We start from the raw sequence: 144,179 nt of genomic DNA on the forward strand, positions 1-144,179 counted from the left end.
TCGTATCTGCACCTGCCACCAGAAAGTATGCTGAGGGCAATCACTGCCTGGCATCGTGCTCCTTGAGGTTATCTACTGGGACATCTGTAGCCTACTGTTCAAAGAATGCAGTCATGCAGGCCTGCACTAAATCAAGCAGCTGACCGACAACCGCCCCCCCTCCTTGTTTTCTTTACTCAATAAATATGAAGTGCTATAGAAGCTCAGGGGCCTTGTTCACTAGAAGCAAGGAGCCCCCGACCCCTTCTTCCAAACATATTCTTTTGTGTTTGTCTTTATTCCCACATTCATCCTCCTTTGTTCAGTCCAGTAGGGTCTGTGGCACAGTTCAATTATAAGTTACGTAGCATTATACAAAGATTCGATGCAGATATTCTATGGGAAGGCTTTATGCACATTTAATCATACATACTACAAATTCACAATTGTGATGTTAACACATGCAGTTCCCAAATATGAGCAATCATTTTTACAATAAAAATAGGCACAAAACACTTAAATATTTGGTATTGTTCTGATATTTTTTGCTTTGTTTTCTGACAAGCATATTTATTTACATATTTAATACAATACTTTCTATAATGCTGATTATATAACAAGAGCAGAAAAAAAATACAGATGAAAGCATGATTTCCCAGATTCATTAACATACAAAATTACAAATTTCTTTTTTCTTTTCCTTATTTATTTATTTATTTTTTTTAGATAGGCTGTCACCCAGGCTGGCAAAATCTTGGCTCACTGAAACCTCCACCTCTTGGCTCAAGTAATTCTCTGCCTCAGCCTCCTGAGTAGCACTGTCTCCAGCTAATTTTTGTATTTTTTTGTAGAGATGGAACCCTATGTTGAAAACACTGGTCTCGAACTCCTAAGCTCAAACGATCCTTCCGATTTGGCCTCCCAAAGTGCTGAGATTACAGGTGTGAGCCACTGCACCTCACCTAAAGTACAGAATTTCTTCTTTAGTGTCAATTATCTGAAACTGATGTAACTGCATATTATGCCAACAACATCCCCATAATCAGTAATACACAGATGTTCCTTCCTGTTTGTTCCCTCTGGCTTATATTCAATTGACATTTATTGAAACAGGTATTACCTCCTGACTGGCATCATGCCCAGCACTATTCTCTGATAAGAAATGATGTGTAAGCTTGAAATTAAAGTTTGTTCACATTTGCTGCAGCCTTGAGGTTTCACTCTTACATTAACCTTGTGGTATAATGAGCTAGTCCTTCTCACTGCCAACTTTCAGATATTCACTTCATTTATGATTTCTCTCCTTTGCGTGTTTTCTGATGTAGAATGAGGTTGAATTTGCGGAAGAAGGTTTTCCAACACTCAGTGCATTCGTAAGATTTCTCACCTATATGCGTTCTTTGATGTATAATAAGATGTGACTTCTGGGCAAAAGATTTCTGACATTTGCTGCATTCGTGGGGTTTCTCTCCTGTATGTGTTTTCTGATGTAAAACCAGGCTAAACTTGACGGGGTAAGTTTTCCCACATTCACTGCATCCATAGGATTTCTCTTCTGTATGGATTCTCTGATGAGTAGTGAGACTAAACTTACGAGAGAAAGTCTTCCCGCACTCAAGGCATTCGTAAGGCTTCTCTCCTGAGTGAATTCTCTGATGGATCAGGAGATAGGACTTCCGGCTGAAGGCTTTGTGACATTCTCCACATTCATAAGGTTTCTCTCCAGTGTGAGACCGCCGATGAATATTCAGGTGTGACTTTTGGCTGAAAGTCTTCTGACACTGACTGCATTCATAGGGTTTTTCCCCTGTATGAGTTCTTTGGTGTAGGATGAGACTAAACTTGATGGAGAACATTTTCCCACATTCGTTGCATCCATAGGGTTTCTCTCCCATATGAGTTCTCCAGTGAGTATTGAGGAATGACTTTACACTAAAGCCTTTTCCACATTCACTGCAGTGATACGGTTTCTCTCCTGTGTGAGTTCTCTGATGTCTACTGAGCTCAGATCTCTGGATGAAGGCTTTCCCACATTCATTACACCCATACGATTTTTCCCCAGTATGGATTTTTTTATGTAAAATGAGGTTAAACTTAAGGGGGAATGTTTTCCCGCACTCATCACAACCATAGGGTTTCTCTTCTGTGTGAGCTCTCTGATGGATCATGAGCTGTGACTTATTGCTGAAGCTTTTCTGACATTTGCTGCATCCATAGGGTTTCTCTCCAGTATGAGTTCTTTGATGGAAAGTGAGTTTTGACTTATCACTAAAACCTTTTTGACATGTATGACACTCAAAGCATTTCTCTCCTATGTGAGTTCGTTGATGTTTATTAAGGCACGACTTATCAGTAAAAGCTTTCCCACATTTATTGCACTCATAAGGTTTCTCTTCTGTATGGGTTCTCTCGTGTAAAATGAGACAGGACTTCCAGCTGAAGGCTGTCTGACATCTACTGCATCCATAGGGCTTCTCTCCTCTTTGTGTGCTTTGATGCTTAAAGAGGTCCAACTTCTGGGAAAAGGCTTTCCCACAGTCACTGCAGTCATACTGTTTCTCTCGTTTTTGAGTTTTCCAGTGTTTTATGAGCTGTGACTTATGACTGAAAGCCTTTACACATTCATTATATTCATTGTATTTCTCTTCAGCATGAATTTTCTCATGCTTAGGATAAAGAAAAACTTTGTCATATCCATTACATTCACCTTCATTTCTTGCATAGCTTCTGTTTTGAATAAAGTACTCTAGATTAGGATTCAGGTGTTTCCCAAGTACAAAAGGGGTATGAAGGTTTGAGCTCAGATGAGATGTTATGTTGCCAAATGTATGATATTTGTGGTGTCTGTCCATAGTTTCCAGGCTGCTTTGGTTTTCTCAGTGCCATTCTGTGTGATCATTGACTTGCCAGGCATCTTCTAGAAAGGAGACCAATTAATCCACTGTGATCATGTAATAAAAGGAGTAGAAGCTCACAGCAAGAGCCAAGGAGAGAAGAGGAAGTGAAACTGTGGGTAGAGAATGAAAGTCTGAGATATTTATAAATGGAAGAAGAAAAAACAGAAGAAACTATGAGAGGTATGAAACACATACAAAATGAAGATAAGGGAGGAAAATTTAGGAATACTTGAAAATAGGGCTATGACTATGAATTAGGGGGATGAAGACAGGGAAAAGCAAGTAAACTAAAGATGCCAGGGAGAAAGATTAACCAGGAAAGCAAGTTCTGAGATGAGCCAGAGAGGGATTTGATCAGAGTACCTAAAAGAAGAACATGGATTCTTTTAAAAGCCAAGCAAAAGAGTTCTAATATGGAGCGACTAAAAAGTGGAGGCAGTATTAAGGTATGTGAGGAGCTTATGTCAGCTGTTCTTAGTCACATTCACAACTTTAAGAACTTCAAAAACATTTCTCCGAACAGCATTTCAGAGATGCCCCCCTATTTCTGTTCAACTGGGATATTACTTTAAGTTCTCCTATAGGACTGGTTTTTCACTTACCTGGACAAACCTGACTGTGGATTTCTTCCTCTAGTATCCATGGTTTTCCTTGCTCCAACCAGAATAATGCATCTGCTTTGGTAACTTGATAGCCTAGAAAAGTATCAAGGAAAATTATAAAGGACACATGAATGCAAATACTAGAGCTACAAGACTTCTGAAGAATGATGAAGATTACTTTTTTTTTTTTTTTAAGATGGAGTCTCACTCTGTCACCAGGCTGGAGTGAAGTGGTGTGATCTTAACTCACTGCAACCTCTGCCTCCCGGGTTCAAGTGATTCTCCTGCCTCAGCCTCCCAAATAGCTGGGACTACAGGTGTGCGCCACCACACCCAGCTAATATTTGTATTTTTAGTACAGACAGGGTTTCACTATGTTGGCCAGGATGGTCTCGATCTCTTAACCTCATGATCCACCCCCCTTGGCCTCCCAAAGTGCTGGGATTATAGGCATGAGCCACCATGCCTGGCCGAAGATTACATTTAAGGGGTTAAATAATTTGCATCTGGGCCAAGTAAAGGCCTTAACGTCCATTGGAAATGAGAGAAAAACACTCTGTTAGAGGCCAGAAAAGTACTAAAAATCTATGATGTATTAAACTGAAGTCTAAAAAAAGTAAAGTATTTGTGAGGCCCCACCCTTTTTAATTACTCAGAAAGGAAGGGCAATTGATTGCCTACACTACCCAGGAAAACTGTGCTTACCCAGTGATACCAGGTTGCTATAATTTTCCAACATCACATCTTGGTACAGATTCTTCTGAACAGGGTCCAGTAGCTGCCATTCTTCCCAGGTGAAACCCACAGCTACATCCTTGAATGACAGTGAGCCCTGTAATAGAACATTCCTACTCAATTCTAAAGGATTACCATTGTGCAATGCTATGAACATAAATGATAATTTCTTATAATACATTTTCCCAGAGTAAGTTATTTGGCTGCCTTCCATGTAACTAGTTTTGCCTTATAATATATAGGAAAAATGTTTTAGTTAAAATATCCTATTTTGGTACTTGCATTCATTCACTGATTCACATATTTAATCATTCATTCACAAAAGAGAAACAGAACCTCCTTACATCCTTTAATAAAATATTTAATCTGCAACAGCAGTCCCCAACTTTTTTGGCACCAGGGACTCGTTTTGTGGAAGACAATTTTTCCACATACTGGGGCAAGGGGATGGTTTTGGAATGATTCAAGTGCATTACATTAATTGTGTACTTTATTTCTATTATTATTACATTGTAATATATAATGAAATAATTATACAACTCACCATAATGTAGAATCAGTGGTAGTCCTGAGCTTGTTTTCCTGCAACTAGATGGTTCCAGCTGGGGGTGATGGGAGACAGTGACAGATCATCAGACATTAGAGTCTCATAAGGAGCATGCAACCTAGATCCCTCGCATGTGCAGTTCATAACAGGGTTTGCACTCCTAGAAGAATCTAATGCTGCCTCTGATCTGACAGGAAGGGGAGCTCAGGCAGTTATGTGTATGATAGGGAGTGGCTGTAAATACAGATAAAGCTTGCTTACTGACCTGGTCCACTTCCTAACAGGCCACGGACCAGTGGCAGGGGTTGGGAAGCCCTGTTCTAGAGAATCATTGAGCCTGAGGGTGGGCAAGGGACACTCAACTAAAATTCACTCAAATTCACATTTAGATATGTCAATGCTGATACAGGAAACCATAAGAATACACAAAAACGTTTCAAGATTGATTATTTTAAAGATGGTGAAAAAGGATTAAGAGGGAACTTTCAGGTTTTGCACTATAAAATTCTATATTGTTTGAAAGTTTGACACTGCAAGTTTTTTTTTTAATTCATTCAAGTTGGAGAAGTATTATAATGATGATGATTTTGTTTAGAGACAGGGTATTGCTCTGTTACCCAGGCTGGAAGGCAGTGGCATGATCACAGCTCACTGCAGCCTTGACTTCCTAGGCTCAAGCAATCCTCCCACCTCAGCATCCTGAGTAGCTGGAACTACAGGTGTGTGCCACCATGCTCAGCTAACTTTTGTATTTTTTTGTAGAGACAGGGTCTTACTATGTTGCCCAGGCTGGTCTCAAACTCCTGGGCTCAAGTGATCTTCCCACCTCAGCCTCCTAAAGTGCTGGGATTACAAGTGTGAGCCACCATCGCCCAGCTCACATTGTGAATATTTTAAGCTTCATTTATATAATTGGAATTTAAAAAAAATAAGTAGATAAGTATTGGCTTTGAACAGAGAGCTAACACTGCATTCTTGGGTGTGAAGAGATTATGAAGGGAAACTCTAAGACTCTGTCAACATAACTTGGAACTGTTTACTAATCAATGTAAATAGGAGTTTCTCTACCTCAGCACTACAGGTTGAGCATCCCTGCTTCAAAATTCTGAAACCTATAATGCTCCAAAATCTGAAATTCTTTTTAGGGCTGAGGTGATGCACAAAAGTCATGCTCAAAGGAAATGCTTACCAGGACATTTCAAATGTTGGATTTTCACATTAGGGATGCTCAACTAGTAAGTATAAGTAAGTAAGTAAGCAAGCAAGCATTCTGAAAAAAAAAAAAAATCGTAATTCTGAAACACTTCCAGTCCCAAGCATTTCTGATAGGGGATGCTCAATCTGCATTTGTTGGAGGCCGAGAAAATGGGGGTTGTGACCAACCCAGTATACCACTGGAGGCTATATGAGCAAACAGAAAACTGTTCTCATGAAAGCAGGATGTTGGAAAACTGAAAAATTGCATCTGCCACCAGAAGGAGGGCCAAGGGCAGTCCCACCCGAGGCAGAGTGTTCCTTGTGGTTTGTAGGGAGCCAAAGGCCCATGGGACATGATCAACTGAGCATTCCACTGGAAGCTACATGATCAAACAGCAAACTGTTTATCACAAATGCAGGATATGGGCAAACTCACGACTGTGCCTGCTGACAGAAAGTTTGCTGGAGGCTATCATTCCCTGGTGCTGAGGTTATCTACTGGGACATCTAGATCCTGTTGTTTGAGGAATGCAGTCTTGCAAGCCTACTCTGGACCAACCAACTGACCCGTTCTTCCACACCCCTTCTCACTATCCCTTTTGCCTAATAAATACACAGGGATGTGTAAAGCTCAGAGCCCTTGTCCACTAGAGGCAAGGTGCTCCCTGACCCCTTCTTCCAAATATACTCTTTTGTCTCGTCTTTTATTCCCGCATTTGCCCCCCTTTGTTCAGCCCACCAGGAATCGTGGCAGGTTACATAGTGGCCCCCCCAAACAGTGACAGAATCGGGTGCTCCACAGTGGTTATCTATAGGAACATCTGAAGCCTGTTGTATAAAGAAAGTAATTATGTGTACCTCTAATGAATCAAAGCAGCTGACCAACCATTACCTCTCTCTCCCTATTGATTCTACCTAATAAATATGAAGGGCTGTAGAAGCTGGGGGCTGTCTTTGCTCACTAGAAACAAGGAGTCCCCTGACCCCTTCTTTTAAAATGTATCTTTTTGTCTTTGTCTTCACTTCTGCATTTGTCCCATTTCGTTCAATCCCATAGGAACAGACTGTAACAGGCATTGACATTTTGGTTTGGAGAATTCTTTATTTTGGGGCCCTGCAGTGTCATTGTAGGATGCTTAGCAGCATTCTTAGCCTCTATCCACTAGCTCCAATTAGCACACCCTCCTTTCCCATGTGTGACAATCAAAAATTTCTCCAGACATTGCCAAATGTCACCTGGGGTCAAAAAATGAAAACCACTGATAAAAAAAAAAAAAAAGCAGAATATTGAGGACTCTTTGTGGAAGACCATATGATGGTCATAGAATCCATCCATCTTAAAAATCTCTACATTTTATCCCTGAATAAAAACAGACCCCCAGGAGGCTGTGGACTTTGGCTACACTGTTCTGGGTCCCTGAAGCACTCTGATCACTGAGTTTGGTTTTGGTATTACACCACTGGCTTATCTGTGGGGGCACTAACTTCTATATGATCTATATCATGACCCATCAAAGAAATTTCTTCTTCTTTAAGTGACATGAAATATTCACTTTTCTAGAGGAGCTTTCTCCTCAGGGAAAAGGAAACGATTTCTTATTGTGTCCATGTGGTAGACTGCATTTCCCAAAGATGACCACAATAATATCTCACATTCCAAAGAAAATCTTCTGCTAAATCTTGCCACTCCCACACGAAGAGATGGAGCCTATTCCCTTCCTCCTTGAACCTAGCTAGTCTTGGTGATTTGCTTGTACCTGCAGAATGCAACAGAGGTGACACAACATAACTTCTGAGGCTAAGGCAGAAAAGCATGGGGGAAAGAATGAGAGATCAGACTATTACTGCGTCTATGTAGAAAAAGGAAGACAAAAGAAACTCCATTTTGATCTGTACTAAGAGAAATTCTTCTGCCTTCAGATGCTGTTAATCTGTAACCCTAGCCCCAACCCTATGCTTGCAGAAACATGTACTGTATTGACTCAAGGTTTAATGGACTTAGGGCTGTGCAGGATGTGCCTTGGTAAAAATGTGTTTGCAGGCAGTATGCTTGGTAAAAGTCATGGCCATTCTCCAGTCTCGAGTACCCAGGGACACAATGCACTGCAGAAAGCCACAGGGATCTCTGCCCAAGAAAGCCTGTGTATTGTCCAAGGTTTCTCTCCACTGAGACAGCCTGAGATATGGCCTCATGGAAAGAGAAAGACCAGACTGTCCCCCAGCCTGACACCCATAAAGGGTCTGTGCTGAGGAGGATTAGTGAAAGAGGAAGACCTCTTTGCAGTTGAGATAAGAGGAAGGTATCTCTCTCCTGCTCATCCCTGGGAATGGAATGTCTCAGTGTAAAACCTGATCGTACATTCTATTTATTGAGATAGGAGAAAACTGCCTTATGGCTGGAGGTGAGACATGCTGGGGGCAATACTGTCTTTACTTCACTGAGATGTTTGTGTAAAGTCAAAGATAAATCTGGCCTATGTGCATATCAAGGCACAGCACCTTTCCTTAAACTTATTTATAACACAGAGTCCTTTGCTCACGTTTTCCTGCTGACCCTCTTCCCACCATTACCCTATAGTCCTCCCACATCCTCCTCACCGAGATAGTAGAGATAGTAATCAATAAACACTGAGGGAACTCAGAGACCAGTGTTGGTGCGGGTCCTCCGTATGTTGAGTGCCGGTTCCCTGGGCCCACTTTTCTTCCTCGATAGTTTGTCTCTGTGTCTTATTTCTTTTCTCAGTCTCTCGTCTCCACCTTGTGAGAAATACCCACAGGTGTGGAGGGGCAGGCCTCCTTCATCTGGCACCCAACATGGGGCACGAACCCATGACCCTGAGATTAAGAGTCTCATGCTCTACCGACTGAACTAGCTGCAGAATGCAACAGAGGTGACACAACATAACTTCTGAGGCTAAGGCAGAAAAGGCCCTGTGGCCGCATCTTGGCTGTCTCAGAGCTAGCATCATGCTGTGAGAAGCCCATCCATGTCACACGTGGAGGTCACACACAGGTGCTCTGGCTGGCAGCCTCTTTGAGCCTAGTTTTCAAGTAATCCCAGCCTGGCACACAGATACAGAGAGGAAGAAGCCTTCAGATGATTCCAGTCCCCAACCTTCTGAGTCTTCCAGTTGAGATTCAAGACATCATGGTGTGAAGACAAGCTGTGCAGTAAAGGATTAACAGAGCAAGTCTGGGTTACCCAGAAACTGAACATTCCAAAGAAAGGCTCAGCCCTTCCCTATACCTGGGAGGTAACTTCTAAACCAAGCTTGTCCAACCTGCGGACCATGGGGTGCACATGGCCCAGGAGGGCCTTGTTTTGTTGTTGGTGGTGGTGGTGCACACAGCCCAGGAGGGCTTTGTTTTGTTGTTGTTGTTGTTTTTGTTGTTTGAGATGGAGTTTCACTCTGTTGCCCAGGCTGGAGTGCAGGGGCACAATCTCAGCTCACTGCAACCCCCAACTCTCAAGTTCAAGCGATTCTCCCACATTCGAGCAATTCTCCTACTTCAGCCTCCCAAGTAGCTGAGATTACAGGCATGTGCCACCATGCCCAGATAATTTTTTGTATTTTTAGTAGAGACAGGGTTTCACCATATTGGCAAGCCTGGTCTGGAACTACTGACCTCAAGTGATCTGCCCACTTCAGCCTCCCAAAGTGCTGGGATTAGAGGCATAAGCCACTGTGCCTGGCCTCCAGGAGGGCTTTGAATGCAAAACAAATTTGTAAACTTTCTTAAAACATTATGAGATTTTTTGAGTTTTTTTCTTTTTTCTTTAAGCTCATTAGCTATTGTTAGTGTTAGTATATTTTATGTGTGGCCCAAGACAATTCTTCTTCCAGTGTGGCCCAGGGAAGCCAAAAGACTGGACACTCCTACTCTAAGCCGTTGGAATATATTGTCTGATGAGGGTCTTTGTTTACTGGGAGCCTTGGGTCACACAAGATCGTCTATGCTAACAATGTATGATGGAAACCTTGGGCCACACTGTAGTTATGGTGGCCTCTGAAAAGGCTGAAGAATAAGGTCAGCCACTCATGTGCTCAGTCTCACCCATATAACTAAAGCCAAATAAAAACCCTGGACACCCAGGCTCAAGTGGGCTTCCTGGACTGGCAATACATCATGCCTGTTGTCACACATCATGGCTAGGACAATCAAACATTGTCCATATGACTCCACAGAGAGAGGAAAACTCAAAGCTTCTGCACAGCATCTCCCAAACCCTGCCCTACACACCTTTCTCTGTTTCTGATTTTAACTGTATCCAGTCTATGTAATAAAATAAAATCATGAATATGACAGTTTTGCTGAGCTCTGTGTTATTCTAGCAAATTATTGAACCTGAGGAACCCCAGATCTTGCGATCCCCAGAACACACAAGCCATCACCATGTCTCAATTCCTGACTCAGTGAATCCATGCAGATCATAAAAATAAATTCACATCTCTAGGTCTTGGGCTGGCTTGCTATATAGCAACAGATTACTTGGAATAGGGAAACAGTCATAACAACATTTTAGTCCATGATGGGTTGCACACACAATGGTGGTCCCTTAAGATTATAATGGAGCTGCCAACAAACATATGAAAAAAAGCTTATCATCACTGGTCATTAGAGAAATGCAAATCAAAACCACAATGAGATACCATCTCATGCCAGTTAGAATGGCAATCATCAAAAAGTCAGGAAACAACAGATGCTGGAGAGGATGTGGAGAAATAGGAGCACTTTAACACTGTTGGTGGGAGTGTAAATTAGTTCAACCATGTGGAAGACAGTGTAGCAATTCCTCAAGGATCTAGAACTAGAAATACCATTTGACCCAGCAATCCCATTACTGGGTATATACCCAAAGGATTATGAATCATTCTACTATAAAGACTCATGCACACATATGTTTATTGCAGCACTGTTCACAATAGCAAAGACTTGGAACCAACCCAAATGCCCATCAATGATAGACTGGATAAAGAAAATGTGGCACATATACCCCATGGAATACTATGCAGCCATAAAAAAGGATGAGTTCATGTCCTTTGCAGGGACATGGATGAAGCTGGAAACCATCACTCTCAGCAAACTAACACAGGAACAGAAAACCAAACAGCACATGTTCTTACTCATAAGTGGCAGTTGAACAGTGAGAACATATGGACAAAGGGAGGGGAACATCACACACTGGGGCCTGTTGGGGGTTGTGGGGCTAGGGAAGGGATAGCATTAGGAGAAATACCTAATGTTGGTGATGGGTTGATGGGTGCAGCAAAACACCATGGCACATGTATACCTATGTAACAAAACTGCACGTTCTGCACATGTACCCCAGAACTTAAAGTATATATTTAAAAAAAAGATTATAATGGAGCTGAAAAATTCCTGCCATCTAGAGACGTGGTAGCCATCTCAAGGTAGTAGCATGCGTTACTCAGTTGTCAGTGATGATGCTGGTGTAGACAAACCTACTGCTCTTCCAGTCATATAAAATACAACACATACAATATGGATAGTATGTAATTCTTGTTAATGATATACATGACTATGTTACCGGTGTGGGGGAAAGAAAGATAGATCAGACTGCTACTGTGTCTATGTAGAAAGAAGTAGACATAAGAAACCCCATTTTGGTCTGTACTAAGAAAAATTCTTCTGCCTTGAGATGCTGTTAATCTGTAACCCTAGCCCCAACCCTGTGCTCGCAGAAACATGTGCTGTGTTGACTCAAGGTCTAATGGATTTAGGGCTGTGCAGGCTGTGCTTTGTTAAAAAGTGTTTGCAGGCAGTATGCTTGGTAAAAGTCATCACCATTCTCCAGTCTCGAGTACCCAGGGACACAATGCATTGCAGAAGGCCACAAGGACCTCTGCCCAAGAAAGCCTGGGTATTGTCCAAAGTTTCTCCCTGCTGAGACAGCCTGAGATATGGCCTCATGGGAAGGGAAAGACCTGACTATCCCCCAACACAACACCCATAAAGAGTCTGTGCCGAGGAAGATTAGTAAAAGAGGAAGGCCTCTTTGCCGTTAAGATAAGAAGAGGGCATCTGTCTCCTGCTCATCCCTGGGAATGGAATGTCTCAGTTTAAAACCCAATTGTACATTCTATTTACTGAGATAGGAGAAAACTGCCTTATGGCTGGAGGTGAGACATGCTGGCAGCAATACTGCTCTATACTACACTGAGATGCTTGTGTAAAGTCAAACATAAATCTGGCCTACGTGCACATCAAGGCACAGCACCTTTCCTTATTTATGACACAGAGAACTTTGTTCACATATTTTCCTGCTGACCCTCTCCCCACCATTACCCTATAGTCCTGCCACATCCCCCTCACCGAGATGGTAGAGATAGTGATCAATGAATACTGAGGAAACTCAGAGACCAGTGCTGGCAGGAGTCCTTCGTATGCTGAGTGCTGGTCCCCTGGGCCCACTGTTCTTTCTCTATACTTTGTCCGTGTGTCTTATTTCTTTTCTCAGTCTCTCATCCCACTGGATGAGAAATACCCACAGGTGTGGAGAGGCTGGCCCCCTTCATAAGGTTGTTGAGATTTATCTATGTTGGTGCATACATCTATGATTTGTTTTTTTATTATTGTTCAGTAGTATTCCAGGGTATGATTACACTGCAATTTGCTTATACATTCATCTACTGATGGACACTTGGACTGTTTCCTGTTCAGGGTATTATGCATAAAGGTGCTAAGAACATTCCTGTGAGTCTTTGTGAGGACATATAATTTCATTACTGTTGTATAAGTATCTAGGAGTGGAATTCCTGAGTCATAAGATTCTTGCTTTTATTTTGCAATTCTCCTAAGGAGTCATATAGTTCTGTAAAGCTTTTCACTCTTCACAGATTTGATATTTTAAGTAACACAGTATGTTTCTGAAATGGAGTTTGCATTTTGGGGCATTTTCTATAGATGTATCATGAAGGACACGTGAAAACTCTGTTATAAATATAAACACTCCACTGCATGCAGGAATTTCCTTCTCATTCTTCCAATGGAATTGTCTTAATTTAGGTTGGATCAGAATTAGAATTTACATTATGATGACTATGTAAATAATATTTATACGTCAGTCAGGTAGTATCCTATGATTACTTTTCTTGCACAACTTTTTTTTTTCTTTTTTCTTTTTTTCCTCATGAAGGGGTTGCCAAGGCTGTGTAGTGCAGTGGCTATTGATAGGTGCGATCATAGCTCACTGCAGCCTGGAACTCCTGGGCTCAAGCGATCTTCCTGCCTTGGTCTCCCCAGTAGCTGGGACTACACGTGTGCGCCATCGCGCCCGGGCTTGCACAACTTTTCATTCTCCCAGAGTCGTCTTATTTATTCCTTCCAGAATTTTAGGCACTTGGTTCTCCGAAAGCCCCGACGTTAAGATTGACTCCACCTACAGCAGAGGGAAGGCCCTTCTTCTCTCTTAAGGAAAATTCCCGCCTCCCGCATTGGATTCCTTTTCCGGTTGGCTGGTGGCTGCTCTCTTTACCTGCACTGGGCGGTGACCGTGTCCCTCAAATGTAAATGAGGTTCCAGGGGTCGCTGTTTTTTCACTTTCCGTCGACGGGGTGAACAATATCCTCGTACCTCGATTGCTTCTCCACACCCTTTTGGTCCTCAAAAGTCTTCCTCTTGCCCTCCACATGTAGCTAGATGCGTTTTCGCGGTATATGACTCAGGGTGCGATTGCTCTTTTTCCTCTGTGGAGAAAGCGTTTTCACTTGTACGGACACCTAAGTGTTAAGATGGCCGCGCCCATTGTGTCATTCCCGTCATTCTTTGTGCAAAGCGGATGACTTTTCTCCCCAGCCCGCTAAGGTGCACGTAGCCATACCATGTTTGTCTTGGCTAAGCTCGACCCTCTGAAAATAAATGAAACTTGGGCGCAGGATTTAGGTGCCAAAATATGGAGTTCTTCACCGTCCCGCGCTATCCCTGAATACTTGGGCAGAAAAGGTCCACTTTACCTTCCGTACGTGCGGGATTCAAAGATGGCTGCCTCCAGTATCCGTGACGAGAGGACGCGAACTTACTACCTCCCAGTCGTCCGTGCTCCGTACACCTGCAACTTCAGACCTTCCTCGGCCGCCGTAGGCCGGCTTGGAGGCTGGGCGAGGGCCCAGAAGTGGAAGAATTCAGGAAAGTGCAGGCTCTGGGAAGTCTCGGTGGGTTCCCCGCAAAATCAGGTCTGTGTGTGGGTCTGTCTGTCAGGATGAGGGGAGGAGGGTGTCTGTGGGCGTCCGTTTAGTGCGGAGCCGTGGAGTTTGTGGGGGAAGCGGGAGCAAGTGGGAGTCGGGGTATTGGGGTTGGGGCGTCTCCGGAGTCAGCCCTGAGGGATCCCAGTGGTCGGTAGTCAGAGTCTGTCCAGAGCAACACTTGGAAGTCCGTGATCAGGGTTTGGTGCCTTTGCGGGTCACTCTGTAGGGCTCGGTGATTGAGGACTGGAGTGAGGAGTGGTTTTTGTCAAGGAAAACTGTGTCTGCTTCGGATTCGGGGTTTTATTTTTTATTTTTGAGACAGGGTCTCGCTCTGTCACACAGGCTTGAGTGCAGTGGCGCAATCGTGGCTCACTGCAGCCTCCATCTCCCGGGGCTCAGGTGATTTTCCCACCTCAGCTTTCCCGAGTAGCTGGGACTACAGGTGAGCGCCACCACGCTATCTATCTAATCTATCTATCTATCTATCTACCTATCTATCTATCTATCATCTATCTAATCTATCTAATCTATCTATCTAATCTATCTATCATCTATCTAATCTATCTAATCTATCTATCTAATCTATCATCTATCTAATCTATCTAATCTATCTATCTATCATCTATCTAATCTATCTATCTAATCTATCTATCTATCTAATTTATCTATCTAATCTATCTGTTTATTGCAGAGACGGGGGGTCTCACTATGTTGCCCAGGCTGGTCTCCAACTCCTGGCCTCAAACGATCCTCTCACCTTGGCCTCCCAAAGTGCTGGGATTACGGGCGTGAGCCTTCGCTCCAGGCTGTAATCAGGATTTAATATGCAACTCAGTGAGGAGGAGCTCGGGTTCATGTGAACCTAGGTGTGTGGTCCAGGTTTTTGGATTAATCTAAGGGGGTGTGACCATGTTAGGGAGGTCTAGATGTGACAGTCGTGGAGACTTGTGAAGGCTGAAGCCTTGGGAGCCAGGGCATCCTGATTGGTGTGTGTGTTCAGGTCCAACGGTACATTCCCTCTCAGTCCCTTTTAAGTTTCTCTGCAAGGACTGGTTTACAAATCTCATTTGACTTCTCACATCTCTCCTTTCTCTCATCCTGGTAAATAGGAAAGCTTTGGGGAAGATCAAAGATTAATCAAATCTAAAATGGTAAGGTGGCCTGGCGCGGTGGCTCACGCCTATATTCCCAGCATTTGGGAGGCCAAAGTGGGCGAATTGCTCGAGCCTAGAAGTTGGAGATCAGCCTGAACAACATAGCCTGTCTCTCCAAAAAATACAAATATTAACTGGGTGTGGTAACACACGCCTGTAGTCCCAGCTACTCGGGAGGCTGAGGTGGGACGATCACGTGACCCCGGGAGGTCTAGGCTGCAGTGAACTATGATTGAGCACTGCACTCCAGCCTGGGCAACAGAGTGAGACCCTGTCTCAAAAAAAAAAAAAAAAAGAAAAGAAAAAGGAAAAAACAAAACGAAGAAAATGATAAGGTTTCTATTAAAGATTTTCGTTCTTCTTCCTCAGGTTTACTGTGTGAATGTGTGTATACACGTAAATATTTTCTTTCAGGTTCTGACACAAGTAAAACATCTCTCTTATCCCAAAATGTGTTCCCCAGTAATGACTTTTGATAAGATTTTTGTATATTTCAATTTCAGTTTTCTATGCTTGATTTTCACAGTGCAGATAAGCTGCTGAAACATTGGTATAATTTGCCTTATTTAATTTTACATTATAAATGTTCTTATAGTAAACATATCATCCATGTTTTTGTTTAAAAAAATTTTTTTAAGATTTCTGTAATAGTATACCATCAAGAGGCAAAACTGCACCACTGTGACTTGAATCACTAAGTGTATGGATATATTTAGATAGAATTTTAAGACTTAAAAAGTTCACTTATCACTTTTAAGAATGGGTTACAATTCTATGTTTACCCAAACATGTTTCTCCCTGACCCTCATCAGCACCTTAGTTTTTAATTTTTTTGCAATTGTAACTGGTGTGTTTTTAATTTTGACCTTTCTGTTCTCTTCTAGTTTACTCTTACATAGAAGAGCAATTAGTTTAGAAAATATTTACATTGTTTTTGGTCACCTTACTGAACAAGCTTCCCTGTTCTCCAGGTTACAAAAACTTTCAAACATATAACATGATTTAAAGAACTTTACAATTGAATACCTGTTGGCCTACCACCTGGATTTTATCATCATTTTATTGTGTTTCTTTTGTTACATATCTATCTATATATCATCCTTCTACTCATCATAATCCATCTTTTTTTCTTTTTATAGGGATGGCGTCTCACTATGTTGCCCAGGCTGATCTTGAACTCCTGACCTCAAGTGATCCTCTCTCCTTGGCCTCCTAAAGTGCTGGGATTCCAGGTGTGAGCCACTTCACCCGGCCACATTTATCCATCTTGTAAAATATTGCTTTGTTTTTTGGTGCATTTCAAAGTAAGTTGCAGACATTCATACATTTGCCCCTGAATATTTCAGTAGGTTTATCATAATCAAGTTCTACTGACAGCTTTTCCTAATTACAGGTCTATTAGTCCCATACTGTATAATTCAGTGGCTTTTACTATGTGTGGCCATCACCAAAGTCAATTTTAGAACATTTTCATCACTTAAAAAGAAACCCCGTACCCTTTTGTTACCACTCCCTATGCCCTACCACTAAGTAATCTCTAATCTACTTTCTGTCTCTATAGATTTGCTTATTTTGACCTTTCTGTTTTCTTCTAATTTACTCTTATTTCATTTCATGTAAATGCTACAATATAATATGTGATTTTTTGTGACTGGTTTCTTTCACACAGCACAATTTTTTTTTTTTTTGAGACAGAGTCTTACTCTGTCACCCAGGCTGGAATGCAGTGGCGTGACCTCAGCTCACTGCAACCACCACCTCCCAAGTTCAAGTGATTCTCCTGCCTCAGCCTCCCAAGTAGCTGAGATTACAGGTGCCTGCCACCATGCATGGCTAATTTTTGTATTTTTGGTAGAGACGGGGTTTTGACACATTGGCCAGGCTGGTCTCAAACTCCTGACCTCAGCTGATCTGCCCACCTCAGCCTCCCAAAGTGCTGGGATTACAGGCGTGAGCCACTGCGCCCGGCCAACATAGTATAATGTTTTCAAGGTTTGTCTGTGTTGTAGCATGTATCTGTACTTCATTCTTTTTTATGCCAGAATAGTATTTCATGGTATGGATATGGCATCTTGTATTTATCCTTTCATCAGTTGATGGACTTTTGGGTTATTTCCCCTTTTTGGCTATTATAAATAATGTGCTATAAACATTTGTGTGTAAGCTTTTATTGTTTTTATTTCTCTTATATATAAGCCTAGAAATGGAGTTGCTGGGTCATATGGTGTGTTTAGCCATTTGAGGAACTACCAGACTTTTCCAAAGTGGCTGCACCATTTAACATTTCTGCCAGCCATATTTGAGGGTGTCCATTGCCACCATATACCTACCAACACTTGTTATTTTTGGTTTTTTATTACAGGCATTCTAGTGGGTGTTAGGTGGTTTCTCATGGTTTTGATTTGCATTTCTCTGGAGACTTATGTTGAGCCACTTTTCATGTACTTATGATATACATAACTGAGGTACATGTATTTTTACTAAATATGGAATTGTTAGTATTTTTAATAGCTAGATAGCTCCATTTCTGGATGTGTGTACTTCTAATCAGCCAATTAATCCTGTTAATAGACCTAAATCCTTTACATCAACTTTGCATGCATGTGTCGCTATTTCCTTTACAAAGATTTCCAAGGTGGATTTTTGGGTTCTAGTAATATCTCAAATGAAAGTATTCAATGCAAAGTGTTATTTCCAAAATTGTTTAGTCACTTAATACTGATAAAAAAAGTATGTCTATTTTGGAATGCTTGCAACTTTTAGATATAAAATCATCAATCTGACTAAAAACTTATTTTTTATATATGTTCAATTGAATCTATAAAACTGTCACTCTTGCTTAGTCATATAATTTATTTCCTCTTCTCTAATATTGATTATTTATACTTGATTCTTTATCAAACTAATTGGGTAGCCTTTCCAGAATAGTTAAAATAGTGATAATCATCCTGTTCATCTTTGATACTGCTCTTGACTTTACAGAATGTACTTTTATAGTTTCATAGAACTTTTTTTTCTTCCTTCCTAGAACTTTTGTAGGATGTATTTAATTTTTTAAAATGAGGTAAAATTCACAAGACATAAAATTAATCATTTGAAAGTCAACAGTGCAGTCGTTCTTAGTACATTCACAGTGTGTACAACCACCACTTGCAGTCACTTCACATTCTCCCCTCCAGTAGACCCTGGCAACCACCTATGTGCTTTCCGTCTCTTTTTGTAGAGTGCCCGATTCTGTCGCTGTTTGGGGCGCCAGTTGTAACTGACCATGATTCCTGGTAGACTGAACAAAGCGGGGCAAATGAGGGAATAAAAGACAAAAACAAAAGAGTATATTTGGAAGAAGGGGTCAGGGGGCACCTTGCCTCTAGTGGATAAGGGCTCTGAGCTTTACACAGCTCTCCGTATTTATTAGGCAAAAGAGATAGAGAGAAGGGGGGGTGATTGTCGAGTAATTGTCAGTCGAGTAATTGTCAGTCGGCCTTTTGGTTCACAGCAGGCTTGTGAGATTGCATTGCTTGAGCAATAGCCTCTAGATGTCCCAATAGATAGCTTCAAGGAGCCCAGCACCAGGGAATGGTGGCCCTCAGCAAACCTGGGGCAGGTACAGAAGCGAGTTTGCCCACATTCTGTACTCATGATAAACAGTTTGCTGTTTGATCATGTAGCCTCCAGTGGAATGCTGAGTTGGTCACGATCCCTTTGGCCTTTTCGGCTCCCAACATCTTTTTTTTGAGACAGAGTTTCACTCTTGTTGCCCTGGCTAGAGTGCAATGGCTTGATCTCAGCTCACCGCAGCCTCTGCCTCCCGGGTTCAAGCAATTCTCCTGCCTCTGCTAGGATTACAGGCATGCGCCACCATGCCTGGCTAATTTTGTATTTTTTGTAGAGACCGGGTTTCTCCATGTTGGTCGGGCTAGTCTCGAACTCCCGATCTCAGGTGATCCGCCCGCCTCGGCCTCCCAAAGTCCTGGGATTACAGGCGTGAGCCACCGCACCTGGCCAGTGTGCTGTCTGTATGCTTTTACCTAATCTGGGTATTTTATATAAATGAAATCATATAACGTGACATTTAGTGTCTGACATTTTCTTTTTTTTTGAGACAGGGTCTCACTCTATTGCCCAGGCTGGAGCACATTGGCGCACTCTTGGCTCACTGCAAACTCTGCCTCCTGGGCTCAAGCAATTCTCATACCTCAGCCACCCTAACAGCTGGGATTATAGGCACGCACCACCATGCCTGGCTAATTTTTGAACTTTTTGTAGAGATGGGGTTTCCTCATGTTGCCCTGGCTGGTCAAGAGTTTATCTTGAGCTCAAAGCAATCCTCCTGCCTTGGCCTCCCAAAGTGCTAGGATTACAGGTGTGAGCCACCACGCCTGAGTGTCTGACATTTTCACTTAGCATAATGTTTTTGTGGTTGTGGATTGTGTGCTGGGCTACTCCTTTAATGATTAGCCAGGGCATCTATAAACCTGCCTTACCGTTCACTTCCTGCTTGCACTGAACCTGTAGACATCAGCCAGAAGGAACGTTTTAGAGTCTTCTTAGGTCTTTTCTCAGCCAACATCCGCCCCTGTGCATGCGTGTGGCTTTTATATATTCCTCAGTCTATATGAGTGCTTTTGAATGGTATAATTTCCTCAAGACACTTTCCTCCTACCTTTTTCTCACAACCTTTCCTCTGTGACTCAAGTGTAATCTTTTGCCCCAGGCAACTGAAGGTTGGTATTCTGCTTCACAAAGTGTTTGAGAAATGCCCATTACTTTTCCTCCCTGAGTGAATTCCAAAACAGGAAGGGGCCTGTTGCATAGGTCCTTCAGGTAGTTAGAATAGACAACAAACAATTTTTTTATTTTTATTTTTGAGACAGGGTCTCACTCTGTCACCTAGGCTGGAGTACAGTGACGAGATCATGGCTCACCGCAGACTCAAACTCCTGGGCTCAAGTGATCCTCCCACCTCAGCCTCCCAAAGTGCTGGGATTACAGGCGTGAGCCACTCCACTCAGCTAAACAAAATTATTTGTGAATAAAATCTATTCTGTTCCCTCCAGGGCCTGAATCCAGGTTCCCACATTGGGAATGTTGGCCGCAATCTTTAAGACCATCACTGAGCTGGGGAGGGGGTGGAGCAAAGACAGGTAAAAATGGCACAGAACTTTCCTACTATTTTTAAGTCACCATTTTGTTGTTGTTGTTCTTGTTTGTTTTGTTTCTTTGAGATGGAGTCTAGCTCTGTCACCCAGACCGGAGTGCAATGGTGTGATCTCAGCTCACTGCAACCTCCACCTGCCAGGTTCAAATGATTCTCCTGCCTCAGCCTCTCGAGTAGCTAGGACTACAGACATGTGCCACCACACCTGGCTACTTTTTGTAGTTTTAGTAGAGATGGGGTTTCACCATGTTGGCCAGGCTGGTCTTGAACTTCTGGCCTCAAGTGATCCTCTGGCCTCAGCCTCCCAAAGTGCTAGGATTATAGGCAAGCATGAGCCACCATGCCCGGCCAGTCACCTTTTTTTGACTCAACATTTGCTCTGTTGTTGTAAATCTTTGACTGTTTTTCAGAGTTCTGACCAAGTTTTTGTTTTGTTTTTGATTGTTTTTACTTGATTTTTTGATAGTTTTTTTACTTGAGTTTTTGATTTTTCGATAGAGGGACGGACCCTTGGACCTACCTACTCTGCCATTTTTACTCAATGAGATTTTCCTCCACAGTATATTTGCTTTTATTTTTTTTGTTGTTGGTACTTTTAAAAAAGAAATAAACTGATGCAAGTGCACCTTCAGTGATATCCTCTAATCCACCCCCTTTCCTCTCCTCCATCCCTAGGGATAACTATTCCCTTGAACTAATTTCATATAAGGCATGTTTTATTAAATGTGTACATATCCAAAAATAATACATAGTCTTATTTTATGTTTTTTAATTTTTTAAATATACTTTTCTTTGTTGTTTCTTTCATATGATGATGATTTGTGAACACGTCCTGTTTGGTAATGATGCTTTAGAATTTATGGAAATTTTCTTTATGGCTTCCTATACATACATGAGTTTTCAGGAAATATACTCCTCCAGGGAAAGGACTTAGCCACTGGAGCAAACAGGTGTGATTACATTCTCCAGAAAGCTCATAAGGGTCAAAAATGAAGTAGAAGCTCTTCAGCTATTCCTGGGAAAGGGGCCGTGGAAGCTCATGGGAAAGGAAGCCTTGCCATTTGAAATACACACCCTGGCTGTCACTGAAATGTTGCATCCACCGCCTCCTGCCCAGGAATGTTAGATCATTTGGGTTCTGCACCTTTCCACTAGCGGCGTTCTAAGAAGAAAAGTGTGAAACATCTCTTGCCACAATTATGTGCTTCTGAGATTGCAGAGGGAAGGGGAGCATTTGCAGCTGTGGGTTAAAGGATGAGTCAGTGCAGGCCCTGTGGGTTTGGAGCATGCAGGAGGGCCACCGGGAGCTTGTCACAATGATTCCACCCAGGTGGAAGGAAAGCTCAGGGTGATTCCATCCAGTTGATGCTCTCACCATGTGAGTCTCTTACTTGAGTTTTAGAATTGGGCATAAAAAAAGCCTTTGGGGCCGCCACTCTCTGACCTGCTGCTTTCAGGCCAGGGGTGTAGCGTGCAGTTTTTCCATTTGTCTTTGTGCCTGTGTCACTGTTGGCAGTGCTGATTTCAGAAGGTCAGATTATATGTCTATGACAGTGGCCATCTTCCATGATGACTGAAACTCCCTCAAGGTAGTAGCAAAGAGAGCTAAGATGTATGATGATGGTATGTAGTCCAGAGGAATTCAGCAGAGGCTAAGGTCATGTTCTTGGAGACAGGCTGTGTGGGTTCAGATTCTACTTCTGCTTTTGGACAATATAGTCAAATCTGTAAGCCTTAGGTCAATGTTGGAATGGGAAATAACGATTGATACTTTATAAGGATGTAACGCAGAAGGTAGTAATGAGAATTCAAATACGACAACTCCTCTGCTTGGCTTAGTACATTTGTCTTCAAACTGAGGCATGCCTACATGTGAGGTGTATGATGACTTTTGACCAGGCATGTGGACACACGTGGTTTTAAAGAAATAAATATCCAATTCCTCACCTTCTCTGTCCTTTTTCTAAAACCTGATCTAAGACGTTTCTTGGTGTTGCAGCATCATGTTGGTGCTGGTTCTCCTTTCCCATCTCCCCTCTCACAGTCACTTCACTTCCATTTCACAGAAGAAAGACATTTTGTAAATGTATTGGCCATACCTGTAGAATCTTATGTTTTGTTGCTCCAGGATTTGTTGTTGCCCCAGGGTGGGTTAAAACTTCTGGGGCCCCAAATAAAGGGACAGTTAGAGATGGCCCTGCATTAAGGTGAGAACACAGCAGCAGTGACAGCACCTGGGCCTGCAGGGAATGTCCACTCAAATCAATTTACTCTTCAGCCCGCAGGTCCTACTCCAGGAGCAAGACACTTCAAGTGAGGTGAGAAGGAGGTCCCAGGACCTGGATACCATCCTTTGCAGGGATGTAATTCACCAGAGACCAAGATTTCTAGCCAGAAATTGAGGGCAGCTCAAGGAGAGACTACAGACACAGCATCCTACTTACTGGCTATTTCCCAGTAACAGAAGAAAATGATCAAGTCCCAGGTGACTTTTTGTTTGTTTTAGTCTTTCCTTCATCACATGATTGATTTCTGGAAGACTTTAAAAGTCAGTTGAATTAAGTCAAAAAGTATAATTTGGTAAACTAGGATTTGCGCATCAGTAAATTTAGATTCTAATTTCAACATCTAGGCAAAGTAGGATCAGGACTATATTGTTTACATGTGGTATCATAGAAAGATATTTGGTCTTTGTCTGGCATAGAGCTCCTAAAACCCTTGGAATTTCCTGAATGATAAGGGTCTTTTTTTTTTGAGACAGGGTCTCACTTTGTCACCCAGGCTGGAGTGCAGTGGTGCAATCTTGGCTCACTGCAGCCTCGGCCTCCTGGGCTCAAGCGATCATCCCATCTCAGCCTCCTAACTAGCTGGGAGTGTGTGCCACCAGGCCCAGCTAACGTTTTGTATTTTTTTGTAGAGATGGGGTTTCACCGTGTTGCACAGGCTTGTCTCTAACTCCTGAGCTGAAGCAATCTGTCTCCCTTGGCCTCCCAAAGTTCTGGGACTACAGTTGTGAGCCACTATGCCTGGTCCTCTTTTTTTGTAGTGAAACTACTCTCAGTGGACCCCTAGGTAGCTTCAGTATGGAGGCTGGTTGCCAGAAATAACAAGCCTTGATTAGAAGCTTGGAACTTTCAGTACTACCTCTAATCTCCAGGGAGCAGAGAGAGGCTGGAGATTGAGTTCAGTCACCAGTGGCCAATGATTTATTCAACCATGCCTGTGTAACATAAAAACCCCTAAACAGCAGGGTTTGGAGAGCTGGGTTGGTAAACACATTGAGGTGCTGGGAGGTTGGTGTGTGCAGAGAGAGCATGGAAATTTATGCCCATACACCACCATACTGTGCCCTGTGCAGCTTTTCCATTGGGTTATTCCTGGGTTGTAAATAAACCAGTAATAGTAAAGTGCTTTCCTGAGCTCTGTGAGTTGTTCTAGTAGATTATTGAACCTCAAGGTGGGTTGCAGAAATCCCCACATTTGTAGCCAAGGGACAAAAGTCTTTGTAACCTGGGGACCTCACACTTGTGACTGGTGTCTGAAGTGAGGTTGGTCTTGTGGGATTGAAACCTTAACCTATGGGTCTTCCAGGAGTTGGTGTCAGAATTGAATCTAATCGTTGGACACCTATTGGGTGTTAGAGAATTGGAGAATTGGTTGATGTGAGCAAAAACCCACACATTTGGTGTCAGAAATGTGAGTAAAAACAGCACAATGGAATTCACACAAAATGACTAATGTTGGAACCTAATGTGTGACCGGAGCATCCTGTGGGTTATAGTAGCTGTCACCTTCTGTCTAATGTCTCTGACTGTCATCACATCCAGAGAGTCCTTGGTCACAGGATATGCACTGACTCTCAGGAGAAAGCAGACCAGTTCCCGAGAGGTGTCACTGTTAAATGCACTTAGGTCCCAGGACAGTTTTTGGATGATTCTTCCTAGAGGTGGTGTGACAGATGGTGTTTTTTTTCTTTTCTTTTTTTTTTTTTTGAGATAGAGTCTCACTCTGTCATCCAGATTGGAGTGCAGTAGTGCAGTCTTGGCCTACCGCAACCTCTGCCTCCCAGGCTGAAGTGATTCTCCTGCCTCAGCCTCCCGAGTAGCTGAGATTACAGGCATGCACTACGACTGCCCGGCTAATTTTTGTATTTTTAGTAGAGACAGGGTTTCACCATGTTGGCCAGGCTGGTCTTGAACTCCTGACCTCAAATGATCCTCCCATCTCGGCCTCCCAAAGTGTTGAGATTACAGGCATGAGCCACCACGCCTGGCCCTGAATATAAATGCCATAAGCACAGCCTTCTCATACATGCCAAAGCACAGGTCCTCAGAGACCTTTTTGGGAAGAGGCCAAAGGAACTCAGAGGACACAGTTCAGGGGTCCAAGGCAAAGTTACCCAAGGACCCAGCCTTGTGGCTGGTAGGGTCAATCCAGGAATAAAACCTGAAAGGCTGAGGAAAATGGAAAGATTGCACAACTTTCTTTTTTTATTCTTTTTCTAAATTTTTTTTTCATTTTTCTTCTTTTTCTTTTCTTTTGAGTTTCACATTGTCACCCAGGCTGGAGTGCAGTGGTGTGAACATGGCTCACTGCAGCCTCGATCTCCTGGGCTCAAGAGATCCTCCTGCTTCAGCCCCTCAAGTAGCTAGGCATGTGCCACCACATCCAGCTTATGGTTGTATTTTTTGTAGAGATGGGGTTTTGCCATGTTGCCCAGGCTGGGATTGCATGACTTTCTAAGGTTCTCTGTATGAACAGGTGGCTGACTTACTGTTTGAGACAGGATTGGCAGTAGGGAGTTGAAAGTACTGTTGTCTGGTAAGGGAATGGGTTGTTGGGATCCAGAGGGTTTGCTTTACAACATCCCCCTATCTAAGATAGTGCACACTCTTTTTCCATGTTCAAAGCCAGTTCTTACTCCCTCATCCTTTAATACCTTAAAAAAAGTAAGTATATAAATGTACATGGATATATATATATATATATATATATGCAATATGCTGTATAGGTTTATAGTCTGGGAGCAATAGGCTATACCGTAGAGCCTGGGCATGTAGTAGGCTGTATCATCTAGGTTTAAGTAAGTGCACTCTGTGATGGATGAACAACAGAATTGCCTAATGATGCATTTCTCAGAATGTATCCTTGTTATTAAATGACACATGAATAAATAAATATACATGTATACATGTTTGCATATATTTGTATGTATGTATATATATGCATATATATTTACAGATGTATCTGTCTTAGCCCTTAGATCTTTGGATAGTACCTTTCCATTATTGTATTTTCTCTTTCACAAACTAAATTGGTACATGCTAGACCTTACCTATCCTCTGTATTTATTAATCTTGTCTTTTATATATTGCATCATTCTGTCCTTTTGTTGCATTTTTGGTAGTTTTTTCAGATCTACTTACCAGTTCATTGACTGTCTCTTCAGTTATGCTGCTTACACACCTGATAACATAAATATAAATACTTCAAAACCCATATGTGTGTGTATGGTTTTTGAATAATATTTTGTATTTTCTTTTTTATTATTTATTTATTTTATTTTTATTTATTTATTTATTTTGAGATGGAGTCTCGCTCTATCACTCAGGCTGGAGTAGTGGCATGATCTTGGCTCACTGCAACCTTTGCCTCCTGGGTTCAAGTGATTCTCCTGCCTCAGTCTCCTGAGTAGCTGGGATTACAGGCATGCACCACCGTGCCTGGCTAATTTTTGTATTTTTAGTAAAGATGGGGATTTCACCATGTTGGGCAAGCTGGTCTCGAACTCCTGATCTCAGGTGATCCACCTGCCTAGGCCTCCCAAAGTGCTGGGATTACAGGTGTGAGCCACCATGCCTGGCCTATTTATTTATTTTGTAAGCCAGTCACATTTAGCAGTAGGGGGTAATAATACTTAATTGTCTCTTGTTCTTTGGACATGTTTTGGAAAGAGTCTTTTATTCCTCCTAACATATAAAATATACTTATTTATTATGTAATATCTTGTAGTGTTTGGGGTTTCTTCCTGGTTGATTCTGGTAGTGCACATGAAGATTCATTGAAGATTCATGATGAATAAAGAAGTATGCTTTATTCATCCTGATATTGCTAAAATATATTTAGTACCTGGCAAATAGGTGCTCAAAAAAGAAAAAGAGGATTAGCAAGAGGATTAAATGATTGGTTCTTATAGAAACTTCTGATTTGTTAAATGATAGATAATTACACAATTACAGAATATTTTGCTAGAGATAGATTTTGAATATAGATAGATTTTGGAGATGGATTTTGCCTCTATGACAATGTATTTTTTTAAAAATCACAGCACCTAGATATATAGATGCAGACTATTTGGTGAAAATGAGCAGAACAATGTTCTTCATATTTCTTCCATATAAATGAGAGAAATACTTCATATTAAGCAGGACTCTCTTATTACAGGAATCACTGACCCTGGAGGATGTGGCTGTGGAGTTCACTTGGGAGGAGTGGCAGCTCCTCGGCCCTGCTCAGAAGGACCTGTACCGAGACGTGATGTTGGAGAACTATAGCAACCTCGTGTCAGTGGGTGAGGACAGCTGCCCTGTGTCACTCAGAGAGTACCCAGTCAAAGGCCTTTGCTTTCTTAGCTTTCAAAAGCTCTGGAGGGCCTGTGGTGCTCTGAAGTGGTAGATTCTGTACCCTCTCTGGCCCCAGATAAAAGAGTGTAATGTGCCCCCCTTCAGAGGGAAAATCCCTTTGCTTTGCAGACACATAAATTACATAGTTCCTAAAACAGAACATGGTCCCATGTTGATAGACCACAGCTCAATTCAATGAGCCTAAGTTGTGTATCATTTCCTATGAACAGGGTATCAAGCCAGCAAACCAGATGCACTCTTCAAGTTGGAACAAGGAGAGCCATGGACAGTAGAAAATGAAATCCACAGCCAAATCTGTCCAGGTGAGTTCAGGGTGAGAGCCAGCAAGGAGGGTGGCTGAGCAAGTCACATGATAGTTGTTCAGCAGTGTCTGAGCTGTCAGGGCATCTGAGGCTGTGTGGACAGAGCCTCCATGTATCCCTCTCCCCACACAAAAGCTCTTTCTCCTTCGGGTATTTAGAGGAACATCTGCCTCTTTATCACGTCTTGGATTTCATCACTGTTTATTTTTTATTTTATTTTATTTTATTTTATTTTATTTTATTTTATTTATTTCTTTATTTATTTTTTGAGATGGAGTCTCACTCTGTCACCCAGGGCTAGAGCCCAGTGGTGCAATCTTGGCTCACTGCATCCTCTGCCTCCCAGTTCAAGCGATTCTCCTGCCTCAGTCTTCCCAGTAGCTGGGATCACAGGCACCTGCCACTACGCCCAGCTAATTTTTTTGTATTTTCAGTGGAGACGGGGTTTCACCAAGTTGACCAGGACGGTCTCAAACTCCTGACCTCTGGTGATCCACCTGCTTTGGCCTCCCAAAGTGCTGGGATTACAGGTGTGAGCCACCACACCCGGCCTCATCACTCTTTATTTAATCTAGGTTTGATTTGTTTTTCTCAAGGTTTCTTCCTTTTTAGGATTCTCAAATCTCATCATTTCTTGTTCCCCCATCAGAGCATCACTACCTGTTCCTTCTACTTCTCTTGCTATGAAATTCCTCCTTCCATGTCTGTCTCCAAAGAGTGGTCTTGGATATCAGCACTCTCTCCTGACCACTATACCTTTCTGCCCCTTTAGATAATGTTGATTTTTTTTTTCCAAAGGTCTTCCCACCCTATCTTGGACTCTGTGCCCCCTTAGTAACCTGGTCTATTGCTTTGCATATATTTGCTTCCTTAGCTTCTCTTTTTTCTCCCACTCTGAGGTCCTCCAGAGGTTCTGTTTCCCATTTATTTTGCTCTGTTCTCATACCCTTTAAAAATTTCCTTCATTCTAATGACTTAAGTTCTTGTTCTCTATGGAGATTCTCAGATTGACATCTCCCTAAATATTTCCTAACTTACATGTTTGTACCATATTTTTTACCCACTTGCATGTCAACTCCTTGAGTCGATCCTGGCCACCATAGGGTTACCTTCCCTGCCTCCTCAGCTACCGTATTTAAAGTCTTTGCTCTTTCAATTGATTTTTGAAGTAGTCTCATTCTCTTTCCAACCCAAACCAGATTACTACACCTCATGCCTGCTTTGCTTCAATTTCCTTTTGGAATCATTAATTCTGCCTATTATTTAGTTTCTCTTAAATTATATTGCTGGACTTATTCCCTTAAAGCTTTTCTGTTCTTACCATAGTCTGATGGCACTGAGTCCCAGTGAATCATAGCAGTCATATAAGATGGAAATTTCTCATCTGTCAGGTGATATTCTAGTTGAATCACCATGATATGGTATCATCTTGCCTACACAGAGTTTGCTTTCCTTTTCCTTTTCATAAATTCAAAGCCAACTATATTTAAAGCACTACATTTGAAGTAGTCTCCGCAGTGTGTCCCTTACTTTCCTTGTTTCATTGCCTTAAATATTTTTTGATAGACTATTACCTATGGGCCCTGACAGCTGTGAACATCAATAACAACAACAAAATTCTTCTTGGAGATTACCTGCTAAAAGGAAGAGGCACAAAATTAATCAAAATGGATAAATGTCTTGTGGTGAAAAATGCTGGGAAGATCAATAACAAAGTATAATGAGGGATGCCGGGAGTGGGAATGGCTGTTTGGTCAGATGCCTTTGAGCAGCTGTATGACAGACATGAGTACGTCCCTCTGGTGAATTACCTTCCAAGTAGACAAAATAGCAGGTCCAAAGGCCCAAGGCAGGTGTGTGTTTGAGGAACTTCAAGGAAGCCTGTGTGAATACAGAGGAGTGAACAAGAGGGGCAGTGGTCGGAGATAATACGGAAGTAAGGACAGTATGGTGGGATCTGGAGTTTGGGGTAGACAGGTCATGTATGACCTTTCAAGGACATTTTAATGACTTGATTTTTTTTTTTTTTTTTTTTTTGGCACAGAGTCTCTCTCTGTCTCCAGGCTGGAGTGCAGTGCTGCGATCTCAGCTCACTGCAACCTCTGCCTCCCTGGTTCAAGCAATTCTCCTGCCTCAGCCTCCCAAGTCGCTGGGACTACAGGCGTAAGCCACCGCTCCTGGCTACTTTTTGTATTTTTAGTAGAGACAGAGTTTCACCATGTTGGCCAGGATGGTCTTGATCTCCTGACCTCATGATCCACGTGCCTCGGCCTCCCAAAGTGCTGGGATTACAGGCATGAGCCACTGCATCCGGCCATGACTTGATTTTTTAAAAAATTATGAGATGAGGAAACATGAGGGAGTTTTGAGTAGAAGAGTGACATGATGTCATTTATATTTAAAAGGATCACTTTGACTACTTTGTAGAAAGTATACAGGAGAAGGCAGAGGTTGAAGCCTGAAGTCCACTTGGGAGGCTATTGCTGTAGTACCAGAAAGAGTGATTCTCTTCCATCTAGGTAGAAGGGGTGAGTGTTAGTGAGTTTCAGAATACAGGAGTCCCCTGTTATCCACAGTTTCTCTTTCTACAGTTTCAGCTACCTGTGGTCAACTATGGTCTGAAAATGTTAAATGGGAAATTCTAGAAATAAACAATTCTTAATTACATTGCTCACCATTCCAAGGAGCATGAAATCTTGCACCATCTTGCGCCATCCTGGAACAGGAATAATTTTTTGTCCAGCATATGCATGCTGTGTACCCTACCCACCTGTGTCACTTAGTAGCCATCTTGGTTATCAGATCAACTGTCAAGGTATCACAGTGCTTGTGTTCAAGTAACCTTTGTTTTACTTAATAATGCCTCCAAAGCTCAAGAGTGTGATGCTGGCCTATTGTTACAATTCTTCTATTTTATTATTTGTTATTGTTAATCTCTTGCTGTGCCTAGTTTGTAAACTTTATTATAGGTATGTATGCACTGTACAGGAAAAAACATAATGGATATAGGGTTAAGTATGATTCAGAGTTTCAGGCATCCATGGTGTGGGGGGTGTCTTGGAACATATCGCCCATAGATGAGGGATTACTGTATATTTATAAAAGAGGACATATGGAATTTACTACTGAAGTAGACAAAGGGTGTGAGACAAACATACAAATGAAAGATGATAGTAAGGTTTCTGGCATGAGTCCAAGCAGGAATTAACTTGCCATTTCCTGAGAAATTTACCTTGTTTATACACTGACTGCTTTTATTTTTTGTTTTCTTTGTTTAAATTATAATGGTTTAGTCTTGTCCAAGTGACAATAGGCATATCTCCTTGGAGTTTTTTAAACAGTGGAAATAGTGTGGTCAGTAGAGCCAGCCTGTACAAGACTGTTTGTGAAATAGTTCTATTCCATGCTCATGGAAAGATTTATTGTTCTCTTCTTTCCTAGAAATCAAGAAAGTTGACAATCATCTACAGATGCACTCACAAAAGCAAAGATGTCTGAAAAGAGTGGAACAATGCCATAAACATAATGCATTTGGAAACATCATTCATCAGAGGAAAAGTGATTTTCCTTTAAGGCAAAATCATGATACATTTGACTTACATGGGAAAATACTGAAATCAAATTTAAGTTTAGTCAACCAGAACAAAAGGTATGAAATCGAGAATTCTGTGGGGGTTAATGGAGATGGGAAATCCTTCCTTCATGCCAAGCATGAACAATTTCATAATGAAATGAACTTCCCCAAAGGTGGAAATTCTGTGAATACAAATTCACAATTCATTAAGCATCAGCGAACTCAAAACATAGATAAACCCCATGTATGCACTGAGTGTGGGAAGGCTTTCCTCAAGAAGTCTCGCCTCATCTATCATCAGAGAGTTCACACTGGGGAGAAACCTCATGGATGCAGTATATGTGGGAAAGCCTTCTCCAGAAAGTCCGGGCTCACTGAACACCAGAGAAACCACACAGGAGAGAAACCCTATGAATGCACTGAATGTGACAAAGCATTCCGCTGGAAATCACAGCTCAATGCACACCAGAAAATTCATACAGGAGAGAAGTCATATATATGCAGTGATTGTGGAAAAGGCTTCATCAAGAAGTCTCGGCTCATTAATCATCAGAGAGTTCATACAGGAGAGAAACCACATGGATGCAGCCTGTGTGGGAAGGCCTTCTCCAAAAGGTCCAGGCTCACTGAACACCAGAGAACTCATACAGGAGAGAAACCCTATGAATGCACTGAATGTGACAAAGCATTCCGCTGGAAATCACAGCTCAATGCACATCAGAAAGCTCACACAGGAGAGAAGTCATATATATGCCGTGATTGTGGAAAAGGCTTCATTCAGAAGGGAAATCTCATTGTACATCAGCGAATTCATACTGGAGAAAAACCCTATATATGCAATGAATGTGGAAAAGGCTTCATCCAAAAGGGCAACCTCCTTATTCATCGACGTACTCACACTGGAGAGAAACCCTATGTATGCAATGAATGTGGGAAAGGCTTCAGCCAGAAGACATGTTTAATATCCCATCAGAGATTTCACACAGGAAAGACACCCTTTGTATGTACTGAGTGTGGAAAATCCTGCTCACACAAGTCAGGTCTCATTAACCACCAGAGAATTCACACAGGAGAGAAACCCTATACATGCAGTGACTGTGGGAAAGCTTTCAGAGATAAATCATGTCTCAACAGACATCGGAGAACTCATACAGGGGAGAGACCCTATGGATGCTCTGATTGTGGGAAAGCTTTCTCCCACTTGTCATGCCTTGTTTATCATAAGGGAATGCTGCATGCAAGAGAGAAATGTGTAGGTTCAGTCAAATTGGAAAATCCTTGCTCAGAGAGTCGTAGCTTATCACATACACGTGATCTCATACAGGATAAAGACTCTGTTAACATGGTGACTCTGCAGATGCCTTCTGTGGCAGCTCAGACCTCATTAACTAACAGTGCGTTCCAAGCAGAGAGCAAAGTAGCCATTGTGAGCCAGCCTGTTGCCAGAAGTTCAGTCTCAGCAGATAGTAGAATTTGCACAGAATAAAAACCATATGAATGCAGTGAATGTGGTAGTGCTTTCAGTGATCAATTACATCATATGTCACAAAAAACACAGAGGAACAAACTGTGATATATTCAAGGTGGAAAGCCCTTGAATAAAACCTTATGGCTAATAAGCATATACTCAGAGAAAAATAGTATGAAGTGGAGACTGGGAAATTCTTTTATGGGAAGATAGATCCTCTCATCAGTGACCATAGATCACATCTTCAGTAAGCTTATAGTTGGTAGAAATATAATGATCATGGAAAAGTCCTTGTTCAGAAACAGTACCCCAGTAGGTATCAGGGGGTTTACACAGGAGAGAAACTGTTGGAAGACCTTTGAAGGCTGTGAATGTGGCAGGGTTGCTAGTGGTACATTCTGCCTTATCCTCAGAGGGAATCATATAGAAATAAAACTATGAAAATGTAACTAGAACATCTTCATCAAAATATGAAAGAACACACGAAGCAAATAAGCCCTGTGAAAAGGAATATTTTAGAGATTTCGATCAGAAATCTAACATCATTATATGGCAGATAATATACAGGATGTGTATTTTAGGACAATATACCTTGAATCACTAGTTGATATGTCAATGACTAGTTAAAAGGGGTTGTCAGTGTTACACATCATTGGTTAAATTTATAGCACAATGTACCTCTTCCCCCTTTTTTGATAAGAGTCTATTCCCAACCAAGATCATTATATGATTAGCTCTTGTGTTTCTTTGATTCCAAATTTCTTCACTTGTTATTTCAGACTACTGAAGCTCTTCAAAAGGAAAAATGTATTTAATTTAATAATGTAACACAACAAGTTTGGATGTGTTTAACTTTATAAATATCACCCCAGAGGAATGAAGTTCAAAACTTGTGAATAACCAATTGGCCATGCTCTTAATTTAGAAGGTAGTCCTCATCCTAACCCTGTGGTTTGTCTTATTGTTGGCATAAACACCATTCAGAATAGTTTGAATGATCTATTTTCTTTACCTGAAACTATTTCCTTTATCTAGGAACCGTGGATGATGGCAGTGGGAAACAAAGCAAAATTTCAAGCCAGCATTTTTAAAAAGCTGGATTATATGCATGTAGCTATTTTACCCTCCAGCAGCTGTAGTTAAAAAATGCATATGCCTATATCAGTTGAAAGAGACATACAATATAAGATCAAATTGTCCTGATAATTTCTTATTCAAGGGACATATTTGGAGTGGGAAGGGGAAAGGACTCGATTTTCCTTACATAAAACAGGATATGAATACTTTTCTAAAAAGTGTTCATGTCTTATCTCTACCTGAATTATAAATTCCTTGATAGTTTGTAGGCAATTGTATATACCCTAGCAGATACCAAAATAGAAATTAATTATATGTAGATTTGGAAGATGAATGAAGGTGCATGAATAACCCAGTGGACAATTGATCAAAATTACTTTTGCCATTGAAGGAAAGGAACTACTGGCAAGAAATTCTAAGGATTAGTATTATTCTAAAAAAAACTTTTTAAAAATTCTGAATAGAGACTCATTTCTGTCATAAGAGGGGCAGAAGAGAGAAGGAATAGGATTCACAGAATAAGCCCAATAAAAGAACAAAATAACTTCATTCTCTAAAAATAAAGGACAGCATGTAAGATGGGTAAAGGTGAGATCCTTTTGGATATCTTGGATAAGAACTCTTAAATTTATCTACAGACCTGTCACCTTGGAGAGTTGCTACTGTTTCAAAGATCCTGGCTCCTCTGTGGTATGCTGAATTGGAACATACGATTTATCTTCATCATTCCTTCTCACCTGGGGTTAAGACCCTTGTCCTCTCCTATACTCAGATTTCCTTCCCTTGATCTAATAAAGATATATCCATGTTAGAAACAGTCCTGCTCACAAGGAAAAATAAAGTGGAAATTTGCCATAAAGTGGCTGCCTCACAGTGGAAACCCAAAGTCTGGGTTATCGGGTGATTACAACAAATAGTTTTTGAGCATCTGCACTGTGGTAGACACTTGTACACACAGGATACACTGAAGAACAAACATAAAGTAGTGGCCTGTAACAGGATGGATTCAGTACAGATGCTCTACAGTTAAGAGTATAAGAAATGAACTCTTCTTCAACCTGGACTTCAGAGTCTCTCTACTTCTTGCCTTGTGAATCTGCACATCCTATCATAGCAGTCGTAGCGTCTTACTCCCTGAACACATAAATCAGGGTGCACTACTGGGCTTCCCAGACCTGTCCTTGGGACCAGGTGTTGAAATCACCTTTCAGAAGTTGGCATCCCAGCTAAATAAATTTAACTGGATACTCAGTTCCAGGTTGCCTCTTTCAAAAGGCACATCACCCCACGCCTTCATAAAAATGGTAGCCGACATTTATTAAGCATGCGGTTTGCCAAATGGTAACTGCATTATTTAGTAATTTTTAAAAATTAAAGTTTGTTTTCGTTTTTGTTTTGTTTGAGACAGGGTCGTGCTCTGTCGCCCAGGCTGGAGTGCAGTGGCCTGATCATGGCTTACTGAAGTCTGGGCCTCCTGGGCTAAAGCCATCCTCCCACCTCAGCCTCCAGAGTGGCCGGGACTACAGGTGCATGCCACCACACTCTGCTAATTTTTGTATTTTTGTATTTTTTCTGTAAAGGCAGTGTTTCACTATATTTCCCAGGCTGGTCTCCAACTCCTGGGCATAAGTGATCCTCCTGACTTAGCCTCCCAAATTGCTGAGATTACATGTTTGAGCCATGGCACCCGGCCTCTTTAGTTATTTAACACTCTTACATGCTCCATTTCCATCTTCAAGTGTTTCAGGGAAATATTTGATTAAATTTGAGGCCTCATTCCTTTTTCCTTATTACAGGTAACCACACACTGTATGCAGTTGCACGTGGGCATTGGTCCTCATAGAGATCGCCCCCGTATTTGGCCTCAAGACAATTCTCGGCTAGACTAGCCTTGCCCATTCTTTTCTGCATCCGTTGAAGGAGATTCAGAACATCCACAAATTTGGTCCACTCTGTGACCGCTGTCCCCCTATTCCCCTTCAGCCAATTCGACTTTGGCACACCTTGTTGGTCCTGAAGAGGCCCTCAGAAATACTCCACATTCCGCCCTAAACTCCCAACAGATTGTATTTTCTACTGAATGGAAACTGACACCTCCTAAGATGAACTGCAGCCACGATGCTTCTTCCTAACGGCTCAATATGGGGTACAGCGCGCGGCCATCTTATTTTTTTGCTCACGCTGTTAAAAGTTTTTATAATTTTCTGGCAATTTATCCAGTTTGCGCAGTGACTGAGGTGCCCTGAAATTAATTCACTGTCTTCCAACGCCGTGGTAACAGCCCTTCCGGGTTCTCTGGTGGGAGTCGCCGAGATGGGCGTGGCCATTATACGTCACAATACGAGGCCGAGGGAGGAATTCTGTCGTCTGGGAACGGCTGGTTTCGCGGTCAGACGCCGAGGGCCCTCGAAGTCCCTAGCAACGGCTGCGGAGAGAGATGTAAGTCGTTTTGGACGCAGGCTCAGTGTTTAGTCCCAGCGTTCGGTGGAGTCCGGAGAGACTCAGGATCAGATGAGTCGGGGTCTGGATGTGGCTCCAAGTGAAAGGCCTGTGGGGGTCAGTGAAGGGGAGCCCCCTGTTCTGAGACCGTGTGGGACCCCGCGTCCTGGGGTTCTTTCCGGGTTTACTCAATGGAGAAGCCTGGCTTTGGTGATAGGGCGCCTGGCGGTCAGTAATTAAGAGACTGGAAGATATTAACGACCGACTGTCAAGGTTTATGGTCGTTGAGGGAATGCCGTGGGAATCAGTGGTTGAGAAACGGGGTAGGAAAGTGTGTATCAGTGAATGAACTTGGTGTCCAGTCCGGGTTTGCAATTTAATGTGATAGAGAAGCTTGGGGCTGGAGAATGTTTTAGTGAACGAGGTTTCAGTTTGCGGTTTCAGATTTAATTTGGAGTCAATGTTTGAGGAGGCCTGTACATGTCTGTGGTTTAGGGGCCTGAAGAGGCTGGAGCTTTGGAGGCCGAAGGGCCCTGGAGAGTGGATGGGTTGAGGCTTAATAATTGACTGCTGGTTACAGTTGTGATTAAAGCTACATTTACCTAGTGGATCTACATGCAGTTCAGTTCTTCAAGTCCAAGTCCGTCTTAAAAATAACAATGAAAAACATTTCCCTTCCTATATTCATATCATTGTCTACAAATTTCTGGACGAGGAAATTATGAGTTTGCTACTAAAGTCGAGCTTTTTTCCTCTCTAGTTCCCAACTTTACCATGTCGTTTTCATAAATATTTTCTTTCAGATTTATTCCAACACAAGAAAATAATCTCTGTTACCCACACTTCTGATTTTTATTTAGGAGCATTTTTTTTTTCGTTTCATCCTACAGTTTTCATAATTGCAATACTTTGGGTAAATATTTGATTTCATCACTTAAATTCTTATCACAAACATACATACATGTATGTATATATAGTATATATATCTCTATATTTCTGTCTCTATATACATCTATGTATCTATGTATCTATCTATCTATCTATCTATCCATCTATTTATCTATACAAAGAGAGTCAGTCTTGCCCTGTCTCCCAGGCTGGAGTACAGTGGTGCCATCAGCTCACTCTAACCTTGAACTCCTGGGTTTAAGTGATCCTCCTGCCTCAGCCTCCCAAGTAGCTGGACTACATATAAAATTTTTCAATGGCAGTATCACATCAGAAGGTTGTACCAGTGGCTTAGTAAATGGAGTCACATTAAATGTTTGCCTTAATTAGGATGGAATTGACACGTATAAAATATTCAATTCTATTTCTATATTTTCTATCTATATATAACATTCTGATACTCCAATTACTCAAGTTCTTCTGTTCCCACCCCAAGATTTGTGGTTCACTTTTTTATGTCCTAGATCTTATGGTTACATTTATTCTTAAGTAGCTTATACTGGTTTTTTTGATAATTCCTCTAGAAGAGGAAGTCATTTTTTAAAAATTGAGACAGAGTCTCACACTGTTGCCCAGGCTAGAGTGCAGTAGTATGATCTTGGCTCACTGCAACCTCCGCCTCCCAGACTCAAGGGATTCTCCCACTTCAATAGCTGGGACTACAGGCACTCGCCACCATGCCCAGCTAATTTTTGTATTTTTTGTAGAAATGAGGTTTCACCATGTTGCCCAGGCTGGTCTTGAACTCCTGAGCCCAAGCGATCCACCTGATGCATTACCTGCCTCGGACTCCAAAGTGCTAGGATTACAGGCGTGAGCCACTGCTCCTAGCCAAGCATTTCTTAAATCCAAATATTTGCTGGAGTATGCGTACCTAATGCATGTATTAAGGCCTATCCCTCTGAGAGTCTGGGTTGATAGATTTGGAGTACAATCCCTCCAGAGTGTTGATAAAATTCTCTGTGGGATGCTGTTGTGACATACTTGGTAACTCACAGCCCTAATATATGCTAAAATGGATGGAATTTTGTGAGAAACAAGAAAATATCTTCTAGTAGTGATGATTTTTTGTAACAAATATATGAAATATCTGTATGTAATACAGGATTTAAACACAAGGTATTGTTAGAATTCTAGGTTGTGTGAAGTTACATGTCAAGATGTTACTGAAATGCCAAGGGTTCAGTCTAGGTCCCGTTGCTTGCCACACAGAAAGACAATCACTGAGACAATGAGTATTGCGAGAGAAGAAAGGCTTTTTTGGGTAACATCAGGTGGGAGAGGAAAATAAATATCAAATCTGTCTCCCCACAACCGACTAAAATTGGTGGCTTATATAACAGGCAAGGAATATAAAACAGGAATTAGGGAAGGGTAAGGAAGAGGAGTTGGCCAACAGGAATCAGGTGGTCGGTTAGGCAATCATGATGGATGAGGGGTCCACCATCGCATTGTCTAGATGCAGTGATCTGGTAAGTTTCAGTTCCTTGAACTATCTGGGAGGCCTGATTGGTTTCATGAGAAACGAACTCAGATAAAATGAATATAAGTTTCAAGCTTAAGACTAGGAGGGTCAATTTCTATATTTATTCAAAAAGACTGTTAACATCATTTCTGTGGGGAAATCCAGCCAGTTTAAAAAATGATCAGCAAAGATAGGGAATATGGTAGAAATGTAAAGGAAATAGAGGTTAAAGTGATATATAGAGCATAGGGAATGATGGTATGATATGTAAAAGGCATGTCTAAATTTTGAATAAACATAATGAAGGGCAGAGAATGAAGAGATTAAATGGAAAATTTGTCAGGCCATGAGGGAGAATGCCAAAAGATTTGGTCCGAAGCCAACCATATGAAAGCCAATGTTAGAAGGTGTCTGTAGGGGAAGTAGTAGAATAGAAATGTGGATAAGTGGGGTAGTCATAGCAACATTAACTTTTATTGCCAGGCCGACTGGATTTTGTGTTAGTAATTGAGGTAGCATGGTAGAGGGTAGGTTTCTTTTGTATTTTTCTAGCCTATGGGTAGTCTTATCTTTCACCCAGTGACAGCAATGATGCAATAATAAGGAACAGCCAGAGTTTCATATACAAATATATATATAAATTATATATATATCTTTTGAGATGGAATCTTGCTCTTTCACCCAGGCTAGAGTGCAATGGTGTGATCTCAGCTCACTGCAACCCCCACCTCCTGGGTTCAAGCAATTCTCCCACCCCAGCCTACCTAGTAGCTGGGATTACAGGCGCCCACCACCATGCCCAGCTAATTTTTTGTATTTTTAGTAGAGATGGGGCTTCACCATGTTGGCCAGGTTGGTCTCGAACTCCAGACCTCAGGTGATCCACCCGCCTCAGCCTCCTAAAGTGCTGGGATTACAGGCGTGAACCACCACCTTACATTCTGGCTGGGGAAAACAAAATAAAAACACAAGCAAACTAAAAAATGAGGTAGCTGCAAATTATGAGAGAAAACACACACTGCCTATATCCAATCAGGGAAATAAGCAGACACACTTGTTTTAAACAAATATCTTGGGAGAGGCAAGTCAGAATGTCAGATTTTGACTTCAACGTATCTGTGACACTCTTAGATGGTCATCCTGTTTTTAAAATGCATCCCTTTTCTTCATTCTGTATCATCAAACTAATTTTCCCAAAGCACCAATCTCACATTTAGAGAGAAACTTATTCTCAGTGTCCAACCTTTAGCCTCACTGTGGGCACATTCTCCTGTGCTTCTAAAGAAAGAGGGAAAGATGAGAAACAATGATCATTTGGAAAGTTTGCAACAGGCCAATGAACCATGTAGACCTCTCCAGAAGCAGATGTGCTTCTGAATAGGATAAGATGTGTTACTGAATGGGTGCTACTGCTGGTGCCCACATGTGTTGTCTGTCACCTTCAGTCACATTTGGCATGTAGTACCTACACAGATGTCAGATCTGACTTTTTCCCATTTCATTGTCCCTAATACACTGATCCCTTGTCATGTAACTAATAGCATCTTCTATAATTCTACAATTATGTCTTGGTTGGCATCACAAAAGGGGCCTAAGGGACCACCTTCTTCCTTTTAAACCAAGACTCATGCCACCTTTACATATTTCTTAGAAAGGAGGATATATAATGGAGGAAGACAAGGCTCACTGATGAGTTCAAAACAAGGGGGCGAAGAAAGTGAGGAACTAAGGTTTGCTCCTAAGTATTTTGCTTGAGTCAAGAGACTCTTTTTTTTTTTTGAAAGATATATTTAACATTTTACATTATGTATCTAATAGTCAAAAAGTCTTTTATCTCAGTCAATGAATATTTTATTTCAGTGAAAGGGTCTTATATATCGGGGACATCTGGCCTGGGATCTAGGAAACATGGAAGGAAATTAATCTGTAATAAAGTGTTAGTCATTAAGAGGTCAAGCTCTATGACTCAGTCTCCAAAGTCAACTTTCCTCAAGTCCTAATAACTTTTAGACGCCCCCAATTTTCTTTTAGGCTCAACTTTCTTTACATAAGACATGTGAATCCACATGTCTATGCCTTCTACATTTTAGTGCAAGGATTAGTAAAAAGTATCTAATAGAGCGCTTTCCAGTTTGGTTAAAGGGAGTCCTTTAACCAAATATCATTTTAGATATCATTTCCAGTAGAAAAAAATCTCCTGGCTGAAGTTCATGGGTTTTAAGTTCTTTGTTTCCTGGGAGTTCACTATAAAAAGAGTCTTTTTTCAAATTATGATTTTTAGGTAGTTGTTTTATAAAGATGTCAGAAAAATTTAATATGTCTTCTTTTAGCATTATGGATTTATACTTTCCTGGGGATAGTTTCATGCATCTACCTGTTATTATCTCAATTAGGGAAAACTGATGTCTACCAAAAGGGGTGGATTTTAGGTTAAGGAAAACCAGTGGAAGGGCCCTTGGCCAAGACATGTGAAAAGCCTGGGTTAATTTTGCCAATTGAATTTTAATTATTTTGTTTATGCATTCTACTAATGCAGATGACTGAGGGGGATATGCAGAATGGAAGTGTTAAAGAATTGGCCATATTTTACATAGTGACTGAATTACATGGGCAGTGAAATGAGTACCTCTGCCCCTATGAAGTTCTAGAAAGACTCCTCAAGTCTAAATAATTTTTCAAGGAGAATTTTACTTAATGTTAGGGCTGTTGCTCTTCTGCATGGAAATGCTTCTACCCAGTGAAACTATACAGACTTTCATTACTAGAACATACTTGTATCCTTGTGATGGGGTAGTCGAATAAAATCTGCCACACCTCAAAGGGGGCCTCAGGTAAAGAAAAATGTTCTTAGGAACTATGTAAAGGTTTCCCTGGATTATATTTTGGGCAAATATGGCGCAACTAAATGCTTTATGAGCTATAGTTGAAGAAACTTTTCAAAATACTATTTTTCTCAAGTAACCACTTTATCAGGGCTCTGGTGAATTAAATAAGTCCATAGGGTTGAAAATGATGACTGTAATTCAGTAGGAAGTATAGGCAAGTTGTTTAGTCCACACCGTATTTCACCTTTTTGTTTTATATTTTCTAATTCTGTTTTTAGAGCTCTGGATTGGGTTAATTTATGTCAAATTTGGGGGCTTCTTTCAAAGTTAATATGAATTGTTTTTATTGCCTAGATGTATTTAGGCAGTCCTCACTGTAACCTTATGAGCTAGCTGACTTCCTTCACTTTCTGGAGTATCTGATTTGGAATTTTTCGGAGTATCTGATTTGGATTTTAATAATAGGTAGTGAGTTTTATAATAATGTTTTTTTAATAATAAAGAGATAAGGTATCCATTTTTTATGGACTGGCCGGAAGAGGTTCAGGACCCTCTTTATTTATTTTCACAGTATTACAAAGTCACGAATGACTTCAAAGGTATATCTGTTGCCTGTATATAAATTAGCAGTTGTTCATTTTGCCAACTGACAAACTCTAATTAATGCTGTCAGTTTGGTTTGTTCAGCAGAGATTGCTTCTAGAAGATAAGCACTTTCTATTTTTTCCCCTTGGGATATTATAACATAACCTGCTTGTAAATTTGAGATTAATCTTTAAGTAAGATCTATCTGTAAATCAAACCACACCAGTGTTACTAAGATGAGTTTCTTGCAGGTTTGTCCTAGGAGAGAAAAGCTGACCAGTTAAGGTTATGTAATCATGAGGCATTTCATCCAAATTTAGGGGGAGAAGAGTAGCAGAATTTAGGTTATTACATGTAGACATTGTCATATGAGGTCCAGAAAGAAGTAAGACTTCTAAAGGGACTAGCTTGCTAACTAAGTAATTCTGAGCATGAAGTGAATTTAGAAGTGCTTCCAGGCTGGCATGCTGGCTCATGCCTGTAATTCTAGCACTTTGGGAGGCCAAGGTGGGTAGATTCCTTGAACTCAGAAGTTCAAGACCAGCCTGGGCAACATGGTGAAACCCCATCTCTACTTAAAATACAAAAATTAGTCAGGGGTGGTGGCAGGCACCTATAGTCCCTGCTACTCAGAGGCTGAGGTGGGAGGATGGCTTGAGCCCAGGAGGCGGAGGTTGCAGTGAGCCAAAATCACACCACTGCAGTCCAGCCTGGGCAACACAGCCAGACCCTGTCTCAAAAAAAAAAAAAAAAAAAGATTATGCAATCACAAGGCATTTCATTCAAATTTAGGGGCAGTTTCATATGAGGTGAAGAAAGAAGTAGGACTTCTAAAGGGACCAGCCTGCTAACTAAATATTTCTGAGTATGGAGTGAATTTAGAAGTGCTTCCAGGCTGGGTGTGGTGGCTTATGCCTATAATCCTAGCACATTGGGAGGCTGAGGCAAGAGGCTCTCTTGAGCTCAGGAATTTGAGACCAGCCTGGGAAACATAAGGAGACACCCCTGCCTCCAGAAAAAAAATTTAAAACTTAGCCAGACATGTTGGCATGCACCTGAAGTCCCACCTAGGTAGGAGGCTGAGGTGGGAAGATTGCTTGAGCCCAGGAGGTTTACCAGTAGGGTGATTGCTGTATTAACCCCATGCAGGCTGGTAGTCCTCTAGCCACTGAATCCAATTGCTGACTGTTGTATTATATAGGTCTCTTTTGAGCCCCATGTTTTTGGGTCATAATGCCTAGGGTATTTTCTTGATCTTCCTGTACAAACAATGTAAACAAAATAATTTGGATTTCCTAGTACTGGGGCATCTATAAGATCCTTTAAATTGTTCCTAACATTAATTGATTTTTCTCTGTCCAATCCAGAGAGTCTGCTTGTTTCATTTTAAAAGGGTATAGAAAGGTAAGCTTTTAATGAAAAATTCAGAATCTAATTTCTGCAATAATTTTCCACTTCCAGAAATCCTCTTAGGTGTTTTCTTAGTTTTTAGGGTAAGCAAGGAAAATATTTGTTTTATTCTATTTGCATCAATAAAAAGGCCTTTCTTGGACAATAGATAACTCTAAATATTTTACTCACTGTAGACAGAACTCAAGATTTTTTATTGGAGACCCCATGTCTCTTTGAAAGCAATTTTTGTAACAAGTGAATCCCATCTTCTTGTAGCAGCTTTCTCATCTTCTGAACAAAGAAGGAAATCATCCACATATTGTATTAAAGTATAGTTTTCAAAAATGCAGCATATAAGACATTTGGTTTCAATATTTCTGAGAAATAAGTTGGACTCTGAGTATATTCCTGAGGCACAATCATCCATGTCCATTGTTTGTCTTTCCATGTGAAGCCAGTAGTGTGGGGGAAAGAAAGAGAGATCAGGCTGTTACTATATCTATGTAGAAAGAAAAAGACATAACAAACTCCATTTTACTCTGTACTAAGAAAAATTCTTCTGCCTTGAGATGCTGTTAATCTGTAACCCTAGCCCCAACCTTGTGCTTGCAGAGACATGTGCTGTGTTGACTCAAGGTTTAATGGATTTAGGGCTGTGCAGGACGTGCTTTGTTAAAAATGTGTTTGAAGGTAGTATGCTTGGTAAAAGTCATCGCCATTCTCCAGTCTCAAGTACCCAGGGACACAATGCATTGCAGAAGGCCGCAGGGACCTCTGCCCTAGAAAGCCTGGGTATTGTCCAAGGTTTCTCCCCACTGAGACAGCCTGAGATATGGCCTCATGGGAAGGGAAAGACCTGGCCATCCCCCAGCCTGACACCCATAAAGGGTCTGTGCTGAGGAGGATTAGTGAAAGAGGAAGATCTCTTTGCAGCTGAGATAAGAGGAAGGCATCTGTCTCCTGCTCATCCCTGGGAATGGAATATCTCAGTGTGAAACTTGATCATACATTCTATTTACTGAGATAGGAGAAAACTGCCTTATGGCTGGAGGTGAGATATGCTGGGGGCAATACTGCTCTTTACTGCACTGAGATGCTTGTGTAAAGTCAAACATAAATCTGGCCTACGTGCACATCAAGGCACACACAGCACCTTTCCTTAAACTTATTTATGACACAGAGTCCTTTGCTCACATGTTTTCCTGCTGACCCTCTCCCCACCATTACCCTATAGTCCTGCCACATCCCCCTCACTGAGATTGTAAAGATAGTGATCAATAAATACTGAAGAAACTCAGAGACCAGTGCTGATGTGGGTCCTCCATATGCTGAGTGCTGGTCCTCTGGGCCCACTGTTCCTTCTCTATACTTTGTCTCTGTGTCTTATTTCTTTTCTCAGTCTCTCGTCCTACCTGACGAGAAACACCCACAGGTGTGGAGGGGCTGGCCCCCTTCATCTGGTGCCCAACGTGGGTGCTTTTCTCTAGGGTGAAGATATGCTAGACTGTGGTCATTGAGGACAAGTCAGTGAGAGATTTCCATGTACGTCCATGGTCAGCCTTGTGGTAAGCCTGTGTGCTTGGAGGAACCCAGAGTAAAAATGGGACAAACTGATAGTAAATATGCCTCTTATCTCAGCTTTATTAAAATTCTTTTAAGAAGAGAGGGAGTGAGAGTCTCTACAGAAAATTTAATCACGCCATTTCAAACAATAGAACAATTCTGCCCAGGTTTCCAGGACAGGGAACTTTAGATCTAAAAGATTGGGGAAAAATTGGCAAAGAATTAAAACAAGCAATTAGGGAGGGTAAAATCATCCCACTTACAGTATGGAATGATTGGGCCATTATTAAAGCAGCTTTAGAACTGTTTCAAACAGGAGAAGACAGTGTTTCAGTTTCTGATGCCCCTGAAAGCTGTGTCATAGATTGTGAAGAAGAGGCAGGGACAGAATCCTGGAAAGGAATGGAAAGTTCACATTGTAAATATGTAGCAGAGTCTGTAATGGCTCGGTCAACGCAAAATGTTGACTACAATCAATTACAGGAGGTAATATATCCTGAAACATTAAAATTAGAAGAAAAAGGTCCAGAATTAGCGGGGCCATCAGAGTCTAAACCACGATGGCCAACTCCTCTTCCAGTGGTTCAGATACCTGTAACATTACAACCTCAAATGCAGGTTAGACAAGTACAAACCCCAAGAGAATATCAAATAAAAAAAGACAGAGTCTCTGTCACAGCAATGCCAATCCAGATACAGTACCCACAATATCAGCCGGTAGAAAATAAGACCCAACAGCCGGTAGCCTATCAGTACTGGCCACCAGCTGAACTTCAGTATCAGCCGCCCCTAGAAAATCAGTATGGACAGCCTGACACCTGTAAAGGGTCTGTGCTGAGGAGGATTAGTGAAAGAGGAAGGCCTCTTTGCAGCTGAGATAAGAGGAAGGCATCTGTCTCCTGCTCGTCCCTGGGAATGGAATGTCTCGGTGTAAAACCCAATCGTACATTCTGTTTACTGAGATAGGAGAAAACCGCCTTATGGCTGGAGGTGAGACATGCTGGCGGCAATACTGCTCTTTACTGCACCGAGATGTTTGTGTAAAGTCAAACATAAACCTGGCCTACGTGCACATCCAGGCACAGCACGTTTCCTTAAACTTATTTATGACACAGAGATGTTTGCTCATGTTTTCCTGCTGACCCTCTCCCCACTATTACCCTATAGTCCTGCCACATCCCCCTCTCTGAGATGGTAGAGATAATGATCAATAAATACTGAGGGAACTCAGAGACCAGTGCCGGCGCGGGTCCTCCGTATGCTGAGCGCCGGTCCCCTGGGCCCACTGTTCTTTCTCTATACTTTGTCTCTGTGTCTGAGTTCTTTTCTCAGTCTCTTGTCCCACCTGACGAGAAACACCCACAGGTGTGGAGGGGCTGGCCCCCTTCAGCTGTACACAAGCAAACACCAGATTCTCCATTCTCAGGTTCCATTACTCTATGCTGTACATTTGATTCTTATTCTGCCCCTTCTGAGGTATCTTGTGGTCTTATACGCTACCAGGAATTTGCAAGTACTTTCCCTTCTTGTGAAGTGTTTGGCACACAGGAAAACATGAGGGAATATTAGTTACTATACTTGTCCTTTCATGAATCATTTGAAATGTCACTTCTTCAGACAGCATTCTGGGATGCCTCTCAGTTTTGTCTTATTTATAATAATGCAATCATTAAATATAAAATTGCAACTCTTAAGTGGGGCTAAGGAAGGGAACTATAGAAGGCATTCAATAGGGAAATAGAGGAAGCATCTCTCTTCCGGGGATAATTGAAGATCATTTTTCCTGATCATCATCATCTGCTCACTTAACTGCTGTTCAGAATGAACTGTGAGTTCCACAAAGGCTGAAGTCTATAATTTTTTTTTTAGCACCAGTGCTCACAACAAAAACTGGAACACAGCACTTCAATAATAAGACTATTGAACAAATAACCATATTTTGCTGACAGGCTACAGTCTTTCCTTCTTCACTTACCCTCAAGGTGCTGTGCTGCTACTCAGTGATAATTAAACATAGAAAAGATGCAGCTGGGTGCGGTGCCTCACACCTGTAGTCCCAGCACTTTGGGAGGCCGAGGCGGTGTATCACGAGGTCAGGAGATAGAGACCATCCTGGCCAACATGGTGAAACCCCATCTCTATGAAAAATACAAAAAAATTAGTTTGCTGTGGTGGCACGTGCCTGTAGTCCCAGCTACTCAGGAGTATGAGGCAGGAGAATCACTTGAACCTGGGAGGCGGAGGTTGCAGTGAGCTGAGATCGCGCCACTGCACTCCAGCCTGGCAACAGAGCAAGACTCCGTCACCAACAAACAAAACATAGAAAAGATGCAAAAGAGCGTATGCTGTATGCCACCCTTTGAAAAAAGGACAAATAATAATATATACTTGTATTATAAAAAGAAACACTGGACGGATTCACAGTAAACATGTTTACCTGTAAAAGCTAGAAGGTCAGGGGAAAACTAGGATTGAGAACAGGATAAGATATTCACAAATGTGCTTTTTTGTACAGCTTTAAGTTTTGAATCTCATGACTACGTGACCTAGTCAAACTATTTCAGAGTAAAAATAAACAGCCAGTAGAGTCTCTATCGCCCTAGGAGTGGAGGCTGATCACAGAGTAATCTAAGGATGAGATCATAAAATAAAACAAACCCTCCAAGCAAAAAAAAAAAAAAAAAAAAAGTTTTAGATGCCAGAAAACATTTGAATCTACAGCCTGCCACTTGGCAGCTAAGTAGCTTGAAAGCTGTCGGAGCAACACTCCTTAATTCAACCAAATACTGTCTCAGCATCTGCGAGGTGCCTGATCTAGTGCCCAGTGTTGGAGGTGAAATGATGAGGAAAAAACAGACCTGCTCTCTTGAAGGGGGCCAGCCCCTCCAGCCCTGTGGATATTTCTCATCAGGTGGGATGTGAGACTGAGAAAAGAAATAAGACACGGAGACAAAGTATAGAGAAGGAACAGTGGGCCCAGGGGACCGGTGCTGAGCATACAGAGGACCCACATCAGCACTGGTCTCTGAGTTCCCTCAGTATATATTGATGACTATCTCTACCATCTCGGTGAGGGGGATATGGCAGGACTATAGGGTGATGGTGGGGAAGGGTCAGCAGGAAAACATGTGAGCAAAGGACTCTGTCATAAATAAGTTTAAGGAAAGGTGGTGTGTGTGCCTTGTTGTGCACATAGGCCAGATTTATGTTTGACTTTACACAAACATCTCAGTGCAGTAAAGATCAGTATTGCCCCCAGCATGTCTCACCTCCAGCCATAAGGTGGTTTTCTCCTATCTCAGTAAACAAAATTTACGATTGGGTTTTACACTGAGACATTCCATTCCCAAGGACGAGCAGGAGACAGATGCCTTCCTGTTATCTCAACTGCAAAGAGGCCCTCCTGTTTTACTAATCCTCCGGGGCCCAAACCCTTTATGGGTGTCGGGCTGGGGGACGGTAAGGTCTTTCCCTTCCCACGAGGCCATATCTCAGGCTGTCTCAGTGGGGAGAAACCTTGGACAATACCCAGGCTTTCTAGGGCAGAGGTCCCTGTGGCCTTCCGCAGTGCATTGTGTCCCTGGGTACTCGAGACTGGAGAATGGTGATGACTTTTACCAAGCATACTGCCTGCAAACACTTTTTAACAAAGCACATCCTGCACAGCCCTAAATCCATTAAACCTTGAGTCAACACAGCACATGTTTCTGTGAGCACAAGGTTGGGGCTAGGGTTACAGATTAACAGCATCTCAAGGCAGAAGAATTTCTTAGTACAGAACAAAATGGAGTTCCTTATGTCTACTTCTTTCTTCATAGACACAGTAGCAGTCTGATCTATCTTTCTTTTCCCCACACTCTCTGCCTTCAGGAAGTTTAGAATCCAGATGGGGAATGCACATGGAAATCTACAAAATGTTAAACTGCAATTCCCCTAAGTGCTAGGAAGAAGAGGAACATGATCCTATGGAAGGCCAGACTGGTGAGGGAAAGCTGCTCTGAATTAGTGATGTTTGAAGATCCTGAAGGAGGAAAAATGCAGAAAATGGGGGGAAAGAATAGTTCAGGCAGAAGAAAGAGCATGCACAGAGGCCTGAAGGTGATGAAAGGATGTCAGCAGCATATGAGGGGCCAAAAGAGGGCCAGTGTGTCAGAACAGGGAGAGCAAGGTGGAGTATGGGAGAGGGAAGAAAGAACCAGAACATGCAGACTTGATGGCCATTTTAAGGATGTTTGCCATTGTCCAGACCCCAAGCAGAACAGTCATTGCAAGTTTCAAAGTTTAAAGCTAGAGAGTTTCATAATCACAGCTCTAGTAAGCTTAAAAAGTATGCTATATGAGGAATCCTTGGCTCAGTGCATGGCAACCTTTTTGTCATCAAGTCACAGTTTTGATTAAGTTCAGGCACACCTATACTCTTGATTCCTCCTCTTCCCCTCACTGGGACTAATAACATTACTTGTATTAATTGTGTTTCTTGCTAGACACTGTTTTAAGGACTTTACATTTACTTCTCACAACAAACCTGAGGCAGATATTTTAAAGCTAAAGTCAAGACCTTGGTCAATTAGTTGCTCTATGGCACATGGCTTGGGCATGGCAGGGCAGGATTCAAACTAAGCAGTGTGACTTCAGGATACATTCCAAATCACTATGCAGGACTGCCTCTTGGCCGAGGAGGGACTGAGGTCATGGGAGCAGATGAAGGGTGATCTTCATTGAAACTATAAGGATCCTGGGTTTGGGAGCAGACACGATGTGTACCAAGCTTAGGTATGCACTGAGCCTCCTTCATCTGGGAGGTCAATCTCTGAAAGGTACGTTAAGCAAGTGCTCAGGGTAGGCCTGGCCAACTCATCCTTAGACCCTGATAGAGCATAAGCGACCTGACCTTACCATGGAAGGATGTGCAGATTCACAAAGGCCAGATGTGGATAGGGCCTGGTTGGTGGAGTGCCCATTTCTGATTCTTTGCTGGAGAGTATCTGCTCTGAATCTATCCCATTATAATGTGGGGGTAATGATGGGGCACTAATCCAGGATTTAGGGCAAAGATGCACAAAATTAGGTGTGCACCAGAAAGCCCTCATTACAAATGCAGAGTGCCAGGTTCCAGCCCCAGAGGATCTGGTTTAGGAAGTCTAGGGGTGACTCAGGGATTTGCATCTTTTTAAATTTCTGAGAGACTTGGGGCAAGAAGCTCACAGACAACAATTACAAATACTCCTGGAGTATTCTGTGCTTACAAATGCTGTAACAGGCTCTCCTCAGTACACTTAGGTCTTGGCTCAAATTACATCCAGAAAAGCCTTCCCTTGGAGAAAAAAAATAACATATTTTTAAAAGCCCCCATCACTAAGTATGCATTAGTATCCACTACTAGTCTTTTTCTCCTTCCTAACATCGTACAATCTGTTTCTCTGCCTCACTCAATGGTAAAGTTTATAAAGGTTATTCCTTTGCCTGTATTGTTCACCGATCCATCCTACTGTATCTAAAACAGTGCCTTGCACAGTGATGATACATAAAAGTTACTTAGTGGCCAGGCGCAGTGGCTCATGCCTGTAATCCCAGCATTTGGGAGGCCGAAGTGGGTGAATCACGAGGTCAGGAGTTTGAGACCAGCCTGGCAAACATGGTGAAAGTCCATCTCTACTACAAATACAAAAAATTAGCTGGGCGTGGTGGCAGGCACCTGTAATCCCAGCTACTCGGGAGGCTAAGGCAGGAGAATCGCTTGATCCCGGGAGGCAAAGTTTGCAGTGAGCTGAGTTCGTGCCACTGCATTCCATCCTGGGTGACAGAGCAAGGCTCCATCTCAAAAAAAGGTTACCTAGTAACCCAGGATTTCTGTTGAATTCTGACCTAGCCACAAGGCAAATTTCCATTTATTTTCCTATGAGCAGCACTTACTGTAACTTGGACAGTGTATCCATATGGGATGAAGGTTAAAAAACCGGATAAAGAAGGCCAAGAGACCTACTCCCAGAAAAGTGAGAATGATGAAGATAAATCATGTCTCAAAAAAAAAAAAAAAGAAAAATCACGTCTCAGTTCAGCAGGTCACAGAGAAGCTGGGATCTCTGAAATGGTAACCCTAGCGGGTGATAGGTCTTATGGACAAATAAAAGCGTCATCTCTAAGACGTCCCAAAAGAAACCCACCTCCTCTCATCTGTTACAGTCTCATCCATTCTCAGAGACTAAGATTTTCCTCCTCCTTTGTGTTCTACTTATTCTAAGAGTCCTTTTCCTTTTCTGCTCTGCCCCTTTTATATTTGGCTAAGTCTTTCTAATCACACAAAAGTTGTGAGTGACAATTCTATTCTTTACAACTGTCATTCCCTTCAATGACAAAATACACTTCTCTTTCCAAATCATTCTCTCTCCAAATCAATACATAATTAGTTTTTGTTTTTCTATGTGTTGGGAAATATTAGATCATGCAAAGCAGCCTCTCCAGCATAACTTTCTGGGATGTTGGAAATAATGACAAAGAGTCCTCATTGTCTGAAAGTTCTGTTCACTCTGCTGTCCAGTTTAGTAGCCTCTACTCACATATACAGCTCTTGAGCAGTGAGGGAACTGAATTTTTAAATTTTGTGTTCAGTTTCTTTAATTCTAAAATTTAAGTAGCTACAAAACTTAGCAGGGAATTTGTAATCTCTTGGAGAGATAAGACATGGGCAAAAACAAACAAAAAGCCCTCCTTTTTGTACTAAGGTGCTTAAGTACCATTAACAGCAGTCCTTCTGCTACTCCTTGAACAATAAATTATCGTGTCCCCTGGACACAGTTACTCCATGTCCATTTCACCTAATGTAGATATTTGCACCGCCTGACTAGATTGCCTGAGTGTAATGATACCACTTAAAATTAACCCCACAAACTCTCCAGGAGACCACAAACTTTTTCTTCCTTGACCTCAGCTCCTGGAACGGGACAAGGTACAAAGGAAATAATTTTAAAATATTTGTTTAATGAAACAAATTGACTAGTTTCACAGATCCCTCTGCATAATACAAAGTTCTGAAAGTTGATGGTCCTGGCTTTCAATTAATCCTCCACACTGGCACTGGTCTAAGGAAACTGAATTGACACATATGTGTCCCACATTCCCCCATTCCAGTATTAGCCCTTTCCCACCAACTGCCCCTTATGGAGCTTTTCAGTCACTGCAATACTCCCGACACCAATTATCTCATCTCTTTTAAAAACTCACAGTACTTCATTTCCTCCACTTAAAAGTACTTGGGCTTCCTTTACTCATTTAATTGACACAATCGAGCAATTGCTGTGTATGTGCTTAGGTTAACATCAAATTTGCCTGTGTATCACAGCATACATTTTAATAGGATGAGTTTATCAGGCTGCCTCAGCCTTATACATGTTCTCTCAGTGTCTGCTTTTCGGCCACATAATGAACTACAAATTTTTGCTCAACCCTTTTCCACATAGATCTGAGTTTTCTTCCTATGGGTTTTCTGTAACATAAAATAAGACATAATTGATCACGGAAGGCACAACCACATTCACTGCATTCACAAGGTTTCTGTCCTGTGCAAATCCTCTGTTATCTCCTGAGGCTGCACATCTGACCACTGGCTGTCCCACAAGGACTACGTTCCTGTTTGCGAGGAGGCCGCTGATGTTTAATGATGTCTGAGGGGCCACAGAAGGCACCTGTGTAGTCACCCCGTTAGCAGAGTTTTTCTCCTGCATGACATCACTGGTGTGCAATGAGCTGTGCCTCTCTGCAGGAGGATTTTCCACCTTGGCTGCCTCTTGTTTCTCCCTTGTGTGTATTCTCTTATGCTTAACCAGACACGACATATACGCAAACGCTTTCCCACACTCGTTACAGCCATAGGGTCTCTCTCCTGTATGAGTCCTTTGATGGACAATGAGCTTTTGCTTTGTGCTAAAGGCTTTCCCACATTCACTACATTCAAAGGGTTTCTCTCCTGTGTGAATTCTTTGATGTTTAATGAGACCTGATTTCTGAGAACAGGATTTTCCACATTCACTGCATACAAAGGGCGTCTTTCCTGTGTGAAATCTCTGATGTGCTATGAGACACGTCTTCTGAATGAAGCCTTTTCCACATTCATTGCATATATAAGGTTTCTCACCTGTATGAATTCGCTGGTGTACAATGAGATTTCCTTTCTGGATGAAGCCTTTTCCACATTCACTGCATATATAGGGTTTCTCTCCGGTATGTGTTTTCTGATGTATGTTGAGCCGTGATTTCTTGAGAAAGGCTTTGCCACATTCAGGGCATTCATAAGGTTTTTCTCCTGTATGAGTTCGCTGATGTTCAGTGAGCATGAACTTTCTGGAGAAGGCTTTCTCACATAGACTACATCTGTGGGGTTTCTCTCCTGTATGCATTACCTGGTGATCAGTTAGCCAAGACTTCTTGATGAAGGCTTTCCCACATTCACTGCACACATGATGCTTCTCTAATTTTCGTGTTTTCTGATGCTTGGGACTGATGAATTGGGACTTAGTGCTGATGAGTTTTTGACTTGCAGGGAATTTAATTGCAGTATGAAGTCGTTCATGGTTAGCATGAAGAAAGGAGTCCCCATTTCCAGTAAACTCAACAGAGTTCTTTATTTCATAGCCTTTGCTCTGGTTAACTAAACTTAAATTAGATTTCAAGCTTTTTCCATGTAAGTCAAATATATCATGATTTTGCCTTAACAGAAACTGACTTTTGCTGCAATGAACGATATTTTCAAATGCATCATGTTCATGACATGGTTTCCTTCTGTTCACCAGGCTTTCACTCTGCAAGCGCTCCAGCACATGATCAACTTTCCATATGTCTAGAAAGAAAAGAACAAAGATTTCTATCATTTAGATTTGGGGTAAAAGTTTGTTGTGTTTTTTTTTTTTTAAGATGGAGTTTTACTCCGTTGTCCAGGCTGGAGTGCAATGCTGCGATCTCAGCTCACTGCAACCTCTGCTTCCTGGGTTCAAGCAATTCTCCTGCCTCAGCCTCCCAAGTTGCTGGGATTACAGGTGCCTGCTACCATGCCCGGCTAATTTTTGTAGTTTTACTACAGACGGGGTCTCACCATGTTGGCCAGGCTGGTCTTGAACTCCTGACCTCAGGTGAGCCATTGCGCTCAGCCAAAGTATTTTTTGTTTTGTTTTGTTTTTGGGAGACGGAGTCTCACTCTGTCACCCAGGCTGGAGTGCAGTGGCACAATCCCGGCTCACGGCCAAAGTATTTTTTGGTTTTTTTCTTTTGTTTTTTGGGGACGGAGTCTCACTCTGTAGCCCAGGCTGGAGTGCAGTGACATGATCCCGGCTCACTGCAACCTCCACCTCCTGAGTTCAAGCGATTCTCCTGCCTCAGCCTCCCGAGTAGCTGGGATTACAGGCATGCACCACCGCACCCAGCTAATTTTGTATATTTAGTAGAGACAAGGTTTCACCATGTTAGCCAGGCTGATCTCGAACTCCTGACCTCAGGTGATCTGCCCCCTTTGGTCTCCCAAAGTTCTGGGATTACAGGTGTGAGCCACTGCACCCGGCCCCAAAGTATTCTTTTTTTTAATGCCTTGATGTGAGGTGTCTCTTAGTAATAACCCTATGACCTGAGTGTAAATAAAACTCCATGTTTAATGTTCCTTGCACATTGGCAAAAAATAATAGTATAAACAAACTAAAAGGTGAAAGCAGCATAAAACAAGGTTAGATCACTAATAATAAAGACAGATTTGGCTGCTTTCTAAATGTGCCTTGCAAAATAGACCTTAAAATACAAGCAATTCACTGTGACCAGCAGACCAGAGGCTGGAGGCCCATTTCGTCCAAAGAACAGATTCATTCATTCCACATACTCTTACTGAATGATCACCATGTGCCAGGTATGGTGCTAGTGTTGGGGATAGGCACAAGAATCGCTTGAATCCAGGAGGCGGAGGTTGCGGTGAGCCAAGTTCGCACCGTTGCGCTCCAGCCTGGGCACAGAGCAAGACTCTGTCTTAAAAAATAATAAATTAATAAAAATAAATAATAATAATGAATAATTTTTAAGGGAATGAGTCAGGGAAGTAATCATATGTGTGGAACACACCAGGCAGGGTTTAGGAAAGAGGATGGAAATCTCTTTGTGAGCAAGATGGTATTATATCACAGAGATCACTGAAACGAGAAATTTGACAGGTAACATGGTTTACTGGGACTTGGTGTCATCAGAATATGATGGGGAAAAAAACAAAAGCAAATTATTAAATACAGAAAGGAACCAAATGGAAGTAGGCGGGAGTTGAGAATGTAGGATGTTAAAAAAATGACTTTTTTAACTTAGAGATTCATCATGACTAGCAGAGACCTTTAAAGAAGAGAGCTCTTCAGGCAGGTAATACCCAGATGGCCAAGATTCAGGATGTACAGGAACAAACGAGAATCCAAACTTAACGGTTTTCTTGGAGGAAAGATGATTCTAGTTCCTTGCAGTTACTAGGAACTCAGGGGAGAGTTGCCATGAAGTAAATTACACAGAACTAAAATCTGTGTTAGATAACAACAGGGAGATGTCAGTTTGGGACTCTCCTCCAGGGAGCAGAAGGAGTTTAACTTACTAGAATGAAGGCAACTTTGAAGAGTGAAGGGCACAGATGAGAAAATGGAGAACGGGGCCTTTGGAGAACCTAAGAATAAGGAAAAAGAGAAGCGAAGGAAGCCAAGGCACAGCGAAAGTCCAGTTTACCCTGAGGAAGCCACATCCAACACAGGGGAGGTGTTAGGAGGGGAGGTCAGCATTAGCCAAGGGGCATAAAGGGGTGGGAGTCCGAAAACAGTGAGGACTTCAAAGTTTCCTCTTTGGAAAGAGGCCTGGAAGGTGGAATTTCGTAACAAGAGAGGTGGAACGACATGAAGAAGGGAAATATTTGAAACCCGAGGAAGAAGAAAATTATGCGGGCAAACAAAAAATATGTAGATAAAATAATCAGATCTCTGAGGAGATAAAGAGTTTTTGTTTTGTTTGTTTTTTTTAACTCTAAATTCCTACAAAGAAAAACCGGTCTCACACTGGGAGACAGATGAGTAGAGGAACTGTTTACATATCCTCAAACCCCCTTCACAGCTGTGTTGCCTTCTCTGACTGACTAGAATGTGACTTCCATAGCCTTCTGCCTTGTGGGTTCTCTCACCTGAACAGGCTCCACTGTGGATTCCATCTTCAATTGTCCACGGTTGTTCTCCTTGTTCCAACTTGAAGAGTGCATCCGGTTTGCTGGCTTGATACCCTGTTCATGGGAAATGATAGAGGACTTAGACATATCAAATTGGGCTGGCAATGTCAAGAAGGAAGAATGTTACATTTTAAGAAACTTGAGTTTCTTAAAATACCCAAAATTTAGTTTCTTATCTGAAACTATGAAAGTTTCGTTTCATATCTGTAACATCAAGGTTTTTCTCTCACAAGAGGGTAGATTACACCATCTTGTGTGGGAGCAAGAGAAGGATCTGAGAATCTACCACTTCAGAGTACTGCAGGCATTCCAAAGAGGTAGGCAGCTGAGAAAGGAAGGCCACTGACTGGGCACCCTCTGAGTGACACAGGGCAGCTGTCCTCACCCACTGCCACCAGGTTGCTGTAGTTCTCCAACATCACATCCCGGTACAGGTCCTTCTGAGCAGGGCTCAGGAACTGCCACTCCTCCCAGGTGAAGTCCACAGCCACATCCTCCAGTGTTAGGGATTCCTGTAATAACAGTCCTGTTTAATAAAGTGATGTCTTTTTGATGATGTGGAAGAAATGCTAAAGTTTTTCTGCTCATTTCCACTCTACAGGCTGTGTGCATATACCAAATAGTTTTTTTTTTTTTAATACAATGTGGAAGAAGTAAAGTCCTAATATAATATTCTGTAATTGTATATTCAGTCATCCTCCATTCACCCAATTGGAAGTTTCTATAAAGTGTAGAAGTTAAATCTTGCTAACCTAAAAACAACATATTTATACATTTTATATATGTAAATATATATGAATATATGTACATATATTTATTTTAGATACATGCAAATGAAAGACATATATACAGCCATCCTTTAGTATCTGTAGGGTATTGGTTCCAGGACCTCCTGAGGATACTGAGGTGTCTGATATAAAATGGCACAGTATTGGTCAGGCACAGTAGATCACACCTGTAATCCCAGCACTTTGGGAGGCCAAGGCAGGAGGGTCACTCGAGCCCAGGAGTTCAAGACCAGCCTGGGCAACATGAGACCCCATCTGTACAAAAAATTAAAAAATTAGCTAGGCACAGTGGTGAGTGCCTGTGGTCCCAGCTACTTGGGAGGCTGAGGCAGGAGGCTCATTTGAGCCTAGGAGTTAGAGACTACACTGAGTTATGACCATGCTACTGCACTGCAGCCTAAGCAACAGAGCAAGACTGTCTCTAATAAAATAAAATAAAATGGAATAGTACTTGCAGATTTGCATGTAACCCATGCACATCCTCCCATATACATTTGTTTTTTTGAAATGGAGACTCACTCTCTTTCCCAGGCTGGGGTGCAGTGGCATAATCTCAGCTCACTGCAACCTCCGCCTCCCAGGAGCAGGCAATTCTTCTGCCTCAGCCTCCCAAGTAGCTAGGACTACAGGCATGTGACACTACACCTGGCTGATTTTTTTTTTTTTTTTTTTTTTTTTTTTTGAGACGGAGTTTTGCTCCTCTTTCCCAGGCTGGAGTGCAATGGTACGATCTTGGCTCACTGCAACCTCCGCCTCCCAGGTTCAAGCGATTCTCCTGCCTCAGCCTCCCGAGTAGCTAGGATTACAGGTGCCTGCCACCACAACCAGCTAATTTTTTGTATTTTTAGTAGAGATGGGGTTTCACTATGTTGGCCAGGCTGGTCTCAAACTCCTGACCTTAGACGATCCGCCCACCTCAGCCTCCCAAAGTGCTGGAGTTACAGGAGTGAGCCACCGCGCCCAGCCCCATATACTTTAAATTATCTTTAGATTACTTATAATATCTAATACAATGTAAATGGTATGTTAACAGTTGTCATACTGTATTGTTTAGGGAATCATGACAATAAAAAAGTCTGTATGTGCTCAGTTCAGATGCTTAAAAAATATATATTTTCAATCCTCAGTTGGTTGAATCCATGGATGTGGAAGCCATGGATATGGAGGGCCAACAATATATCACAAATCCAGGCCTCCTATTTTTCTGATGGACTAATTATAAACTGAGGGTTCTTATGACCTCCTTGAGTTTGATAATTTCTCAAGAAGAAGGAGAAAATCAAGTAATGGAGAAACAATATCCAAAGATCTAACACTGAACATTTTTCAGAACTGATTAAACACTCCAAAATTCAAACTCAAGAAATCCAACAACTTTTCAAGCAAGAAGTCTACATGTAGGCACAACAGATTGAAACTAAATTACACCAGATACAAAGGGGAGACTATAAAAAAATCCAGAGACCAATGACAGGTTACCAACAAAGGAGACAAAATTTTCTGACAGCTGACTGCTCCACAGAAATCATTATAGCCAATAAATATTGGAACAATAAATGTAAGGTCCTCAGCTTTTGGACAACACAGCCCAACCCTGAAGACCATTTAGGACTGAAAGGCATGGCTGGCAAAGGACCTACAGCCCTGTAATAGTGACAGTTAAGACTACTTATCAATGAAATTGTCAATCTCCTGTCTCAGGATGCAGGATGGCTTTAAAGGATACTGCTGGTGGGAAATTGGGTCATTGAAGACCCAGGGAACAGCAGAAGGTACACTCTATACTCATTTTATTACAGAGGCCAGTGAACACACTTGGTAGATGATACAAGTACTTAATCCTGGTTGGTTTACCCATTCTAAATTATTTATGTGAGATAGCTATCTATTTGGAAAAAAGTAAAGTCTTACCTCAATCCACACTCAAAAACAGTTTACTATATGACAGATCTATGGCAGGCAGATTTGATGGCTCAATGAACTCCACCCTCCCAGTGTTCACACCTTTATGTAGTTCCCACTTACAGGGAGCCAAAGGTCCGTGGGACGTGACCAACTCAGCATTCCACTGGAGGCTATATGATCAAACAGCAAACTGTTCATCATGAGTGCAGGATGTGAGCAAACTCACCACTGCTCCTGCCAACAGGTTTTCTGGAGGCAATCACTCCCTGGTGCTGAGGTTATCTACTGCAACATTTAGAGAATGTAGTCTTGCAAACCTCCTCTGGACTGAGCAGCTGACCCCTACTTCCACTGCACCCCCCCCAACTATCTCTTTTGCCTAATAAATGCGGAGGGCTGTGTAAAGCTCAGGGCCCTTGTCCACTAGAGGCAAGGTACCCCCTGACCCCTTCCTCCAAATATACTCTTTTGTCTCTTGTCTTTTATTCCTGTGTTCACCTCCCTGTGTTCAGTCCCCCTAGGTCCGTGCGGGTTACAAGTGGCGCCCAAACAGGGACAGAATTGGGTGCTCTACACCCTCTCCTTGAGCAGGGACTGGCCTAGTGACTTACCTCTATTCAGAAGAATACGGCAAAGGCGTTGGAATCTCACCTCCTTAATTAAGCTATACATGTTTAAAAAATATTATTCAATGAGAATTGTTAAAGCACAGTAAGGAAGACTTTATTCAGGGCCATTATGACAGGTATATAGACAAATGTAATGGGATTTTGCAGTAGTAGAGGGTGAATGGACTTAACTCCAAATACAGCATAAGCAAGTGGGAATTTATAGCCAAGGAGCAGAGTACAGGTCAGTAATACAAAATTATCAAGAGGGCCAGGCACAATGGCTTATGCCTGTAATCCCAGCACTTTGGGAGGCAGGAGGATCGCTTGAGCCCAGGAGTTCAAGAGCAGCCTGGGCAACATGCCAAGACCCCATCTCAATTTAAAAAAAAAAAAAAAAAAGGAAGAAAGAAAAAAAGCAGAAAAGTAAAAGTAAGAAATAAACTCATAGTCAACCCACCCCCGCCACACACACACACACACACACACACACACACAAAACGTTTATGATCTTTTATCATTTTTCAGATTAAATACTTGATTCTCTCCTAACCCCCAATGGTGACAAATGCATTTTTTTCAAGTATAGCTATAAACTGATGGAATTTTATATAATTAATGTTCTTCAATCATTTGCAATCATTGGTCTTCGGATGTTCAAAGTGTAGCATCTTCGGCCAATGAAGAGTCCCTTCAAGTTGGCTGCTATGTTCTTTGAAATATGATTCTATCATGTAAAATATATATATGTGTATATCATAATGGATGTATATGTTTATATCTACAGATAGATTCATATATACTCACACTTTTATTAATACATATATAGACATAGATCCACAAACAGATACAGTGACAGGAAGTAAATATTACCAACCATTTACAGAAGTGGATTAGGAAGAAAATATGTGAAAAGAAAACTTTTTCTTTCTTTTCTTCAATTTTATTAAATATAGACAAGGTCTCACTAGATTGCCCAGGCTAGTCTCAAACTTCTGGGCTCAAGGAATCCTCCTGCCTAAGCCTCCCAAAGTAGGCATAAGCCACTGCACTCAGCCAGAAACTTTTTTTTTTTTTTTTTTGAGATGGAATGTTGCTCTGTCACCCAGGCTGGAGTGCAGTGGCACCATTTCGGCTCACTGCAGTTTCCATCTCCTGGGTTCACGCCATTCTCCTGCCTCAGCCTCCCAAGTAGCTGGGACTACAGGCACCTGCCACCACGCCCAACCAATTTTTTGTATTTTGAGTAGAGATGGGGTTTCACCGTGTGAGCCAGGATGGTCTCGATCTCCAGACCTCGTGATCCACCCACCTCGGTCTCCCAAAGTGCTGGATTACAGCCATGAGCCACCGCGCCCAGCTGAAACTTATTTTTTGATATGTGTACTTTCTTATTTTACTGGGACACAATCACAGATGACCTATGTGGCTGATCTTAGGTCCACACCCTCCCAGAAGTCAGGTTTTAACTTTAGCCTCTAGTTCTGGAAGTTTCTGACCTATCATAGATCACAGATCTATCATAGCTCATATTTTTAGGCTGTCCAGTGGCCAAAGGACCCAGGCAAACAAAGACACTACCATTAGCAAGACATTCCAGAAGCCCAGAGCTCACCCTCCATTAGCTTGAACACAAAGGCCAAAACTCCCTTTGTTCAATTATTTACTATACAATAAGGACTTGGCATTTTCTACAAGGTGAAAGTCTAAAGGAAATCTGTAAACTCCAATCCAAGTCCTGTCCAGACAATATCACTTTCAACTCCCTGTCTCCAAATCTATATTCAAACACCAGTTCAGCTATCTGTTCATTGAGAACCATTTGAAAGTCCTGGAATCCTGCCATATTCCCAGGATGTCTAGGTTTTATTCCAAGTTAAATCCAGACTGCCACAAGGCTGAAATTAACTTACGTTAGTCCCTGTGTTTACTGAGTTTGCTTAGTCTATTCCATAACAGTATATAAGGAGTCCTTCAAGAAACAGCCACAGGAAACCTGCATCTGAATTTATGAGAAGGCTGCTATTCTGGACACCATCCGCCACATCAACTCTAGGAAGAACCACTGAAGAAATTTCCTGAGACCAAAGTGCCATGAAATAATGGCAACCCCCAGGAAGTAATCTGTTTTATCTTCAAAAACGGGACATACCATGTAAATTATGATTTTCTTGTGACATTGGCTGTCAGAGATATTAGATGCAAGCTGACAGCTAATATAATCGACAGGATCCTCCAGCCATGCATGGTGTCATAAAATTCATAATTTAGTGTTAATGCTATGAACATTATATTCCTTATCCTACTATTTTGCATGATATTGAGTTTAAAAACTAAGCTTACTTCTCTCCAGATCCTGCTTTTTGAAATTTATACTTTTTATATTAGTGAAATTGATGTTTACAGGCTTCTACAAATCTATTATGGAACAAAGGAAAGAATAAAACAAACCAAAAGTCAGTTACCTGGGCCTGGATCATTTTCTTCTGTTCTTGGAAGACAGCATTCAACTGGGATGGTCTGTCTTTGTATCTTCTGGCCTTCTCTTCAGAAGTCTCAGTCTTCAATCAAGTGTGCCCCTAGAAATGGTGAACCCCAAATCCACTTCCTTCCTCTTCAGGTTATGTTTTTTGCTCCTGAGGAGTCATAACCTGTGGGTTGAAGAGCAAATTCAATGTAAGTGGTACATTTTTTCCAGGCCCAGATACTGTCACTGCTCCTAGGCACTCATCTTAAAGCAATGCCCTCAATATAGTTAACTATATACCTTTGTTTGGAGCCCCAGAGGATTTTATACCTGTGGCCAATAATGTCTAGGATTCTTAATGTGGTGGAGGTATGCCTTTCCTCTGTGACGTTTCCGTGGAAGGACTGTGAAGGCAGGTAGGAAATGATACCCACCACAGCACCAGCCTCAGGAGATAGTGAACTCTTAGGCAGATGAGTTTTAGAAAAGAGACAATCAGCAAGGAGAGGACCTGGTCTTTGTTTTCCTTTAAATCATGTGTGCTCCCACACCTCTTCAAAAGTCTTTGTACGTACACCCTGTGAGGACATGTACTTCAGTTTGAAAGCCAATGTACTGGGCAAATCATAAGCATTGTCATAAAAACAGTACTGACAATATTTTAGGAGGTTTTAAATACATAAAAAGCTAAAATACACTAAAATAAATAAAAAGCTAATATCTAATTTACTGGATAATTAGGTGGTAAAGTTGACGTGCTCTAAGGTTTCTGTAGAATGGAAAAGTGCTAATTAGCAGAAGAATATGACAAAGGTTGCACACTACAGGTGATCTCTAGTTACAATTAACACTAGTAAGTCCAGGCACAGTGGCTCACGCCTGTAATCCCAGCACTTTGGGATGCCGAGGTGGGCGGATCACCTGACATCAGGAGTCCGAGACCAGCCTGGCCAACATGGTGAAACCCCATCTCTATAAAAATACAGTTATTCCAGAAGCTGAGGCAGAAGAATTGCTTGAACCCAGGAGACGGAGGTTGCAGTGAGACAAGCCTGTGCCATTGTACTCCAGTCTGGGCAAAAAGAGCGAAACTCCGTCTAAAAAAAAAAAAAAAACAAAAAAAAAACAAAAAAACCCCACAAACTAGTAATTGTTTTAAAGTACGTAAGTTCCATGCCAACAAAAGGGGGAAATGTAATAACAAGAAATTCATCCAAAAGAAGAGAATCAAAAACAGAGAGCAAAAAGAGCAAATACAATGCATTTAGATAGCTGTTTTAAAATAAAATGTGCTAAGAAAATTACATTACATTATTTTATGCTAAGTAAAAACAGAGCATGGATCCCAGTTAATTACATTAAATATAAATGCCTCAAAACTGTCAGAATGGATTAAAAATTAAAATCCAATAACATCTGGGGTTTATTTTATTTTATTTTAATTTTTGAGATGGAGTCTCACTCTGTCGCCCAGGCTGGAGTGCAATGATGTGATCTCGGCCTCCCGGGTTCAAGCAATTCTCTGCCTTAGCCTCCCAAGTAGCTGGGTTTACAGGCACCTGCTGCAGGGAGCCGAAGGCCCGTGGGACGTGACCAACTCAGCATTCCACTGGAGGCTACAGATCAAACAGCAAACTGTTTATCATGAATGCAGGATGTCAGCAAACTCATGACTGCTCCGGCTGACGGCTGAGGAAGGTTTGCTGGAGGCAGTCACTCCCTGGCGCCGTTATCTACTGCGACATCTAGAGAATGCAGTCTTGCAAGACTACTCTGGACCGAGCAGCTGACCCCTTCTTCCACCTCCCCTTCTGTCTCTTTTGCCTAATAAATATGAAGGGCTGTGTAAAGCTCAGGGCCCTTGTCCCCTAGAGGCAAAGTGCCCCCTGATCCCTTCTTCCAAATATACTCTTTTGTCTCATCTTTATTCCCGTGTTCACCCCCCTTTGTTTAGTCCACCTAGGTCCGTGCAGGTTACAAATGGCAACCAGAACAGGGACTCCAAGCACGCCCAACTAGCAGCATCCAATCATGGGACTTCAAAGACGTGAATGAAGAAGGTCTGCTGGAGCAGAGGAACTGAAACTGACTAGGCGAAAGGGGACCCGGGGAAGAGTCTGCCGGCAGCAGATATAAGGTTTATCTTTAGATATAAGGTTTATATCTTTAGATATAAGTACCTAAAGAGGTACTGGGAGCAGTGCTTTAAAGAAGTACTGGGAAGTTTTCTGACTCAGGGTAACAAGGGAAAGAATTTGTCTATTGAAGAAAAACATTATGTGCAGTTGCTTAAAGTTCTGTTGAGACAAGTCTGCAGCTCAGGTTAATTCGCAGACACTAACCTCCTGCAGAAGCCACAAAAGGTTATTACACATAACCATGGTTTCCACAGGCAGGCACTCTTGATGTGGAAAATTGGGATACAGCAGGAGAAGGATTAAAACAGGCTCATCAAAAAGGTCTTAAAGTTGATTCTTCTGTTTTCCCCACTTGGAGTTTAGTTCGTACTGTACTTCTGCCATTATCTCATTATTATTCTGCAGGACAGCAAGCTGAATCTAAAAATCTGAAAGAATCTGTTGACCCACCCACAGCTCCAATTAAAAATAAAAAACAGGAGAGGGAGGATAAAAATTGGCCTATACCGCCTCCTTCAGTTGCAGAAACATCTGTACTGCCTCCTTCGGTGGCAGAAATAGAAACCCTAATACAAAGAATTTAATGCTCTGCTGCCGTAGCTGGAGAGCCCTTAGGACATTGTGCTTTTCCTATTTCCATCAGGCCTGATCCAAAAAATCCACAGCAGATTATTCATGAACACACCCCACTAGAGTTTAAGTTGTTGAAGGAATTAAAAGCGAGAGTGGTAAATAATGGCATACAGAGCCCATTCACCTTAGGATTGCTAGAATCTGTGTTTGGTGCTATGCGTTTTTTACCCTTTGATGTGAGACACTTGGCGCGAACTTGCTTGTCTGCTAGTGCATATCTGACATGGAATTTAAATTGGCAAGAAATGTGTGCAGACCAGGCTAAACAGAACCATGCTGCTGGACACGGAGACATTACAGAGGATATGCTGTTAGGTCATGGCCCTTAGATGTAGAACGTCAAATGGCACTCCCAGATGCTGCTTATCAGCAGTGTACACAGGCCGCTAAATGCGCCTGGGCCACAATGCTGAAGAGGGAGTCCCAGTACAATCCTTTTTACATATCATGCAAGGGTTGCAGGAACCCTATGCACAATTTCTTGCAAGATTACATGAGGCACTGAAGCGTCAGAGTCCTCATACTGTGGCTGCAGAAATGCTAACCTTAACTTTAGCTTTTGAGAATGCAAACGTGTACTGTAAACGTGCACTGGCACCAGTGAGGTGTACAAAAAACTTGGGAAATTTTCTCAGAGCTTGTCAGGATGTAGGAACTGAGCTTCATCGATCTGCAAAGTTAGCATAAGCAATGGCTAATTTAGCAGTTGACAAATCTAAAAGGAGCCAAGGGTCAAACCCTAAAATGGGAAAATGTTGTAATTGTGGAAAAACTGGACATCTAAAAAAGGAATGCCGCCAGATCTCAGGACAGAAAGGATATTACAATGCAGTTCACTCCCTAGCAGAAAAAACACTAGGACTCTGTACTCGCCATAACAAAGGAAATCACTGGGCTACCCAGTGCTGCTCAAAATTTCATCAGAATGGCACCCCATTGGTAAATGAGATGGGGGCCTGCACCCGGGCCCCTCAAACAATGAGGGCATTCCCAATGCAGACCACAACCCCACTTCAGGGATGGGTTCCTGGAGGCACATTGATTCCCTCAACCCACACCAGGAAGTGCAGGATTAGATCTACCCACCAGAGAAAGAATCACATTAGTTAGGGGAGAAAAACCTATTTGGGTATTTGGGGACCTTTACCAACAGGATACACAGGACTAATTTTAGGTAAAAGCTGCCTTAACTTGCAAGGCATCACTGTAGTCCCAGGAATGACTGACTCCGATTATGAAGGAGAAATTCAAGTAGTTTTAATGTCACAAGATCTTTGGGTTTTTGAACTGGGAGAATATATTGCTCAATTATTGCTTATTCCCTGTGAATTACACCCTTCCCCATGAAAAGAGAAATGAGGAAATAAAGGGTTTGGGAGCACAACTACACGGGAAATCTATCTTTCCCAACCCATAGCCTCTAATAGACCTACCTGTGTAGTACACGTTAAAGGAAAGAAATTTTATGGGCTTATGGACATGGGAGCTGATGTGTCAGTCATATCTATAGGATGGGCACATCAAACATTACAACGTATGTTGAAAAAACAAAAAGGGGGTATAGGAGGCCAACTACCACCTCAATCAAAACTACATTTAGCCTTATTTACTTTAAATTTTCTGACTCCTGGTATGGATGGTAAGACTCCAGCAGAAAGACATTGGCAAGTGTTAGAGGAAAAAAGCAAAGTTTATCTGAAAGTGTTATGGAAATCCCCAGAAGGACGACAATGGAAAGGCCCGGTAGATTTACTGACCTGGGGAAGAGGGTATGCTTGTGTGTTTACAGGAGATGGACAAGCCATGTGGGTGCCCTCAAGGTGCATGCGACCATGGAATGGGAGACTGGAGGAACCCAGGGTGGCCAACCATGGGCCCAGTCCCTCCTGTACGAGCTATGAGTCAGCTGAGCCTGAGTGCAAAGATGGAGAGAAGGCCAACCAGAGTCATGATGACATCAACCCCCATAACCTGGAGACAACTCAAGAAAACCACGCAGGAAGCTGAGAAACTACTGGAGTGTCAGGGACAGGCAAAACCCCTGATTCCATGCTCTTGGCCATGTTAACCATAATGTCCTGTGTGCTACGTTTTCCCTGTGCATAGGCAAAAACATATTGGGCATATGTTCCCAATCCCCCAGCAGTATGGCCTATACTTTGGAGCTCACTCCTCCTGAGATTTATCACGATCAGGTAGAGTGGGCTCCAGGACCCCTAACTCCCCGTGACATAGAACAGTTAGACTCTCAGAACAATGTCATTAATTATACCACTCCACTGGAAGGACTCCCATTGTTTATCACCACAAAGACGTCGCTCAGCCATAGCTGTCTTGCAATTCAAGCTCAAACATGGTTGAGTCACTATGGAAAAATTATGTACTTATTAGGTCTTGGTTCTATTAATGTAACTGGTGTGCTAACCAATCATTCCCAGTCCAGTCATCCTAACTGTGCTGATTATACAGAATGGATTCCATCCAATAGTTCCTACCCCACTCCGTGGACCCAGTGTCTTGATCCACTGGCTAGTAAACAATATATGTCAACTGAAGACACTGTGGATTGGGAACCTAAAGGTCAATTAGATGGAAAAGGTGAAAGTCAGAAATCATGGCACAAACTTCACTGGCATTGGCGGCAAGCTTTTAATGCTTCTTCTTTATACAACACCAGAATCCAATCCCAGTCTGCTGCTCAGATTGCTTGGCATGGAGCAGGCTTTAGCCCACCTCTTCCTCAGTTGCATTATCTGGGGAGGAAAGGACCAATTCAAGAAACTATATGGAAGGCAGCACTCCCATTTATGAATGGCAACATCTGGATTGGAACGCTGTCTAATAATAGCAATAGTAAGCAACACAGTCTTAATGTTGCATTTGTAAAGAATATCACCACTCAGTTTACAGTTTGTGTTTTTAATCCTTATGCCTTTTTGGCAGCTAAGAAGAACCAGCTTCAGGTAAACAATACCCAATTGACCTGTAAATCTTGCCAGTTATATCACACTGCATTAATCATAGCACATTACGAACACATAATATCTCTACTTTGATAATGTTGGGTTGCATCCCTGGGCTATGGATTCCTGTTAATCTGTCTGAGCCTTGGGCTGCCACACCTGCTTTGCATTTTTGTAACACTTCTTCTAACTCAGCTTACTCACTGTGTCCGTAGAGCCTTAGGCATAATTTTTGCTATTGTTTCCTTGGTCAAACTAATAACTTCTGTTGTGATATCTTCTGTAACTCTGCATAATTCTATTCAAACATCTCAGTAGGTGGAGAACTGGACACGCACAGCTGACCAAGCGAGGCTACTTCAGAATAAAATTAACACTGAGTTACAAACTGAAGCGGCAATGTTGAAATCCACGGTTCTGTGGTTAGAACAGGTACAAAGCTTGCAGTTGCAGCAGCAATTGCGTCATCATTTTAATCACATTCATATTTGCGTAACTAACTCAGAATATAACCAAAGTGAGTATCCGTGGGACCTTGTGAAAGCCCATTTGCAAGGAGCTTTCACATCCAACATCACCTTTGATATTGGTGAATTACAAAACAAAATTCTTGATTTAAATAGGCAAACTCAAGAATTTCAGCCTTCTTTAGAAGACTGGACTGAATTCCAGGAAGGCCTGGAGAGCCTCAACCCTTGGACCTATCTAAGGCACCACATTAACATCTTATATGTAGTTCTTGGAGTAATGTTGTTTTGTCTCTGTCTTCTGTTTATAGTCTGTAAAATCGGATGGACCGCCAATCGGAGAATGAGAGCTGCCCAGCCCGGTCTTACATTCTTTCAATTAATACATAAACAGAAAGGGGGATATGCAGGGAGCCGAAGGCCCATGGGACGGGACCAACTCAGCATTCCACTGGAGGCTATATGATCAAACAGCAAACTGTTGATCATGAATACAGGATGTGAGCAAACTCAGGACTGCTCCTGCCAACATAAGGTTTGCTGGAGGCCATCACTCCCTGGCACCGAGGTTATCTACTGCGACATCTAGAGAATGCAGTCCTGCAAGCCTACTCTGAACTGAGCAGCTGACCCCTTCTTCCACCCCCCCACCCTCCTATCTCTTTTGCCTAATAAATACGGAGGGCTGTGTAAAGCTCAGGGCCCTTGTCCACTAGAGGCAAGGTGCTCCCTGACCCCTTCTCCCAAATATACTCTTTTGTCTCCTGTCTTTATTCCCACGTTCACCCCCCTTTGTGCAGTCCCACAGGTCCATGTGGGTTACGGCCCGCCACCACGCCTGGCTGATTTTTGTACTTTTAGTAGAGATCGGATTTCACCATCTTGGTCAGGCTGGCCTTGAACTCCTGATCTCATCACACACCCGCCTCAGCCTCCCCACATGCGGTTATTATAGTTGATATGTCTGAACAAAATGATATGGGAAGTTTGAGAATAAAAGGTTGGAGACAATATGCCACAGAGAGAGTAACCAAAGATAATCTGTTATAACTATATCTCAGACAAAACTGACCAGAAATCCTAAAGAATTAACAGAGAGAAAGAGAAACAATGCTCACTGAAAAGAGGTGAAATTTGGCTCTTCATTCATAGAAATACACCATATGTATACCCCTAACAACAGTCTTGAAATGTATACAGCAAAAAATAGAACCAAAAACAAGCAATAGAAAATTCAGACTAAAGACTTTAACAGACCTTTCCTAGTAACTGACAGAACAGACCATCAACAAACAAAATAAAATTTATAAATGAGAAAGAAATGAATCTTGTATCTGAGGAATGTGACTCCCTTTAAATTATCAGGTCTAGAGAGGCATTAAAATGTGACAGCAGTCTTTCTGACAGGGGTTCCCCTGAAAAAAAGAAAAAAGAAAAAATTAAAAACTAAAAAAAAAAATTTAATGTGACAATAGTCACATCTCATTTCCCCCTCAAGCTAAATAATTATCTCTTAAAGCCACTTGCTATGTAGGCTCTAGACTAACTCACACCAAGTAGCCATAAAATGCCATTCACTGGACATCCATTCACTGGACATCGTAACTCATAAAACCCCACAGTTAACAATGTATAGCCAATTGTTAATTGATATTATTTCTGTAAACCAATGAGAATTCTTGCCAAACAACTTTATGTCAGCTCACGGTTTGTTCCCTTTTGACTTTAAAACCTGTTTCTAACAAAATCCTAACAGAGCACTTAACCAAGGCAACCTGAAAGTATTTTCCCAGGCAGCTGTCCTCATTTTGGCTCAAGTAAACTCTTTAAAATTGTATTTTGTGCAGTTTCCTCTTTTAGGCTGACATAAACGATATCATTTAGAAGAACTCGAATATATTTTTAAAATCAGATTTACTGAGATAAATTTTAACAGTTTTAAATAAATGCAAAGATGTACTATAAAGATGGGTTGGAAAACAAAGCATTTTAAAAATGTCAAGTCTCCCAAATCTACAGATTCAATGAAATCACAGTCACAATCCCAAACTGATAATGAAAAGTTTAAATAGCTATAAACTTTTTTTTAAAGTTTGAAAAAAAAGTTAGAAGACTTGCCATATCAGTTATGAGGACTTATAAAGCTACTTTAATTAGGACAGCACAATATTAGTACAATAACAGGCAAATAGGACAAAGGAACAGAATAAAATCCTTATAAGCAGAATTAAGCACATATAGAGACTCAATGACAATGATAGCACTACAGGGAAGTAGATAAAAGCTGTCTTTTCAATAAATGGAACTGAGGGCGCCGTGGCTCATGCCTGTAATCCTAGCACTTTGGGAGGCTGAGGAAGGTGTGGGGGAAAGAAAGAGAGATCAGACTGTTACTGTGTCTATATAGAAAGAGGAAGACATAAGAAACTCCATTTTCATCTGTATGAAGAAAAATTCCTCTGTCTTGAGATACTGTTAATCTGTAACCCTAGCTCCAACCCTGTGCTCAGAAACATGTGCTATATTGACTCAAGGTTTAATGGATTTAGGGCTGTGCAGGCTGTGCTTTGTTAAAATGTGTTTGCAGGCAGTATGCTTGGTAAAAGTCATCGCCATTCTCCAGTCTCGGTTACCCAGGGACACAATGCACTGCGGAAGGCCGCGGGGACCTCTGCCCTAGAAAGCCTGGGTACTGTCCAAGGTTTCCTCCCACTGAGACAGCCTGAGATATGGTCTCGTGGGAAGGGAAAGACCTGACCATCTCCCAGCCCAACACCCGTAAAGGGTCTGTGCTGAGGAGGATTAGTGAAAGAGGAAGGCCTCTTTACAGTTAAAATAAGAGGAAGGCACCTGTCTCCTGCTCCTCCCTGGGAATGGAATGTCCCGGTATAAAACCCAATCGTACATTCTATTTACTAAGATAGGAGAAAACCACCTTATAACTAAAGGTGAGACATACTGGTGGCAATACTACTCTTTACTACACTAAGATGTTTGTGTAAAGTCAAACATAAATCTGGCCTATGTACACAACAAGGCACAGCACCTTTCCTTAAACTTATTTATAACACAGAGTCCTTTACTCACATGTTTTCCTACTGACCCTCTCCCCACCATTACCCTATAGTGCTGCCACACCCCCCTCACCAAGATGGTAAAAATAGTAATCAATAAATACTAACAAAACTCAGAGACCAGTGCCAGTGTGGGTCCTCCATATACTGAACACCAGTCCCCTGGGCCCACTTTTCTTCCTCTATACTTTCTCTCTGTGTCTTATTTCTTTTCTCAGTCTCTCACTTCCGCCTTGCGAAAAATACCCACAGGTGTGGAGGGGCAGGCCCCCTTCAGGCAGGTGGACCACTTGAGCCAGAGTTGGAGACCAGCCTGGCCATCATGGTGAAACCCCATCTCTACTAAAAATACAAAAATTAGCCAGGCAAGGTGGCACCTGCTGGTAATTCCAGCTACTCGGGAGGCCGTGGCACAAGAATCACTTGAGCCCAGAAGGCAGAGGTTGCAGTTGAGCCAAGCACGCCACTACACTCCAGCCTGGGTGACGAGAGCAAGACTCTATCTAAAAAAAAAAAAAAAAAAAAATCAATAAATGGTACTGGGAATGGGGACAGAAAGTTAAAACCCCCCTCACAACATACACAAAAACCATTTTAGAATCAACTGTCAATTTCAATGGTAGAAACATATCAATAAAGCTTTAAAGAACATTAATATAGGAGAATCTCTCAATGTTATTAGGGTATGGCCAGATATTTTAAAGAGGCCACATAAAGCACCGTATAAAGCAAACTATATCCTGCTAGGGGAACTGTAAGTGGTACAACCACTTTAGAAAACAGTTTGACATCTATTTAGACGGAGGTTATACACACCCTATGAAGCAGCAATTTTCCTCCGAGGTGCACATCTAGATATACATCTCTGCCTCCCCCATATGAGAGCACATATGAACCAAAAGACATTTACACAAATTTTCACACATGCATTATTCTCAATAATACAAGCTTTAGGTAATACAAATGTAATTAATAATAGAAAAAACTGCTATATTTTACATAATGGAATGTGATAGAAAACCTATTATACCTTTGGTCCAGCCTGCAAGAATGCTTTTTACATTTTTGAAAGACTGTAAAACAAAAAGCAAATTAGCATATGCAAGAGACCATATATAGCCTGCAAACCCTAAAATATTTACTGTAAATTTGCCTGATCCTTGTCATTGAGCAAAGAAAATATACTCAGATGCAACAGGAAAGACCCTCACCAATAATGAGCAAAAGAAGGCTGACACAAAAAAAGAGTGATGTACAATTCCACTGATATACAGAGTTTAAAATAGGCAAAACTGTATTAACTACGATGATAAATAATGATTAATTATATAAAGAAAAGCCTAAAATACTTTTCGGTGTGAGGATGGAAAAAGGCTCACAGAACACCACTGGTGTGCTGACCATATTCTATTTCTTGACCTGGGCAATGACTGCTTATACATATATTGCCTCCATGATAATTAAATTGTACATTTAAAATATATAAATCTAGAAAAATTAACAAAGTAAAGGAAGAGATCAACCATACCAAACAGTTTACCTCCAGGAAAGGTGTTAACTCCAGACAACACAACGGGTGAATTTTACAGGTGGGTAACAAAACAAGAACGTCCACTAACACCCTATTTTCCTACTTTGTACTGGAAAGTTGAGCCAGTGCATTAAGATAAGAATGAATTATAAGCATTAGAAAGTAAGACAGAAAATTAAGGTTATTTTCAGGCGATATCATCACGAACATGGAAAAAGAGATTCAAGAAATTACATATTTAAAAAAGAAAATGCTCCCTCAGAAACTCCCAGGCAGATTTTCGCATACATAGTTGGCTACAATTGCACCATACGCCTAAGCTCATTTCCATGTCAAACCTATCACTAGCAATGGCAGTTGGAACCAGCAAGATTGGCTAAGACCAACCAGGCCTTACTAAGAAACTGGGATTTGGGTCACCTTGCCACAGGGATGAATACTTCACGAAATGGAGATTCTGTCAAGAAAGTGTGAATATAAGGCGGGCAAGCAACACTCACTATATATTAAGAAGTGAAGGCCGGGCGCGGTGGCTCACGCCTGTAATCCCAGCACTTTGGAAGGCCAAGGTGGGCGGATCACCTGAGGTCAGGAGTTCGAGACCAACCTGCCCAACGTGGTAAAACCCTGTCTCTACTAAAAATACAAAAACTAGCCGGGCGTGGTGGCGTGCACCTGCAATCCCAGCTACTCAGGAGGCTGAGGCAGGAGAATCGCTTGAACCCGGGAGGCGGAGATTGCAGTGAGCCGAGATCGCGCCATTGCACTCCAGCCTGGGAGACAAAAGTGAAACTCCGTCTCAAAAAATAAAAAATAAATAAATAAAAAATAAAAGAAGTGAATGCAGAGGTTGGCAACATTTTCGATTTTGCCGGCCACGAGGTCTCTGTCACAACAACTCAACCGCTGCCTTTGCAGCCATAGACAATATATAATCGGAGGGTATGACTGAACTTGACCCCCCGATCTGTAAATAGCCACCCCAAGGATCAGAAGAGTAGATATATGGTTTCGAACTAATGCTGGGGGCTGTGTCGCCTTTTGCCCCAGTAACCGAGGTTCGAACCTCAACCCAGGACCCAGGGCTCCAAAGTCTCAAAAGCTTCAGCCCTCACAAGCCTTTGTACCACAGACACTGGCCCCATGCCTCTTACTCATCCGAACCACGGACCAGACACTCTACAGCGATGGACATCCTCCCAGACTCCAACATCACTGAGTTCCAAATTAAATCCTGAACCCGAAGCAGACGCCGCATCGATCCTAATCGCCACCTCCATCCTTTACGAGCAGAGTGATCCATACCTTGACAGTTAGGACACGGTCGTTGATCACTACAGACCCTTAGTCATTGTACTCACACCAAAGGCACGCGGACCACAGACAGGGGGATCACAGACTCCCACCAGGTACCTCCCAAATGCCTGTACCCCGGCGCTCCCCAGTCTTCCTGCCAAAAACTACGTGGTCCAGGGTACACCACGTCCTCAGATCTCCCAAACCTTCCACTGAGACAAAACCTGAACTAGGACAAAAAAATTTCAGGGACAAAACCACACACTGACCTCTATTTTCTCCAGATACACAAGAAGGGCCTCAACGTTACACTTCCGTAAACTGCTCCTACTTCTGGAGTCCTCGCACGGGTTTATGGTCCACCTACGGCGGCCGAGGAGAACCTAAAATGTTTAAAAGAGCAAGGACAACCGTATTTACGGCAGTTCCTACTCCGTAAAATGGCCGCGCCCATAGCCGTGGCTCCTGACGGCAGCCATGTTTGAAAATTGGACGCACAGAAGGCAGTGGCAGGTTTTTGAGCCAGCAGCCAGGGAAGAAGAGAAGTCACTGAAATCGCCTCGTTTCCTGGCACTTAAAGTCTTGCGAAAGGGGGCAGATTTTCAGAGACTCAGGCTTTATCAGGCAAATATGGGGCAAGCTAAATTGCCTTTAGCGCTTTTCCATCCACTTTGTTAAATTAAAAAAAAAAAAGGTTTTGAAAAAGACAAGTAACAGTGCAGCCAGGTGTAGGTATCCCAGAGAATGAATTGGAAATGGAAAAGGTAACAGATCAGGTAGAAAGGGAAAAGGCAACACATCAGGTAGGCAGACACCCACGGGAAAGCGTCTGGCGAAAAATAGCTTGCAGGAAGCGGTTTTTAAGAACAGAAAAATAGCAGGTATTCGGGGGGGCGGGTGGTGAAGAAAGAAAAAAATTATAATTTTTTTTGAGACGGAGTCTTGCTCTGTCGCCAGGCTGGAGTACAGTGGCGAGATCTGGGCTCACTGCAACCTCTGCCTCCCTGGTTCAAGCGATTCTCCTGCCTTAGCCTCCCAAGTAGCTGGGACTACAGGCACGCGCCACCACGCCCAGCTAATTTTTGTATTTTTAGTAGAGACTGGGTTTCACCATGTTGGCCAAGATGGTCTCGACCTCCTGACCTCGTGATCTGATCTGCCTGTCTCGGCCTCCCAAAGTGCTGGGATTACAGGTGTGAGCCACCACGCCTGGCCTCGAAAAAATGATTATTATTTACAAAAAAGAAGAAGAAGGAAGAGGAGGACGAGAAGGAAGAGAAAAGAGAAAAGAGGAGAAAAGAAGAGAAAAGAGAGGAGAGAAAAGAGATTTTGAGAAAGAATTAGGATGTGAGCCTGGCCACGACAGACTAAAGGAATTGGGTCTCCTAGAAAGGCCACTTTTAGTAAAGGTGCCAATGGGAAGAGCAGAACCAGAATTGACAGTATAAAAATATTGTTAAGAGTTTTTGACAAAAGTGCCAAGACAATTCAATAAGGATAGTCTTTTCAACAAGCGGCACTGGGATAATTGGATATCCACATCCAGAAAAATGAGTTAAGACCCTCAAACCATACACAAAAGTTAACTCAAAATAGATCATAGATCTAAGTTTAAGAGAAAGTATAAAACTTAGAGAAGGAAAAGGGAGATAATCTTCATGGACATGAGTTAATTCTGAGAGGAGAGTAAAGGATGACCCATAAAACGAAATAAAATTAATAAAGTGGACTTTATTTTTTTTTAAGTTTGTGCTTCTAAACACAACATTTAAGAAAGTGAAGTGGGGCACGGTGGCTCACACCTGTAATCCCAGCACTTTGGAAGGCCGAGGCAGGCGGATCATCTGAGGTCAGGAGTTCCAGACCAGCCTGGCCAACAAAGCGAAACCAGTCTCTACTAAAAATACAAAAATTACCCGGACGTGGTGGCGCGCGCCTGTGATCCCAGCTACTCGGGAGCCTGAGACAGGAGAATCGCTTGAATCCGGGAGGCGGAGGTTGCAGTAAGCCGAGATCGCGCCACTGCACCCCAGCCTGGGCGACAGAGCAAGACTCCTCGGTAAAGACACCACTTCGTCACCCTGAATTACTCTGATTTTTATGGGTACAATGAGAATAGTGGACGTACGAAGACAAAGTTTTTAAATAGAAACCTTCAGGACAGATTTGGACTTGAAAGACTGACAGGAAGTGTTTCCAGCATCCAGTTAGTCTCAAAGCAACCACTAACCTTCAACTGCACACCTCAAAGCCTCCAGCCTCATTACATTCTCAAACACAGACAAGCCCCGTCTTCCCCTAAATAAAATTGCCTTCAAATTCAATTTAAAACTTACCACAGAGGCACTCCTTTGACACTCCTCCCCCTAGACCTTTCATTCACGCCACTCCTCTTCCTAGCTCGGGCTTCTCTGTATCTGAGCCCCATATTAAATTGCAAATCTGAGCAAAAAACAGCATTCACTGAGACACACTTTCCCCAGTTTTCTATTACTGAGACTCATGAAAAGTGAACATACAGACCTCAAGCTCTGTCCGTGGGACCCTCAGTCATTAAACTCTTAAAACTAAGCCTTAACCTTTGACATCCCAAGGGTCCCTTTCTCACACCCATATTCCTCGGTGACTAAACTGAAATAAAACCCCTGAACACGGACATTCACATGCGTTTCCACTTCATGGTCCCCACAAGCTCCCCATCCGGATTCACACGCAGCATCAGGCTTTCAAGGCTACAGTAGCAGCTGCCAAAGGCTGAACACGTATCAGAACCTACTTCCGATTCTGGAATTCTGGTGCTGCAACCCCATCCTTCGCCATCTCTAAGAACACCGAGAGACTGGGAAGCGGGCTTCCGGAGAGGGATATGGGACATTTCCTAAAGTCCAAGTTCTGGCTTTGAACATTTTATATGAGGTAACATAGCTGTTTTACCTCATAGAGCATATTATGTCATTTCTGATGGGAGTGACTGTAGATTATTAGTGGAGTGACAGACACGCACATCAACAGAATAGAGTCAAGAAATGGACACAAGAACAGGCAACTGATTTTTACAAATGTTCAAAATCAATTTAATGGAAAGAGGACAGTGTTTTCAATACTGTTGAATCAACTGGGCAACCACAGGCTGAACTTTAAATTAACCCTTACCCTATATACAAAGATGAATTTAAATGGATATTGCTAAATATTAAAAAAGCAAAACTGGCTGGGCGTGGTGTCTCACGCCTGTAATCCCAGCACTTGGGGAGGCTGAGGTGGCCGGATCACGAGGTCAGGAGATCGAGACCATCTTGGCCAACATGGTGAAACCCCGTCTCTACTAAAAATACAAAAATTAGCTGAGCATGCCAGTGCGTGCCTGTAATCCTAGCTACTTGGGAGGCTGAGGCAGGAGAATCACCTGAACCCAGGAGGCGGAGGTTGCAGTGAGCCAAGATCATGCCATTGAACTCCAGCCTGGGTGAGAGAGTGAGACTCTGTCTCAAAAAAAAAAAAAAAAAAAAAAAAAGCAAAACTACATTATTTTGTCAAAGGTAGTAGAAAAAGAATTATCAATTACAGTAAGGAAGGAATACTTAGATGCAATCCCAAAACCCCACAATCCATTAAAAAAAAAAAAAGGCTGGGTGCAATGGCTCACACCTGTAATCCCAGCACTTTGGGAGGCCATGGTGGACAGATCACCTGAGGTCAGGAGTTTGAGTCCAGTCTGGCCAACACGGTGAAACCCCAATCTCTACAAAAGTACAAAAATTAGTGGGGCATGATGGCAGGTGCCTGTAATCCCAGCTACTGGGGAGGCTGAGGCAGAAGAATCACTTGAACCTGGGAGGCGGAGGTTGCAGTGAGCCGAGATCATGCCATTGCACTCCAGCCTGGGCAAGACAGCAAGACTCCATCTCAAAAAAAAAAGTTGGACTTCATCATAATTAAAATCTTTTTCTCTGAGAAAAAAAAAGAACCACATCTAGGGAAAAATATTTGCAAGTGATATAAAACCTTTATCCAGCTGGATAAAATCTTTATCCAGCATTAATAAACAATGCTCTAAGCAGCGCACAGTGGCAAATGCCTGCAGTCCCAGCTACTCTGGAGGCTGGGACAGAAAACTTCTGAAGACCAGGAGTTTGGTACTGTAGTGTGCTATAATGGTACCTGTGAATAGCCACTGCACTCCAGCCTAAGCAACATAGTGAGACCTTGTCTCTTAAAAAAAAAAAAAAAGCCTTTAGGGAGGTGCAAATGGAAGGCCACATACAATTGGTATGTTTGTATTCATACCAATACACACACAATAGAATAGGTAAAATAAAACATTCCAGTCCTGCGTGGTGGCTCATGCCTGTAATCCCAGCACTTCAGGAGGCTGAGGCGGGTGGATCACAAGGTCAGGAGTTCGAGACCAGCCTGGCCAAGATGATGAAACCCCGTCACTACTAAAAATACAAAAATTAGCCAGGCGCAGTGGCAGGCGCCTGTAATCCCAGCTACTCAGGAGGCTGAAGCAGGAGAATCACTTGAACCCGGGAGGCAGAGGGTGCAGCAAGCCAAGATCGTGCCACTGCACTCTAGCCTGGTCAACAGAGCAAGACTACATCTCAAAACAAAACAATACAAAACAAAAAAAATACTGACAGCATCAAGTGGAAGAATGTGGAGCAACTGAACCTTTCTATATATTGTTGGTGAGCAATGAAACACCACTCTGGTTAGTATCTTACAAAGGTAAACATACACTTACCTTATGACCCATGAATCATACTCTGCAGTAATTATCCTAGAGAAGTAAAAAATTGTGCTCACACAAAGCCTGTGTGTACAAATGTTCATAGGATTTTTATTTGTATAACAGTAAGAAAAACTGGGAACAAAACTAATGTCCTTCAGTGGGTGAATAAACAAATAGTGGTATATTCGTATCATAGATTATTAGTGGCCAATAAAAACAGAACAATGATACGCAGAACAACTTGGATGGATTTCAGGTTAATTTGCTTTAGTTGAAATAGCCAATACCAAAAGGGTACATGCTGTATGATTCCATTTTTATAACATGCTACTAATGACAAAACTAAAGATGAAAAGATTTCTGATTGCCAAGGGTTAGGGCTGAGGAGAGGTTGTGACTATAAAAAAGTAGCATGAGGGAGTTTGCATTGATGCAACATTCTGAATCTCTATTACGGTGGTGGTGACATGAATCAATATATGTGTTAAGATTTCTTAAAGCTACATATAAAAAACAAACAAAAATGCATGCATGTTAAAACTGGTGATTTCCAAATAAATTCTGTAGTTAACAGTATTGTAACAATTTCCCTTTCCTGTATTTGGTAATGAACTATGCTTATGTAAGTTGTTATCTTTGGAAGAAGCTGGGTTAAGGGCATTCAAGAACTCTGGAATATTTTGGTAAGATTTTGTGAATCTAAACTTATTTCAAAATAAAAACTTACAAAAACATCTTATTTATATTAATTTCATAACACCTGATGTTACTTATAAACTTAAACATATTCAAGTATGGTCAATTACACTTATGAATTGAATATACTGTATCCAGTTTCATTCTGAAGTACTTTAGTTATTCTGAAATAACACAAACTTAGAACTAAAGAAATGCAGGAGCTAATCATATAATAAAATGAGGCAGGCATAAAATACTCCAGTATTATATACAATATTAAATTTTAGTTCGTGATTAGAGGAAGTCACAATTTAAAATGTATAAAATCAGTGACAAGGCAACTACGAATATGGCTCAAGCTATCCTGTTCCCAAATGCACGAGGCATATTATCTGTTAAGGTTAGAATTGTGACAGAAAGCTCTCATCCATCATTTTGCCAAGGCTTCTTTCCTTCATTAAATTCTCTGATGTTTTCCTAAAAGTCTTCTACATTGAATGTTTTCATAAGTTTTTTCTGCATTATTTCCTAGCACATGATGAGGCAAAACATTTTACTGAAAACCCTGCCACATTCACTGCCAGAGGAAAGTATTTCTCCAGTGTGAACTCTCTCAATCTGTTGAGGTTTTATTTTTGGGCAAAGACGTTCCTATAATTATTACATTTCCACGAATTAGTAGTTTATTCATGATCTATGATCACTTCTGAGGGGGTTTATCTTCCCACCAAAGGCTTTTATAGTCTGCCACATTCATAGGATTTTTCTCAGTATACAATTTTTAGACATAATGTCCTAAAATATTTTCTCAAATGTTTTGTACATGTTTTCTCTGACACAAAACATGAAGTAACTGATCACTAAAGAAACAACCATGTAGTCTGCATTCATGAAATTACTCTTCTTTGCAGATATCTTAAGGGCCTACATCTGGCAAGAGGCTTTCCCAAAATGACTACCTGTGAATTCTCTTGTGTTTAACAAGGATAGACAAGTGCGCAAAAGCTTTCCCACAATCACTACATCCATAGGGCCTCTCTCCTGTATGTTTTCTTTGATGAACATTGAGCCCTGATTTTGTAGTGAAGGCTTTCCCGCAGTCACTGCATTTGTACGGTTTCTCTCCTGTGTGAATTCTCTGATGTGTAATAAGATCATTTTTGCGCAAAGAGAATTTTCCACATTCAGTACATGCAAAGGAAGTCTTTCCTGTGTGAAATCGCTGATGTTGTATGAGGCATGTCTTCTTCCTGAAGGTTTTATCACATTCATTGCATTTGTATGGCTTCTCTCCAGTATGAGTTTGCTGATGTATACTGAGAGTACTCTTCATGGTGAAGCCCTTTCCACATTCATTGCATATATAAGGTTTCTCCCCAGTATGAGTTCGCTGATGTGCAATGAGCATGCTTTTCCCAGTTAAGCCTTTGCCACATTCACTGCATACATAGGGTTTCTCTCCTGTATGAGTGCGCCGATGTACATTGAGATGACTCTTCTCAGTGAAGCCTTTTCCACACTCATTGCAAATATAAGGTTTCTCTCCTGTATGAGTTCGTTGATGTCCCATTAGCCGGATCTTTGCTGGAAAGCCTTTTCCACACTCACCACATACATAGGGTTTTTCTCCAGTATGAGTTCGCTGATGCACAATAAGGCGGCTCTTCACAGTGAAGCCTTTTCCACAATCATTGCATATATATGGCTTCTCTGCAGTATGAGTTCGCTGATGTACAATGAGGTCACTCTTCATGGTGAAACCTTTTCGACATTCGGTGCATACATAGGGTTTCTCTCCAGTATGTGTTCGCTGATGTCTGATGAGTGGGCTCTTCAAAGCGAAGCCCTTTCCACACTCATTGCATTTATAAGGTTTCTCTCCAGTATGAGTTCGTTGATGTACCATGAGACAGTGCTTCATTGAAAAGCCTTTTCCACATTCACTGCATGTATATAATTTCTCTTCTGTATGAGTTTGCTGATGTGTGATAAGACTGTTCTTCAAGGTGAAGCCTTTCCCACATTTATTGCATATAAAGGGTTTCTCACCAGTATGAGTTCGATGATGTGCAATAAGACGCCTCTTCTCAATGAAGCCTTTTCCACATTCACTACATATATAAGGTTTTTCTCCTGTATGAGTTTTCTGATGTGTAGTGAGGCTGAACTTTGTAGAGAAGGCCTTCCCACATACACTGCATCCATGGGGTTTCTCTCCTGTATGAGTTCGTTGATGATAAATGAGCCGACACTTCTTGATGAAGGCTTTCCCACATTGGCTACATGTGTAAGGTTTCTCTCCCATATGAGTTTTCTGATGTATATTGAGCTGTGATTTCTTGAGGAAGGTTTTGTCACATTCAGTGCATTCATAATGTTTCAGTTCTGTATGAGTTCTCTGATGGTCCATTAGCCTGGATTTTCTGGAGAAAGCTTTCCCACACATACTGCATACATGAGGTTTTTCTCCAGTGTGAACTCTCTGATGATCAATAAACTGAGACAACTTGAGGAAGGCTTTCCCACATTCACTGCATACATGGGCATTCTCTATGTTGTGAGTTCTCTGTTGCTTAATGAACTGGGACTTATTAATAGGTTTTGCAATTGCAGGAAACTTCATTTCAGTATAAAATTGTTTATGGTTAGCATGAAAAAGGGATTTCCCATCTCTATTAAACGCAGCAGAGTTCTTTAGGCCAGAGCTCCTTTTCTGGTTTTCAAAACTTAAATTTGATTTTAAAGGTTCTTCATGTAAGTCAAACGTATCACAATCTTGCTTCAGCAGGAAATGACCTTTGTTCTGATTAACAATATTTCCAAACATATTCTGTTCATGGCACTGTTTCACACTCTTCTGAATACTTCGATGTTGCAAGTGATGCTGCAGAGGATCATCAATTTTCCTGATTTCTAGGAAAGAAGAGAACAGTCAATCACTCCATCATCTTGTTTTGAAATAAACTATTTAAACTATTTTTTAAAACTGCCTTGGTGTGAGGTGACTCTTTAGTGAAAACCCTATTTTATTTATTTATTTTTTTGTGAGCAATAAAGCTTTTTAATCACCTGGGTGCAGGCGGACTGAGTCCGAAAAAGGAGTCAGAAAAGGGTGATAAGGGGAGGGCAGTTTTATAGCATTTGGGTAGGTAGTGGAACATTACAGCTAAAGGGGGTTGAAAACCCTATTTTAGTATAAAGGAAACTCCATATATAAATATCCCTCATCTCTTACACATTGGGAGAGATGTGTAAGATTCCTTTTATCTCTTACACATAAAGGAAATTCCATGTATAAATATCCTTCATTTCTTACAAATAAAACACAATAATATAAACACACCTAAAAGTAAAAGCAACTGTACAAACAAGGCTAGATAATTCACAATGTATATAGATTTGGCTGCTTTCTAAATAGGTCTTTATACAATACACAGATAGTCAAATATAAACAGGTCACTTTTTGCAGGGAACCCCAAAATTTGGCAGGACACCAGACCATAGAAATAAGAGAAATATCAGACCACACAGGTTGATCCCAAATGACAAAGGCTGTATTAATTTATTCTACAAGTGTTTGCTGAATGACGTCTATGTGTAAGTCACTATGCTCATGTTTGGGATATACAAACACCTTCCTTTTTTTTTTTTTTTTTTTTTGAGACAGGGTCTCTGTCACCAAGGCTGGAGTGCAGTGGCATAATCTCAGCTTACTTGCAACTATAACCTCTCCCTCCCAGGCTCAAGTGATCCTCCCACCTCAGCCTCTTGATTAGCTGGGACCACAGGCATGTGCCACCACACCCAGCTAATTTTTTGTATTTTTGGTAGAGATGGGTTTTTGCTGTGTTATCTAGGCTGGTCTTGAACTCACAAGCTCAAGAAGATCCACCTCCCTCCGCCTCCCAAAGTGCTGGGATTACAGACATGAGCCACTGCACTCAGCCAATTTTCACGAAGGTTTAATTTTAGTTAGGAAAAAATGAAATCACAAGGACGCAAAAAAATAAAGAAGGTAATTGCATTTTGTGAAATGTGGTTAATGGAACAATGGAGATATAAGAGGTGGAGAAAATCAAGATATAGTTAAAGAAATGACAAGGTTCACTAATAGGTTCAACGGGACAAGTGAAAGAGGGTTAATGGAAGTGAGGACTCAAAGATTATTCCAAAAATTATATGGTTTCAGGCTGGATACAGTGGCTCACACCTGTAGTCCCAGCACTTTGGGAGGACAAAGTGGGTAGATCACATGAGGCCAGGAGTTCAAGACCAGCCTGGCCAACATAGTGAAACTGTGTCTCTACTAAAAATACAAAAATTAGGCATGGTGGCACATGCCTGTAGTCCCGGCTACTTGGGAGGCTGAGGCACAAGAATCGCTTGAACCCAGGAGGTGGAGGTTGCAGTGAGCTGAAATCACACCACTGCACTCCAGCTAGGGTGACACAGCAAGACTCTGTCTCAAAAAAAAACAAAAAAAAAAAACAAAAAACAAAAAAAACGCAAAACTATATGGCTTCTACCATTGGATAGGAAGAAAAAACCTCATGATGAAAATAGGAATATTACTATCTGGAATGAAGGGAAAAATTTAGCATGCCTTGTGAAACACATAAAGTTTAAGACAATTACCACATATCCAAGTACAAACATGAAGAAATTGGTTGAATATATAAATCTCGAAAAGGCCTTATCTGGAAATAGCAATGTAGATGACATCCAACGTTTACAAATTATTCAAAGAAAGAGTACTGGATGAGACTTTAGTTGGAAACATGTAGAAAAAAAGAATGAAGGCACAGGGCCAGGGATCTTGTCAATCCAACATGTAGAGTTTGGGAATTCGTTAAGTCCACTGAAATGAACCATACACTATTATGATCAGGTGCACAAGTGGAGACCCAGGTGTACAAAACAAACATCTAAGAGTGGTAAGAATGTAATAGCCTCTTGAAAATTGCTAAAATAGATTTTAAGTGTTCTCACAAAAAAAGTAAGTATGTGAGGTAGTATATACGTTAATTTGTTCAATTTAGCCATTCCACAATGTACACATATTTCAAAACAACATGTTTTACATGATAAATATATGTATTTTTTATTTAGGAATTAAAAAGTAATCATGTCCTGGTGTGGTGGTTCATGTCTGTAATCCCAGCACTTTGGTAGGGTGAGGCAAAGAGGATCACTTGAGCCCAGAAATTTGAGACCAGCCTGGGCAACATAGTGAGACCTTTCTCTATAAAAAATACAGAAATTAGCTGGGTGTGGTGGCATGTAGTCCCAGCTAGGCTAAAGTGGGAGGATCACTTGAGCCCAGGAGATTGAGGCTGCAGTGAGCCATGATTGTGCCACTGCACTCCAGCCTGGGTAACAGAGTAGAAAAATAAAGAAAAGAAATCATAAATTTAAAAAACAGAAGAACATGAGATCCTCAGCATTTGATTTAAAGTGTCACATGCTGAGTGATTATCACATTCCCCAAACTTGCTATTCTTCTTCATTCTATGTACCACCATTAAACTAATTTTCCCAAAGCACAATCTCAAGTTTAGATGAAAGGTTCTATACTCAAGACTCCAACTAATGACCTAACTGGATCATACTATCCCATGTTGCTACAGAAAGAGGGAACAATGATTTGCAGCAAAGTGTTAACTCAGCAGGCCTGGGCTATTCCATCCCTACACATTCCAAAGAAAGAACTCGTCTTAACTGCCTTCTAAAAGATAACCTCTGAGTCCCTGGAATATTCTGCCTGCTAAGGGTATCTTTTAATGCCTGAGGCCTTGGGTCATATCAGATAGTTTATGCTAGCAATGTGATTTATGGTGGACACCTGGTTTTGCATGTCTCAGGCTCTGGGCCACATTTGTATTGTTTTGACTCTGGGGGGCTACAGACACTGGGCTTAGATGAGCTTCCCTAGTTGGCAACAACTTCACATGTGTTGACAAACACTGTTGCAGGGAAAATTCAGCACTTTGTGCAACTCCACTAGAACAGGAGAACTGAAAGCTTGCACCTAGTTTCTCCTGGATTCTTCTTTCTATACTTTTTATCTTTGATGATTTTAATTTGTATTATTTCACTGTCACAAACTGTAATCATGAGTGTAGCAGTTCCCTCTCCTCCCCATTAACGTCTACCTTCTACGTAGCAGGCAAAGTAATCTATCAAATAAATTAGTTATATCATGTCACTTCTCTACTCAAAACTCCCTACTGTGTTCTCAACTCACTTGGAATAAAATCAAGGTCATGAATGCCCTTGACAGGCAGTATGTGACCTCTGTACCAAAACTTCCAACTATGCCCCCACTGTTCTTATTTCCAGACAGTTTTGCTTTTGCTCACTCTACTCTATCCATTCAAGCTTCCTAGAAGTTCCTCAAACACACTCCAGGGTCATTTTTCAACTTCTCATTGTCTCACACCTGGAACACTCTTCATCCAGGGAGCCTACACATGTTCATCATCTATCTGCTCAAAGGCACCTTAACAAAGAGCTGTTCCCACCCTACATGCACAGTGCCAACTCCTAACACTTACTGTTCCACCAGCTGCTTTAACTTTCCTTATAGCAATTTTTACTCCAAGATATGTTATTTATATATCTGCTTATTACCGGTTATATGGTTACTTCTGAGAGAACAAAAGCATTGTGAAGAATAAGGACATGGTATGTTTTTTCTTTCTTATTTGTACTGTTGATAGCGTTGGAATATAGTAGGCTATCAAAACACACGTTTTGGGTGTGTGGTGGGGGCAGGGGGGTTTGTCACCCAGCCTGGAGTGCAGTGGCATGAACTTGGCTCATTGCAATGTCTACCTCCAGGGTTCAGGCGATTCTCCCACCTCAGCCTCCTGAGTAGCTAGGATTATAGGCACATACCACCACACCCGGCTAATTTTTGTATTTTTAGTAGAAACGGGGTTTCACCATATTGGCCAGGCTGGTCTCGAACTCCTGAACTCAAGTGATCCATCTGCCTTGGCCTCCCAAAATGCTGGGATTACAGGCATGAGCCACCGCGCCCAACCCAAAACACAAGTTTTAAAGGAAGGAATCATATGACAAGATACATGATTAACTGGGACTAGGTGTCATCAAAATATGATAGAAAAGTAATTAATGTTATTTCTATATTCTAGCAATGAATAATCTGAAAATGTAATCAAGAAAACAATTCCATTAACTGCAGAAACAAAAAGAAAACTATACTTAGGAATATACTTAGCAAAGGATGTACCAAATTTATATTCTGAAAGTGATAATGCATTGTCAAAAGAAGTCAAAGACCTAACATGATATAAAACTGTCCAGTGTTCATGGATCAGAATACTTAATATGATGAAAATGGGAATACTCCCCCAAATTGTTACACAGACTCAGTGCAGTACCTACCAAAATCCTAGCCACCCTTTTTGTAGAAATTTACAACTGATTCTAAACTTCAAATGGAAATTCAAAGGACTCAGAATAGTCAAAACAACCTTCAAAGCAAAGAACAAAGATGGAGGACTCACACTTCCCAATTTCAAAACTTACTATAGAACCATAATCATCAAGACTATTTGAGAATATATATTTATACATAGTATATGTTCCAAAATTGATTGTGGTATGGTTACACAACTAGGTGAATAGATTAAAAACCACTGGCTTGTACACCTTAAATGGGTGAAATCACGTGATATGTGCATTGTATCTCAATAACAGTTTACAAATATGATGAAAAAAGCAAAAGCTATACAGAAATGAATGCAGTCAAAACATCTAACATGAATTAAAGAAAGTTCAGAATTAGCAAAACTAGGAAGGAAGTAATTTGCAGCAGGCATAAATGTCTGATGGTTTGGGCTAGAAATAATATACGATATTAAAAGATCTTTTCTAATTAATCAAAACATTATCTTAAAGTAGAGAACTTTAAGAGAGTTCAGCATGTAGAAAACACTTAAGGTAATGCCAGAATTTAAGATGTGCAGTAATGAAGGAGACCCTGGATTTAAACAGGACAGCCTGCAGCACGATTCACAACAGCAAAGACATGGAATCAACCTAGGTGCCCATGAATGGTGAACAGGATAACTGTGGTATATATACACCATGGAATACTACAAAGCCATAAAAAAGAACTAAAGCACGTCATTTGCAGCAACATGGATGCAGCTGGACGCCATTACCCTAAGTGAAATAACTCAGCAACAGAAAACCAAATACTGTGTGTTCTCACTTGTAGGCAAGAGCTAAACATTGGGAACACAGGGACATCAAGACAGGAACAATAGACACTGGGGACTCCAAGAGGAAGAAGGGAGGAAGGCAAGGGTTGAAAAACCACCTATTTGGTACTATGTTCACTACTTGGGTGACAGGATTGAGCTTCTAGTGAATCCTCGGCATCAGGCAATATATCCATGAGACAAACCTGCATATGCATCTCCTGATGCACCTCCTGAATCTAAAATAAAAACATAAAAGATAAAATAAAATTTAAAAAATACAATTAAATAAGAATAGCCAAAAGCATTATTCTTAGAGGGAAGATGATTCTTGTTCCTCATACACAAAATGGGAAGTTACAGGCTAGTTGTCATGAAGACAAGTAAAATACATGGAAATAAAGTATACATTAGATAATATTAAGGCAGAAGTTAATTTGGTAGTCTCTTCCAGAGAATGAAGAGTTAACTCATGGGAATGAAAAAAACTTTTAAAAGTTATGAGAACAGTAAAGAAAATGGAAGAAGGATGGGCTGGGCACGGAGGCTCACGCTGTAATCCCAGCACTTTGGGAGGCCAAGGCTGACAGATTACTTGAGCCAAGGAGTTCAACACCAGCCTAAGCAACATGACAAAACTCCACCTCTATAAGAAATACAAAAATCAGCTGAGCATGGTGATGTGTGCCTGTAGTCCCAGCCACTTAAGAGGCTGAGGTGGGAGGATCACTTGAGCCGAGGAGGTCGAGGCTGCTGTGAGCCTGGGTGACAGATGAGACCTTGTTTCCAAAAAAAAAAGTATGGAGAAACTCAGGATTCAGTATAGGAGGAATAAGAGAACTTAAGAAACACATAAATGCCAATTAGAGACCAGGTTATCATGGGCACAGCATCCAGAGTGGAGAAAATGAGGGAAAATAATGATTCCCAGAGTGGGAATAATGAAGGAAAATTATTATTTTCCTACTAGGGCAGGAAGATGCAGTAGTCAGAAAAAAGTAATGAGTTCAAAGGTCTCTCTTTCTGGAGAGGCCTGGAAAGTGGAATTTCATAGCAAGAGAGGTAATACACAAGCAGAGACACTGTGACAGTGGACGAGAAAAGGCAGATTTGAAAATCCTAAGATAATTATGTAGACAAAAACAAGATGTGCATAAAATAAACAAAGATGAAATCTCAAGGAAAAAAAAGTGGGGGCCGGGAGCAGTGGCTCAAGCCTGTAATCTCAGCACTTTGGGAGGCCAAGGTGGGCAGATCACGAGGTCAAGAGATCAAGACCATCCTGGCCAATATGGTGAAACCCCGTTTCTACTAAAAATACAAAAATTAGCTGGGCGTGGTGGTGCGCACCTGTAGTCCCAGCTACTCAGGAGGCTGAGGCAGGAGCATCCCTTGAACCGGGGAGGCGGAGGTTGCAGTGAGCCAAGATTGCGCCACTGCACTCCAGCCTGGTGACAGAGCAAGACTCCATCTCAAAAAAAAAAAAAAAAAGAAAAGAAAGTGGGGCATATTTTCCATACTACAACAAAAAAGAGCTCTTCCCTGGGAAGAAGGAGTCATGGAGGGGCTGTTGCTGTGTCCTCAGAAGCCCTCACTGCTTTGACGCCTGCTCTGTGTGGGCAGAACATGGTGTCTGTGGCTGTCCACCTGGCTGCTCCTCTCACTCACCAGAACAGATTCGAGAGTAGATTTCATCTTCTGTTGTGCAAGTTTCTTCTCCTCGTTCCAATTTGGAGAATGCATCTGGTTTGCTGGCTTGATACCCTGTTCATGGGAAATGACAGAAGATTTAGACAAATCAAATGGGGCTGGCAATATTGAAAAAGGAGAGTTACATTTTAAGGACTACACAAGGTATCAGATCTGTAACAAGAAGGTAGATTATACTCTCTTGTGTGGGGCAAGAGAATGATGTGAGAATCTACCACTTCAGAGTACTGCAGGTAAGCAGCTGAGAAAGGAAGGCCACTGACTGGGCACCCTCTGAGTGACACAGGGCAGCTGTCCTCACCCACTGCCACCAGGTTGCTGTAGTTCTCCAACATCACATCCCGGTACAGGTTCTTCTGAGCAGGGCTCAGGAACTGCCACTCCTCCCAGGTGAAGTCCACAGCCACATCCTCCAGTGTTAGGGATTCCTGTAATAACACACTTCTGTTTAATGAAGTGATATTCTTTTGGTGATAGGAAAAGAATGTCAAGGAAGTCATTCTGCTCATTTTCACCACATAGGAAGCTGGTGGGGTTTTTTCTTAGTACATTTTGACAGAATAAGAATGCTAGTAAAATATTCTGTAACTGTGCGGTCATCCATTCATTCAACAATGTTGAAAAGTCAAAGAAATGTCTGTAATACACAGCTATCCAATCCTCTTGCTAATGAAAGAACATCTATAACATATAGCATCTATTTCCCAATACCAAACTAGTCATAAGTATATGCCAGTTACAAGTAGATGAATAATTCAGATTCTTAAATTCACTATGAGCTTTCAGGCCAATATCAAACTCTGTAATGAAGACATGGCAGATGCTAATATCACAAGACAATGCATTCTAAATAACTACGGTTAATATAGTTAACCATATTATTATTTTATTCTGAATGAAATAAAAGAGACTATATAAAACATGTATAAAGCACAAAGATTATTAGATGATTAAACAAATCTGTTTTTTTGCTTGCTTGTTTTTTTTTTTCTTGAGATGGAGTCTTGCTCTGTTGCCCAGGCTGGAGTGCAGTGGCACAATCTCGGCTCACTGCAACTTCTGCCTCCCGGGTTCCAGCAATTCTCCTGCCTCAGCCTCCCTAGTAGCTGGGATTACAGGCGCACGCCACCACACCTGGCTAATTTTTGTATTTTTAGTAGAGATGAGGTTTCACCACGTTGGCCAGGCTGGTCTCACACTCCTGACCTCAGGTGATCCACCCGCCTTGGCCTTCCAAAGTGCTGGGATTACAGGTGTGAGCCACAGCGCCTGGCCATGATTAAGCAAATTTGGAAAAAAAAAAATCCTTAGAATATATATGCAGACACATGTATGCACACAGACAAATTCATATATATGTGTATGTTATTAGACAGCGTTAATAACATTAAATACAATGAAGAAACAGCTAAAAGAAATCTACTTTTGCATTTATGAGAAGGCTACAGTTAAGAACACCACCTACCCTAACACCTCCGTGAAGAACTATCAAAGATGTATTTGAGCCTCAGAATTATAAGCCATGAAACATTAACATCCCTCAAGAAACTGGTCTGCTTTCTCACAGTTGATATAACTTATCATGTTTCTCTTGTATAGCTCGTCAGAGATACTAGAGGCAAATTTACAGCAAATGTAACCTACGGGGTCCCACACAGTCACAAATTCCAACATGAATCATGTAGTATGAATCCTATGAATAATATATCCCTGATCCTTCTTTGCCCAGATTTCTCCAGGTCCTGATATTTCCAATTTATACTTTTCTGATTAATTACCCTGATTTTTACAAGACTTTAAAAATACATTGGAGAATAAAGGAAAGAATAAAACAAACCAAAAGTCACCTGGGCCTGCATCATTGTCTCCTAAATTTGGGAAATGACTGCTAACTTGGACGTTCTGTATTTGTCTCTTCTGAATCAGCTCTAAATTTCGGTTCAAAAACTTCAATCTCCAATCAAGGATGTCCCCAGAAATGATGACACCCAAGTCTTGGAAACTCCGCCTCCTTCCTTCACTTGATTTCTCTTGTTCTCAGCACCTGTGGGCTGAAGAGCAAATTACTCTGAGTGGTACATTCTTTTTAGGCCCAGATGTTGTCACTGTTCCTATATGCTCACCTTAAATCAAGGCCCCCAAATATCTCTCTGTTCTTTTATTTAGTGCTCCAGAAGCTTTTATATCTGGGCTAGTAAAATATAACATTCTGAATATATGGGAGGTACAGCACCCTTCTATATAAAGTTGACATGGTATGACTACTGCTAGTAAGTGAAAGAGAATGTGGGAAAAAGAATCGTCACAACGTGATGCCCAGCAGCAGGGCAATCCTCAGGCAGACCAGTTTTAGGAAGGAGGTCACATAGACAGTTAAGATGCACACATTTTTCTTTAAAACCATGTGTACACATCCACCTTTTCAGAGGTCTTTTTACATTCTAGGATACTGTAATCTGAGAACACTGTCCTAAGCAAATAATAAGCACTATCTTATTTAAATTATTCATTACCATCCACATCTTTAACTTTTTTTCTTTTTTTTTGAGACTGAGTCTCACTCACTCTGTTGCCCAGGCTGGAGTGAGTAAGACTCCAGTGGCGTGATCTCTGTTCACTGCAACCTCCATCTCCTGGGTTCAAGCGATTCTCCTGCTTCAGCCGCCTGAGAAGCTGGGATTACAGGTGCACGCCACATGCGCTGCTAATTTTTGTACTTTTAGTAGAAACGGGGTTTCACCATGTTGGCCAGGCTGGTCTTGAACTCCTGAGCTCAAGTGATCCACCCATCTCAGCCTCCCAAAGTGCTGGGACTACAGGCACGAGCCACTGCACCTGGCCGCCATCCACATCTTGATACTTGCAAAGTATTCTAAGTATAAATGTATAAAGGATACTCAGCAAAAATATCCTTGAGGAATTACATATTACAGCAAATCCTAACGGATATTCTTCAAGCAAAAGAAAGATGACTCCAGTGTAAGCAGAGGAGCAAGGTCTGAAGAGGAACAAAACGGTAAGTAATTAATAAAGCCTAAATCAGTATTGACTGGAAAAATAATACTGATAATAATATATCAGGAAGTTTTAATATAAATAGTGTTAAAATATTCCATAAGAACATATAGGCCGGGTGCGGTGGCTCACGCCTGTAATCCCAACACTTTGGGAGGCCGAGGTGGGCAGATCACGAGGTCAGGAGTTCGAGATCAGCCTGACCAACATGGTGAAACCCCGTCTCTACTAAAAATACAAAAATTAGCTGGGCATGGTAGCGCATGCCTATAATCCCAGCTACTCAGGAGGCTGAGGCAGGAGAATTGCTTGAACCCGGGAGGCGGAGGGTGCAGTGAGCCGAGATTGTGCCATTGCACTCCAGCCTGGGTGACAGAGTGAGATTCTATCTCAAAACAACAACAACAAAAAAGAACATATAAAGTAGGAGGATGGCAAATGAAAACGTATTTTAAGATATCTGCATAGCAGAAGAGTATAAAATACTAATTACCATAACATTAACAAATAAGTTTATATGTTGTTCGTAATCAATAGTGTCAGCAATAAAACTAATTTTTAAAAAATTATTTCCATGTTAAAAGAGAGGTCTATGGTTTCCGTGGCAGCTACTCAACTCTACTGTTGTAGTTCAAAAATGCCCACATACAAAAAAATAGACAAATGATTGTGGCCAGGTCCCAACAAAACTTTATTAACAGAAACAGGTGCTGGGAGATTTAGTCCATGGGCTCTAGTTGCCCAACTGTGAATTTGTGCAGAAAAGCCATATGGTCACCTAAATCAAGAGTCAGTAATATAGTATCCAGGACCTGGACCACCTGTTTTGTAAATAAAGTCTTATAGGAACACAGCTACATGCATTCCATGACATCTCATCTCAGGCTATTATCACATTACAATGGCAGAGTTGAGAATTTGGGTCTAGAATGTCACTCAGTAGAATGCAGTATAAAAAAATAATCAAAGATGACTTTTGAATATAAGGGGCAAATTATCAGTATTTGCCTAATACGTCTGTATTCCTTTAGTCAGGTGGCTGGATACAAAATTTAAATAGAAAAATCCTATATCCTCCTAAAGCATATACAGATCGGGTCAGTATTAAGAGCAGAACCTTTCTTGGGAATAATTTAACATTCTATTGAAAATTGCCAATAAAGGTATACCTGGTAACCCAAAACCCCATTCCTAAAACTTTCTTAAAAGGTAATATTGGCAAAAGTGTGCTATCTGACAGGTCATTTTTACTTTCTTCACTTGATTTTTCATAGGGAAAACACAGGTTTACATCAGAAAAATATTAGCATTCTACATTTAAAATAAAATTGCTGATGGTAGTTCAGTAATATAAGTTTACAGCTTTAAATGTTTTCATTAATAGAAAAAAGAGAGAAACCAGACGGGAGGAAGGGAGAGAAAAAAATGAATATAAATACAAATTTTACAAAAGACAAAACCAAAAATAATCCTCAGAGATAATCGTGAGGAAAAGATGTTTAACTCCTCTTTTGGCCAACAAGTAAAGCGACACAAGTTATGCCAATCACACAATGAGCAAGAAGCAGAATCAGGGCTGAAAATCCACTTTTGTTTCACTTCGAAATCCACTTTTACTCTACTTTATACCGAACCAAAATTATCTGTAAATCAGATGCCTCCCTATTAAGTAAATAAATAAAGCAATTAAAGGGTTATTAGTAGAATTCTAGTTAATCATATACAGAATTATTTAGAGGAATGGTACTTATGTCTGTAACTTACTTTGAAATATACCAAAATCAACAACAAATAAGGAATGATTCACAAACAGAGGAATGGATGAATACTTAGAAAACCAGTAGGCATATTGGTATTAACATTAAACTTCTTTCAATATTTCCATAGGTTCAAAAATTTTCACAAAATAATATGTTAGGCAGAGAGAAAAATATTGTAATACTAAGAATTAAGATGACCAAATATAAAATAAATATTTAAAATTAATTTATCTTTTGTTATAGATTATAAGGAAAGGGGAGTCAGAAAGCAATACACTGCAATAAAAGTAATAGTCTAGATTGAAGATTAAAGGCAGGAAAAACAAAATTCATGGATAAATGGATAATCATAAAATGTTCCTAAAAATAATACCTAAACATTTTAAAACATTTCACTTCTATCCAAATGTACGCATAAACTTAATGTGAATGCACTTATAGTACCACCGGCTCAAACAGTAAAAACAACTTCTAAATGTTTATTACATAATATAAAGCGAAAAAGATAATAGTACCATTTACGTAATTTATCTGAATTATGAATATTAAGCACATAACATACACGTCTAAAATTGAAATATTCTGAAAATTTGACAAAGGTTATCTTTGAGTAACCGAGCTTACCATGGCAGAGATGTTATCTTACTTGTGTCAGAAAGACCCTGAAAAGAAATATCCAAGAGGATACGCTGGAAACTTGCAGGACAAAGAGTAGAAGCCGCATCTTAAATATAAAACATACTACTTTTAGGTATGCTAGATGACTGATCTCGCCAAAAACTTCCATTTCTGAGGATTCAAGACCAAGGGGTGAGGGAAGGTGCCAAAGGGGATTTAAAAACCAGTCGTGGAGAAGGGTCTTGGGCAGAAGGGGAATGCTAATGAGCATCAATTCTGTTCCAGCAGCCAGGGCTGGGGCTAACCCATCACCTGCCATGGTTCCCAGGCCTCCAGAGCTGCAGCCCACATCGGAATCTGTGGCGCTACCACCACCGCCACCCGGATTAATTCCAAAACCTGGATCAGAAACCTCCGTACCTTAACCCCCAAGACAGTTCCTCAATCATTTAGTCCCAAACAAAACCTGAACCATAAACCGATTCGCTGACAAAACAAACCCTCCAGTTCGAAATCACTGAGCCCCGCCAAAGGACAACACCAAAGACACCAGAATGTGACTTGGGCACTCAGTAGCGGATCTCTAGAGATCTTTAACCACAAACTACACGAGGACCCTGTGACTGGTCCCAGAGGTACCCCGATCACACACATACACACCCTATCACGGACCTCTTATAGTTCCCCTGCGATAGGAATCGGACCCACGCTAAGCTCCTGAAAGAATTCCACTGGCCTCGCCAAACGCTGGCGCCGACAGATACCAGTCCATCACCACTGTCCACGAACACGCCCAGCCACGGACAGAATTTCCTCCCCCGTTACCACAGCGACCACCCAGTGACTGAACTTACTTCCCAGAACTTGGTGGGCTCTGGCCTCATCTCTCGGCCTCCTCAGTGCCTTACGGCGACTACCCAGGGTCGGAGGCGTTCCCAGCGTTTGCGCAGATGCAAGATGGCCGCGCCTTCGTCGCCTTGGCTCCATGGGGGCCGCCATCTTTGAGTATCTGACGTACACAAGGCAAAGGGCCCGTTTTGGCGCTGGTGACCGGGGGTGACCGGGGGTGACCGGGGGTGACCGGGGATGGCCGGGAAGATGAAAGAGCACTGAAACTGTCCCATTTCCTGGCACCTCAACCCTTCATAAATACGGGTCCATATACAGAGGCTCCAGTTTACACAAGACAAAAATGGTGTGGAGGTAGATCCCTTTCATCAGCTGAATAGAAGGCTAAGATGGCCGCGACGTTTACACTTTGTACAAAGGTTAGGAAACAGTTCCTTGTGAGGGAAAAGCAGAACCGGCCGAGAGGGGACACTTCGGCCAAAGCCAGATTTCTAACAGAAAGTAGCTTGAAGCGCCTTTTGAACGCAGAAGAGGGCTGTTAGCTACGCTGACGGAACAGGGGTAGCAGTCACAGACTAGGTAAGGAAAACGGTTGGAACGTGCCAAAATTATGTTGGGTGAAAGGCATGGGGAAAAGCCAGTAAAAGCCAGAAAGTATAGTTCCCAAGGCGGAGGGGAGAGCCTGGGACCCAGGTGGAGCCAAATATGAGGGCTGGACTCAGGAGAAGTGGCCAGAAATTAAGGGAACAGGACCACTTCAGTGAGAAAAAAAGGTTGGGAAAGAGGCCGGGCGCGGTGGCTCACGCCTGTAATCCCAGCACTTTGGGAGGCCGAGGTGGGCGGATCACCTGAGGGCGGGAGTTCGAGACCAGCCTGACCAACATGGAGAAACCCTGTCTCTACTAAAAATATAAAATTAGCCAGGCATGGTGGCGCATGCCTGTAATCCCAGCTACTCGGGAGGCTGAGGCAGGAGAATCGCTTGAACCCGGGAGGCGGAGGTTGCTGTGGGCGAAGATGGCGTCATTGCACTCCAGCCTGGGCAACAGGAGCAAAACTCCGTCTCGAAAAAAAAACAAAAGAAAGAAAGGTTAAGAAAGAGATCACGTTATACTACGTGTGCCAACCGCGAATAGTATGTGCAAAGTCATGGCAATGCTGAACTGTAAATATAAATCCAACCAAACTTCCTATATTAGAAGAATGAGAGAAAGGAAATGCCTGTGTGAATCTATGTGTGTGATATAGGTATCAGTATATAAATATACAGAGAAATTGTCAAACTATTTTTCAGAGTCAAGTTCGTGTTCCATTTCCTATTCTCACCCTTGGTATATGAGAGTTTTTCTTTTTTTTTTTTTTTTCTTTTTTTTTTTTTTTGTCTCTTTTTTGAGGCAAGGTCCACTCTGTTGCCCAGTCTGGAGTGCCTGGGGAGATCACAGCTCACTGTAACTTGGAACTCCTGGGCTCCTGAGTAGCTGGGACTACAGGTGGGCACCACCACACCTGGCTAATTTTTTAATTTTCTGTAGAGACAGGGGTCTCCCTATGTTGCCCAGCTGGTCTTGAACTGGCCTCAAGCAGTCCTCCCACTTCATCCTCCAAAAGTGCTGGGATTACAGGTGTGAGCCACTTCACCCTTCACCCGGCCTATAAAGAGATCTGAAAAGAAATAAGAAAAAAGATGGGCACGGTGGCTCATGCCTGTAATCCTAACACTTTGGGAGGCCAAAGCGGGAGGATTGCCTGAGTTCAGGAGTTTGAGATCAGCCTGGCCAACATGGCGAAACCCCATAGCTACTAAAATACAAAAAAAATTAGCTGGGCATGGTGTCTCAGGCCTATAGTCCCATTTACTCGGAAGGCTGAGGCACAAGAATCGCTTGAACCCAGGAGGCAGAGGTTGCAGTGAGCCAAGATCATGCCACTGCACTCCAGCCTGAGAGACAGAGCGAGACTCTTGTCTCAAAAAAATAAAAATAAAAATAAGGAAAAGATGATCAACTTAAAAGCTCCCTAAAATTTTCTATAAACAGATGAAGGAAATAAACAGGACACTTTTTTTAATGTAAATGATCCTAAACAATTTAAAAAATACCAGTTTTACTAATATTCAAACAAATGCAAAGTAAACGTGAAATATAAATGTTTTAACCCTTATTAAGATTTGTAAAGATTGAATGACAAATCATATTTAGATTATAAGGCCATGGAACAAAGGCATTTGTTATGCTAAGCTTCTTTAAGTCTTCTTTTTCTGCATGGTAGGTAATAATGTTGTCAATTACATACTGCTTTAAATGAATTGAGATATTATCATACTTGTCATAATTCGAAGTTCTTAAGCATTACATTATTTCTAGGTATAGGATTGTGTTTCTATATAAATTCGTAAAATGTTTTTGTAGTACAGTCTGTTATTACCCAGTTTAAACTTTTCCTTCTCTTTGAGCCATGAATTTTAAGAATTGATTCAATAGAACTTTTCTTTGTGAGAATATGTGCAAGGATATTTATGGTATTGATCTGACAATTATAAGGAAACAAATACTTTTGTGGTTATTGCATAAATTTATTCTTGCATCTCTATATTCACATCTTTGGATAGTATTCTCCATAGTGACTGACTAATGTGTCCAATAGGACAGTAGCAAGCGTAACACAAATGGAGGTGAGAAATAAGCTTGCTCATCAAGGCTTGCTTGTCTCTTAGAGATCTTCCAACACATTGCAAGAAAGCCCAGACTAGCCTCTTGTTGACTGTGTAAATAAAGGCCTCATCCATTCCAGCAGAAGCCCAAATATGTGAAAAAAGCTATTTAGACCATGCAGCCCCAGTCAAAATCCAACCACTAGAACCTCCGGCCCAGCAGTCCCAATTGTTACTAAACTCTGTGGACAAACATAATGCCATGAGTGGGTGGGGGTCACCTAATCTGCAGTCCAAGTGCTTATCCCTGCTCCTAGCCAAGCAGGACTTGCCAGCTTGGGTGGTGTCCAAGTAGGGAGGGGCCCTCACTCTTGGATCACCATAAGAGTTGAGACAGCTGGGTCTGCAGGACATTGGAAAAGTCGGGTGTGCCTTCCTCTGTAGGGCCACCTGGGAAGGATACAGCTGTCTGCAAACCATGATGTCTTCCTGAGGGAGCCCCATGAGCAGAGGATGCCCAAGGCCTTGGGAACCCACCCCTTGCACTAGATTTAATGACTACCCTGCTGGGTTTTGAACTTGCATGGAACCTATAGCCCTTTCTTGTGGCTTTCTCCCTTTTGGAATGGGAATGTTTACCCAACGTCTATGCCCCCATTGTATCTTGGAAGCAAATAACTTTTTATTTTACAGGCTCATAGGTAGAAGAGACTTGCCTTGTCTCAGATAAGACTTTGGACTTTTGAGTTAATGCTGGAATGAGTTAAGACTTTGGGGACTCTTAGGAAGGCATGATGGTATTTTACAATGTGAGGACATGAGATTTGTTGGGGAGGGGGACCAGGGGCTGAATGATATAGTTTGGATATTTGTCCCTGTCCAAATCTCATGTTGAAATGTAATTCCCAATGTCAGCCAGGCGTGGTGGCTCACACCTGTAATCTCAGCACTTTGGGAGGCCGAGGCAGGTGGATCACAAGACCAGGAGATAGAGACCATCCTGGCTAACATGGTGAAACCCTGTCTCTACTAAAAATACAAAAAAAAATTAGCTGGGCATGGTGGCGGGCGCCTGTAGTCCCAGCCACTCGGGAGGCTGAGGCAGGAGAATGGTGTGAACCCAGGAGGCAGAGCTTGCAGTGAGCCGAGATCGTCCCACTGCACTCCAGCCTGGGAGACAGAGTGAGACTCCATCTCAAAAAAAAAAAAAAGGAAATGTAATCCCCAATGTTGAAGGTGGGGCCTGGTGGGAGGTGTTTCAGTCATGGGGGCAGATCCCTCATGGCTTGATGCTGCCCTTGCAATAGTGAGTACTAGCAAGATCTAGCTATTTGAGTGTGCAGCACCTACCCCCTCCACTCTGTCTTACTCCTGCTCCCTCTTCACCTTCCACCATGATTGTAAGCTTCCTGAGGCCTCCCCAGGACCAGATGCCAGTGCTATGCTTCCTGTACAGCCTGTAGAATCATAAGCCAATTAAACCTCTTTTCTTATAAATTATCCAGCCTCAAGTATTTATTTATAGCAATGCAAGAATGGCCTAAAACATGCTGTCTCTACAAAAAAAAAAAAAAAAAAAAAGCCAGGCATGAGGGTGCACACACATAGTCCCACCTACATGGGAGGCTGACGCAGGAGGAACACTTGAACCCAGGAGTTTGAGGCTGCAGTGAGCTATAATCGCACCACTGCACTCCAGCCTAGGCAACAGAGACTCTTTTTTTGTTTGTTTTTGTTTTTGTTTTTTTTTCAGACAGAGCCTATTCCGTTGCCCAGGCCTGGAGTGCAGTGGCAGGATCTCAGCTCACTGCAACCTCTGCCTCCCAGGTTCAAGTGATTCCTGCCTCAGCCTCACAAGTAATTGGGATTACAGGCACCAACTGTAGAGCGCCTGATCCTGTCACTATTTGGGGCGCCACTACGTAACCCACAAGGACCTAGGGGGACTGAAAAAAGTGGGGGAAACGGGAATAAAAGAGACAAAAGAGTATATTTGGAAGAAGGGATCAGGGGACACCTTGCCTCTAGTGGACAAGGGCCCTGAGCTTTACACAGCCCTCCATATTTATTAGGCAAAAGAGATAGTGAGAAGGCAGGTGGAAGAAGGGGTCAGCTGCTCAGTCCAGAGTAGGGTTTGCAAGATGGCATTCTCTAGATGTCCCAGTAGATAACCTCAAGGAGCTCAGCACCAGGAAGCGATTGCCCTCAGCAAACCTTCTGGCAGCGGAAGCAGTCATGAGTTTGCCCACATCGTGCATTCATGATAAAGTTTGCTGTTTGATCATATAGCCTCCAGTGGAATGCTGAGTTGGTCACATCCCACGGGCCTTCGGCTCCCAACAGCCCAGCACCATACCCAGCTAATTTTTTGTGTGTATTTTTAGTAGAGACAGGGTTTCGCCACGTTGGCCAGGCTGGTCTTGAACTTCTGACCTCAAGTGATCCGCCTGCCTCGGCCTCTCAAGAGACCCTGTCTCTTAAAAAAGAAAAAAAAGAGGTTAAGATTGTAAATCCTAAAAAAAAAAAAGCAAAAGCAAAAGCTGTATGTAGATTTCACAGCATCTTTATTTATAGCACTTAAAACCAGGAAAACAGTGCAAATATATCTGATAGGTGAATGGATAAACAAACTACTACATCAAATATGTATACTACTCTCTAATATAAACAACTTTCATCTGGTTAGATACATGGTGGTAAAAAAAATAATAAAACAACTATTCATCAACTCATATAAACCTTAGGAGTAATTTGCTGAGTGACAAAAATGCCAAAAGCTTACATACTCTCTATCAATAAAAATTCATAACTTATTTATATAAAATTTATAAAAACCATTTACAAAAACAATTTTATTTTTATCACATTCATGAAATGATGAAATTATACTGATAGGAGAAAAGTGGTTGGCAGAGTTAGGTTTGGATGGAGTGTAAGCATAAAAAGGTAGCATGAGGGACTTTGTGTTCATTAGTTTTATGTGGTTGCAGTGGTTACACGAATCTGTACATGTAATACAACTTCTTAGAGTACAAACTAAAAAAGAAAAAAACATGTAAAAATTAGTCAAATCCAAAATAAGATTAGTTTACTTTATAGTATCCTACCAATGTTGTTTTTCTGGTTTTGATAATTATGGTTATATAGGATATTTTTACTAGAAATTGGTTGAAGGATACTAGCAAAGCCTCTAGACTGGTTTTGCAATTTCTTTTGAGTTCAAATTTATTTAAGTTGAAGGTGGTTTTATAAACTGATCATCTCTATAATCTTAGTTAAGCAAGTCCAAATATGTTGTTATGTTAATATATTTAACATATTCAGTTTCTTTTCTACTTAAGTTTGCTTAATGTACAATTAAGCTCAGAGCCAAAGAAAGGAAAAGAGCTAATCATAATATGGGGTGGTTGTTCTGGAGTATTTTCTGACACAAATAAATTCTCTAATTCTCCCACACCAATTGGGTGTTCTACAATTCAATTCTGAACAACTGGGTGTTCTACAATTCAATTCTGACACTAACTTCTCCAAGTTAGTGCAGACTCCACAAGTTAGTGCAGTCCAAGTTAGTTAGTGCAGTCTAAATTAGTGCAGACTCCACAAGTTAGTGCAGTCCAAGTTAGTTAGTGCAGTCTAAATTAGTGCAGACTCCACAAGTTAAGGGGCTCAGTCCAAGACTTCCCCCACATCAGATGCCACTCACAAGGACAACCTGCAGTTCTGAATGGTGATAAATTCCGAGTTCCCACTACCTTACTCAGGTTTGATAATTTGCTACAGGGCTCACAAAACTCAAGAAAACAGCGTACTTTGTTTTACTGGTTATAAAGGACACAAATGAACACTCAAATGAAGAGGTACATAGAGTAAAGCCTAAAAAGGGTTCTCCTAATCTCAGGAGCCTCTATCCCTATGAAGTTGGGGGTGCACCACCCTCCTGGGCTATTTGGAGTTCTCTTAATCTCATTGTCTAATCTAATTTCCAGCACCCCTCCCCTTCCAGGAGGTGGGAGAAATGGGGCACAAAGTTTCCATCCTCTAGTTACTTGATCTTCCTAGAGAACAGCCCCATTCTGAGGCTGTCTAGGGGAGCAACCATAAGTCACTTCAGTAGTATAATCAGGTGTAATTAAAAGGGCAGTGCTATGAATAACAACAACAGCAAAAACAAAACAAAACCAAAAAACTCTTATCACTCATGAAGTTCTAAGCGTTTTAGGAGCTCTATGCCAGGAACCAGGAACAGAGACCAAATGTATTTCTCATTACACCACAATTTTACACAACAGTAAAAATAAACAGTAATGAGACAGTATATTATGGAATCATTGGCAAGGCAACTAGAAATGAGGATTAAGGTATCCTGTCTGAAAATGCACACCAGGTGTATTAGCTGATGTTTAAGGTTATACTTATTAAGAAAAAGCACTCAAATATTCATCATTTTCACCACATTTCATGCCTTTATGAGCTGTTGATAGTTTGCTAAAGGTGTTCCACATTTATTTGATAGCATGTTCGGAACAATTTTACTTTCTATGTGATCTCCTGACAAATGATGAAGCAGAGTGCGTCGCTGAAATCCTGCCATCAATACTGTCACCTTAAAGTTATTTTCCAGTGTAAACTTTGACACTCACTGAGGTCATATTTCTGAGTAAAGACTTTGTCATGGTCATCATGTTTCTATCAACAATAAGCTCACTTACGTTGAAATCTATGATGAAACCTGATAATAAAGTCTATCTTTCCACAGAAGACTTTTCTTAGTCTTTGTATTCACAGAATTTATCTCTGTATACTTTTCAGACATATGAGCAGAAATTATTGCTCAAAACATCTCCACATTAATATAGTTTATTCAACGTGTTTTCATTGACAGAAAATATGAGGTAAAAGACCACTAAAGGCACTACCTTATTTACTGTATTCATCAAATTGATCTCTAGGGCAAATCATTTCACCTCCTGAGGACAGACACACATCTGTCAACAGGCAGCACCATGTTTATGTTCCAATTGGCTAGAAACACACTGATGTTTAATGAAGTCTGAGTTGCTACAAAAGGCATTTCCATAGTCACGGCACTAGTAGGGTTTTCTTCTGCATGAGTTCACTTATAAGGAAGGAGCTGTGACTCTCCATTACAGGAGTTTTCAACTTGACTGATTCTACCCATTTCTCTTGTGTGCATTTTCTTATGTTTGACAAGGTTTGATAAGTGGGAGAAGGCTTTCTCACAATCACTGCATCCATACGGCCTCTCTCCTGTATGCGTTCTTTGATGTACATTGAGTACTGACTTTGTGGTGAAGGCTTTTCCACATTCATTGCACTCATAAGGTTTCTCTCCTGTGTGAATTCTCTGATGGGTAATGAGGCCATATTTGTGTGAATAGGATTTTCCGCACTCGGTACATACAAAGGGAGTCTTTCCTGTATGACATCTCTCATGTTGTATGAGGCATATTTTCTGGCTGAAGGCTTTACCACATTCATTGCATTCATAGGGTTTTTCTCCTGTATGAGTTCGCTGATGTATAATAAGAGTGCGCTTTGTGGTGAAGCCTTTACCACATTCATTGCATATGTAAGATTTCTCTCCTGTATGAGTTCGCTGATGTATAATGAGAGTGCGTTTGACAGTGAAGCCTTTTCCACATTCGCTGCATATGTAAGATTTTTCTCCTGTATGGGAGCGCTGATGTACAATGAGATTGCTCTTCACGGTAAAGCCTTTTCCACATTCACTGCACATATAGGGTTTCTCTCCAGTATGAGTTCGCTGATGTACAACAAGATAGCGCTTCATGGTGAAGCCTTTTCCACATTCACTGCATATATAGGGTTTCTCCCCTGTATGAGTTCGCTGATGTACAATGAGATTGCTCTTCACAGTGAAACCTTTTCCACATTCTTTGCACACATAAGGTTTCTCTCCACTATGAGTTCGCTGATGAGCAATTAGATAGCGCTTCATTGTAAAGCCCTTTCCACACTCACTGCACATATAGGATTTCTCTTCTGTATGGGTTTGTTGATGTGTAATGAGACTACTCTTCACAGTAGAGCCTTTTCTATATTCATTGGGTATACAGATTTTGTCTGTTGTATTAGTTTTCAGATGCTTAGTGAACAGGACACTTCTGGATAATTTCTCACATTGACCACTTCCAGGATTCTCTTGTATACAAATGTTCTCATGGTAAATGAGCTGAGACTTCCTAAGGAAGGTTTGCTCACATTCAATGCATGCATGGGGTTTCTCAATTTTCTGAGTCCTCTGATGCTTGAAGACTTGGAATTTAGTATGGATACATTTTGCATTTTCAGAAAATCTAGTTTTAGTATGCGTACGTTCATGCTTACCATGTAGAAGTGTTTTCTCACCTCCAATAAACTCAACAGGGTTATTTATTCCATGTCTTCTCTTCTGGTTGATTAAACTTAAACTTGATTTCAAATTTTTTCTGTACAAGTCAAATGTATCATGATTTTGCACTATAGGAAAATGTGTCTTGCTGAGATGTACAATATTTCTAAGTGTATTCTGTCCATTGCATTGCTGCACGCTCTTCAGAAGTCTTTGGTTTGGAGAGTGCTCTTGCAGATGACTGTCAACTTTCCCGATTCCTAAGAAAGAACAGAGTAACAAATTCTTCCATGAGAATTGTATGAGATAAAAATGCTTATGAGGCCGGGCACGGTGGCTCATGCCTGCAATCCCAGCACTTTGGGAGGCTGAGGCGGGCAGATCACGAGGTCAGGAGTTCAAGACCAGCCTGACCAATGTGGCGAAACCCCGTCTCTACTAAAATTACAAAATTAGCCAGGCGTGGTGGCACATGCCTGTAATCCCAGCTATTCAGGAGGCTGAGGCAGGAGAATCACTTGATCCCAGGAGGACGAGGTTGCAGCAAGCCGAGATTGGGCCATTGCACTCCAGCCTGGGTGATAGAGCGAGACTCAGTCTAAAAAAAAAAAAAAAAAAAAAACTTAGCTTATGAGATGATTTGCTGGGGGCTGGCTCTTTATTGTCAACTCTACGATCCCAGTATAAAAGGAAATTATGAAGATATAAGCTGAAATATATCCAAGAAATCAGATCCAAGAAAAGACAAAAAGTCTTTAAAGCTATAACAACATTAAAAAAGTTATCAGATGGGGAGACGAATATATGGTGGAGCTGCTTAGGTACCCTCAGATAATTCACATCTGTGACACCTTTCCTTAATGACTACAATAAGACTCCTACAGCCACTGTCCTTGCTGGTTCTCACTTACCTGGACAATTTTTATTCTGAATTTTACCATCTGTTATCCATGGTTCTTGTCCATGTGCCAACTTGGAGAGTACATCTGGTTTGCTAGTTTGATACCCTGTTCATGAGGAAAGACAAACAAACATCCTGAATTGGAGTCCAGTATGTCAAGATGGAAAAATAATACATTCGATGAAGAAAACAATTTCAAAGTAAGCATTCTCTCTTAGAAGAGATTATACCACTTTGGGGTCAGAGAGGGGACTAAAAATGTAACTCTTCCAAACACCACAGTGACTGTAAAGCTTTGATTAGGTGAGCATAGGACGGTGTCTGGGCATTGTAGGCACCTCTAGGTGACACAGGGGAACTATTCTTACCCAGTGATACTAGGTGGTTATAGTTCTCCACCATCACATCCCGGTACAGGTTCTTCTGAGCAGTGTCCAGGAGCTGCCACTCCTCCCAGCTGAATTCCACAGCCACATCCTCCAGGGTCAGTGATTCCTGTAATTACAAAGTCCTATTCAATATGATATAAACTCCTATTGTTAATATAGAAGTATAAGATAATTTTTTAAAAATTTTCACAATACAGCCTGCATCTATATTTCTTTCTCAAATATACTTTGGTAGGAGCAAAATCCTCTATCTATACATTTTAGCGCCTATTTCTAAATATTAAACATAGGCAAATGACATCAGGACAAATAAAACATCCCTACATTACCAATGACTTCACAACCAATATAAGGATCTGTCATGAATAGACTTCACATCTTGAATTCATAAAATAGTGCTTTTAAATAAATGTAAGAGAAAAGATGAAACTATATCTGTATAAAGCACAAAAGGCCCCTAAAGTTGATTAGATTTTTATTTATTTTTTAATTTTTAAAGAGAGAGGGTCTTGCTCTGTAGCCCCAAATGGAGTGCAGTGTCACAGTAATAGCTCAATGCAACCTTGAACTCCTAAGCTCAAGCGACCTTCCCACCTCAGCCTCTCAAGTAACTAGGACTACAGGTGGATGCTACTACCAATTTTTGTAGTGACAGGGTTTTGTTATGTTGACCACGCTGGTCTTGAAGTCCTGGCCTCAAGAGATCCTCCTGCCTCGGCCTTCCAAAGTGCTGGGATTACAGGTGTGTGCCACTGCGCCCAGCAAAAAAAAACTTCTAACAGAAAAACATATATACATATGTGTATTAATGGACAGATTAACAGCATATTAGATACACTGAAGATTATTGGTGAATTGGAATATATAAGTGGAAATGGCAGAAAATGCAGTACAGAGAAAAAAGATAAATCATAACAAAGAAGTTAATAAATATGAAATACAGAGTTGCAAGACCTAGTGTATGCCCACTTATGGTTTCTAAAAGGGAAAATAGTGTAATAGAGAAGCAATATCTATTAATAAATATCCAAAACCTAAAATATTTCAGGACTAAATACCTCAAATCTCAAATTCAGAAATCCCAACAAGTTCAGAGCAGGAAGTCACAACTGGTGTGACACATCAGACTGAAACTACCATACATCAAATGCAAAGGGAAAACTATAGAATCATCAAGAGACAAAAGACAGATTACCTACAGAGAAATAACAAAATATACTGATGGCTGACATTTCAATAATAGAATCCAGAAACGTATGGAATACAATCTTCAAAGTCCTAATTCTTGCAACAAAAAAGGCCAATTTTGGAAGGCCATTTGGGATTAAAACACATGGCTAGCAGATGACTTGCTGTCTTACAACCATGATATCAAGGACCTGTTTGTCAACTAAACTGTCATTCTCCTGCTTCACAATAACTTTTCAGAGAACTGCAGAGTGTGAAGTAGAGGTAACTAAGATCCAAGGAAATACTGATAAGAGAGTCTATGCTATATTACTGTGTGGGATGCTGCATAGTCAAGAAAGTAGATTCATGAGAGTGCGCAAGTACTCAAGCCTGGTCAGTTTATCTCATTCCAAAATCTTTATGTGAGATGTCTATCGACTGGGTAAGTGTAAAGTTAAATTTCTACCTCACTCCACAGTCCAAAAGAATTTATTACTGGATGGAAATCTTGCAGGCCAACTCTAAGGTGTCCTCTGATAATCTCATTCTCTAGCTGCAGTGACTTCTGACATCAACTACCTGGGTTAGGCCAAACTTCCCAGGTTAAAAGCACAATCCTCCACAAGACTGCCCTCACTTCAGACACGAGCTGCAAGCTTAAGGCTACAGAGACCACCCTCAACTCCAGCGAGCTGGCTACAAATGTGTGGAGCTACCATGACTCCCTCAGGTTTAATAACTTGATAGAACAACTCAGAGAACCCAAGAAAGTGCTGTGTTTACAATTAGCACTTCACTATTGCAAAATGACACAAATCAGAATCAGCTAAAGGAAAATATGCACAGGGTGAGGTCTGGGAAGGTTCCAAACACAAAGCTGCTGACTGTCCTCTCCTCATGGAATCCTTGGTGGCATTACATCTTCCTGACTACATTGTGTAACAATATTCAAGAGTACTTGCCAGCCAGCGAGGCGCACCTAAACTCTGATGTCCAGAGATTTTATTGAGACTTCATGATGTAGGCACAGTTTATTGAAGCATTGCCCATGTAGCTGAGTTCAGTCTCCAGTTCCCTCCCCTTCCTGACTGGTATTACATGGCTCAAAGCCACAACTCTCTAATCACTTAGTGCTCTTTTTGGCATGGGCAGCCCCTATCCAGTCATGTCATTGCCATAAATTATCTAGGGATCCACTATGAGTCACCACTATACATACAGATATAAACTATCAAATATGAGTGGCCCACCATGAATGACAGAGACACTCATAACTTGGGTAATTACAAGGGTTTAGAGGTTACCTCCCAGGAACGAAAACAAAGGCTAGCCAAATTCTTTATTACACTCTAGGTGTTCCTGCCCCTGTGCAGTACCATCCTCCTGAGTATGAAGTGGCCTAAAAGCTTGTTTCTAAAGAAAAGAATACAGCAAAAATGACAAGATGCCACTTTAAGATTACACTCTATATGACTTCCATCTTGCTAGCAGAATCTGTCATTTTCTAGCTTTGATTAAACAATTTGGCACATAGGGGAGGTGCATGTGACAAAAAACTAAAGGTGGGCTTTGACAAACAGACAGGTAGAAACTGAGGACCTCAACTAAACTGCCTCATTTCTCATTCTGGAAATGAATCCTCCCAACAACCACATAAGTGAGCTTAGAACTGCATCTTTCCCCATTTCAGCCTTCAGATCAGATTCCAACCCAGCTAACACCTTGACGACAACCCCCATGAGAGACTGTGAATCAAAGTAGCCAGGTAAGCCATGCCCTTATTCCTGAGCCACAGAAAGTGTGAGATTTTTTTTTTTAAGTGTTGTTTCAAGTCACTACATTTTGGAGTAATTTCTTAGGTATTAATAGACAATGAATATAAGATGTAAACTTAAGAAGACCTTATGAGGCCAGGAGTGGGGCACACATCTGTAATTACAGTACTTCCAGAGGAGAGTTTGAGCCCAGGAGTTTGAGACCAACCTAAGCAACATAGTGAGACTCTGTCTCTATTCTCTACAAAGAACAAAAAATTAGCTGGGTGTGGTAGTGGATGCCTGTGGTCTCAGCTATTCAGGAGGCTAAGGCAGGCAGATGGTGGTTGAGGCTGCAGTGAGCCATAATTGTGCTACTGCACTCCATCCTGGGGAAGAGAGCGAGTCCCTGTCTCAAATAAAGAAAAAAAAAAAGGAATAAATGAAAACATGTTCATGATATAAGTAAAAGGCTTTAAAAAAAATGACTTCTGCATGGGAAAAAATATTTTGAACAAGCTAAAAGAGAAGTAAGACTCTAGAAAAATATTTGCAACATATAAAAGAATCAATATCCAGTCAAGATAAACAATTATAAATCAGTAAGACCACAAAAAAATTAAATGAACAAAGACTAAAGACACTTTATGACAGAATAAATAATCCAAAGAAACAACAAAGAGATGAGAAGGATCTGAACCTCACTGGTGAATGGGAAAATGCAAAATAAGGCAAAATAATACTGGATCATCTAGATCATGGAAAATACACAATTTGATAACATAGTAAGTGTTGGCAAGATTTGCAGCACTGAATGTTTTTGTGCAGTGTTTTCCAACACTAACAACCAATTCTCCAATTATCTAAACATAAACTAGACGTCCAACAATTCAATTCAATTCTGACACTATCTTTGTCAGAATCCACAGATTTAAGGGTTCAATCCTACAAGACTGCCTCCTCTTGAGTTCCTCTGCCCGGCCGCCCCACTGTCTGGGAAGTGAGGAGCGCCTCTGCCTAGCCGCCCACCATCTGGGAAGTGAGGAGCACCTCTGCCCGGCTGCCCCACACCACCGCCGCCATCTAGGAAGTGAGGAGTGCCTCTGCCTGGCCCCCGCAACGTCTGGGAAGTGAGGAGCGCCTTTGCGCGGCTGCTGTGCGACCCTCCAAGTGTGAAGTGACAGCCTTGTGTGTGATCTTTCTGCCCTCCCCAAGTTTGCATTTTCGACATTAAAGTTTACTTTTCAATTAAAATTTTTAAATTGGAGAATATATAATTAAAAAAAAAAAAAAAAAAGACTGCCTCCTCTTAAGATGCCAGTCACAAGTCCTGGGCTACCGGTATTTCTGACTAACTGGCTATAAATTAGGGGCTCCCACAAACCCCTCCTCAGGTTTGATAATTTACTAGAACAGCTCATAGAACTCAGGAAACACTTTACCTATGGTACCTAGTTAATAATAGAGGATATAACTGAGGAACAGCCAGACTGAAGAAATGCATAGGGCAAGATATGGAAGAGGGTGTGCCAAGCTTCCATTCCTCTCTGGGTGTGGCATCCTCCCAGCACCCTGGTATGTTCACAAACCTGAAGCTTGTTCAAGAGTACAAAAAATTAGCCGGGCGTGGTGGTGGGTGCCTGTAGTCCCAGCTACTCGGGAGGCTGAGGCAGGAGAATGGCATGAATCCGGAGGCGGAGCTTGCAGTGAGCCAAGATCATGCCAGTGCCCGCCAGCCTGGGCATCAGAGCGAGACGCCATCTCAAAAAAAAAAAAAAAAAGAAAAAAGAAAAAAACTCACAGCCTGGGCGACAGAGCGAGACTCTGTCTCAAAATAATAATAATAATAAATACAACTTTTTTTTTTTTTTGAGATGGAGTATCGCTCTGTCACCCAGGCTGGAGCACAGTGGCACGATCTCAGTTCACTGCAACCTCCACCTCCCGGGTTCAAGGGATTCTCCTGCCTCAGCCTCCTGAGTAGCTGGGACTATAGGCACGTGCCACCACACCCAGCTAATTTTTGTATTTTTAGTAGAGACGGGCTTTCACCATGTAGGCCAGGATGGTCTCGATCTCTTGACCTCATGATCCGCTCAGGATTACAGGCGCGAGCCCCCATGCCCGGCCTGTTCAAGAGTTTTTATAGAACTTACTCTCCAGTCCATTCCTCCTTTCAGTTCCAATCCTCTAATTGCTTGGTCTTTCTGGGGACCAGTCTCATCCTGACACTATCTAGAGGTCTCATCAGTAGTCACCTCATGAGCAGAAATTCAGGTGTATCACAGGGTTTCCTTATGAATAACAAAAGACACACCTATTTCTCAGGAAGAAATTCCAAGGGTTTTAAGCATACTGTGCCATGAACTGGGAACAATGACCAAATATACTTCTTATCCGTGTCACTTTCTATATACCAGACTGTGAAAAATAAATATACATTTGGTCTCTGCCCTCCAAATCTTTGGAATTGCTGAAGTGTCTTTTATATGCTATTGAGATGACTGGTGCCTGGGGCTCTTCCATGGCCTCAGGAAGGGAGCTGGTTGCCAGGGGAACCAACCTTGTGATAGACAGTTGGAACTTTCAGTCTCACCTCTCCAACCAACCCCTGACCTCTGTGGAAGGGAGAGGTGATGGAAATTGAGCTTACCACCAATAGTTAATGAATTAATAAATTATGCCTATGTAATAAACCCACCAAAACAATAAAAGGATGAGGTTGAGAGCTTCCAGGCTGCTGAACATAGGGTAGTCCTGGGAGGGTAGAATACCCAGAAAGGGCATGGAAGCCCTGAGGCCCTTCCCCATTACCTGACCTATGCATCTTTTCCAACTGGCCATTCCTGAGTTGTACCCTTTCATAATAAGCCAGTAATCTAGTAAGTAAACTGTCTTCCTGCATTTTTTGAGCCTTCTAGCAGATGAATAGATCTGAGAAGGGGGTTGTGGGGACATCCAATTGGTAGCCAAGTCCAAAAGAAGTTATGAGTAACCTGGGGACCCAGCACTTTTCAGGGGGGCAGTATTGTGGGACTGAGCCCTCAACCTGTGGAGTCTGTCCTAAGTCTAGGCAATTAGTGTCAGAATTGAGTAAATTTTAGAATACCTAATAGGTATGGAGAATTGAATTGATGTGTGGGAAAAACCCCACATATCTGGTGTCAGATGTGGGGAAAAGAAAGAGAGATCAGACTGTTACTGTGTCTATGTAGAAAGAAGTAGACATAAGAGACTTCATTTTGTTCTGTACTAAGAGAAATTCTTCTGCCTTGAGATGCTGTTAATCTGTAACCGTAGCCCCAACCCTGTGCTGGCAGAAATATGTGCTGTGTTGACTCAAGGTTTAATGGATTTAGGGCTATGCAGAATGTCCTTTGTTAAAAAAGCACTTGAAGGCAGTATGCTTGTTAAAAGTCGTCACCATTCTCTAATCTCAAGTACCCAGGGACACAACACACTGCAGAAGGCCACAGGGGCCTCTGCCTAGGAAAGCCAGGTATTGTCCAAGGTTTCTTCCCAAGTGATAGCCTGAGATATGGCCTCGTGGGAAGGGAAAGACCTGACCGTCCCCCAGCGTGACACCGGGGGATACCCATAAAGGGTCTGTGCTGAGGAGGATTAGAAAAAGAGGAAGGCCTTTTTGCAGTTGAGATAAGAGGAAGGCATCTGTCTCCTGCCAACTACTTGGGAGGCTGAGGCAAGAGAATGGCGTGAACCTGGGAGGCAGAGCTTGCAGTGAGCCAAGACTGCGCCACTGCACTCCAGCCTGGGCAACAGAGCAAGACTCTGTCTCAAAATAAATAAATAAATAAATTAGTAATTTAAAAAAAGTTGGTTGGCAGGCACCAGCATGCAAAGAATGCCAATATTCCAAAAATGGTCTGGAGTATGTACATTAAAATGACAACCATAGTTCCTTCTTGAGTGATGATTCATGTATCACTGTAATGGTCAAAAGTTGAACTACCAACAAAGCATGGATTCTTTCATATTGAGTCTACTTTTTTTTCCTTCTTTTTGAGACAGGGTCTTACTTTGTCACCCAGGTTGGAGTGCAGTGGTGCAAACATGGCTCACTGTAGGCTCGTCCTCCTGAGCTCTAGCAATTCTCCCACCTTAGCCTCCCGAGTAGCTGGGACTACAGGTGTGCACCACCACACCCAGCTAATTTTTGTATTTTTTGTAGAGACGGGGTTTCACCATGTTGCCCAGGCTGGTCTTGAACTCCTGAGCTCAAGCGATCCAGAATCTACTTCTTAAGGCAGAATGAACCCCCACCTCTACTCCCAAAAGCAATGTAAGTTAATTTCTCCCTAGAACACAATTATCCAGTATATACTTCCTTAAGTTCAACTGACTTCTTCAGGCCACCATAAATCTATCAAAAAATCAAAGGGAAAATATCACCTGGGTCTTGATCATTTTCTTCTGTGCTCAGAAAATAGTGGATAACATGGACTATACGTCTTTGTCTCTTCTGCATTTGCCATGAAGTTTTTGAAGTTTTCCTAGTCAGAAATATTAGTGTCCACTTAAAGTTGTCCCCAGAAATTATGATATCCAAGGCCAGCAACCTCCTTCTTCTTCCTTCATTGCTTCACTTGAGTTATTTTGCTTCTGGGAGCCAGGACCTGAGGACTGATAAACAAAATGGCTTTAAGTGTACATTAACCCTGGGTCCAGACATTGTCACTGCTGCTCTGCACTTACCTTAAATAAAAGACCCTAATATTTCTAACAGTTCCTTTATTTGCTGCCTCAGAGGTTTTCATGGTTCTAAATGTGTGAAATCTATGCCTTTCTTTTGTGAAGTAGAAGTGGCATGACTATTACAGAGAAGGTGGGAAAGCAGAACCAGCACAGCACAATGCCTCAGAGGCAGGTGTCTGGGGAAAAGAGAGATCAGACTGTTACTGTGTCTATGCAGAAAGAAGTAGACATAAGAGACTCCATTTTGTTCTGTACTAAGAAAAATTCTTCTGCCTTGAGATGCTGTTAATCTGTAACCCTAGCTCCAACCCTGTGCTAGCAGAGACATGTGCTGTGTTGACTCAAGGTTTAATGGATTTAGGGCTGTGCAGGATGTGCTTTGTTAAAAACGCGCTTGAAGGCAGTATGCTTGGTAAAAGTCATCACCATTCTCTAATCTCAACTACCCAGAGACACAATACACTGCGGAAGGCCGCAGGGACCTCTGCCTAGGAAAACCAGGTATTGTCCAAGGTTTCTCCCCATGTGATAGCCTGAGATATGGCCTCGTGGGAAGGGAAAGACCTGACCGTCCCCTACCCCAACACCTGTAAAGGGTCTCTGCTGAGGAGGATCAGTAAAAGAGGAAGGCCTCTTTGCAGTTGAGATAAGAGGAAGGCATCTGTCTCCTCCTCGTCCCTGGGAATGGAATGTCTCCGTGTAAAACCCCATTGTCTGTTCTATTTACTGAGATAGGAGAAAACCGCCTTAGGGCTGGAGGTGAGACATGCGGGCAGCAATACTGCTCTTTATTGTACCGAAATGTTTGTGTGCGAAATGTGCACATCAAGGCACAGCACATTTCCTTAAACTTATTTATGACACAGAGACCTTTGTTCACATGTTTTCCTGCTGACCCTCTCCCCACTATTACCTTATTGTCCTGCCACATCCCCCTCTCCGAGGTGGTAGAGATAGTGATCAATAAATACTGAGGGAACTCAGAGACCAGTGCCGGCGTGGGGTCCTCCGTATGCTGAGTGCTGGTCTCCTGGGCCCACTTTTCTTTCTCTATACTTTGTCTCTTATTTCTTTTCTCAGTCTCTCATCCCACCTGACAAGAAACACCCACAGGTTGTGGAGGGGTGGCCCCCTTCAAGGTGAATTATCAGACAGATCAATTTTAGGAAAGAGAACACATGGAAGGCTCCAAGAATGTCTTTAAAAACCATGTGTGCCCATGTACTGGTTCGAAAGTCTCTGTAAGCTCTTTGGGTATACATACCTCATGTCAAGACCAATGTACTAAGCAAATCACAAGAACTGTCTCATTTCACATTATGCGCTAAAGGAGTAACTTTACCCAAGAGAGCTTTGTCCTTTGCCCACAGTTCCTATGAGGCAAACTCTAAGCCTTTGGAATACGCTGCTTGATAAAACTGTCTTTGGTTATCAGGGCAATTTAAGCCATGCCAAATTGTCTATCCTAATAATGTGATTTACTGTGGGAGGCCTTGGACCACGTGGTATTAGTTTGATATCTGGAGGAGCTGGAGATTGAAGTCAGCCTCATAGGCAGTCAATTGTGTGTATGTTAACTGATATCCAATAAAACTCTGGACACCAAGGCCTAGGTGAGTGGCAACAATGGTTACAATGGCTGGCAATAATAATATAAGGGTGTATATATAAGAATATGATAATTTAAAAACGTATGAAGCAAAACAGAATGAGAGAGGATTAGACAATTCAACAATAATAATTGAAGACTACATCACCCTACTTGCAATAATAAAGAAAACAAATAGAAACTCAGCAAGGATACCGAAAACTTGAACAACATTATCAACTAACTAGACTTAACGAACATTTAACACTGCACTCAACAGCAGTAAAATATACATTTTTTTCAAGAGCACATGTTATATTCTTCAAGAAAGATAATATCCCATGTGATAGCCTGAGATAGGGCCTCATGGGAAGGGAAAGACCTGACCGTCCCCCAGCCCAACACCCGTAAAGGGTCTGTGCTGAGGAGGATTAGTAAAAGAGGAAGGCCTGTTTTACTGGGATATGCTGGGATATAAAACAAGTGTCAATAAATTCTAAATATATTTTCCAACCACAACAATTTAATTATAAATCAATATCAGAATGAAATTTAGAAAATATCCAAATATTTGGAAATAAAATAGCACAGATCTGAATAACCATGGTTAAAAAGAAAATCATGAGCCAGGCACGGTGTGGCTCACACCTGTAATTCCAGCACTTTGGGAGGCTGAGATGGGTGGATCACTTGAGGCCCGAAGTTCCAGACCAGACTGGCCAACATGGTGAAACCCCGCGTCTACTAAAAATACAAAAAATTAGCCAGGCATGGTGGCCCCGCCTGTAATCCCAGCTATTCAGGAGGCCAAGATGGAAGAATCACTTGAACCCAGGAGGTGGGAGCGGAGACAGCGCCATCGCACTCCAGCAAGGGCGAGAGTAAGACCCTGTCTCAAAAAAGGAGAGAGAGAGGAAAAAGAAAATCACATGGGAAATTGGACAATATTTTGAACTGACTGGAAACAAAAACACAACATAAACATTAATTAGCTGTCCCTAAAGGAGTTGTTTTAAAAAAATAACTTTAAATCAGAAAAGAAAAAAAAAACCTGTATCAGAAAACACCCTCAAATGATTACTCATTGTCCAAACTGAAAAACTACAAAACGAGGAGCAATTAAAACACAAACCAATTTGACTGAAAAAGAGGAAAGTGGAAATCGGTGGAAAAAAAAAAACAGAAACACATTTTTTTAAAAAGCGCCCAACGAAGAATACGAAAAGTGACTGAAAAGATCAATAAAATTGATACCCATTAATTAGAGTGATCAAGGAAAAAAGACACAAGTTACCTTGTGTCTAAAGAAAGGCATAGCTTTCACACATTTAGAACCTTATTTTATTGCCCCAGGGTGTAAAAGCCTCCGAGGCACCAAATAAAGGAACTGTTAGAAATATTAGGGTCCTTTAAGGTAAGTGCACAGCAGCAGTGACAATCAGGAATGTAAGATGTAACACTATCACTGCTGACTCTACAAAACTTAAACAGCTTATGAAATGACGTCATGAATTTTACGTCACAGATCTCTGTCTCCCTATGAGAAGAGTGGCGATGTGGAAAGACAAAAAAGTTTTTGGTACGGCCCGCGGGGACGGACTTGAACTTGATGGAGGGAAGTGGATTTGAGCACGGGAAATGCAACCTTCAAGTCTGTCCCCGCATTCAAGGTTTCAACCAATTATCAAGGGGCCCTGGACCTCCTCACACACTGACAGTCCCTACCAGGCTTCTCCGTGACTCAGCCCTATATTAAATCCCATATGAAACCCCAAACACGTCTAGGAAATCGAGAGGATATCTCCCCAACCCAGACATCTCTAAGGCTGAGCCCCACATTAAATCGCGACCCTGAACGAGGCCCCCGCGTTCACGGGTACAAACTTCTCATTCCAGTTCCCAATCACTGAGCCCCACAAGCCAAGTGACTCACAAGGGCCCCAAACCCAGACAGAGTCGGACTCGTCGCTGATTTCCTCAGACTCTTCATCCCTACAGCCAAAGGACCCGTCATTAACGCCCCGCTTCCTCAGCGACTGCGTTCAAATACAGCCCCAATCAGGACGCTCCACGCACCATCGGTACGCAGACCCACAGGCCGCGAGTCCATGCCCAGAACTCGACTCACCCGAGCCCGAACCTCTCCAGACACCACTGGCAGCGACAAAACGCCGCATCCACGTCCGAAAACGCTTCCTATTCAGACGCGCTCCTGCGCGGCCTCCGGGAAGCTGAGCGGTAAAGACCGTGAAGTGAGGCGAGGACCACGGAGCCTGCCCGGGATCGCGAGTTCAGACTGCGGGCGCCGCTCTATGAGGTCACAGGGCTGCGCCCATCGCAGCGTTTCTGACAGGAGCGGCCATAATGGCTGTGGGAATCACTCTTAGTCACCTCAGTGCCTTTCTCTCTTCGTTGCAAGGGACACTCAAGAGTCGGGTGCCCAGCCAAGGCCAACACGGCGCAGTGGCATTCTATTCAGCCTGCTGTGGAAAAAAGATGGCGGCGCCCTTTGTGCCCATTATAGCTGAGAGTGGAGCCTTAGCTGGAGCACCATGGGCACGGCCATCTTAGAGGAAGGCAGCAGCCGTACGGCAGAGAAGATGCTCATATCCAGGACAATTTGGAAAAATAAACAAGGTTTGAAGAAGTCACGGTGCTGGCCAGGAAGCGGTCACAGAGTTGCCAAAACCAGTGGTCACTGAAAGTGTTAGATTTGGGGATAGGGCGGGGGTTGTGGGCTGGGTAAGGCTTTTGTGGGTTAGATTAGACTCTGACTGAATGGACGAAGCCGAGAACAGGAGTGATGCTCCATTAAATGCTAATACCCACATGGGGCTTGCTATTAAAACCACTGCCAGTGGGGAAGGGGATGAGGAGGTGAAGGTGCAACCGTGTTAATATCTACATGTTTCCTTCCAGAAGTACAGGAAGATGACAGTGGGGCACTTAAGAATATGAAATTATTAGAATGCGATCATCCTACTTTGCAATGTTTCCAGATTTTTAAAAAAGTCACACTTAAAAAATATTAGTTCTATTTTTGCAGATGTTGGCGTTGTAACTGTAGAAGATTTAAGTAAATATTGTATTTTTGGAAGGCAACCTAGAGCCAATTTAATTTTTTCGTTTTCTTTGACACAGCAATTCTAAAAGCTATTTAGGCAAATCTGTCTTAATATTAACCACAACTTTTGTAATTTACAAAAAAAGGGAATTACAATGAGAGATGAATACTTTGGTAAATTATGGAACATCTGCTGAACTGTAAGAGTATATATCAATTTAAAAGAATATGCTACAATTGTTTTATAAAAAAGAAAACTTTGTCAGAGGACAAAAAAATGATCTGCAGGATAGTATATATTTTATGGTCTTGTTATTGGAAGAAATCATAAACATCTTTTGGAAAATTGTGATTGGTTAAACAAGACATTTAGTTTGAATTAATATTGTTTGTGTTCATAGGTAGAGAATGCCATGTTTTTACTTGAAAAAATTCCCAATTTATACTTAATTTTACTATCTTTGTACCATAATCATGAATATATTATAAAACATGTTGATCTTAGAAAATAGGTATGATGATGTATAAGTTCATGGCATGATAAATGCAAAATAGGCTGTTTTCTTTCAGAAAATAAATATACTCATGCATTTGAAAAATTCTGGAGAATATACTAACAATATTTGACTGTTCCGTACAATTATGGTGACTTAAAATTTCTTCATTTTACTTACGTTTTGTAATTTCTAGAGAATAAGAATTTCATGTTCGTATTTCTTGAGTGTTATAACATATTCCATCCAGGATTAAATTTCAGCCCCGTTCATCTGGAATGTTAATCTCTGGTAGGTAAGTTTAGCACCTGGTCCACAGGACTATGAGCAGCCCATGATGGGACCTTCACTGATCATTTCCAGGAGTGGGCTGATACAACTTTGCCGTGGCAGGCTGTGCTGATTCACGGGACAAGGAAGGTGATTCAAGGGCCTGGTTGGTGGAGCACTTTTGTCTGATTCATTGCTGGAGACAATCTGCCCTGAATCCATCCTGTTACAGTGTGGGAATGGTGATGGGAGCACCAATCCACAATTTAGGGCAGAGATGTTCAAATTTAAGAAGGCTCTTTTTATAAATGCAGAGTCCGAACCCCATCCCCAAAAATTCTAGCTTGGAATGTCTGGGGAGTGACTCAAGAATTTGCCTTCTTTTACAAGCTTCTCAGAGAATGCTGAGGCAGGAACCCCAAAGAAAACACTTAGAAAGTTCTATAGTGTTCTGGACTTAAAAATATGATGGCTGTGTCCCCACAGTATATTTAGGCTTTGGTTCAAATTATATCTGCACAGAAAAGCCTATCCTGAAAACTCTTCCTAAAATAACTCAGGTTACAATCTATGAACTTACCAGGCTTTATATTTCTTCCTAGCACTTAACTGAATTCGATTTTGTATTTATCTTACTCAGTCTCCTTCACCAGACTGTATGTCATATCAAAGCCAGCACTTTGCCTGTTTTGTTCATTGATGTGTCTCCATTGCCTACAACATGCCTGCCATGGTGTAGAAGCTCAAAAAATATTTTCAAAGAAGTAAATTACTCAATATGGAGTCAGGGATTGAATTCTGCCACAATACTATATGGCAAATGTCTATTACTTTTATAAAGAGAACTCACCATTTATAAACTGGATTAAATCTCATTAGATCAAGGGAAATAACTCTGGATAGAGAAAACAGGAACCCTGTTTCTAGGGAAACTAATAATTTTTTGCCACCAGGCCTGCTCAAAGAGAAATGATTAAGGAAGTTCGCACAAAAAGGAAATAACTAAAGGAAATATTACATCAGGAATGAAGAAAAAGGAACAGAAAGGGTAAATATGTTATAAAATATAATATTCTTTTGAGTTTTAAACATTGGGTTTGCTGGTTGGAAGCAAAAGTTACAATTTTACTTGATATGGTTCTCAGTGGATGTAGAGATGCTTAATATCATTTTGTGTTAGGGGTGTGTAAGTTGAGGCCATGATCATATACCACCACACACCTAATAGGAAAGCTAAAACACACTGGCAATGCCAAGAGCTAGAAAGGGCATGGAATGCTTACACATTGGTGGTGGGAATGTAAACTAGTACAGCCACTCTGGGAAAGAGTTTGGCCATTTCTTATAAAGTTAAACACATTTACCATATTCGCCAGCAGTCATGCCCCCAGTGTCTATCCCAAATATATAAAAACTTAATGTTCACACAATATTGGGTACACAAATAGTCACAGCATCTTTATTTATAACAGCAAAACACTGGAAACAACCCAAATATCCATCAACAGTGAATGGATACACAAACCCTGGTGCATCCATTTAAAAGAATACTAACTCAGTAACAAAAATTAAAACTATTTAGACACCTAACAACTTGGAGAGATCTTAAGGGTAATTTGCTGAGTGAACAAAGCCCTATCTCAAAGCTTGCGTACCTTACGATTCCATTTTAATAGCATTCTTGAAATAACAAAATTAGGGTAATGGGATCAGTGGCTACCATGGGTCATATTGGGAGGACAGTGTGAGTATAAAGAGGTAGCAAGAGGAGGCCAGGCGTGGTGGCTCATGCCTGTAATCCCAGCACTTTGGGAGGCTGAGGTGGGTGGACCGCCCGGGATCGAGAGTTCAAGGCCAGCCTGGCCAACATAGTGAAACCCCGTCTCTACTAAAAATACAAAAATTAGTCGAGTGTGGTCGTGGGTGCCTGTAATCCCAGCTACTTAGGAGGCTGAGGCAGGAAAATCTCTTGAACCTGGGAGGCAGGGTTGCAGTGAGCCAAGATCGTGCTATTACACTCCAGCCTGGGCAACAAGAGCAGAACTCCGTGGTTTTTATTATTATGGTTATGTAAGATAACATTGATGATGCTAAGCAAAGAATACTCAGGAAACTTTTGTATATTTTGTAATCTCTTGTGAATCTAGAATTATTTCAAAACAAATTTTAGAAAAATAACATTTAAGGCATTTTTGTAAACTACATAATGGTACCTAGTAACTTGGATAAACACATCCAAATATACTGAATTACATTTATCAGTAAATTGAAAAAAATAAATTTGGGGCCTATAATATGTAAGAACTAATAAATAACACCAGGTTGGCACAGAAAACACCTGTGTTATATATAGGATTAAAATTTAATCAGTGATAAGAACAGCCCGCTTTACAATTATGGAATCATTGATAATATGATGCAAGGTATGCTGTCACAGAATAGATATCAAGTGTATCATGAGTTTAGATTTGTGACAGTCCTCAAATATGGTTTTTGTTTTTTTTTTTTGAGGCAGAGTTTCGCTCTTGTTGCCCAGGCTGGAATGCAATGGTGCAATCTTGGCTCACTGAAACCTCTGCCTCCCAGGTTCAAGTGATTCTCCAGCTTAGCCTCCACAGTAGCTGGGATTACAAGCATGAGCCACCATGCTCGGCTAATTTTGTATTTTTAGTAGAGAGGGGGGTTTCACCATGTTGATCAGGCTGGTCTCGAACTCCCGACCTCAAGTGATCCACCCACCTTGGCCTCCCAAAGTGCTGGGATTACAGGTGCAAGCCACCGTGCCCGGCATTATGTATCATTTTCATGAGACTTTTTTACTTCATGAATTTCCTGATCCTTTTTAAAGTTACCCTTCATATAAGTTTTATTTCTGTATGAAGTAATGATGATGAGGCAGCATGTATCACTGAAATCCTAGTGTATTCACTGCCATCTGAAACTTTTTCTCCAGTATGAAATATATCTGCCAACTGTTAAGATTTTATTTCTGGGCAAAGGCTTTCCCATGATAATGCTGCTAGTATGTGTAAGTTCACTGATGATCTATTATGATCACTGAAGAGATAGGGTCTTTCTTCCCATAGAAGGCTTTCCTAGCCTCCTCCTTTGTAAGATTTATCTCAGTAAATACTTTTCAAGACATAGTTACTTAGAAAATTTTCAAGACTTTTCTGCATTGGATGTATCAAGTTTATTTCCTACATGTTTATTGTGACATAAAATATGAGGTAATTAATCACTGAAGGCACTAGTGCATTCTCTGCATTCATTAAAATTCGCTCCTGCAAATTGCATTGTCTTCCAAGGGTGAAAATCTAGCAACAGGCTGCTCTACACTGCCTATATGCATATATGCTAGGAGCACACTGCTGTTTAATCAGTTCACATTACTAACGTGGTTTTCTCTCTGCATGAATTTGTTTGTATGTAATCAGTTCAGATTCTCTGCAAAAGGACTATGTACCTTACACATTTGTCATGTGGACGTTGTCATAATTTTAATGAAGGTTGACAAATGAAAGGTTACCCCCAATCCACAGACTCTCTCTCAGATGAGTAATTTTCTATACATTGGTACATCAAAGAATTCAGAGCCTGAATTCATGTTGAAGCCTTTCTGACATTGATAGCATTCATCCTAGTGAATAACACTGGATTTTGAAATATGATTTTTCATACTCAGTACACATGTAGAAAATCTATACTGTGAAATCTCTGATGTTGTACAAGACAGATTTTCTTCCCAAAGGCATGAACATGTCCATTGCATTGTTAGGGTTTGTTTCCATTATGAGTTCGCTGATGTACAATGAGATTTCTCTTTGAGGAGAAGGCTTTTCTACATTCACTGCATACAAAGGGTTTCTCTCCTGTATGAGTTCGTTGATGAACAATTAGACGGCTCTTCATAGTGAAGCCTTTACCACATTCATTACATCCATAAGGTTTTTCTCCAGTATGAACTTGCTTATGTAAAGCAAGCTCAGTTTCCTTGGCAAAGCCTCTTCCACATTCACTACATATACAAGATTTCTCTTCTGTATGAATTTGCTGATGTACAATGAGATAGCGTTTCATGGTGAAGCCTTTTCCACATTCACTGCACATAAAGGGTTTCTCTCCAGTATGAGTTCGCTGGTGTACAACAAGATTGCTCTTAAAGGCAAAACCTTTTCCACATTCATTGCATATGTACGGTTTCTCTCCAGTATGAGTTCGCTGATGTAACATCAGTCCGCTATTCACAATGAAACCTTTCCCACATTCACTGCACCTGTAAGGTTTCTCTCCAGTATGAGTTCGCTGATGTACAATCAGCCGACTCTTCAAGGGGAAGCCTTTCCCACATTCACTGCATGTGTAGGGCTTCTCTCCAGTATGAGTTCGCTGATGTATGATGAGCATGCTTTTCACAGTAAAACCTTTTCCACATTCACTACATAGATATGACTTCTCTACTGTATGATTTCTCTGATGTACAATAAGATTACTCTTCCTGGGAAAGCCTTTTCCACATTCATTGCATATGTAGGGTTTCTCTCCTGTATGAGTTCGTTGATGTTCGATCATACGGCTCTTCATGGTGAAGCCTTTCCCACATTCATTGCATATATATGGTTTCTCTCCTGTATGATTTCGTTGATGTATGATGACATAGTGTTTTGTGGTGAAGCCTTTCCCACATTCACTACAGATGTAGGGCTTCTCTCCTGTATGAGTTCGCTGATGTATAATAAGCATGCTCTTCCCAGTGAAGCCTTTTCCACATTCACTACATATATAGGATTTCTCTCCAGTATGATTTCGCTGATGTACAATGAGATTACGCTTGCCTGGGAAGCCTTTTCCACATTCATTGCATATGTAGGGTTTCTCTCCAGTATGAGTTCGCTGATGTTCAATCAGACGGCTCTTCATGGTGAAGACTTTTCCACATTCACTGCATATAAAAGATTTCTCTCTTTTATGAATTCTTTGATGTTCATTTAGCCTGGACTTTCTGGAGAACACTTTTGCACACAAAGTACATCCATAAGGTTTTTCTCCTGTATGAACTCTCTCATGATCAGTGAGCTGAGACTTCTTGACAAACGCTTTCCCACATTCACTGCATATGTGGTTTTTTTCTATTTCATGAGTTCTCTGATGCTTACTGACTTGGGATTTAGTGCTATTGGCTTTTGTACTTACAGAGAATTTAGCTGCAGAATAAAGTTCTTCATAGTTACCATGAAGAAATGATTTCCCATCTCCACTAAATTTAGTAGAGTTGTTAATTTCACAGCTTTTGTTCTGGTTGACTAAACTTAAATTTGACTTCAAAGTTTTTATATATAACTCAAATGTATCATGATTTTCCCTGAAAAGACAAAGGCTTTTGGTTTGAGAGGCAGTATTTCCAAATGCATTATGTTCATGGTATTGTTCCACACTCTTCAGCATCCTTTGATTTTCCAAGTGATCCTGCAGATGATCATCAACTTTGTTGTTTTCTAGGAAAGAAGAGAACAATGAATCCTTTTATAATCTTGTTGGGGATAAAACTGTTTTCTTAGAAAAAAAAATCCTTGGTGTTTTATTTTGTTTATTATTATTATTTTTTGAGACAGAGTCTCGCTCTGTTACCCAGGCTGGAGTGCAGTGGTATGATCTCAGCTCACTGCAACCTCCGCCTCCTGGGTTCAACCAATTCTCCTGCCTCAGCCTCCCAAGTAGCTGGGATTACAGGCATGTGCCATCATGCCTAGCTAATTTTTGTATTTTTAGTAGAGACAGGGTTTCAATATGTTGGCCAGGCTGGTCTTGAACTCCTGACCTCCAGTGATCCCCCTACGTCGGCCTCTCAAAATGCTGGGATTACAGGCATGAGCTACCATACCTGGCCAGGTGTTTTTAAATATTGCTATTTAATGACAATACTACAATAATAGTATAAAAGCAACTTCATGTATACACTTTGGTAAAAACATAATAATATAAACAAACCAAAAATTAAAAGCAGTCTGTGTGCAAATAAGGTGAGGCAGTTGACAATCTATATCGATTTGACAGCTTTCTAAACAGGACCTTGCAAAACATGCGGACACAGTAAAATACAAGCAAGTCATTATTACAAGCAAACAACAGGGCTTGGAGGAACACCATTCCACAAAATTTTGGGAGACACCAGACCACAAAGGTGGAAAAGGCAACTGATTGACAATTCTGAGGGTTGTATTTATTCACTCCACTAGTTATTTGTTAAATGACTCCTATGGACAAGGCACTCTGCTGGCATTTGGGATATACAAAATATGCCTTCTTTTCACTCATGCTGAATTCTAATTAGGAAAAACAATAAGAAGGAACAAAAAAAGAAGGGAGTTGGTGATGTTAAGTGTGGTTTGATGGAGCAGTGTAGATGATGAGAGTTGGAGAAAAGCAGGATATTTTTGTATAAAGAAAAGACAAGGTTAAATGATGAATTCAATGGGGAGAGTGAGGAAAGTGAGGGCTCAAAGATTACTAACTATATGGCTTGAGCCACTGGGTAGATGACAGCATCTGATAATGAGATGGCAAATATTACTGCAGTCCAGCACATGTAAAGTATATACTGTGAAACACACTTTGAAATGGTTATCAAATATGTAACACAGACATCAAGAATCTGGTTGGAGGTATAAATGGAGAAGGCAGCATGGAAATAATCAGTACATACATATTATTTGAGAAAAAAGGACTGAATGACTTTTTTTTTTTTTGAGACAGGGTCTCACTGTCACCCAGGCTGGCATGCAGTGGCACAATCTTGCATCACTGCAACCTCCACCTCCTAGGCTCAAGCAATTCTCCCACCTCAGCCTCCTGAGTAGCCAGGACTACAGGCACATGCAACCACGCCTGATTGATTTTTGTATTGTTTGTAGAGATGGAGTCTTGCCATATTGCCCAAGCTGGTCTTGAACTCTTGGGCTCAAGTGATCTGCCCACCTCTGCTTCCCAAAGTGCTGGGACTATAGGTGTGAGCCAAGGCACTGAGCCAGGATACCATGTTGAGAAGACATGTAGAATGAAAGATGAAGGTACAGAACCAAGGTTGTAGACATTCCAACATTTGGTTTTGGGATTATTTAAGCCCTGTTAGAGGAACCAAACTGTGAATACAAAGATCAGGGTAATATGCTTACTGAGATATATAGAATAAATACATTCACATACATGTTGCCTGGCAAGTAAGAATTGGAAATCTCCATCTGTTGAAATTAAGTCAACTGAGATAGACTCTTGTGTGGTAATTGTTACTAAATTTGCCCCTCTTCAATCTGTAGACTACCATCTAACTTTCCAAAAACATCCATCACGTTTAATGAACAACTCCTATAGTCAACACTCCACCCTTTGGTTTAGCTGTGTTGCGTTATCATATGTTCCATTAATTATGAAACAGGAAAACAATGATAGCGAATTTTGCAACTGGCCAGTGTACCATGTAGTTGCCTTCAGAAGAAAATGTGCTGCTGCATGGGATATGAAAACTGTCATTTTCTTCAATCACATTCTGCATGCAGTAGAAAAGTCATATCAAGGCCAGGCACGGTGGCTCACACCTGTAATCCCAGCACTTTAGGAGGTCAAGGTGGGCAGATCACTTGAGCTCTGGAGTTCCAGACCAGCCTGGGCAACATGGTGAAACACAAAATACAAAAATTAGCCAGGCATGCATGGTGACATGCGCCTGTAGTTTCAGCTACTTGGGATGTTGAGGTGGGAGGATCGCTTGAGCCCAGGAGGTCGAGGCTGCAGTGAGCCGAAATCGTGCCACTGCACTCCAGCCTGAGCAACAAAGTGAGACTCTACCTTAAAAAAAAAAAAAAAAAAAAGGTCATATCCAATTTTTCCCATTTCAATGTCCCTGATACACTGTTTCCTCATCTGCCACCAATAACATCTACTTCAGTAAGCTACATTTATGTCTCAGCATCAGTTAAGTTGTACTAAAGGATAAACTTCTTCTAGACAAAGGTTGTGGCATCTTCACCTTCAGTTTTTCTTAAGATATTTAGCTGTTTCTTATTATTGCTACACTGCTGTCATCCAAGTGAAAGGTCAGACTAGCAAGATATTTTATGAAAAGACAAAAATATAAAATTAACCAACCCTCAACCATGCTACCTCAATTACTCATATATACAATCAAAAGTCATCTTGATAAAAAAAAGTTTACATTACCATGAATATTACCATGTTTCTGCTCCACGATTTCTCCAACAAGCAGCTTCTATCACTGACCTGTATTTGGCCAACTTGAGGCCAATCTTTTGATAGTCAGGCCCATGGCCTTGCACAATTCCTATTTCATGCCTTCATTCTTTTTTTTGAGATGGAGTTGTGCTCTTGTTGCCCAGGCTGGAGTGCAATGGCACAATCTTGGCTCACCACAACCTCTGCCTCCCGGGTTCAAGCGATTCTCCTGCCTCAGCCTTCCTGAGTAGCTGGGATTACAAGCATGAGCCACCATGCCCGGCTAATTTTGTATTTTTAGTAGAGACGGGGATTCTCCATGTTGGTGAGGCTGGTCTCAAACTCCCGACCTCAGGTGATCCCCCCACCTAGGCCTCCCAAAGTGCTGGGATTACAGGCATGAGCCACCGCACCTGACCCATGCCTTCATTCTTAATTCATGTCACCATCTTCCTAATTCAAAATCTAGATATGCCTTGTGCACATCATACTCTTGCTGCAATTCTGACTATCCTGCCATATGCTCTATGTTCTCTGTATTCCTTAATTAACCCCTTTATTGTTAATTTTTATGGTAATCTTCTGTGTAGTGAGGATCTAGCTCTAACCTCATCCAAAGAGAGATCTAGCATTTGTTCTTAGCTATTAGGAAATGATCTCTAGGCCCCTGGAATGTCCTGGCCCATAGGAGTGTCTTTGTTTGCCTGGTGGCTTTAGCCACTGGACAGTTTAACAATATGATTTGTGATAGGGGCTTTGGCCCATGCCATATCACTTCCAGCCTTTGGAAAAACTGGACACTCTAGGTATTAGCCTGACTTCCAGGAGAGGCTGAAGACTAAAAGTCAGCCATGTGGACTGTATGTGACTGAAACCTAATCAAAACTCTGGCCACCAAAGGCTCAAGTGAACTTCCCTAGTTGTCAATACTCTGTACTGTCACACACTGTGTGGCTGGGAAGAGATGTAACATCCACAGTGAGAGGAGGACCAGAAGTACTGTACTTGCACCCCCTCCTGGACTACAAATGACCTGGCAATTCTACTCCTAGGTGAAGGCAAGAAAAATGAAAACATACGTTCCTAAAAAAGTTGTACATGAACGTTCATAGCAGCATGATTCATAAAAGCCAAAAAGTAGAAATAACCCAAATGTCAATGCAATAGATGAATTGATAAATAAAATGTGGTATATCCATACAATGGAATATTATTCAACAATAAAAAGAAATTAAGCACTGATACATGCTAAAGAATGGAAGAATTTCAAAAACATTATGCTAAATGAAAGAAGCCAGACACAAAAGACCATATATTTCATGATTCTATTTATATAAAATGTCCAGAACAGGCAAATCTATAGAGATAAAAAGTAGAGGCCAGGCACGGTGGCTCACACCTGTAATCCCAGCACTTTGGGAGGCCGAGGCAGGTGGGTCACGAGGTCAGGAGTACGAGACCAAACTGGCCAACATGGTGAAACCCTGTCTCTACAAAAACACAAAAATTAGCTGGGCATGATGGTGCGTGCCTGTAATCCCAGCTACTTGGGAGCCTGAGGCAGGAGAATCGCTTGAACCCGGGAGGTGGAGGTTGCAGTGAGCTGAGATCACACCATCGCACTCCAGCCTGGGTGACAGAGTGAGACTCCATCTCAAAAAAAAAAAAAAAAGAAAAGAAAAAGAAAGTAGATTAGTGATTGCCTAGGGCTGGGGGCTTGGAAACAATTTTTTTTTTTTAAGTGATACTTTGAAAATCTTCCAAAATTGACTATGGTGATGGTTACATAACTGTTCATACACTACAAAGCACTGAAAAATAAACTTTAAATTGGAAAATTGTATGGTATGTAAATTATCTAAGCTGTTGAAAAAACAAATCTATAATGGGAAAAACACATTAGGGAAATGAATACAATGCTACTGTCTAAGATGAACTAAAGGAAAAGCAGAAATCAAATGTACAAAGGAAGTACTCTGAGACAGACATAAGTTATGACCTGGTTTGGTCTAGAACTGATGTAGGACATAAAACAGTCCTTTCTAGGTAAACAGTAAACAAAAATAGTAGAGACTTTTAAGAAGAGAACTCCATAGGTAGAGGACATTCAATACAACACCAGGACAGATGTATGGTACTAAAGGAGAATGCAACCTTAAAATAAGATGGGAAGGGTTTTTTGTGGAGGGAAAATGATTCCCATTCCTAACGTAGGCACTGCTTCTGTGTCCTCAGACACCCATACAGCCTTCTTTCACTGACTATAATATGACTTACGCATCTTGCTGCTTCTCACGTACCTGGACAGATTCGACTGTGCCTTTCATCTTCCATTGTCCATGGTTCTTCTCCTCGTTCCAACTTGGAGAGTGCATCTGGTTTGCTGACTTGATAACCTGTTTATGGGAAATGATAGAAGACAGACACACTGGATTGGGCTGGGGTATGTAATGTGAGAGAATGTTGCATTTAAGTAACTAGACAGTTTTCACATCTGAAAGTAGAGGCTTCTCTCTCAGGAAAGGGCAGATTACAGTCGGACCTTAATATCTGAAAATTTCACATCCAGGGATTCAACCAACCATGGATTGAAAATATTTTTTAAAAAACAATAAAAAAATACAATAAAAAAAATACAAAGTGCAGTGGCTCTTGCCTATAATCCAAGCACTATGGGAGGCTGACATGAAACCAACATTTGAAGCCAGGAGTGGGAGACCAGCCTGGGCAACACAGACTCCATCTCTACAAAAAAAAAAAAATTAGCCAAGCATGGTGGTTTGCACCTGTAGGCATAGTTCCTCAGGAGGCTGAGGCAGGAGGAACACTTGAACCCAGTTCAACGCTGCAGCAAGCCATGAAGGCACCACTACATTCCAGCCTAAGCGAAAGACCGAGACACTGTCTCTAAAGAAAAAAAAAAAACAATAAAAAAAAAAATTAAAACATATAGTATAACAACGATGTACATAGCATTTACATTGTATTAAGTATCAGGCATAATTTGGAGATGATTTAAAGTATTCAGGAGGAGGTGTGTGTAGGTTATATGCAAATACAATGCCATTTTATATGAGACTTGAGCATCTGTGGATTTCATATCCATGGAAAGTTGTGAAACCAATCCCTCTTGGACACTGAGGGGTGACTGTATATCCTTTTATCAGAAGCCAGAGGATGTGCCAAAAATCTAATATTCAGAGCACTGCAGTAACTTCCAAGGGTAAGCAACTGAGAAAGCAAAGGCCACAGACTGTGCACCCTCCAGGTGACACAGAGCAGCTGTCCTCACCCATTGATAGCAGGTTGCTGTAGATCTCCAACATCACATCCCGGTACAAATCCTTCTGAAAAGGGCCCAGGAGCTGCCACTCCTCCCAGGTGAACTCCACAGTAACATCCTCCAGTGTCAGCAATTCCTGTAAGAAAACAGAGCCTTGCTTAATAGGAAGTGTTTATCTTTTACTGACATGAAAAGAATGTGAAGGAAAGTTGTCCCGCTCACATTAACCATATAGACTGCATCCATCTCTAAGTCTATTGTATTTTTTAATATTGCCAGAGAATCTCCAAGTATTCTATAATTGTACAGTGCCCCATTTGCTCAACAAAAATTAAGGTTTTATATCAAATCCTCTCAGTAAAAGCAGGTTTTATGTATAAATTTTAATTTTGGTATCTATTGACCAGTCAAGAAAGTATATGCTACTGACATCTAGATATCTGATATAAATTGTTTCATTCACTGTAAGCCTTCCCAGCTAATACTAGCATAGGACATGGAGAGACTTCAGATGCTAGAACCACAGGACACTACATTCATGTTTAATTATTAAATGGATTTAAAAAAAGAAATGTATAGAAAACATGAGAAACTATTAAAGAGTAACCAAATTGGGAAAACTTATTCTTGGAAACATATATTAAATATATATGTATGCACAGATACATATAAATATACGTTTATGTATATATACGTATACAGTCACAGGTATGTGTGTCTATTAACAGGTTATATTAAATACACTGAAGAGATAATTAGTGAGTTGGAATTCACAGTAAAAAAAATAACAGGGCCAGGTATGGTGGCTCACACCTGTAATCCCAGCACTTTGGGAGGCTGAGGCAGGTGGACAGCTTGAGCTCAGGAGTTCAAGACCAGCCTGTGAAACATGGTGAAATCCTATCTCTACCAAAAAGACAAAAATTAGCCAAGTGCGGTGGCACACGCCTGTGATCCCAGCTACTTGGGAGGGTGAGGTGGGAGGATCGCTGGAGCCCAGGAAGTTGAGGCTGCAGTGAGCTGTGATCATGCTACTGTACTCCAGCCTGGGTGACAGAGTGAGACCCTATCTCAAAAAATTAAAATAACTGAAAAATGAAGCAGAGACACAAAGTGACGGAAAGTATGAAGGAGAGTTTACTAAATATGGAAGACAGAGTGAGGCCTAACATATGCCTATACACAGTTTTTGAAATATTATATTCAAATAAGAGAAGGAATTTCCAAATATCTGACTGAGAAATTTTCAGAACTGATTAAATATCCTATAACTCAAATTTAATAAATCAACAAAGCCAAGCAGAAAATCTGCATCTAGACACATCAGACTGAAACTACTGAACATCAGATGCACATATAACATTATGCAAACAACTGTTAATAGAAGGAAAAGATGCATTACCATCAAAAGAAAGATAAAATGTCCTAACAACTGACTTCCACAGAAACAAAAGAAGCAAGAAAAGGGCAGAATAATGTCTTCAATGTCTTGATTCTGCGGCAATTGGGCAAATTGTATGGTATGGCCTAGCCCTGAATGCCACTGGAAAATAAATTGAGACCCTCTTGTCAACTAAACTGCCACTCTCCTGTCTCAACATGACTTATAATCACATGGTAGTAGGAACTTGAGGCACACGAGAAATAAATCTGTTAGAAAAAAAAATGTAGGTTTCTACCTAATTTCATACTCAAAAATAAGTTTTTCCTGTTTAAAGTCCTTGCCAGAAAGCAAAAGAACCTGTGGAAGCAGAAGCAAATATGAAATATATTAATGTTCAAAGCCATAAAGGGAAAAAAAAGGGAAAAATTTTATGAGAAAAAAAATTTAATTTCTACATTGAAAAACAGATCACAAACAAAGCTGAAAGAAAAATGACAGGGTAAAAAAAACTTTGCAATAAACAAAAGATCAATATATAGTAGATATAAGCAACTCATTAGCCAGTAAGAAAAAAGTTTTTTTAATGTAAAAATCATAAAGTCAGGCATTTCACAAGAGAAAAAAATCCAGTTGGCCAAGAAACACACAAGAAGGCTTTCAACGTCACCTGTGATGAGGAAAATGCAAAATAAGACAAAAGAATATTGGATCATTGAAAATTGTATAATTTGATAATGTCATATTTTTAAGTATTGGCAAAGATTTAAGGCACAAAGGACTCCATGTATCAGTTTCTATGTGGCAGGCACTCATCTAAATACTTTACATAGTTTAACAATGTTTTCATGTATGACTTTAGACAAATGGAATTTTATACGGTCAATATTCTTCAATTAATTGCAGTGATTATTCCTTTATATTCTAAAACTATACTATCTAAAGCAGGGGTGTCCAATCTTTTGGCTTCCCTGGGCCACACTGGAAGAAGAAATGCATTGGGCCACGCATAAAATACACTAACACTAACGATAGCTGGAAAAAAAATGCAAAAAATTCTCATTATAAGAAAATTTACAAATTTGTGTTGGGCCACATTCAAAGCCATCCTGAGCTGCATGCAGCCCACAGGCCACGGGTTGTACAAGCTTGATCTAAGGTGACCAACAGGTGGAATGTGATTCCACTGAAGCAAAAGAAGTCATAATAAATGTGTTTATATATGCAGACACATACATAAAACACATAGATTTATAAATACACATACATACAGAGATGCACACATTTCAGTGACAGCAAGTACGTGCTACCAAACATTTGTTGAAGCAGTACAAGAGGATTAGGAAGAAAGTTATGAAGGGGGAATCTATTTTTACTTTTTTTTTTTTTTTTTGAGATGGAGTTTTGCTCGTGTTGCCCAGGCTGGAGTGCAATGTCGTGATCTCGGCTCACCACAACCTCCACCTCCCGGGTTCAAGCGATTCTCCTGTCTCAGTCTCCTCAGTAGCTGGGATTACAGGCATGCGCCACCACACCCAGCTAATTTTGTGTTTTCAGTAGAGATAGGGTTTCTCCATGTTGGTCAGGCTGGTCTTGAACTCCCGACCTCAGGTGACCCGCCTGCCTCAGCCTCCCAAAGTGCTGGGATTACAGGCGTGAGCCACTGTGCCCGGCCTGGAAATTTACTTTTTTAACCAGTGTGTACTTCATCATCAGAATTTATTTCCCTGTGGGGCCAGGTGCAGTGGCTCACACCTGTAATCCCAGCACTTTGGGAGGCCGAGGCGAGTGGATCACCTGAGGTCAGGAGTTCGAGACCAGCATGGCCAACATGGCAAAACCCCATCTCTACTAAAAACACAAAAACTAGCCAGGCATGCAGGTGCACACCTGTAATCCCAGCTACTCAGGAAGCTGAGGCAGAAGAATCCCTTCAACCCGGGATGCAGAGGTTGCAGTGAGCCAAGATCACGCACTGCACTCCAGCTTGGGCAACAGAATGAGATTCCATCTCAAAAAACAAAAACCAAAAAAAAAAAAAAAGAATTTTTTCCCTTTGGAATCCATGAGTAATTTATGTAATTACAAAAAATAAAAGCAATATAAGTATGCAAGAATTGGAGGTGAAAATGCAGAAGGATACTGTATATTCTGAGATGAGGTGAGTTATCAAACGTGGCACCCAATGACTCAAGATCTTATCAGACAACTCCCTAATGCCAAATCTGCAGTTAATGCCAGTTCAGCCACCTGTTCAGGAAAATGGAAGCTATGCACACCTTCCATTTTCCTAGGTCACTTAGATTTTATTCCTAAATAAGCTCACACAGACACGCAAGACTTGAGTGTGTGGCCTTGCTTTCGTCCCCTGAAAAAACTGTTTCCACTGAGTTTGCCTGGTCTATTTCCATAGGAGTCTCTGAGGAACCCTGTAATAAACAGCAGTAAGAAATCTTCTGCCTTTATTAGAAAGCTAGTTCAAAACACTGTTCACCATATCACCTCTGGGAAGAATAGCAAATTTTTCTTGAGATCTAAGTGCCATGAAATAATAATCTCCTGAGGAACCTGTCTGCTTTCTCCCCACAGTCACTGTATAACTTAGCGTGACTTTCTTGTACTGGCTGTCAGAGACATCAGATGCAAATTGAGAGCTAAGGTAATGGAAAGGATCTTCTAGTCAGGCATTATTTTCCAACATCAGTCATTTTGTAGGAATCACATAACACTATATTCCTGATCTTACTTTGCCATGATGTTGGAGTTAGATTTAAAGTTTATTTCTCTCTAGATTCCGAAATGATTTCTTACGGGTCTCTACAAATCCACTATGGAATAAAGGAGAGAATAAAATAGAGAAAAAGTCACCTGGGCATTGATCATTTTCTTCTGTTGTGGGAAATGGCCAGCACCTGGGATACTCTGTCTTTGTCTCCTCTGGATCTGCCTTAAATTTCTATTTAGAAACTTCAGTCACCAGTGAAGGGTGTCCACAGAAATCATATCTAGGTCCTGGAATCTTCCTCTTTCTTCATTTACTTCTTGTCTCTTCCCAGGGTAGCCAGGACCTGTGGACTGAAGAGCAAAACAACTTTCAGGGGTACATTCACCTTAACACGTGGCCCTGAATATTTGTCTCTTTATTTGGTTCTCTCAAACCAATGAAAACACAAGACCCTCAATGTAGGCCAAATGCCTTTCTTTGGTGAAGTGTGGAAGTAACATGAAGATGAAAGGGGAGGTCACAAAGGAGAATCCACATAGCATCATGCCTAAGCAGTAGGTAATTCTCACATCAGTTTTTTAAATCAGGCCATATGGATGGTGAGAAACTACATTTTTTCCTTTATACAATGTTACCCTCACACCTCTTTAAAATTCTTTATATATATTTAAAAGTGTTTATATACGGCCAGGCATGATGGCTCACACCTGTAATCCCAGCACTTTGGGAGACCGAGATGGGCAGATCACCTGACGTCAGGAGTTCGAGACCAGCCTTGTCAATATGGTGAAACACTGTCTCTACTAAAAATAGAAAAAATTAGCCAGGCATGGTGGCAGGCACCTGTAATCCCAGCTACTCGGAGACTGAGGCAGGAGAATGGCTTGAACGCAGGAGGCGAAGTTTGCAGTGAGCCCAGCCATTGCACTCAAGCCTGGGCGACAAAAGCAAGACTCCATCTCAAAAAAAAAAAAAAAAAAGTGTTTATATACACACTTCAATATGAAGAACAAGAAACACATAGAAAAAAAGAGGGAGACAGAGAAAAGGAATACGAGTTATAAATACAAATTTAGAAAACAATTCAAAAATATAAATACTGGGAAAATAGCCGCCTTTATATACTAACATACAAAACCTGAAACACCCATAAAAATATGCAGTACATTTGCAAGAGGAAGGATAAAAATAGGCTCTTGTTAATTTGTGCGCAGTAATTTAAAAACATAATGTTAAATAGAAAGCTTATTCATCCGCTCCCCTTCACCCCCAAAAAACTTTCATTTTCTGCAGGTTCAAGAGCATGGGTTGTTGTGGAAAGCCAGAGGATTAGAAAACTCATCGTGGAGGAGGTACTCGGACCTGAAACTTTTAGGAAATGTTAACGTTCATCAAGTCTGTTCCAGCAGCCAAAGTTTGAGCTCAACACACACACACACACACACACACACACACACACACACACACACACACACACACACACACACCCGCCAGGGCTCTTGTGAAAAGACTTCAGCTTTCACTTGTCTCTACACAAAAGACCACCACCCCGCCAGATAAAATACGAAAACCTGGAGTAGACACACACGTACACTGGATTCCCTTAATGATTCATCGATCACTGAGCCTCAGATTAATCCAGAATGTGAAACAGACGTCACATTCGTTGACAAAAGCCACCCCATCGATTCTCAATCACTGAGCCCCACTGGGGAGTGACCCGCGAGGACCACAATCCCTGACTTCGGTACTCTTGGTCGTTGATCTATTCAGGCCTTTAATCACTGACCACCAGACCCTCCATGAGGGACCCCAAAGATATCCTATCACAGACACCCACCAGGGACTCCTACCAGCTCCCCTCCAAAAGGAAACACCCGCCCCCGCCTCCCCCAACCCCCGCGCTACCTCCACCACAGAGCGCCACCAACAACGCAGACGCCCTCAGAAAGCTCCCTCCCACCACGTTTCCACGCCCTGACCCACACACTGACCTGACTCTCCTTGGAATCGCCGCGACCTCTTAAAAGCTGAACTTACTTCCCTAAACTTCTTCCACTTCTGGGCCCCTCGCCCAACTCCCTCCCCCTCTAAACCTCCAGAGACGGTCAGCCGCGTTTCCATGGAGAGCGGAATGCGGCCTTCCGGCTTTTCCTCAGGAGGAGACGCGTCCGCGCCGGCGTCGCCTCGCCGCTCTGGGGGCGGCCATCTTTGAGTACGTGACGTACAGAAGGCACAGCGGCCAGGAGACGCGGTGGACGGAGGCCTCTTAAACTGTCCGATTTCCAGACACCTCAGCCCTGGCAGAAAATGGAGAGCTTATCAGAGGCTTGAGTTCACACAGGCAGACACGGCGTGGGGGTAAAGTCCTCTGAACAGACAGGGAACAGAAATAAGTTGGTCTTCTCCTCGCAGGGGACAGTGAACGGCGCAAACTTCTCAAAGGCCAGAACCCATAATTACCACAAAGGCGCGGCATCCCTTTTTAGCGGTTATGATGGCTGTGACGTCTCAGCTCAATGGAGAATTAAAGTCACCTCTGGGCCCCTCAATCACTATTGTAAATGCGAAGCGTTTTAGAAGCCGTGTAAAAACTGAAGCAAGAGGGACTAGAACAAAAAATAGGCGAGCGGTGCGTTGCAGGTAACGGAGCCAGAGCCCTTAGGGGAGAGCACCATGGGGGCGGCCATCTTAGGGGACGTTCGGTGTCCGTACGGCAGAACATATTCTCTCTGAGAAGCTTGCGGTGGAACTGGCCCATGGAAATGTCTTTAGAAGAGAAGAACCACCTGGCTCTGTTCTTGACTCTGGAAAAGAATCCTTTTCTAGAATTATTTAGGTTGTTGCCAGATTAATTTCCTTTAGAGAGTTTCCTTGCCCCCACGACTTCCTATCTTTAAAGCCAACAATAGTATGTCAAATCCCTTTCATATTTGAAACCACTGACTATTGCTGCTGCATCTCTCCGGTTTCTCCTATTCTTAAGTGCTTGGGCAATCCAGAATAATCTCCCAATGCTAAAGTCAGCTGATTAATAAACTTAATTACAATGCAGAGTCCTTTTTGCCATGTAACATAACCATGGGAATTACTCTGGGGTTGTAGATCTGGCTATGATATGATGACACTAATGAATATTTTGCAATAAAAACATACTATTTTAAAATATATATATACATATATCTTTATGTATGTATATTTCTACAGAATTATTACAAGTTATGTCTTATGATGGTTTCTTATAAGAAGCAAGGAGGAAAAGGTCCTTAACATTTTCAATTGTTTTTTTTAATAATAAAGCATGCATTCTAATTTACAAAAAGCACAATAAAGGTACTTTCATCATGTCAGTCTTGAGGCTGAACAACACTTAACATTCTTTTTCCTTTTACCTGTCTGCCTTCTCCCTTCCCCTACACTCTCTATACCCCACCCTCCAGGCTCTCTGTTCCATCATCTTATGCGTATGGCCCCTTTCCCCTGTGCCCTCTTATTACTTCCATCTATCACGCAGACACACACTGTCACTCCCCTAAACACTCTAGTGTTAAACAATTGCTGCTGATTGTTTTTTGACAAGTGCCCTATGGGTAGGAGTGTTCACATAGATAAAGTCAAGCCAAATAGAGAAATACTATGAGAATAGACCTATTCAGCAGGCTGCAAAGCAGGCTTAGTAGTGAACATTCTGTGGGGATGGAGGCTTTTGGGTGTTTCAGAGCCATTTCTGCCATTTTCAGAGCCATTTCTACCTCCTCAAGTGCAGATATTCTGCTAGGGTGCAGATATTCACTGTTACTGTTGTTAAAAGGTGGTTGCTTTTCAAGGCTACCTTGAAGCTGAGGATATGGGGATAGGATTAGGGCAAGCTAAATACCACAAGCTCACTGTGGCCGGCATTGTAGACTTAATTGGCCATTCTAGAAGAGGAACTAACTGGCTTCTAGCCAGGGCCTAAAAACTAGATCTAGATAGCCAAAAAGATTACATTAAACTTCCTCTAGTGTCCCATCTATCAGATTCCAATCCTGAAGGACCAAGTCAGTCTCTCTTCTATTTCATCTCCTTTCTCCCATCTTATAAAAGATCTTTGGAAAACTCTGTTTATTTCACATATAACAGAGCTGATATTTGTATGTTTTGTGGAGATGATGTTTCATCATGTTGCCCAGGCTGGTCTTGAACTTTTGGGCTCAAGCAATCCTCCCACCTCGACCTTCCAAAGTGCCAGGATTACAGGCATAAGCCACCATGCCTGTCTTAACATTTAATCTTTTCAAATTACTTCACTATGTATTCTTTTTTGTTGTTGTTCTTTTTTTTCTGTTTACTTCACTGTGTATTCTAAGCACAAATAAGAAATTCTTATTTCCTAATTATTGTTTATTTCCATATATATAATATATTTTTTAATAAGTTTTTTTTTAGACTGCATCTCACTCTGTCACCCAGGTTGGTGCGCAGTGGTGCAATCTCAGCTCGCTGCAAACTCTGTCTCCCGGGTTCAAGCAATTCTTCTGCCTCAGCCTCCCAAATAGCTGGGATTACAGGTGTACCACCACACCCAGCTAATTTTTGTATTTTTAGTACAGACATGGTTTCACCATGTTGTTCATGCTGGTCTCAAACTTCTGAACTCATGTGATCCACCTGCCTTGGCCTCCGAAAGTGCTGGGATTACAGGCATGAGCTCCAACACCTGGCCCATTTCCTAATATTTGTATACACTTGCTATATTTTTATTTTTACCACACATAAAAATCAAGGCAAATGCAAGCCATGGATCTTATACATACAAAGGCATGTAGAACTATAATCATATATTGAATATTCATGCATACTGAGGCAGGTTTTTAGATGCTCAGAGTCTGAAATTGCACTGCATGGTATTTCCATAAAATGTCCTGGGGCATACTCAGACAGAATAGCTCAAGTGCAAATTATAAGCATATATTCCCCAAATTGTATCCTGTTTGAATTCATCAAAGTTGAAATGAAGGAAAAAATAATAAGGGCAGCTGTGGGGAAAAGAAAGAGAGATCAGACTGTTAACTTGTCTATGTAGAAAGAAGTAGACAAAAGAGACTCCATTTTGTTCTATACTAAGAGAAATTCTTCTGCCTTGAGATGCTGTTAATCTGTAACCCTAGCTCCAACCCTGTGCTTGCAGAGACATGTGCTGTGTTGACAGAAGGTTTAATGGTTTTAGGGCTGCGCAGGATGTGCTTTGTTTAAAAAGTGCTTGAAGGCAGTATGCTTGGTAAAAGTCATCACCATTCTCCAATCTCAAGTACCCAGAGACACAATACACTGCACAAGCCCACAGGGACCTCTGCCTAGGAAAGCCAGGTATTGCCCCAGGTTTCTCCCCATGTGATAGCCTGAGATATGGCCTCATGGGAAGGGAAAGACCTGACTGTCCCCCAGCCCAACACCCATAAAGGGTCTGTGCTGAGGAGGATCAGTAAAAGAGGAAGGCCTCTTTGCAGTTGAGATAAGAGGAAGGCATCTGTCTCCTGCTCATCCCTGGGAATAGAATGTCTCGGTGTAAAACCCGATTGTATGTTCTGTTTACTGAGATAGGAGAAAACCACCTTAGGGCTGCAGGTGAGACATGCTGGCAGCAATACTGCTCTTTATTGCACTGAAATGTTTGTGCTCGTGCACATCAAGGCACAGCAGCTTTCCTTAAACTTATTTATGACACAGAGACCTTTGTTCACATGTTCTCCTGCTGACCCTCTCCCCACTATTACCCTATTGTCCTGCCACATCCCCCTCTCTGAGATGGTAGAGATAATGATCAATAAATACTGAGGGAACTCAGAGACCAGGGCCAGCTGCGCAGGTCCTCCATATGCAGAGCGCCAGTCCCTGGAGCCCCCTTTTCTTTCTCTATACTTTGTTTCTGTCTCTTATTTCTTTTCCTGGTCTCTGGTCCCACCTGACGAGAAACACCCACAGGCTGTGGAGGGGCTGGCCCCCTTCAGGCAGCCAGAGAGAAAGGTCGGCTTACCCACAAAGGGAAGCCCATGTGACTAACAGCAGATCTCTCAGCAGAAACCCTACAAGCCAGAAGAGAGTGGGGGCCAATATTCAGCATTCTTAAAGAAAAGAACTTTCATCCCAGAATTTCATATCCAGCCAAACTAAGCTTCCTATATGAAGGAAAAATAAAATTCTTTACAGACAAGCAAATGCTGAGAGATTTTGTCACCACCAGGCCTGCCTTACAAGAGTTCCTGAAGGAAGCACTAAACATGGAAAGGAACGACCGGTACCAGCCACCACAAAAACATGCCAAATTATAAAGACCATAGATGCTAGGAAGAAACCACATCAACTAACGAGCAAAATAACCAGCTAACATCATAATGACAGGATCAAATTCACACATAACAATATTAACCTTAAATGTAAATGGGCTAAATGCTCCAATTAAAAGACACAGACTGGCAAATTGGATAGAGTCAGGACCCATCAGTGTGCTGTATTCAGGAGACCCATCTCATGTGCAGACACACACATACGCTCAAAAAAAAAGGGATGGAGGAAGATCTACCAAGCAAATGGAAAACAAAAAAAAGCAGGGGTTGCAATCCTAGTCTCTGAGAAAACAGACTTTAAACCAACAAAGATCAAAAGAGACAAGGCCATTACATAATGGTAAAGGGATCAATTCAACAAGAAGAGCTAACTATCCTAAATATATATGCACCCAATACAGGAGCACCCAGATTCATAAAGCAAGTCCTTAGAGACCTATAAAGAGACTTAGACTCCCACACAATAATAATGGGAGACTTTAACGTGCCACTGTAAACATTAGACAGATCAACGAGACAGAAAGATAACAAGGATATCCAGGAATTGAACTCAGCTCTGCACCAAGTGGACCTAATAGACATCTACAGAACTCTCCACCTCAAATCAACAGAATATACATTTTTCTTAGCACCACATTGCACTTATTCCAAAATTGACCACATAGTTGGAAGTTAAGCACTCCTCAGCAAATGTAAAAGAACAGAACTTATAACAAACTGTCTCTCAGACCACAGTGCAATCAAACTAGAGCTCAGGATTAAGAAACTCACTCAAAACCGCTCAACTACATGGAAACTGAACAACCTGCTCCTGAATGACTACTGGGTACATAACGAAATGAAGGCAGAAATAAAGATGTTCTTTGAAACCAATGAGAACAAAGACACAACATACCAGAATCTCTTGACACAGTTAAAGCAGTGTATAGAGGGAAATTTATAGCACTAAATGCCCACAAGAGAAAGCAGAAAAGATCTAAAATTGACACCCTAACATCACAATTAAAAGAACTAGAGAAGCAAGAGCAAACACATTCAAAAGCTAGCAGAAGGCAAGAAATAACTAAGATCAGAGCAGAACTGACAGAGATACAGACATAAAAAACACTTCAAAAAATCAATGAATCCAGGAGCTGGTTTTTGAAAAGATCAACAAAATTGATAGACTGCTAGCAAAACTAATAAAGAAGAAAAGAGAGAAGAATCAAATAGACACAATAAAAAATGATAAAGGGGATATCACCACCGATCCCCAGAAATACAAACTACCATCAGAGAATACTATAAACACCTCTACGCAAATAAACTAGAAAACCTAGAAGAAATGGATAAATTCCTGGACACATACACCCTCCCAACACTAAACCAGGAAGAAGTTGAATCCCTGAATAGACCAATAACAGGCTCTGAAATTGAGGCAATAATTAATAGCCTACCAACCAAAAAAAGTCCAGGACCAGAAAGATTTACAGCTGAATTCTACCAAAGGTACAAAGAAGAGCTGGTACCATTCATTCTGAAACTATTCCAATAAATAGAAAAAGAGGGAATCCTCCCTAACTCATTTTATGAGGCCAGCATCATCCTGATACCAAAGGCTGGCAGAGACACAACATAAAAATAGAATTTTAAACCAATATCCCTGATGAACATCGATGCAAAAATCCTCAATAAAATACTGGCAAATCGAATCCAGCAATACATCAAAAAGCTTATCCACCAAGATCAAGTTGGTGTCATCCCTGGGATGCAAGGCTGGTTCAACATACACAAATCAATAAACATAATCCATCACATAAACAGAACAAAAGGCAAAAACCACATGATTATCTCAATAGATGCAAAAAAGGCATTCGACAAAATTCAACAGCACTTCATGCTAAAAACTCTCAATAAACTAGGTATTGATGGGACGTATCTCAAAATAATAAGAGCTACTTATGACAAACCCACAGCCAATATCATACTGAATGGGCAAAAACTGGAAGCATTCCCTTTGAAAACTGGCACAAGACAGGGATGCCCTCTCTCACCACTCCTATTCAACATAGTGTTGGAAGTTCTGGCCAGGACAATCAAGCAGGAGAAAGAAATAAAGGGCATTCAATTAGGAAAAGAGGAAGTCAAATTGTCCCTGTTTGCAGATGACAAGATTGTATATTTAGAAATCCCATCGTCTCAGCCCAAAATCTCCTTAAGCTGATAAGCAACTTCAGCAATGTCTCAGGATACAAAATCAATGTGAAAAATCACAAGCATTCCTATACACCAACAACAGACAAACAGCCAAATCATGAGTGAACTCTCATTCATAATTGTTACAAAGAGAATAAAATACCTAGGAATCCAACTTATAAGGGATGTGAAGGACCTCTTCAAGGAGAACTACAAACCACTGCTCAACGAAATAAAAGAGGACACAAACAAATGGAAGAACATTCCATGCTCATGGATAGGAAGAATCAAGATCGTGAAAATGGCCATACTGCCCAAAGTAATTTATAGATTCAATACCATCCCCATCAAGCTACCAATGACTTTCTTCACAGAATTGGAAAAAACTACTTTAAAGTTCATACGGAACCAAAAAAGAGCCCACATTGCCAAGACAATCCTAAGCCAAAGAACAAAGCTGGAGGCATCACACTACCTGACTTCAAACTATACTACAAGGCTACAGTAACCAAAAGAGCACGATACTGGTACCAAAACAGAGATATAGACCAATGGAACAGAACAGAGCCCCCAGAAATAGTACCACACATGTACAACCATCTGATCTTTGACAAACATGACAAAAACAAGAAATGGGGAAAGGATTTCCTATTTAATAAATGGTGCTGGGAAAACTGGCTAGCCATATATAGAAAGCTGAAACTGGATCCCTTCCTTACACCTTATACAAAAATTAATTCAAGATGGATTAAAGACTTAAATGTTAGACCTAAAACCATAAAAACCCTAGAAAAAAACCTAGGCAATACCATTCAGGCCACAGGCATGGGCATGGACTTCATGACTAAAACACCAAAAGCAATGGCAACAAAAGCCAAAATTGACAAATGGGATCTAATTAAACTAAAGAGCTTCTGCACAGCAAAAGAGACTACCATCAGAGTGAACAGGCAACCTACAGAATGGGAGAAAATTTTTACAACCTACCCATCTGACAAAGGGCTAATATCTAGAATCTACAAAGAACTTAAACAAATTTACAAGAAAAAATCAAACAACCCTATCAAAAAGTGGGTGAAGGATATGAACAGACCCTTCTCAAAAGAAGACATTTATGCAGCCAACAGACACATGAAAAAATGCTCATCATCACTGGCCATCAGAAAAATGCAAATCAAAACCACAATGTGTTACAGGAAGTCAGGGACCCCAAACAGAGGGACCAAATGGAGCTGCGGCAAAGGAACATAAATTGTGA

General features: G+C 41.5%; 6 protein-coding genes across 33 annotated transcripts; 1 reads left to right on the forward strand and 5 right to left on the reverse strand.

The window, feature by feature from the left end:
- Positions 1-377: 377 nt before the first annotated feature.
- LOC117976936 (zinc finger protein OZF-like) lies at positions 378-4,815 on the reverse strand. The gene is made up of 4 exons (XM_034944727.3): positions 4,758-4,815; positions 4,184-4,310; positions 3,479-3,571; positions 378-2,896 (listed from the first exon to the last, which is right to left on the reverse strand). Exon 4 carries the CDS (start codon positions 2,829-2,831, stop codon positions 1,269-1,271), a length of 1,563 nt encoding a protein of 520 aa, XP_034800618.1. The 5' UTR covers positions 2,832-2,896; positions 3,479-3,571; positions 4,184-4,310; positions 4,758-4,815; the 3' UTR covers positions 378-1,268.
- A 4,641-nt stretch (positions 4,816-9,456) lies between these two features.
- On the forward strand, positions 9,457-68,692 carry ZNF613 (zinc finger protein 613). Of its 10 annotated transcripts, XM_055103579.2 has the most exons (10): positions 9,457-14,152; positions 16,458-16,622; positions 22,755-22,961; positions 26,921-27,047; positions 27,330-27,422; positions 30,864-35,980; positions 63,696-63,878; positions 66,302-67,365; positions 67,791-67,907; positions 68,254-68,692. In XM_055103579.2, the coding sequence occupies exons 3-6, from the start codon at positions 22,947-22,949 to the stop codon at positions 32,480-32,482; spliced, it is 1,854 nt and encodes a 617-aa protein (XP_054959554.2). In that variant the 5' UTR covers positions 9,457-14,152; positions 16,458-16,622; positions 22,755-22,946; the 3' UTR covers positions 32,483-35,980; positions 63,696-63,878; positions 66,302-67,365; positions 67,791-67,907; positions 68,254-68,692. The 10 variants fall into 10 exon arrangements, with proteins under 10 accessions (XP_054959554.2, XP_054959555.2, XP_054959553.2 ...); XM_055103580.2 differs by having other exon boundaries at positions 66,302-67,907; XM_055103578.2 differs by lacking the exon at positions 66,302-67,365.
- Positions 44,819-76,736, reverse strand: ZNF350 (zinc finger protein 350). 6 transcript variants are annotated; one of them, XM_063600570.1, is made up of 7 exons: positions 72,047-74,167; positions 71,394-71,519; positions 61,740-61,925; positions 56,359-56,485; positions 55,932-56,027; positions 55,359-55,427; positions 44,819-53,591 (listed from the first exon to the last, which is right to left on the reverse strand). In XM_063600570.1, exons 3-7 carry the CDS (start codon positions 61,752-61,754, stop codon positions 52,231-52,233), a joined length of 1,668 nt encoding a protein of 555 aa, XP_063456640.1. In that variant the 5' UTR covers positions 61,755-61,925; positions 71,394-71,519; positions 72,047-74,167; the 3' UTR covers positions 44,819-52,230. The 6 variants fall into 6 exon arrangements, with proteins under 6 accessions (XP_063456640.1, XP_034800185.2, XP_063456641.1 ...); XM_034944294.3 differs by lacking the exon at positions 71,394-71,519 and having other exon boundaries at positions 74,113-74,923; XM_063600571.1 differs by lacking the exon at positions 55,359-55,427 and having other exon boundaries at positions 74,113-74,918.
- Positions 76,737-78,660: 1,924 nt separating this feature from the next.
- Positions 78,661-95,525, reverse strand: ZNF615 (zinc finger protein 615). Of its 9 annotated transcripts, none has more exons than XM_055103814.2 (8): positions 95,445-95,507; positions 94,597-94,634; positions 91,763-92,069; positions 91,045-91,248; positions 89,499-89,625; positions 89,156-89,251; positions 87,694-87,726; positions 78,661-82,169 (listed from the first exon to the last, which is right to left on the reverse strand). In XM_055103814.2, the coding sequence occupies exons 4-8, from the start codon at positions 91,057-91,059 to the stop codon at positions 80,212-80,214; spliced, it is 2,229 nt and encodes a 742-aa protein (XP_054959789.2). In that variant the 5' UTR covers positions 91,060-91,248; positions 91,763-92,069; positions 94,597-94,634; positions 95,445-95,507; the 3' UTR covers positions 78,661-80,211. The 9 variants fall into 9 exon arrangements, with proteins under 9 accessions (XP_054959789.2, XP_054959786.2, XP_008964478.2 ...); XM_055103811.2 differs by lacking the exon at positions 95,445-95,507 and adding an exon at positions 95,263-95,414 and having other exon boundaries at positions 94,597-94,696; XM_008966230.4 differs by lacking the exon at positions 91,763-92,069 and having other exon boundaries at positions 95,445-95,512.
- A 5,111-nt stretch (positions 95,526-100,636) lies between these two features.
- On the reverse strand, positions 100,637-119,824 carry ZNF614 (zinc finger protein 614). 2 transcript variants are annotated; one of them, XM_008966237.6, is made up of 5 exons: positions 117,106-119,824; positions 113,087-113,317; positions 105,732-105,858; positions 105,374-105,469; positions 100,637-104,722 (listed from the first exon to the last, which is right to left on the reverse strand). In XM_008966237.6, the coding sequence occupies exons 2-5, from the start codon at positions 113,099-113,101 to the stop codon at positions 103,203-103,205; spliced, it is 1,758 nt and encodes a 585-aa protein (XP_008964485.1). In that variant the 5' UTR covers positions 113,102-113,317; positions 117,106-119,824; the 3' UTR covers positions 100,637-103,202. The 2 variants fall into 2 exon arrangements, with proteins under 2 accessions (XP_008964485.1, XP_034800703.1); XM_034944812.3 differs by lacking the exon at positions 117,106-119,824 and adding an exon at positions 116,911-117,098.
- Positions 119,825-121,974: 2,150 nt separating this feature from the next.
- On the reverse strand, positions 121,975-143,269 carry ZNF432 (zinc finger protein 432). 5 transcript variants are annotated; one of them, XM_008966243.6, is made up of 5 exons: positions 136,415-143,269; positions 134,564-134,770; positions 130,324-130,450; positions 129,332-129,427; positions 121,975-124,300 (listed from the first exon to the last, which is right to left on the reverse strand). In XM_008966243.6, the coding sequence occupies exons 2-5, from the start codon at positions 134,576-134,578 to the stop codon at positions 122,580-122,582; spliced, it is 1,959 nt and encodes a 652-aa protein (XP_008964491.1). In that variant the 5' UTR covers positions 134,579-134,770; positions 136,415-143,269; the 3' UTR covers positions 121,975-122,579. The 5 variants fall into 5 exon arrangements, with proteins under 5 accessions (XP_008964491.1, XP_063456638.1, XP_063456636.1 ...); XM_063600568.1 differs by lacking the exon at positions 136,415-143,269 and adding an exon at positions 136,329-136,366; XM_063600566.1 differs by lacking the exon at positions 136,415-143,269 and adding an exon at positions 136,013-136,326.
- Between the last annotated feature and the right edge of the window lie 910 nt (positions 143,270-144,179).

The sequence above is a fragment of the Pan paniscus genome, chromosome 20, assembly GCF_029289425.2.
Source record: "Pan paniscus chromosome 20, NHGRI_mPanPan1-v2.0_pri, whole genome shotgun sequence".
NCBI lineage: Eukaryota > Metazoa > Chordata > Mammalia > Primates > Hominidae > Pan > Pan paniscus.

Excerpts from the sequence above, each read along its gene's own strand:
- ZNF613 (XM_055103576.2), top strand. Across the intron at positions 27,048-27,329 it reads TAGCAACCTCGTGTCAGTGG|GGTATCAAGCCAGCAAACCA; the intron begins GTGAGGACAGCT and ends TCCTATGAACAG. Across the intron at positions 27,423-30,863 it reads CCACAGCCAAATCTGTCCAG|AAATCAAGAAAGTTGACAAT; the intron begins GTGAGTTCAGGG and ends CTTCTTTCCTAG.
- ZNF432 (XM_008966243.6), bottom strand. Across the intron at positions 129,428-130,323 it reads CAGCAACCTGCTATCAATGG|GTTATCAAGTCAGCAAACCA; the intron begins GTGAGGACAGCT and ends TCCCATAAACAG. Across the intron at positions 124,301-129,331 it reads GCACAGTCGAATCTGTCCAG|AAAACAACAAAGTTGATGAT; the intron begins GTACGTGAGAAG and ends CTTCTTTCCTAG.
- ZNF350 (XM_034944294.3), bottom strand. Across the intron at positions 56,028-56,358 it reads CAGCAACCTGGTGGCAGTGG|GGTATCAAGCCAGCAAACCG; the intron begins GTGAGGACAGCT and ends TCCCATGAACAG. Across the intron at positions 55,428-55,931 it reads CCACAGTGGAGCCTGTTCAG|GTTCTCCAAAGGCCCCGTTC; the intron begins GTGAGAGAACCC and ends CCTTATTCTTAG.
- LOC117976936 (XM_034944727.3), bottom strand. The coding sequence starts at position 2,831 with ATGGACAGACACCACAAATATCATACATTTGGCAACATAACATCTCAT.
- ZNF614 (XM_008966237.6), bottom strand. Across the intron at positions 105,470-105,731 it reads TAACCACCTAGTATCACTGG|GGTATCAAACTAGCAAACCA; the intron begins GTAAGAATAGTT and ends CCTCATGAACAG. Across the intron at positions 104,723-105,373 it reads TCAGAATAAAAATTGTCCAG|GAATCGGGAAAGTTGACAGT; the intron begins GTAAGTGAGAAC and ends GTTCTTTCTTAG.
- ZNF615 (XM_057300655.2), bottom strand. The coding sequence starts at position 95,474 with ATGAGGCCAGAGCCCACCAAGTTCTGGGAA. Across the intron at positions 87,727-89,155 it reads CTACTCTCGAATCTGTTCTG|ATTCAGGAGGTGCATCAGGA; the intron begins GTGAGTGAGAGG and ends TTTTTATTTTAG. Across the intron at positions 82,170-87,693 it reads ATCAGGAGATGCATATGCAG|AAATCAGGAAAATTGATGAT; the intron begins GTTTGTCTCATG and ends CTTCTTTCCTAG.